We start from the raw sequence: 109,054 nt of genomic DNA on the forward strand, positions 1-109,054 counted from the left end.
AAGAAACACAGTTTTATACAGGATTACTATCTACCTATATAGCCCTCTAGGTGATTCACTTCCTCGACACACCTTTACTGGACTTCTACCTATCCTACGCTTTCCTAAGCGACCTGTAAATTCGGCCCTCTTCTCTGATTCACTTCCTCGACACAGAGAAAAGCAGTATTGCACAGGATTTTTGCCTACCTAAACAGTCCTCTAAATTATACACTTCCTCAACACATTTAGAGCGGTATTGCAGGACTTCTACCTACGCTTTCCTAAGCGACCTGTAAATGCAGCCCTTTTCCTGATTCACTTCCTCGACACAGGAAAAGTGGTATTATACAGGTTTTTTTGCCTACCTAAGCAGTCCTCTAAATGATACACTTCCTCGACACATTTAGAGCGGTATTGCAGGACTTCTACCTATTTATTTTCTGATCGTTCAAACAGATGGACAGCCGCCCGTGCCGAAATGACCCAGAAAAAATGATCAGCAAGACGAATCAAATGAATCGACCGAATTGAACAGACGTGTCAGATGAGCAGCCGAGTGACATTTGACGGGTACAAGACGCGTCAGACAAAACAGTCGAATTAGTTAAACGGATGCAATCACACTGACCAAGGGTGATCAACCCAAACGAGACAGATAACCCACCCCACTTAACCACAATGAATGAACCACACCGACCCGCATTTCTCTAAGTGGGGCTTCTGTCTCTTATTAGTGGCGTGACTAAAAAAATTATATATAGTGGGGAGAACAAGTATTTGATACACTGCCGATTTTGCAGGTTTTCCTACTTACAAAGCATGTAGAGGTCTGTCATTTTTATCATAGGTACACTTCAACTGTGAGAGACGGAATCTAAAACAAAAATCCAGAAAATCACATTGTATGATTTTTAAGTAATTAATTTGCATTTTATTGCATGACATAAGTATTTGATCACTTACCAACCAGTAAGAATTCCGGCTCTCACAGACCTGTTAGTTTTTCTTTAAGAAGCCCTCCTGTTCTCCACTCATTACCTGTATTAACTGCACCTGTTTGAACTCGTTACCTGTATAAAAGACACCTGTCCACACACTCAATCAAACAGACTCCAACCTCTCCACAATGGCCAAGACCAGAGAGCTGTGTAAGGACATCAGGGATAAAATTGTAGACCTGCACAAGGCTGGGATGGGCTACAGGACAATAGGCAAGCAGCTTGGTGAGAAGGCAACAACTGTTGGCGCAATTATTAGAAAATGGAAGAAGTTCAAGATGACGGTCAATCACCCTTGGTCTGGGGCATCAATGATCATGAGGAAGGTGAGGGATCAGCCCAGAACTACACAGCAGGACCTGGTCAATGACCTGAAGAGAGCTGGGACCACAGTCTCAAAGAAAACCATTAGTAACACACTACGCCGTCTTGGATTAAAATCCTGCAGCACACACAAGGTCCCCCTGCTCAAGCCAGCGCATGTCCAGGCCCGTCTGAAGTTTGCCAATGACCATCTGGATGATCCAGAGGAGGAATGGGAGATGGTCATGTGGTCTGATGAGACAAAAATATAGCTTTTTGGTCTAAACTCCACTCGCCGTGTTTGGGGGAAGAAGAAGGATGAGTACAACCCCAAGAACACCATTCCAACCGTGAAGCATGTCACGGTTTCGGCCGAGGCTGCTCCTCCTCCTGGTTCGGGCAGGCTTCGGCGGTCGTCGTCCCGGAGTACTAGCTGCCACCGATCTATGTTTCATGTTCGTTTGGTTTTGTCTTGATGTTGTACACCTGTGTCTTGTTAGTCCTCGTTAGTGTCCTATTTAGTTCTCGTTGTGTGTGTTTGTCTTTGTGTGTGATTGCTCTTCTGTTTCGTGTTGGAGCTACGTACTTCCCTCCAGTGTTTTGGAGAGGTTTTTCGCACATGTTAGTGCGCCGTTTGATTGACGCCTGTGTGCGCCGTTATTTCGCCTTCGGGCTTATTGTGCTTATTTTCTACGTGAATATTGCACTAAAGTCTTTTGGACTGAGCTTCTGCGTCCTGCGCTTGATTCATGCACCACACCCACCTTCAGCACCCCTTGACAGAATCACACACCAAAATGGAATCAGCAGGATCTGCAGTTACACCTGAGTCGCTCGAGGAGCATGTTCGCGGCCAAGATGACCAGATACGACAACTGGGGACCGCTCTACAGGACGTCATCAACACCCTGCACCGATGGGAGGCCAGCGGGGTACCCACACCTCCACCTACCCTGCCAACCCCATCGGCCGGTCCACCAGTCCCAGGTCCGGAACCCAGGGGGATTCGGCTCTCGCTCCCGAGGGCGTATGACGGAACAGCTGCCGGGTGTCAGGGGTTCCTCCTGCAGGTGGAGCTCTACCTGGCCACTGTACACCCGGTGCCCTCGGGACACGAGAGCGTTTCCGCCCTCATCTCCTGTCTCACGGGCAAGGTGTTGGAGTGGGCTAACGCCGAGTGGAGGAAGATGGACGCCAACACCATCTCCTACGCCGAGTTCTCCCGCCGCTTCAAGGCCGTGTTCGACCATCCACCTGAGGGCAAAGCGGCGGGGGAGCGTCTAGTCCACCTGAGACAGGGGAGGAGGAGCGCACAGGCGTTTGCTCTAGAGTTCCGGACTCTAGCGGCGGACGCAGGGTGGAATGAACGGGCCCTCATCGACCATTTTCGGTGTAGCCTACGGGAGGACGTTCAACGTGAGTTGGCCTGCAGGGATACCCATCTCACCTTCGACCAGTTGGTCGATATGTCCATCCGTCTGGACACCCTGCTGGCCACCCGTGGACGTCCCCGAGGGGGTCCGTCCATTCCGCCCTCCGGCACCTCCGAGCCGAGCCCTATGGAGCTCGGGGGTGCCGGCGCTAGAGAAAGGAGGAGGAGGAGCCCGAGGGGGCCTGTCTCCTGCACCAAGTGCGGTCGTGGAGGGCACACTGCGGCCAGGTGCTGGGGAGGGTTCTCCGGGGGAGAAGATAACAGGCCACGCACTGGGGGCCTCCCAGGTGAGTAGACGTCCCACTTACCCAGAGCTTTCTGTTGCGCACTTTTGTATACCTGTGTGTTTTCCACAGGTTGCACCTCATTCCCAGCATAAGGCGCTAGTAGATTCAGGCGCAGCTGGGAATTTTGTTGATCGGAAGTTTTGTTTAGATTTAGGGATCCCTCTCCTACCTGTTGACAAACCTTTTCCCGTTCATGCCTTAGATAGCCGCCCGTTGGGGTCGGGGGTTGATTAGGGAGATCACAGCACCACTTAGGATGTGTGCGCAGGGGGTCATGAAGAGACTATACAGCTGTATCTGATCGACTCTCCTGCGTACCCAGTGGTGCTGGGAATTCCCTGGTTAAGCACCCATAACCCTGCTATTTCGTGGCAACAGAGGGCTCTTGATGGGTGGTCTGCTCAGTGCGAGGGGCGATGTCTGGGTGTTTCCGTGGGGGCGACTTCGGTGGAAAGTCCAAACCAAGTGCCCGCACTGCACATTCCGCCTGAATATGGGGATTTAGCTCTCGTGTTTAGTAAAACTAGGGCGACGCAGTTGCCTCCTCATAGACAGGGGGATTGTGCGATTGATCTCCAGGCAGGAGCAGCGCTCCCACGGAGCCACGTGTATCCTTTGTCTCAAGAGGAGAGAAAAGCTATGGAGACTTACATAGCCGAATCTTTGAGACAGGGATACATTCGGCCCTCCACTTCTCCCGCCTCCTCGAGTTTCTTTTTTGTGAAGAAGAAAGATGGAGGGTTGCGCCCGTGCATTGATTACCGTGGTCTCAATCAGATTACTGTGAAATACAGTTATCCACTCCCTCTGATTGCGACCATGACAGAGTCATTGCATGGAGCGTGGTTTTTCACAAAATTGGATCTCAGGAGCGCGTATAACTTGGTGCGCATTAGGGAGGGCGACGAATGGAAGACAGCGTTTAGTACCAAGTCAGGTCATTTTGAATATCTCGTCATGCCATATGGGTTGATGAATGCTCCATCAGTCTTCCAATCCTCCGTAGATGACATTTTCCGGGATATGCAGGGACAAGGGGTGGTCGTGTACATTGATGACATTCTGGTGTACTCGTCTACCCGAGCCGAGCATATAACCCTGGTGCGTCGTGTATTGAGGAGGCTGTTGGAGCACGACCTATATGTCAAGGCAGAGAAATGTCTGTTTTTCCAGGAGTCGGTCTCCTTTTTGGGTTATCGGTTGTCCGCGTCAGGGGTGAGAATGGAGGTGGATCGTGTGTCCGCTGTGCATAATTGGCAAACTCTAACCACTGTAAAAGAGGTGCAGCAGTTCTTGGGCTTTGCGAATTACTACCGGAGGTTTATCCGGGGTTTTGGACAGGTAGCAACTCCCATCACGTCCCTTCTGAAAGGGGGTCCGGTGCGCCTTTAGTGGTCAGCTGATGCGGACAGGGCCTTTAGGAGACTGAAGGACCTGTTTACGTCGGCTCCGGTGCTGGCGCATCTGGATCCCGCATTACCCTTTCAGGTTGAGGTAGACGCGTCTGAGGCTGGTATAGGGGCCGTTCTCTCTCAACGGTCCGGCACGCCACCTAAACTCTGCCCCTGTGGTTTTTACTCAAAAAAGCTCAGCCCGGCGGAGCGTAACTATGACGTTGGGGATAGGGAGCTGTTAGCTGTAGTTCAAGCCCTTAAGGTGTGGAGGCATTGGCTTGAGGGGGCTCAACACCCTTTCCTCATTTTGACTGACCATCGGAACCTGGAGTACATCCGGGCAGCGAGGAGACTGAACCCTCGCCAGGCTCGATGGAGTATGTTTCTCACCAGGTTCGTATTTAAAATCACGTACATCCCTGGGTCCCAGAATGGTAAGGCAGATGCGCTGTCCCGGCGGTATGACACGGAGGAGAGGTCCGTTGAGCCTACTCCCATACTACCGGAGTCTTGCCTTGTGGCACCGGTGGTGTGGGAGGTCGATGCCGAAATCGAGCGAGCGTTGCGTACCGACCCCAGCCCTCCACAGTGTCCTGAGGGTCGGAGGTACGTTCCGTTCGAGATTCGGGATCGACTCATTTACTGGGCTCACACGTCACCCTCCTCTGGACATCCGGGTATTGGCCGGACAGTGCATTGCCTTAGCACTAAATACTGGTGGCCCACTTTGGCTAGGGATGTGAGGGTTTATGTCTCCTCCTGCTCGGTGTGCGCCCAGTGTAAGGCGCCCCTACATCTGCCCAGGGGTAAGTTACAACCCCTGCCCGTTCCACAACGACCATGGTCCCACCTCTCGGTGGATTTTGTGACAGACCTTCCCCTCTCTCAGTGGAATACCACCATCCTGGTTGTTGTGGACCGGTTCTCTAAGGCCTGTCGTCTTCTCCCTATGTCGGGTCTTCCTACTGCCCTACAGACCGCTGAGGCCCTATTTACCCACGTCTTCCGGCATTACGGGGTACCCGAGGATATAGTGTCTGATCGAGGCCCCCAGTTTACCTCCCGTGTTTGGAGAGCGTTCATGGATCGTTTGGGGGTCTCGGTTAGCCTTACCTCAGGGTACCACCCGGAGAGTAACGGGCAGGTAGAACGTGTCAACCAGGATGTGGGTAGGTTTCTGAGGTCGTATTGCCAGGGCCGGCCGGAGGAGTGGGCACGGTACATTCCCTGGGCCGAGATGGCCCAGAACTCTCTCCGCCACTCCTCTACCAACCTAACCCCCTTCCAATGTGTGTTAGGTTACCAGCCGGTTCTGGCACCTTGGCAGCAGAGCCAGATCGAGGCCCCTGCGGTGGACGATTGGATGAGGCGCTCGGAAGAGACGTGGAACGCTGCCCACGTCCACCTGCAGCGGGCCGTCCCTTCGTCACAAGGCGAGCGCGATCTCCACCGCAGTGAGGGGCCGGTGTACGCACCCGGAGATCGAGTCTGGCTCTCTACCAGAAACCTACCCTTCCGCCTGCCCTGCCGGAAGCTGGGTCGGCGGTTTGTGGGGGCCCTTTAAAGTCCTGAGAAGATTGAACGAGGTGTGTTATAGGTTACATCTACCTGTTGAGTATAAGAATATTAACCCCTCGTTCCATGTGTCTCTTCTCAGGCCGGTGGTAGCTGGTCCACTCCAGGACAATGAGATAGGGGAGACTCCTCCGCCCCCACTGGACATCGAGGGGGCTCCGGCGTACACCGTTCGGTCCATCTTGGACTCAAGACGCCGGATGGGGGTCTCCAGTATCTCGTGGAGTGGGAGGGGTACGGCCCGGAGGAGCGGTGCTGGGTGCCGCGGAGGGACATCCTAGACCCATCTCTCCTGTCGGAGTTCGACCGGGACCATCCCGCGCGCCCTGCTCCGCGTCCTTCTGGTCGTCCCCGAGGCTGGGGTCGGCGCACGGCTGGAGCCGCGCGTCAAGGGGGGGGGGGGGTACTGTCACGGTTTCGGCCGAGGCTGCTCCTCCTCCTGGTTCGGGCAGGCTTCGGCGGTCGTCGTCCCCGGAGTACCAGCTGCCACCGATCTATGTTTCATGTTCGTTTGGTTTTGTCTTGATGTTGTACACCTGTGTCTTGTTAGTCCTCGTTAGTGTCCTATTTAGTTCTCGTTGTGTGTGTTTGTCTTTGTGTGTGATTGCTCTTCTGTTTCGTGTTGGAGCTACGTACTTCCCTCCAGTGTTTTGGAGAGGTTTTTCGCACATGTTAGTGCGCCGTTTGATTGACGCCTGTGTGCGCCGTTATTTCGCCTTCGGGCTTATTGTGCTTATTTTCTACGTGAATATTGCACTAAAGTCTTTTGGACTGAGCTTCTGCATCCTGCGCTTGATTCATGCACCACACCCACCTTCAGCACCCCTTGACAAAGCATGGAGGTGGAAACATCATTCTTTGGGGATGCTTTCCTGCAAAGGGGACAGGAAGACTGCACCGTATTGAGGGGAGGATGGATGGGGCCATGTATCGCGAGATCTTGGCCAACAACCTCCTTCCCTCAGTAAGAGCATTGAAGATGGGTCGTGGCTGGGTCTTCCAGCATGACAACGACCCGAAACACACAGCCAGGGCAACTAAGGAGTGGCTCCGTAAGAAGCATCTCAAGGTCCTGGAGTGGCCTAGCCTGTCTCCAGACCTGAACCCAATATAAAATCTTTGGAGGGAGCTGAAAGTCCGTATTGGCCAGCGACAGCCCCGAAACCTGAAGGATCTGGAGAAGGTCTGTATGGAGGAGTGTGGCAAAATCCCTGCTGCAGTGTGTGCAAACCTTGTCAAGACCTACAGGAAACGTATGATCTCTGTAATTGCAAACAAAGGTTTCTGTACCAAATATTAAGTTCTGCTTTTCTGATGTATCAAATACTTATGTCATGCAATAAAATGCAAATTAATTACTTAAAAATCATACAATGTGATTTTCTGGATTTTTGTTTTAGATTCCGTCTCTCACAGTTGAAGTGTACCTATGATAAAAATGACAGACCTCTACATGCTTTGTAAGTAGGAAAACCTTCAAAATCGGCAGTGTATCAAATACTTGTTCTCCCCACTGTACATACGTACGTTAAAGAACAATCACACTCTGTATTGACTATATTCACTATCCAGACATACATCTGGAGTACAAAGTCTCAATCATGTTCATTCTGTTTTACCTTTATCATTTCATAACACATTATAAAACATATCAATTAATACTTAAACATGGTTTAAACATGTCATGGCCATAACCCATTCTCAACCACATACATTTAAGCCAATCCCAAAAAGCATCCTCCCAGGACCCTTGCACTGTCAATTGTGTGACCTTTTATATAGACAGGTGTGTGCCTTTCCAAATCCTGTCCAATCAATTGAATTTACCACAGGTGAATCCATTCAAGTTGTAGAAACATCTCAAGGATGATCAATGGAAACGGATGCACCTGAGCTCAATTTCGAGTCTCATAGCAAAGGGTATTAGTAAATAAGGTATTTCTGTTTTTTATTTTTAATACATTTGCTAAAAATTCTAAAAACCTGTTTTCACTTTGTCATTATGGGGTATTGTGTGTAGATTGATGAGATTTTAATTTATTTAATTAATTTTAGAATAAGGCTGTAACATAACAAAATGTGGAAAAAGTCCAGGGGTCTGAATACTTTCCAAATGCACTGTATATACAGTACCAGTCAAAAGTCTGGACACACATACTCATTCTGTGATGTGTGATTTGAAGGTGTCAGGTGCAGGAAGGTAAATCACAGAATACAGAATCTATTCCGGAATACAGAGTTACGCAGAAATGCGTCAAACAGTCCAGTGTGCAAAACAGGCACACTGGAACCAAACAGGCATACAGGGAAAAATTCCCCAGGCAATACAAAATACACGGCGCTCAACCGAGCTACACTCTCCTCACAATAAACAAACACACACAAGGACAAGGGGGCAGAGGGAACACTTATACAATTACTAATGAGGGGATATGAACCAGGTGTGTATAATAAACAAGACAAAACAAATGGAATGATGAGATGAGGAGCGGCAGTGGCTAGAAGGCCGGTGACGACGAACGCCGAAGCCTGCCCGAACCAGGAGAGGAGGCAGCTTTGGAGGAAGTCGTGACACATTCAAGGGCTTTTCTTTCTTTTTACTATTTTCTACATTGTAGAATAATAGTGAAGACATCGAAACTATGAAATAACACATATGGATCATGTAGTAACCAGAAAAGTGTTAAACAAATCAAAATATATGTTATATTTGAGATTCTTCAAAGTAGCCACCCTTTGCCTTGATGACAGCTTTGCACACTCTTGGCATTCTCTCAACCAGCTTCATGAGGAATGCTTTTCCAACAGTCATGAAGGAGTTCCCACATATGCTGAGCACTTGTTGGCTGCTTTTCCTTCACTCTGCGGTCCAATTCTACAATGTAGAAAATAGTAAAAGTAAAGAAAAACCGTTGAATGAGTAGGTGTGTCCAAACTTTTGACTGGTACTGTATATATATTGTTTAGCTAAACAGGTGGGGCTAAAAAATGAGCGAGCTAGGACGGACATATTATGTCATTAAGGCAGGTCTTAAGAAACATTAAAAAAACAAATACGTTGTGTTTCAAAAGTACAGAATAGCATATTTAAGTTGAATTATGTTACTAGTCTGTGCTTAGTAGCCTGTACCGTTGCTGCCGAAAGTGCTCACGTATGGAATAGCGGCTGTAATATTAAAAAAAATGTATATTTTGAAATAGAGCCCATGCCTTAATTGTTTGGCAAATGAATGTGTTTTAGAAACCTTAGAACCTGCTCTTTCTGATAGGTTATGAAACCAAAATGTCTTACCTGCATGAAGGATGATTTGAAAAACTAGCTTTTTGGTAAGCTCCATTCCCTTCTTTGTCAATTACCCATGCTGTGCTGCAGTCTCTTCATTCACAAGGCAATTTATAATATTGTCACCCATCAGACTATTGTCAATTTAGTCTTGTCTTTAGGCTACATCTATTATTATAGGCCTATGTGTGAAATTAGTTTTCATATAGTTTAGATGAATAAAGGGCAGGGGTAGGGATGTAGCTCAGTTGGTAGAGCATGGCGTTTGCAACGCCAGGGTTGTGGGTTCGATTCTCACGGAGGGCCAGTATGAAAAATAAAAAAGAATGTATGCACTCACTAACTGTAAGTCGCTCTGGATAAGAGCGCCTTGCTAAATTACTAAAATGTAAATGTAAAAAAATGACATGTCCTCCTAAAACTGCTTATAACACAAAGTCTGTTCATGATATCGAAATTCTAACAACGACAGTGGTGTTGAATAGACATATTTAGTTAGTCAAGGATGGGGGGACATGACTAACAATGAAAGTGTGTTGAATAGACGTATTTAGGAAAAGTCAAGAGTAGAGGGACATGACTTTGAAAATGGCAGAGTAGGCTAATTAAACAGTATTACTGGCAGTACACACAATGGGGTTGCTATTTCTTTCCAAACATAAAAAATATGTCACGAACAGCCACGTAGACATTATTTGTCTTTTTACCTAAACACGCAAACACCATCAGATAGTATTCATAGCAAGCAGTTCTGGAATGACCACATTGAGGCATATGTCACTGTGCTTCTATGGCTATATGCACCATGCCACTGCCTACTTAATTTGTTCATTTAGCAAAAAAAACATAATCCAGTGCCTTTATCGCAGTCAACACACCTATATAGCTTTAGAAATGCAAAATGTCTCTCACCCTCATGGCAAAATGTGTAGAATAGCATGAGATTAGCTATGAAACTGCAAATTTTTCTCTTTGCCCCATTGCAATTTTTTAAAATATATATTTTTGGGGCCCACACAAATTTCTGCAGGCCCACCCACCAACTAATTTCTGGCTACGCTACTGGTTTCTCTGTGTGCTCTTTGTAAACAAGCATACCATGTGACTGGCTCAATCAGCTGCTTTGGGGAACGGCTTCATAAAGAACAAATAATGCAACAGGCAAAAGTAAGAACGCATTGTGCGTTATCTGCACAAGGTGACTGCAGGATGTTTTTACATTTTTTAAATGTTTTATCATACAGTGGTTATTATATATGGTATACCGCGCAAGCTGGAAGTGGTCAGTAAGATCAGATCACAATCAGATCACAATGTGTCTTTTAATCGTCTACACCTGTCTAATAATTTGGGCACAATCAGAATGTGGGCAAGATCAGGACAAAGGACGCATGTTAGCAACAGGTATAAACAAGTATTTTTATTTGCACTTTCCTCTTCTCAGTGCGCCTACCCATCCCCTCCCAATAGAGGTCTTGTACTGTGTTAATGTGTTGACAGGAAGTCTACTCTGTAGTGGTCCATGGGATTATCTCTATGTGCGTACCAAATGGCACCCTATTCCCTCCATAGTGCACTTCTTTTGACCAGTGTACATAGGGTTCTGATGATCAAAAGTGGTGCACTATGTAGGGAATAGGTTGCCATTTGGGATGCAAGCCCTGCCTTGGCAGATGAAAGCTAGCTGTTGTTTATTGATCAGACCTGCCCTGTCTCTGTGTCCCAGAGCCCCTAAACGCATCACGCATGAATTATTGGACCAAACCATTACATCAGCTTTTAGGAAACAACATGACAATATGAGAAGGCAGGCATGTTTCATATCTCTGTGGTCATCATGGTGGACGTTAAGTTGATCAGGGAGGGACATACAGGGTGGACTTCTGTCAGGGAAGTGCAGGAGGTACAGTGTAAGGAACAGAGTAGGGAGGGGTGACATGAATCATTCTGTCTCATAAGTGATCCTGTGGTCCCTCTGTCCACTAATCTCACGAGAATGATCTTACATTAGCTACAGTATTTGATTCCTTGTGGAATATAGGCCATTAACGAACAGCTTCCAAACCAACAACACTTAAAGCATGAGGAGCTACAGTACATAGCTGGAGAAGAGAAGTGTTCCAAATTTCTTCATGTTACGGATTTAAAGCTGCAAAATGTAACTTTTTGGGAGACCTGACCAAATTCACATAGAAATGTGAGTTATAGATCTGTCATTCTCATTGAAAGCAAGTATAAGAAACGGTAGATCTGTTCTATGTGCATTATTTCTATGCTTCCGGTTCTGTAGCGGTGCCTGGGTAAAATCAATGAGGAAGCCAAGCCAAGCCAGTAAAAAAGCCATATTTCAACCTATGTTGTGATAATTGCTTTGTTTGCTCTATAACCCATTCGTTCATACGCCACCGTGATATACAATAAGGCCGTGACAACAAAAAGACAACAGTCACACAGTAGCGGAATAAATTCAACAACACATACATTTGTTTCATCACAAAACCGGAGATCTGTCCGGTGAAGTCCACAATGCAAATATTGCATGTAACAAACAGTTATATCACCTGCAGCATGGTCAAGCAAGTTAATGTTTGACAGTTTACTAAACAACTACTGATTTAGAACCACAAAGTTACCGCAAGTCAGCACAAAGACAACAGACACTGCCTTGACAATTCCAACACCATTTCAACTTAAACATGTAAACATCATCAAATCAACAAGGCTATATATGCTTAGCTAGTTTAATACACTGAAAACAATCTTAAAGATACCAAAAACTATTTAGTCCAATCAATGTTGCTAAATATCATGTGGATGTCAATTGTACAGATTTTTTTTGTGTGTGTGTGTGTGTGTGTGTGTGTGTGTGTGTGCGTGTGCGTGTGCAAGTAAAACAACCATTTTTGTCTCACCCTACCTGTAGACTAGTTGAACACCAATGCCATCCTCCTCTCTTTCATGTTGGCAAAATGTTCTATGGCTCTGTCATACAGTACACTTTTAGTTGTTGTCGTCATAGGCTACCTAGCTAAAATGCTTGCTAGCCTAACTTCCTCGCATGGGCAAGAATGAGCCAGGTAAGTTAGCTAGCTAGTTAACGTAAGCCTACTAGGCTACATATTGAACTTAAATCGTCTCAGGCCAGTGGCACAATATATGAATTTATGGTTAGATCAGAATCGCCATCATACTCATTGGCCTTTACAGAGAATTCTCCATCCATGGCGTAGGAAAGGGCCAATTTAGCAACATAGCTACTGCAGGACATCAACACAAGCAGACCAGAAAATGACATTTTGCTTAGGAAGTGATTTGATTGGTGTGAATCCAAATCCAAACTGGCCTCCCTTGGCGGGCATTTTGCTGCACCAGGACAACCCACAGTTGAGCTCAGCTCAACGCTGATTGGCTAATTATTTTATATTTTTTTTATCAAGGGAGGCCAAGTGCTTGCTGACATCAATCATTCAAATGCTACTGGGCAACATGTTATACTCTTTTGGTCCAGACAGCATCAGATACATGGGCATGACACATACTGAGACAGAGGGTCGCTGTTTCCCTCGCTCGGATGATTTCTCCAGTGAGATTCAGCCACTTGCGAATTGAAGGAAAATTATGAAAACACAGAGAAAGACTAAATAAATTATTTAATAATTAGTCTTTTTTTATTGGTCAAATATTTTGGGAAGCCTGGCTTTCCTTGGCAGCCATGAATACATGCCACTGCTGAAAAATACAATATTTATGTTTATGGAAAATATATTTCACAGCGATTTAGATGGTACAATGATTCTTGCTTGTTTTGTCATAAAAACTGAAATTAGACAAACTATTAGAATTTTTGCAACCAGGAAATGGCGGAGCGATTTCTGCATAGTGCATCTTTAAGTGGTGGAAAAGAGGAACTCCTTTTTGTTAAATGATTTACCGGTAGTTTGATAGGCAACATCAATTATCACCTGTGTAAAATCCTAATAGGTTTAGCATTGCTTCCCTCTCAAAATAGCAAATGATAGTCTCTCATCCTCTAATGCGTGGGCTACTGAAAACAGCAGTGACCCTCCTGGTTTGGATCTAGACACAGCTATTATCTGTCTGTCTATTTACAGAAGCCAGAATGATTGTGACACAATGCTCGCCTGAACCAAAGCTATTTATTTCATTAAGGTCCACAGGTGTTGGGTTAGTACACTGAACAAAAATATAAATGCAACATGCAACAATTTCAAAGATTTTTACTGAGTTACAGTTCATATAAGGGAATCAGTCAATTTAAATACATTCATTAGGCCCTAATCTATAGATTTCATATGAATGGGAATACAGAAATGCATCTGTTGGTCACAGATACTCAAAACAAAAGTAGGGGAGTGGATCAGAAAACCAGTCAGTATCTGGTGTGACCACCCTTTGCCTCATGCAACGCAACATCTCCTTCGCATAGAGTTGATCAGGCTGTTGATTGTGGCATGTGGAATGTTGTCCCACTCCTCTTCAATGGCAGTGCAAAGTTGCTGGATATTGGCGGGAACTGGAACACGCTGTCGTACAAGTCGATCAAGAGCATCCCAAACATGCTCAGTGGGTGGTGACATGTCTGGTGAGTATGCAGGCCATGGAAGAACTGGGACATTTTCAGCTTCCAGGAATTGTGAACAGATCCTTGCGACATGGGGCGGTGCATTATCATGCAGAAACATGAGGTGATGGCAGTAGATGAATGGCATGACAATGGGCCTCAGGATCTCGTCACGGTATCTGTGTGCATTCAAATTGCCATCGATAAAATGCAATTGTGTTCGTTGTCCGTAGCTTATGCCTGCCCATACCATAACCCCACCGCCACCATGGGGAACTCTGTTCACGACGTTCACATCAGCAAACCGCTCACCCACATGACGCCAAACAGGGTACAGTTGAAACCGGGATTCCTCCGTGAAAAGCACACTTCTCCAGCGTGCCAGTGGCCATTGAAGGTGAGCATTTGCCCACTGAAGTCGGTTACAAAGCTGAACTGCAGTCAGGTCAAGACCCTGGTGAGGACGACGAGCACACAGATGAGCTTCCCTGAGACGGTTTCTGACAGTTTGTGCAGAAATTCTTTGGTTGTGCAAACCCACAGTTTCATCAGCTGTCTGGGTAGCTGGTCTCAGACGATCCCGCAGGTGAAGAAGCCGGATGTGGAGGTCCTGGGCTGGCGTGGTTACACGTGGTCTGCGGTTGTGAGGCCGGTTGCAGGTACTGCCAAATTAACTAAAACGACGTTGGAGGCAGCTTATGGTAGAGAAATTAACATTACATTCTCTGGCAACTGCTCTGGTGGACATTCCTGCAGTCAGCATGCCAATTACACGCTCCCTCAAAACTTGAGACATCTGTGGCATTCTGTGGTGCACCTGTGTAATGATCGTGCTGTTGAATCAGCTTCTTGATATGCCACACCTGTCAGGTGGATGGATTATCTTGACAAAGGAGAAATGTTCACTAACAGGGATGTGAACAAATTTGTTTACAAAATGTGAGAGAAATAAGCATTTTTTTGCGTATGGGAAATGTCTGGGATCTTTTAATTCAGCTCATGAAACATGGGACCAACACTTTACATGTTGCGTTTATATTTTTGTTCAGTGTAGATTACACTCAGCGTATCCAATTATGGCTTGGTACCAGGGAGCCACCCTGCACCCCACTGGCCCCATGCCCACAGAGAGCGCACCATCTGGGGACCACAGAGCCCTCACCTCTACCCCCACCAGTCCCTCGTCCCCCTGCCCTCAGGCCTTCAAAGAAAACAGCCACCCCGTTCACGATAATGGATCGCTCCTACAGACAGTGAGTCACGTGGCCGTGGCTTGCTATATAAATCAGGCAGACAGGCATCAAGGCATTCAGTTAGTGTTCGATTGAGCGTTAGAATGGGCAAACGAGTGACCTAATCGACTTTGAGCGTGGTATGATTGTCGGTGCCAAGCACGCCGGATCCAGTATCAGAAATGGCCGCCGTCCTGGGCTTTTCACACACAACAGTGTCTAGGGTTTCCCGAGAATTGTGTGACAAACAAAAAACATCCAGTCAGCTGCAGTCCTGTAGGCGAAAACAGCTCGTTGATGAGAAAGGTCGAAGGAGAATGGCAAGAATCATGCAAGCTAACATGCGAGCCACAAACAGACAAATAACGGCGCAGTGGTGTGCATAACGGCATCTCGGAACGCACAACTCGTCGATCCTTGTCACGAACGGGCTATTGCAGCAGACGACCACACCAGGTTCCACTCCTATCAGCTAAAAGCAAGAAGAAGAGGATCCGGTGAGCACGCGATCACCAACACTGGACAATTGAGGAGTGCAAAAACCTTGCATGGTCCAACAAATCCCGGTTCCTGTTGCGTCATGCTGATGTCAGTCAGGATTTGGCGTAAGCAGCATGAGTCCATGAACCCATCCTGCCTGGTGTCAACGGTACAGGCTGGTGGCGGTGATGTACCGCCGTCCCATCTGCAGCAACTGCGTGATGCCATCGCGTCAGCATGGATCAACATCCCTTTGGAACGTTTCCAACTTGTAGAATACATTACCCCGAAAAATTCAGGCTGTTCTGGAGGCAAAGGGGGGTCCGACCCGGTACTAGACCAAAGTACCAAAGTGATGTTGCGGCAGGAGAAGTGTTAGCGTTTTGCATTATTTCCCTTCCCTCTACTTCCTCTGAATTGTCACAGTGCAGTTCCAGGGCTGATTGCACCCGGTGGGCATGAACACGACTGACAGGGAGTGAACACACACACACGTACACACACACAGGGAGTTAAAACTCTGTGACTTCGTCTGGGTGGGTTGTTGGCCTCCTCCGTGTAAGTTTTAATTCAGTGTGTCATCGCCCCCCTGCAGCACGTACAGTATGACACACTGCACACACACACACACATACACACAAATACACACAAACACATACCACAGTGAGGTAAACACTGCCTCTCTGACATGACTGATCATCCCCGTCTCCTCCCAGGCTCAGGAGTGGGAGGCAGGGCAGCAGAAAATACATTCCATTTGCCGAGGGGCGTTGGAGCTCGTACTGTAAACAGTTTTTCACTGTCACTTTATGCTCCCTGTCTGAATAGTAACAAATAGGTAACTATTTGTGAGGTTCCCATATATGTATGGATAAAGGGCTGTCTAGTTGTGGATAAACAGGAGAAGGCATCAAGAGAGAAGGGTGTGAGTTTGAAATAAAGACCTGCCACTCACCTTGCACCAAAAGTCTCAGCAACACAGTTCTGTGCCTGAAGAATGTTCAGTGTTTGTTCAGTTAGTCAGCCTGGGAACAGAAGGCTGGGTAACATTTAACACGTTGTCATCTTTCACACTGCTGACTGGACTCCCACTCTTTGAAAGTCAGTGGGGCTTTTTAACAGCAAGTTTTAACAACTTTTTTTTGCCAAACAACCACCTCTTTACTTTGTTTCAATAACAAACTTTATTTATTTTATTTTAGCTTTTTCACTAGTTTGCTCTTTCTGACTGATTTATGGAAATTGGATGGGTGTCTTGCCTTCGCCATTTCAACTAGCCTAACAAACTGTCACGACTTTCCCCAGTCTTGTATATACTGTAGCTTCAATAGCCCTACAGCAGTTGGTTTTGCAGTTATGAACTCTTAAACTCTATTAAATGTGTTCTTCCTCGGTGGAATAAGAAACACAGGAACAGAACAGGTAGCCTAGATATGTTTTTCTAAATCTGTCAGTCATCCCTGCTCAACACATGGCCAGCTTGCTGAGTCGCCAGCCCATCTGCATGCCATTACTGTAGGCTTCCTTCGACACTAATGGAGCTATTTCAGAAAGCAATAAACTGTGGGGAACATTAGCTGAGATGCAGAGGGGAACACACTGAAATGAAGAGTAGCTGACGTGTGGCGCATCGCTAAGATGTGTCCCCCAGGCCTCCAAGGGGAAATTATTATTCCAAATAATACTATTAGATTGAGAAGGGGGGAAAATGAAATAAATAAACCACATGTATTCTCCAAGAGATAGAGGAAAGAGACGGAAGGCAATGGCTCATGTTGAAGACGTGAAAAAAACACTGTTGTAATGACAGCCAAACCTGTCGTCCTTCATGGTGCTCTGTCTCTTTAATTCTCCCACATTCCACTCCATCTATGGTGTTTTTACACATGATTGCATGTGCTTGGCATGCTGACACTGACAATTAATTGAACTAGCAGAAATAGTAGCATGATTAAAAACAGAAATCCAATCTAATATGATTCTTTAATGCAAGTCCACAGATGAGGTTAACTATTCAATAATGACTTACAGCACACATTTAGAAATAAATCCCTCTCACTGTTCATCAAACAATCCCTTCAACAATGCTAATTAATCACACTATCTTTTCCCACACTGGATACATCAGCCTTGGCTCCCCTCTTCAATTAGATTTACCTTCATACTGTAATGTTAGTGTTTGGATTAAGTGGAATTACCCAGGAATACTAATGTTTTAAATCCTCTTTAGCCTTTGACTTATCGTGTATCAGCCACTTGACAGCTATCAGGGATTTAACATGCTGTGTTGTGGGGTTTTATACAGTATGTTGCGCAAAAATATACCGCAGATATTAGCAGGAGCTTCCCTGTTGGGTCGGAACCCTAGTCAGTCAGTTCTGTGTTCCAACTCAGTGCAGTGGAATGATTCCATCATTCTGGAGATTTTTTCAGAGTTCCGTCAGAGGATTTTTCTGTCCCTGTATGGTCTCCTTTAGAATATCTCTGGATGGTTATTAAAACCAAAGAGTAATGGGGCAGAAGTGAGGAGGCAAAGGAGAGAATGAAGATGTCTGGGAGAGGAGAAGAAGAGAGAAGAGAAGGAGGGTCAGAAGGGCTATTGTTCTCTACCTTCTCCATCCTCTCCTACATGATTGGGCTTGATTTTGAAAAGGCAGCTTTGTTAGAAAATGGGTCCAAAGAGAGGCATCATAGGGACCAAAGTTGAAACACACATTCAACATTTTCCTAGAGTTGGTTGATTCCTTGTGAGAGGAGAGTGACTGCGGAAATATGTAAATGTTCCCTGATACTCTCCCTGAGCGTCTTGCCTCACCCTCACCCCCCACCACACACACTCTCCCCCATTATAATGAGCCATTGACTAACTGTAGTGTGTAAAGTGGCTCTCCTGTAATCCACTACTGCTAACACCCTCCAAACCTCCCCACTCTGTCTCTCTTTCTGTCTGTTTCTCTCTCCAACTGTGTCAGTCTCTCTCGCCATCTCTCTGTCTGACTCGCCATCTCTCTGTGTGTCTGTCTATCTCTCTGTCTCGTATCTGGTAAGCCTTACTGAATTATTCATCCAATATGCTTTCTGATGAGTCCCATCACTGCAGTATTTCAACACTCACTATATGTATATTCCTTTTTGTTCTATCCGTTTTTCTTTCTCTCCCATATTCTATGCCTCCAAACACCATATTTCCTTCTCCTTATTGCCATTCACTGTCACACTGATTTGCTAAACTGGATGTGACAGGTGGAGAAGCTTGTTCATGCTTCTTATAAAAGCCATACATTTGGTTTAATGGACATTTCTCTTCCCTTTTTTTTTCTCTCTCCCCGGTTTTCATGCATTTGTCTTGACCATGAGGAAGCTTCTTTTCGTAAGATGTTTTATTTTATTTTGTCACAGGGATCTCTCTCTCTCTCTCTCTCTCTCTTATATATATATATATATATATATGCAAATGGTAGCCCTTGAAAAGTAGGTATCTTTGTTTTTTGGTAATCAGCTCCTGTTTACATAAACAAAGCAATTAACTTGGAGTGTGTCATTGCTTCCCAGCAGCTACTCTCAGGCTGCCTGACTTGTTGTAGCAGCCTAACTCTGCCAATATGATTTTCTCCTCATCTATATTTTAGTGTACATAGAAAGCAATAAGCTCAACAAATGAATTATAGGGACTTGTTTTTGGTTTGTAGGCTAACATTGTTGGACCAGAAAGGTAGAGTCACTGTGCTTGATACTGTAGGTCACTGTGCCCTGAAAAAGTGGGCTGCTTGAAAATTATAAATCTTCTGTCCTATTTTCTTTTTGAGTGCTCTCTCTCTCTCTCTCTCTCTCTCTCTCTCTCTCTCTCTCTCTCTCTCTCTCTCTCTCTCTCTCTCTCTCTCTCTCTCTCTCTCTCTCTCTCTCTCTCTCTCTCTCTCTCTCTCTCTCTCTCTCTCTCTCTCTCTCTCTCTCTCTATCTCTGTCTCTCTCTCTCATTCTCTCTACATGAAACATCTACTATAATTAGCCCAGTATATTTTGGTTCCTTTATCTAACAATGCTCTGCTATTCAAGACCTACATATCTCTCCTTCTCTGTTGCTCTCATAGAAACGACATCCGATGATCAATTTCTTCACAGGTACTATACATAAAGAAACCTAAAAATTCCCCAGGCATTAGTCATAATGCCCTATAATAACTAGCGAGATCTGGAGGCAATACAGTTATAATAGTCCTCTTCGGGTGCTTTCCAAATGGTACGATATTCCCTATATAGGGCACTGTTTGACCCGAGACCTATCGACCCTGGTCAAAAGTAGTGCACTATATAGGGAATAGGGTACTATTTGGGATGCACCCATTTTCATACACCCGTTTTAGACTTCTTCCAGTCATATGTGGAGGAAATAATGCATAATGCCCTATAAAAACTAGCCAGTTCTGAAGGCCATACAGTTACTGTATAATAGTTATCAGACTTGTAGAGCAGTAGACACCCGTTTTAGCCATCTTCCACACCTGCGTCCTTCCTAATGAGGGTTGGAGGGGAGTGCTGCTGCTGCTGTTTACTCCATCTCTCTGTCTGTCTGTCTGCCTCTCTCTCTCTCCCCCCTCTCTCTAGTCAGCATTAAATAGCCTCTTACTTCCCCCTCCAGCCTGCCTTACATTTCAAGCTGTTCCTGTCTCATTTACACTGGCACACAATCAGTAATGATGTCAGGAAACTGCAAGGTACGAGCTGACAAAAAGTATGTTTTTTGACTCATCCTTTAGGGAGAAAAAGATGAGTGGAAAATGCATCTATCACATCCATTAGTATCTATTACATCCCCTGGGACCTGGGGACCTATACGGTAGCATCTTTATGGATCATTTGATCCCACTTCATGTAACAGGAAGAGAAATGTAATCAAAATGTTATCAGCTGCCTAGTTTTCCCTAGTCTTTCCCTCTCTTTAATCCTAATCACATTTTGCTCTCATCAAACCCTCATCACGTTCTCCTCATGTTTGACATTACACACTTGAATACATCCTCAGAACAGGAAAAGGGTTTTTAGAGAAGTTCAGACTGGAAACATCAGATGAGTTCTACGGTACACAGTGGAACAAAGCAGTAGAATAGAGAACTATGGAGGTTGAGCAACAGTAAAACAGTGCTCTGGTGCTCTCTAAAGGCCATTCTGGAACATGGCATGACTTCTCTTACTTTACATACTGTATGCTTTCTATACACATTGCTTACATTGCCTGCTGCTGTATAGCCTGGAATCAACACTGAATAGTGGTGAAATTGAGCAATATTCAGTTTAGTGTCCAGGTTGACTGCTGAAATGAAATGAGTGTCTTTTTTTTTGCATTATTTAATTAATTAACTTAGGGAGTTGACTGAAGTTCAGTGATGTCGTGCTAGAGAAGCATCTCCTGGTAGAAGAGACCCACAATGACAGTGATGTAACATACTTTTAGGGCACAGCCAGGCAGCAGATAGTTTGTTTACCCTGGAGGATCATATGCTCGACTGGACCACGGAGATGAACCTATTGAAACATTGATGCCTGTGTTTCATTGAGGTATTCCACATGCACGGTTTAAACCTCACAACCTGCCTAAGTTTCTGCTCTGTGGCTAACCTACTGTGTGGAAGTGTGGGCTACTCTATGGCTGACCCTGTGCTGCTTCCAGCCTATAATGTGTGCATGTGCGATGGGAATTAAGAATAGCCTAGCATAAGACAGCAAAGATACATTTTCATTTCACAATGGACAATAAAGCGACGCTCCATGATAACTCCTTCTCAACATAATGAATTCATTGTCAGGTTTTTTGTCCTCTGTACTCCCATGGAGGGCGTCCCTCAAGTGCCACTTCAGTTTAAGAACAGCAAGAGAAAGGAACTATCTCTTTCTGTGTTGTTAAGTGGAAGTGCTTCACAGCTATTTACCCATATTTGATGGTGAAGGTGAAACAACTGACTATTCTGAGGATAAATCCTTCTCTGTAGGTCTCACAGTATGCATGGCTCTGGAACGGAAATGCACCAAAATGTGAATACTGGTACGAATGTAAATATTAAAGCATGTAAATGCAGGTCACAGTGTTAAATAGCTACTGAGGTGAGTCATGTCAACAACATCTCCATCTGACTAGGAGAGCCAGGGTTGGAGGAGCGGGAGCTGTGTGTGTGTGTGTGTGTGTGTGTTTGTGTGTATGTCTGTGCTGTCAGAAGCAGACAGAACCCCCCCTACTCCTTCTCCTCCTCCTCCAGTGCCATTTACAAGCCTGTCCTATTCTGAGCTACGATTACACACTGCCTCTTCATAGATTATGGAGAATGCCCAGGACATAGCCCAGGACATAGCCCAGGACATAGCCCAGAACATAGCCCAGGACATAGCCCAGGACATAGCCCAAGACATAGCCCAGGACATAGCCCAGGACATAGCCCAGAACATAGCCCAGGACATAGCCCAGGACATAGCCCAGGACATAGCCCAGGACATAGCCCAGGACATAGCTCAGGACATAGCCCAGGACATAGCCCAGAACATAGCCCAGGACATAGCCCAGGACATAGCCCAGGACATAGCTCAGGACATAGCCCAGGACATAGCCCAGAACATAGCCCAGGACATAGCCCAGAACATAGCCCAGGACATAGCCCAGGACATAGCCCAGAACATAGCCCAGGACATAGCCCAGGACATAGCCCAGGACATAGCCCAGGACATAGCCCAGCTGGGTACAATTTAGCAGCACAACATACACACACACACACTTATGCAACCACTCTACCATGTCATCGTATTGTCACTGCTGTGTTCACCTATGCCTCTCCAGAGGAATCATTAGTGTTTTGTTATTGGTAAATATTGGAGATTTTGTCACCTGATTGCATTTCCCTGCTGCCTCTCAAAATCCCCTGAAGGTGGACACTATGCATGATAATAAGGTGGGTTGATCATGTACAGTACAGTACATCACAGGCGGCTGGTGGTACCTTAATTATGGAGGACAGGCTCATTGTAATTGCTGGAATGGAATGAATGGGATGGTATCAAACACATCAAACACGTGGTTTCCATGAGTTTGATACCATTCCATTTACTCCATCCAAGCCATTTATGAGCCTTCCTCCTCTCACCAGCCTCTTGTGCAGTACATGTCCAGTATGTATGATGGATGATGTACACATTCCTACTGTATATAGTTACTATTCCACTACAGCAGATGGCGCTAATAATCATATAGCTTGTTCCTGCTTCACCGTTACGTGACCGGATATGCGATTTCCAAAACATTGGTGGGATGTGCAGGCTAATATAATGAGGCTCCGAATAACTCCTAATTTATGGATATATGGTTGTTATTTGCTTACAACTGATGATATGCAAGTATACCGAAAGCAGTTTTAGTTAGCAAACAAGTTAAATGTATTTTCTTACCGAATCGTTCTTGCAGAATATTTCCATGTTGTCTAACGTTAGCTAGCAAGCTAGCATTCAAGCTGTCATTGTCTGACTGACTGAGCAACATTATTACTGACAACAACTCACCTTGGCGACGGTGATAAGTACACGGAGGGAGATGGCTGGTCAACTACTTGAGTTTGAGACGGAGATGTTCCTGAGTTTGTTCGGCTCGGACGGGCTGCTGGTGACTGCGGAGGGCATGGGGATAGACCGCATCCTGCTGCAGTTCATGCGGGTGTACTCCGAGGAGGGGAGTCTGGTGCTGCTGCTGAACACTACCACGCCTGAGCAGGTGGGTGAATGATAGCGGGGCTAGGGGAAATGATAGTGGGGCTAGGGGAATGAATGATCAGGGGCCCAGTTCGGGAGGGGGGGCAACAACGTTACAGAACGATCATAGGCGGCTATTTGTCATCACCTGCTTGACTTTCAAGCTTGCATCAGGAGGGCTTCAGCTATGATGGACCCCCCTTGGTTGCAGACCTTGCATTAATCAAACTCTAGGTGAAGTTTGTATACATGTCTTTCTATGTAGAAAGTTTGTAACAGTAACCAATAACCCATGTTCCTATGTGTGCTCCTATTTCCTCTCCTAGGAGTTCTTCACAGAGCAGCTGCGAGCTGAGGGAGTGAGCCACCTGCCCCAGACGGTGACCAGTGATGTACAGAGTACAGAGCGCTACAAAGTTTACACACAGGGAGGGGTCCTGTTCGTCACCAGCCGTATCCTAGTGGTGGACTTCCTCACTGACAGGATACCTGCACACCTCATCTCGGGTCAGTATATAGCATAGGCTAAACTAGAGTTTTCACATACCAGTTATGTTATATTAGTGCGGATAATGGTACCAAACACTTCTGGATACAAATCAGACTGGGATGTCTGAAAACAATGCCCTAAGATGTAGCTGCTCAAAAGGACACTCATATTGCTCTCTCTGTCAAAGCATTATCCTTTCTCTCTGCTGCTTCACTTCATTTATTTACCTTGTTTACATCGACCCACAACTTTCTCTGTTTTTCCCCAGGTATACTGGTGTACCGGGCCCATAAGATAATTGAGTCTTGCCAGGAGGCCTTCATCTTGAGACTGTTCAGACAGAAGAATAAGACAGGCTTCATCAAGGCCTTCACAGACAAGGCCACCTCCTTCTCCTCTGGCTTCTGTCAGGTGGAGAGAGTCATGAGGAACCTCTTTGTCAAGAAACTCTTCCTCTGGCCCAGGTGGGTGGGGGAGCCCTTTTTTGTCTTTTTTTTTTTTTTTTACTCCTTTGTGTGGTAACTACTTGGAGCATTGCTGATGGATAGTTCTCTCTCTCTCTTCTCTCTCACTCTGCTCCCACATCTCTCTCTTTTTCTCTCTCTGCCCCCCCTCTCAGGTTCCAGGCGTCAGTGAACTCGGTTTTGGACAGACACAAGCCAGAGGTGGTGGAGCTGCATGTGTCTCTGACCCCGGCCATGAGGGCCATCCAGAGCTCTGTCCTGGACATCATGAACGCCTGTCTGAAGGAGCTGAAGCGCTACAACCCCACACTGGAGGCAGAGGACCTCTCCCTGGAGAATACCCTTGGGAATGCCTTCGAAAAGGTCAGACTTGTTAGTTACATAGGAATTAAGCATCAATACCCACTGGAATAAAATAACTACAATTTCATGCAGTTCAGCAATAACCATTTGCATACATAACACAACTCAGTGTGAATGTACATGTAGTGTTCTTCATATTAGCCTTAGTGATATAAAAATACGACTGCACACTGCTTGTCTCCAGACTTTACATCAAGGCATACACTGTACTCTGTTGACCACTTACAGACTTCCTCTCATATTCCTGTTTGTTGTGCCTGTTTGACCCCCAGACAATCCGTCACTACCTGGACCCTCTGTGGCACCAGCTGGGAGCCAAGACCAAGTCTCTGGTTCAGGACCTGAAGATCCTACGTACTCTGCTGCTCTACCTTACCCAGTACGACTGTGTCACCTTCCTCAACCTCCTTGAGTCACTCCGCTCCAGCCAGAAAAACTTTGGAAGCAACTCTGGTAAGAAGTTGGAAGAACTGTCCTTGGAGAGTGAGATAATATGAAAAGCTATCATATAAAGGTCTCTGTGTTTCCCCTACCATTATGTTGGTAGCCCTAGATGCTGATTCAGGGAGAAACATGTCACTTGACTGTGGTTCATTTCAACAGGGTGGTTGTTCCTGGACTCCAGCACCTCCATGTTTGTTAACGCCAGGAGTCGGGTGTACCGCATTCCTGAGTCCAAGAAGAAACTCAAGGTGGGAGCTGACACAGAAAAACAACAAAGCACTTCAGGTAACTAACTGCTCTCACAACATACATTCAAGCACAATCTCTATGACTATATTATATGTAATTCTGTTTTTTTCAGAGAAAGAGCTTCATAAGCATTTCGCTACACCCGCCATAAAATCTGCAAAAAATGTGTACTCAAACAATAACTTTTGATTTGATTCTTTCTGGAGCTGAAGAAAATGACCTTTTACCTGCTTTTGTATGTCTGCCCCAGAGGTGAAGAAGATGCTGGTGCTGGAGAAGAACCCAAAGTGGGAGGCTCTGACAGAGGTGCTGCAGGAGATAGAGAAGGAGAACAAGAGCTCTGAACTCGAACCAGGTCTGCCACTAGCAGATTACAATCTACACAATCTAGATAAAGTATTGTATATGGACACAGAAAGCGTAACATATTACTACCAAAGCCCAGACATGCATTGGTAAACTGTTCAGTCCTAGGTGGTGAGTCACTATTCTTTGTCTGATTCCCCAGGCCGCATTTTGATCTGTGCCAGTGATGACAGAACCTGTGCTCAGCTTCATGAGTACATCAGTCGCGGCTCAGACTCCCTACTCAACAGACTCTACGCTCGCACCATCGGCAAAAGAGATGCCCTGTTCGACCCAGACGCACACAAACAACAGGGCCAGGGTTGGTCCAGGAAACAACAGCCTGAGAAAGGGACCAAAGGGAAGGCGGCAGCCAAGCCAAACTCAAAGAGTAAAAAGAGGCCGTCTCTGACCCTGACTCAAATGGTTGGCAACGGAGAGGGGGATGAGGGAGGAGGGATGGGCAGCAGTGGGGATGAGGGAGGCCTGTTGGAAAAGGATCAGGAGGAGGACCTGAAGTTAGACTTGTCGTCTGATGCCTACTACGGTGTTCTGAAAGAGCCATTGACTGTTATCCACCCTTTGAGGGGTTGCACTGACCCCTACAGTCTGACGCGGGTACTGCATGAGGTGGAGCCCAGTTTCGTGGTGCTTTATGACGCCGAGCTCAGCTTTGTTCGTCAGCTGGAGGTTTACAAAGCCTCCAGACCGGGGAAACCACTGAGGTAATCAAACAAAACCTTTATCCCCTTATTCATTTTACACAGATCTTGTGAATTACATGTTGTTTTTTTCCCAGATGAAGTCACTCATGACGCATTTCCTCCTCTTAGGGTGTACTTCCTGATCTATGGCGGCTCCACAGAGGAGCAGAGGTATCTGACTGGTCTGGCTAAAGAGAAACAAGCCTTCGAACACCTCATCAGGTCAGACAGCTGCTACATTATATTATGATCATCCTACAGTTTCCATACCATGTGTTAGTTTGTGAGTTGTGCTGACTGACTGGGTGTCTGTGTGTGTGATTGCAGGGAGAAGGCAACTATGGTGGTTCCTGAGGAGAGAGAGGGAAGAGAAGACACCAACCTGGATCTGAGCAGGAGTCAGGAGCCTGCTTACTCTACCACCAACACACGCAAAGCAGGTAAATGATGTGATAACATTTTATCTGATTCTTACAATCCACATCATCTACCTCAGTCTGATTGGTTGATGTAATTTGCATTTACATTTACATTTACGTCATTTAGCAGACGCTCTTATCCAGAGCGACTTACAAATAGGTGCATTCACCTTACAGCCAGTAGTACAACCTCTTTACAATGTTTATTTTTTATTATATATATATATTTTTTTAGGGGGGGTAGAAGGATTACTTTAATGTCATGTCTCTCCAATCAGGGGGCCAGGAGCAGCCCAAGGAGCCGTCCCGTGTGATTGTGGACATGCGTGAGTTCCGCAGCGAGCTCCCATCCCTCCTCCACCGCCGCGGCCTGGACATCGAGCCTGTCACCCTGGAGGTGGGTGATTACATCCTCACTGCCGACACCTGCGTGGAGCGCAAGAGTGTCAGTGACCTGATTGGCTCGCTGCAGAGTGGCCGCCTCTACACCCAGTGTCTGTCCATGACGCGGTACTACCGGAAGCCCGTCCTGCTGATTGAGTTTGACTCGGCCAAGCCCTTTTCCCTGGTGGCCCGCACCGACTTCCGCCAGGAGATCTCAGCTAATGACGTCACCTCCAAGCTGACCCTCCTCACCCTGCACTTCCCCCGCCTCAGGATCCTTTGGTGCCCCTCCCCACACGCCACAGCAGAACTCTTCCAGGAGCTGAAGAAAGGTCGACCCGAGCCGGACGCCGCCGCTGCCCTGGCCGTTACGGCCGAGTCGGACACGGTGGCGGAGTCAGCTGACCTCTACAACCCTGGGCCATACGACTTCCTGCTTCGGATGCCAGGGGTTAATGCTAAGAACTACAGGGCTCTGGTTAAACACGCAGATAGCCTGGCACACCTAGCCAAACTGAGCCAGGAGAGGCTAGCACAGGTTCTGGGGCATGCTGGCAATGGGAAGTTGCTCTATGAGTTCATGCATAATACTGTGGACGTCCCTGCCCCTGCACAGAAGAGTAAATAGTCATACACTTAAAAGGAACAGAGGCGGATTATGTAATATCAGCTATGCTCAGGTTGAACTATTAGAAAGACTATGGAAGGATCTGTGCCTTATGTGTGGACTGAACTCAATTGTATTGTAATTGTACGTGTTTGTGAATTTTCTATTTTTGTCATCTAACTTTGACTTTGTAAGTCTTTGAATATGTAAATGTAGGTTTTGCTTACATGAGCTGAATTATTTTTGATACTTGCAGTACTGCAGTGGAAAACTGCTGATACAGAGAAGTCAGTAAGCAGAATTTTTTTTAAATCAGGAATGTCAAACACCTGGCATGCGGGTGGTTAGATTTTTTTTTAATGTGGAGGGAATGAAGTCAATATACTTTAAAATGACTAAAACCAAATTGAAACTGGAGCATCCAAAATTCCAAACACGGTGGATAGAGGACCATTTTTTGCACATTTTGACGGCGAGGAAATATAACACATTTTCAGTGCGGCCCTCCGGACCTCATTGAAGATCGAATGCGGTCCCCGGGGCAAAATTTGTTTGACACTCCTGTTTTAGATCAAATCAAAGTTTATTTGTTGTGTTTACAGGATACAACAGGTATAAAAACTGTCCAGGGAAATGCTTGGTTACAAGCTCTTCCTCAACAATGCAGTGTTCAAATACTAGGTTTTATTATGATGAATGAATTGTCTGATAATGTTGGTAATGAAACATGTTTATACTGTTTGTCAAAACTAGACTAGGAACATTGGCTCTAGATAAGGACTCATCGTTTGGTCTTATCTCTTGCAAAATAAACTTGCCAGAAAGTGCTTTATGATTTTGAATTCTTTGTTTGCTCAGAGCTATAGGCTATAATAGCTGCCAACGATAAAAGTATTTCTTTATACACTTGTATGTATGACTATGGCTTTGGAGTGTAGAATGATTTGCCTTCTAAATTGAAGACTCGAGCGCCCCCTGTGTCTTGAATGCAAGTGAGGTAACGCAAAGCTTCCATTTGACGTCAATAAATTCATCCGAACATAACAGCAGGAGCCATTTTATTCCGTGAATGAAAACTTCGATCTAAAAAACACAAGACATTCTTCTCGACATCAATTGCAGTGTGTCGTTGAACCGAATGATAAACCTTTTCATACGGCATGGCGAATGAGTTGGGTAAGATCTTTGAACTGGGTAGAGCTGTCTTGTTTTTAACGTGCGAGCAGAACTAGCAGCATGGCTAGTAGCAAAGTAATGAGTGCAGAGGTTGTTGATGTAGTCATGCCATGCAGAATACAGCGAGCTAACTAGCGCGAGTGGTGAAAGCCACAGTAGACAATGTTTAAACTGATTTAAATTACAAGATGACAACATTGTTCCGTGTCTTGTCTTTCAACCCCCCCGTTTAATCGGTTTGCATGCTATCTTGCCTGTCTGATAACCACGCTGTTTCTCTGTTATGCTAGCTAGATAACGTTAACTTCTCACAAATGAAAACCAATGTCTTGCAGTTAACTGTAGTGCCAACTCATTAATCAGTTAGCCTACAAGTAACAACTAGTGAACTGAACTCAATGTGTTTTGTGCATAACGTTCCTGTGTTGTGGCATTACTGGGGGTCGAGACGTGTTACAATGTAGCAGCTAGCAAGCCAACTCTTTGATCCCCAGCCCCATTTGCTTCATTATCAGTAAGGATATCTGTTACTTACAGGGCTGCCACATTTTTTGTCAACTGTAAGCACTGTGAATGCTTGACTCTGCACACATAGACAGAGGTAACTCGGTGAGGTCAACTAAGGTCTCAGTCATAAATGGGTGAGTGAGGATGAGCCAGCCCCTTGGGATAACTTACATTTACATTTTTACATTTTAGTCATTTAGCAGACGCTCTTATCCAGAGCGACTTACAGGAGCAATTAGGGTTAAGTGCCTTGCTCAAGGGCACATTTACGTCATTTAGCAGACGCTCTTATCCAGAGCGACTCACAAATTGGTGCATTCACCCTATAGCCAGTGGGATAACCACTTTACAATTTTGGGGGGGGGTAGAAGGATTACTTTATCCTATCCCAGGTATTCCTTAAAGAGGTGGGGTTTCAAATGTCTCCGGAAGGTGGTGAGTGACTCCGCTGTCCTGGCGTCGTGAGGGAGCTTGTTCCACCATTGGGGTGCCAGAGCAGCGAACAGTTTTGACTGGGCTGAGCGGGAACTATGCTTCCGCAGAGGAAGGGGAGCCAGCAGGCCAGAGGTGGATGAACGCAATGCCCTCGTTTGGGTGTAGGGACTGATCAGAGCCCGAAGGTACAGAGGTGCCGTTCCCCTCACTGCTCCATAGGCAAGCACCATGGTCTTGTAACGGATGCGAGTTTCAACTGGAAGCCAGTGGAGTGTGCGGAGGAGGGGGGTGACGTGAGAGAACTTGGGAAGGTTGAACACCAGACGGGCTGCGGCGTTCTGGATGAGTTGTAGGGGTTTAATGGCACAGGCAGGGAGGCCAGCCAACAGCGAGTTGCAGTAATCCAGACGGGAGATGACAAGTGCCTGGATTAGGACCTGTGCCGCTTCCTGTGTAAGGCAGGGTCGTACTCTCCGAATGTTGTAGAGCATGAACCTGCAGGAGCGGGTCACCGCCTTGATGTTAGCGGAGAACGACAGGGTGTTGTCCAGGGTCACGCCAAGGCTCTTCGCACTCTGGGAGGAGGACACAACGGAGTTGTCAACCGTGATGGCGAGATCATGGAACGGGCAGTCCTTCCCCGGGAGGAAGAGCAGCTCCGTCTTGCCAGGGTTCAGCTTGAGGTGGTGATCCGTCATCCATACTGATATGTCTGCCAGACATGCAGAGATGCGATTCGCCACCTGGTTATCAGAAGGGGGAAAGGAGAAGATTAGTTGTGTATCGTCAGCGTAGCAATGATAGGAGAGGCCATGTGAGGATATGACAGAGCCAAGTGACTTGGTGTATAGGGAGAAAAGGAGAGGGCCTAGAACTGAGCCCTGGGGGACACCAGTGGTGAGAGCACGTGGTGCGGAGACAGCTTCTCGCCACGCCACTTGGTAGGAGCGACCGGTCAGGTAGGACGCAATCCAGGAGTGAGCCGCGCCGGAGATGCCCAGCTCGGAGAGGGTGGAGAGGAGGATCTGATGGTTCACAGTATCAAAGGCAGCAGACAGGTCTAGAAGGACAAGAGCAGAGGAGAGAGAGTTAGCTTTAGCAGTGCGGAGAGCCTCCGTGACACAGAGAAGAGCAGTCTCAGTTAAATCTCCTCTCCTCATCCTAGCAATGTGTCTTGTCTGGTGGTTCAGTGGTTGCCAGATTTTGATTTCTTTGCGCAGGAAAAACATAACCTATCATCAGGTTCTAACCTTCACACCAGAGTAACCTGAACCATCCACCCCATTTAAACCTCCTCTTATTATGTCTCACTGAACTGTAACCTGTAACCTTCGGTCTATATATGAATAGATGCCTTCTCCTCTTGGGTTCTGCCTTCTATTTTCTCTGTTTTTGTGATATGGCCTCATGGGTCACAGATTAGGCTAGGTTTGTTGTGCCTGTCGCTCTCTAGAAGGCAGTAGAAGAGTCACAGTCAACTGCCACGTTCCAAGCAATAACTTGTTTGCTCTAAATTCCTTCAAGCAGTAGGCGGGACGGAAGTGTGCTTTGGTTTTGTATTTACATTCAACATTTTACTTATTTAGCAGATGCTCTTATCCAGAGCTCTTGTCCCCGGTGGGAGTCGAACCCACAACCCTGGAGTTGCAAGCGCCATGCTCAACCAACTAAGCTACACAGGACCTTTTATCTTCTCTATATTGATTTGGGGGGGATGGAAGCAGTTGCCCTGTCTGGACAGCTGGCTGAGGGGATAGAGCAGACTTCCACTGTAGTGAATTCTATGCAGTGGTGGAAAAAGTACCCAATTGTCATACTTGGGTACAAGTAACATTACCTTAATAGAAAATGACTCAAGTCACCCAGTAAAATACTACTTGAGTAAAAGTCTAAAAATATTTGGTTTTAAATATACTTAAGTATGCCAAGTAAATGTAATTATGTATGAAAAATGTATGCACTCACTAACTGTAAGTCGCTCTGGATAAGCGTGTCTGCTAAATGACAAAAATGTAATGTAAAATGTAATTGCTAAAGTATACTTATGTATCAAAAGTAAAAGTGTAAATTATTTTAAATTCCTTATATTAAGCAAACCAGATGCCACCATTCTAGTTTTTTTAATTTATGGATAGCCCGGGGCACACTCCAACTTAATTTACAAACAAAGCATTTGTGTTTAGTGAGTCCGCCAGATCAGAGGCAGTAGGGATGACCAGGGATGTTCTCTTGATAAGTGTGTGAATTGGACCATTTTCCTATCCTGCCAAGCATTCAAAATATAATGAGTACTTTTGGGTGTCATGGAAAATGTATGGTGTAAAAAGTACATAATTTCCTTTAGGAAAGTATCGAAGTAAAAGTTCTCAGAAAGACAAATAGTAAAGTACAGATACCCCCAAAAACTATTTTTACTTAAGTACTTTACACCACTGACTCTATGGCATGAGCCATAATAACATCAGCATTGGCCTTATCTCAAGAAAAAGCTGTCATTTTTGTTGGACCAGACTTTGGGGCTATTTCAGTCTGAGAAACCACTGCAAATCTCTAGGATTGAGAATGAGGGGCAATAATGTCCACAGCACAATATACTGTGACTTGCTGCAAAGGGACTGGTTTTATATCTGACACACACACCAGGAGATGGTGTGTTTAAGTCTGCTGAGAGAGACTAGACCACCCTGACTGAACAGAGAGTAGAGGAGAAGACTGGGTGGGTATTTACCTAAACACCCTGTGAGGAGTTCCTCCCTTTTTAGTGAATATGAAGCATGTTATCACTGCAGTAGCCTGGAGTAGTTAACCCCTTTACAGACTGGACATGGGCTTGTGTTGTGTATATTTAGATACTTAGATGACCTATGACCTCTTCTTTGTAATGATGAGGAAGGGGCAATCTCAGACCCTGTGGTGGAACGTGTTTAGTTCATTGGTGCTCTTGATATACAGGCCAAGCTGTAATATTGTTTCTTTGATATTCTGGAGAACTATGGTTTTGTTATTTTAGGCTGTAGAGACTGCTATTATGCAATATTACAATATATTAATTGCTAAGTTATGTTTACTTTTAGGTCTATGTCGCTATCCTGCGTCTGTATGCCCCTAGTTGGTGATATGGATCTTGTATCGTTCCTTTAAGACTGCTGGGTCACAACATTCTGTATCAGTAGGATACTACTAGGCAGGAGCAGAAGGTAATCTACAGTGAGGGAAAACAGTATTTGATCCTCTGCTGATTTTGTACGTTTGCCCACTGACAAAGAAATTATCAGTCTAACTTTAATGGTAGGTTTATTTGAACAGTGAGAGACAGAATAACAACCAAAAAAAAAAAAAAAACTCATGTCAAAAATGTTATAAATTGATTTGCATTTTAATGAGGGAAATAAGTATTTGACCCCCTCTCAATCAGAAAGATTTCTGGCTCCCAGGTGTCTTTTTTACAGGTAACGAGCTGAAGGGACTCTTAAAGGGAGTGCTCCTAATCTCAGCTTGTTACCTGTATAAAAGACACCTGTCCACAGAAGCAATCAATCAGATTCCAAACTCTCCACCATGGCCAAGACCAAAGAGCTCTCCAAGGATGTCTGGGACAAGATTGTAGACCTACACAAGGCTGGAATGGGCTACAAGACCATCGCCAAGCAGCTTGGTGGGAAGGTGACAACAGTTGGTGCGGTTATTCGCAAATGGAAGAAACACAAAAGAACTGTCAATCTCCCTCGGCCTGGGGCTCCATGCAAGATCTCACCTCGTGGCGTTGCAATGATCATGAGAACGGTGAGGAATCAGCCCAGAACTACACGGGAGGATCTTATCAATGATTCACTCACCACCTTCCGGAGACATTTGAAACCCCACCTCTTTAAGGAATACCTGGGATAGGATAAAGTAATCCTTCTACCCCTCCCCCCTTACCCCACCAAAAATAAAAAAAAATAAAACATTAAGGTGAATGCACCAATTTGTATGTCGCTCTGAATAAGAGCGTCTGCTAAATGACGTAAATGTAAGGCAGCTGGGACCAGTCACCAAGAAAACAATTGGTAACACACTACGCCGTGAAGGACTGAAATCCTGCAGCGCACGCAAGGTCCCCCTGAGCAGGGGGACCTTGCGTGCGCTGCAGGATTTTAATCCATGACGGCGTAGTGTGTTACTAATGGTTTTCATGGGTTTCACTTTGATGGACACATGGTATCTGTTGCTAATGCCTGTAACAGAGCAGAGCTGCCTGGGCTTTGATTCTGCAGGTGGGTAGGAGCATGGTTGATATTTACCACACATTGTCTAGTCATGCATGGCGTTTGTTTTCCCTCTGAAGGGACCAGGTACTTCCTTCTGTTTGAATGTAAACAAACCTGTTGACCTCGATCTTCAGTGATCGTTGTGGTCAGTCACCAACTGTGCTCCTGGAGAGCAATACATGCTCTGGTACTTTGGCGACTAGTAAGTATTTTTTGAACCCCTCGCTTTGGGTTGGATGTGTCAATGTGTAGCTTATGCATGCATAATCTACAGTGGGGAAAAAAAGTATTTAGTCAGCCACCAATTGTGCAAGTTCTCCCACATAAAAAGATGAGAGAGGCCTGTAATTTTCATCATAGGTACACGTCAACTATGACAGACAAATTGAGAATACTGATAACAAGTTCAAACAGGTGCCATTAATACAGGTAACGAGTGGAGGACAGAGGAGCCTCTTAAAGAAGAAGTTACAGGTCTGTGAAAATCCAGAAAATCACATTGTAGGATTTTTAATGAATTTATTTGCAAATTATGGTGGAAAATAAGTATTTGGTCACCTACAAACAAGCAAGATTTCTGGCTCTCAGACCTGTAACTTCTTCTTTAAGAGGCTCCTCTGTCCTCCACTCGTTACCTGTATTAATGGCACCTGTTTGAACTTGTTATCAGTATAAAAGACACCTGTCCACAACCTCAAACAGTCACACTCCAAACTCCACTATGGCCAAGACCAAAGAGCTGTCAAAGGACACCAGAAACAAAATTGTAGACCTGCACCAGGCTGGGAAGACTGAATCTGCAATAGGTAAGCAGCTTGGTTTGAAGAAATCAACTGTGGGAGCAATTATTAGGAAATGGAAGACATACAAGACCACTGATAATCTCCCTCGATCTGGGGCTCCACGCAAGATCTCACCCCGTGGGGTCAAAATGATCACAAGAACGGTGAGCAAAAATCCCAGAACCACACAGGGGGACCTAATGAATGACCTGCAGAGAGCTGGGACCAAAGTAACAAAGCCTACCATCAGTAACACACTACGCCGCCAGGGGACTCAAATCCTGCAGTGCCAGACGTGTCCCCCTGCTTAAGCCAGTACATGTCCAGGCCCGTCTGAAGTTTGCTAGAGTGCATTTGGATGATCCAGAAGAGAATTGGGAGAATGTCATATGGTCAGATGAAACCAAAATATAACTTTTTGGTAAAAACTCAACTCGTCGTGTTTGGAGGACAAAGAATGCTGAGTTGCATCCAAAGAACACCATACCTACTGTGAAGCATGGGGGTGGAAACATCATGCTTTGGGGCTGTTTTTCTGCAAAGGGACCAGGACGACTGATCCGTGTAAAGGAAAGAATGAATGGGGCCATGTATCGTGAGATTTTGAGTGAAAACCTCCTTCCATCAGCAAGGGCATTGAAGATGAAACATGGCTGGGTCTTTCAGCATGACAATGATCCCAAACACACCGCCCGGGCAACGAAGAAGTGGCTTCATAAGAAGCATTTCAAGGTCCTGGAGTGGCCTAGCCAGTCTCCAGATCTCAACCCCATAGAAAATCTTTGGAGGGAGTTGAAAGTCTGTGTTGCCCAGCGACAGCCCCAAAACATCACTGCTCTAGAGGAGATCTGCATGGAGGAATGGGCCAAAATACCAGCAACAGTGTGTGAAAACCTTGTGAAGACTTACAGAAAACGTTTGACCTGTGTAATTGCCAACAAAGGGTATGTAACAAAGTATTGAGAAACGTTTGTTATTGACCAAATACTTATTTTCCACCATAATTTGCAAATAAATTCATTAAAAATCATACAATGTGATTTTCTGGATTTCTTTTTCTCATTTTGTCTGTCATAGTTGACGTGTACCTATGATGAAAATTACAGGCCTCTCTCATCTTTTTAAGTGGGAGAACTTGCACAATTGGTGGCTGACTAAATACTTTTTTTCCCCACTGTATGAGCAGATTTACTGTGTTACCACAATTAGTCAGGAGATCCCTAGTTTGAAAGCGTCTGTTTTCTGTAAGCTGTGCTGTGCCATTTTTGTAAATTTCCCCCCACATGGGCCAGCACCCTAGCAATTGGAGTTCCAGCCAATCCGATTCAGCCCCTCGCCATTTGAGTGACAGCTAGCAAGAATCACATACAGTAGAACGAGAGAGAAATTACGTGGTGCACATAGCTGCAATTTTCAGGGACCACTTTTTGTTTGTGGGCGCTGCTTTCAGAACTACTGGCTAAAAAGTATACGAAAGTACCGGGGAATCCCTTTAACCTTTTTACTTGTGAGTTCCAAATATCTCTTAACGGTCCCCCCAGCGTGAGTTTTCTTATGCACGTGATGTCAGAATTTACTCACTGTTCCAAAATGTGATTGTTACGCAACAGGACAGTTAACCCGCTCTGCCCTCAAACCCAGGAGACACTGCCTGCTAATTATCAATAGGGTATGTTTCAACTTGTCAATTTTACATGGTTTTCTAACCACAGTTTGAAATGAGGTACGTTCCACCTCATTAATTCACATAGAAGAAACCCATTTCCCTGTGGCGGACAACTTATGTTTGAGGCATGCTATGCTAATGTGGGGCGAGGATTAGCTAGATGAGCCGGACAAACTTCTCTCTTCGATGAGTCCAAGCACTCCACCAGTTTTTCCTCAGGTCAAGTATGCAGATATTTGTGCATCTCCAGTCAGAACAGAACCCGCCCATAACTTTTCAGCTGGCGCCCGCATTGCCTTCATTGTTGTTTTCCTTACTAATAATTACTGTCAAAGTAAGTGCCTTATTACCTTATCATAACACGATGTACAGAAACTGTATTATTTCATTTCTACTGTAGCACACCGTATTTACGTATGAAGCTTAATGTATTCCTTTATAACCGCGGACACACAATGTACTGATTTCATAACCTTTATGGTGTTATACTCAATTGTGCTTATGTAGTTACATTTTTCTAATAGTTCTGTAAAACAATGCTAATGCTAATGGCATCAAATAAGTATTAGCTTTTGTTGTATCCTTTGAAGCTGTCCTGGTCGTATCATGACCATTACATTGGCCTGTGTATTCATTTGGCCTGCATAGCTCTGCCCTGCCCGCTTGTGGAGCCCTTGTGGAGCTCTTCAGTTATGTTACTGGTAATATTGTTTTATTGCTATATCCTGATTATTTTCTAATTACTAATAATTCCTCTTCATTCTGTACTTTCATAAACCACAGCGGTGTCGATCAGATGGAAAAAATGTGTTCTTATACCACTTGGTGGTTTTCCGAGTGCATGGCACAAAGCTGTTTATCATGTCCGCCTTATCCACTGCTCCATTTTGCGATTATAGTCAAGCACGCAGTCTGGTTTGCTCTTTCTCTCTCCCTCCCACCAGGTGGTCCACCTTCCCTATGGGGTTCTCTTTTCCTGTAGCTCCAAGGCATAGCGAATGGTCTCCTCTGCTGTGTCTCCCACCAGCTCCTCTGTCAGAAACAGTTTGAAGCACTCTGCCTCAGAGGGAGATGGCAAGAGGCTTTGCACTCCAGACTGGGACTCATCAAAGCCAACAGCAGGGGTGAAATGACTGGAGGCCTTCCAGCTACCACAGACCTCCTGTATTTCACCCACTGAGTGACTTACAGGAGCAATTAGGGTTGAGTGCCTTGCTGAAGGGCACATCAACAGATTTTTCACCTAGTCAGCTCGGGGATTAGAACCAGCGACCTTTCGGTTACTGGCACAATGCTCTTAACCACTAAGCTACCTGCCGGTGGTGATGTGCCTCAATCACCACCAGCATCTTCAGAGGGACCTGGGACTTCGTCGGTGGGCAAGGGATCCTCAGATTCAGGGTTCTCAATGCCCGTAAGATTAAGGGACAACTCGTCACTGTCATACTCAGATTCATTGTCAGAATTTACAAAAGTATCCAGAATTTCTGCATTTGTGAGTCATCTCCTTTTGAAAGACATTGCTAATGCTACAGCTTAGCCCACTAGCTACATACATAAACAACAACCACTGAATGGCTCCAAGTGAGTGTCAGGGATGATGTGATTGGTTACCGGTGTGGTGAGACTGATTATTTGTCTCTGCAGATGGTTTGTTTACATAGCAGGTTAGGATAATTAACGTGGCAGGTTAGGAGAACTAACGAAGCAGGTTAGGTGAATTAACCTCATTCTCTTAACCTCCTACGTTAGGGTTATGAAAAGGGTTAGGCTTAGCAACAATGCTACAGTGGCTACAAGACATGCCCACTAGAAAGAGCTGTTGTAGGACTAGCTGCTCCATCTAGCCACAACGGTAGAGATGTAAACAAACCGTCTGTGGTGACAAATCATCAGTATCACCGGCCACTTGTATCAATAAATCACTATCAGAAAAGGGTTTGTGTGGTAATCGTTTCTTTATTTACTGTTTTATTCACGTTTTCAAGTAGTGGTGAGAAATCATTCATTCCGATTCTTGCATAGATTGTAATGGACACGTGTGTAAAATACACTAAACTAAAAATATAAACGCAACATGCAACAACTTCAAAGATTTTAATGAGTTACAGTTAATATAACGAAATCAGTCAATTGAAAATTGGGCCATAATCTATGTATTTCACATGACTGGGAATACAGATATGCATCTGTTGGTCACAGATACCTTTAAAAAAAGTTATGGGCGTGGATCAGAAATCCAGTCCGTATCTGATGTGAACACCATGTGCCTCATGCAGCGCGACACATCTCCTTCGCATAGAGTTGATCAGGCTGTTCATTGTGGCCTGTGGAATGTTTTCCCATTAATCCGCCATGGAGCCGTGCATTATCATGCTGAAACATGAGGTGATGGCGGATTAATGGCATGACAATGGGCCTAACGGTATCTCAGTGCATTCAAATTGCCATCAATAAAATGCAATTGTGTTCGTTGTCCGTAACTTTTGCCTGCCCATACCGTAACCCCACCACTACCATGGGGCTCACTGTTCACAACGTTGACATCAGCGAACCATTCGCCCACACGACGCCAAACACGCTGTCTGCCATCTGCCTGGTACAGTTGAAACCGGGATTAATCTGTGACGAGCACACTTCTCCAGCGTGCCAGTGGCCATCGAAGGTGAGCATTTGACGACTGAAGTCAGTTACGATGCCGAACTGTAGTCAGGTCAAGACCCTGGTGAGGACGACGAGCACGCAGATGAGCTTCCCTGAGATGGTTTCTTCAGTTTTGCAAACCCACAGTTTCATCAGCTGTCCGGGTGGCTGGTCTCAGACGATCCTGCAGGTGAAGAAACCGGATGTGGAGGTCCTGGCTGGCGTGGTTACACGTGGTCTGTGAGGCCGGTTGGACGTACTGCCAAATTTTCTAAAATGACGGCGGCGGCTTATGGTAGAGAAATTAACATTCAATTATCTGGCAACAGCTCATTACATTTTAGTCATTTAACCAATTGCACGCTCCCTCAACTTGAGACATCTGTGGCGTTGTGTGACAAAACTGCACATTTTAGTGGCCTTTTGTCCCCAGCACAAGGTGCACCTGTGTAATGACGATGCTGTTTAACCAGCTTCTTGATATGCCACACCTGTCAGGTGGATGGATTATCTTGGCAAAGGAGAAATGTTCACTAACAGGGAAGTAAGCAAATTTGTGCACAACATTTAAGAGAAATAAGCTTTTGGTGCGTATGGAACATTTCTGTGAACTTTTATTTCAGTTCATGAAACATGGGACCAACACTTTACATGTTACGTCTATATTTTTGTTCATTGTACTTTTTTGAAGGTTGTATGATTATGATGAGCTAATGCTAAGCTATTTTCTGACTGTGTGGAGCCATGGTTGTTGACATCATTCAATGCATTCTGGCTGTCACGTAAATGTCTGTCAGACAAAATATATTCATAGCAAAACGAGGTGAAGGGAAGGTTCACTCGTCTTTCAAGTAAACTTCCGGAAGTGAATGATGGTAAGTGAATGATGGTAGACGACACACCCCATTCGCCTTCAACATGCATACTGCAAACCGACCCAACTCATCTTGTCACCTCATATGTTTAGTTGTCGCAGAAAAACAAACATGGCGGCGCGCACAAACTCTACCCACCGTGGGATTACTTAAGACTTTTAGAAAGTGTTTTACTCAATTATTTAAATCACTGGTGAGCTCATCCGTGATGTGATGAATTGTAAATAGTAATTGCTATTAGCTAATTCATATTATGGTTTCTATCAGCTGATAGTTGGCTAAATATGACCGCTTGTGTTAGCTCGCTCTTTACTCAGTTAGCACTAGGACTATTGTAGCCTACATTTTCAGATTTGGATGAGAATTGTGTTATGCTACTTCTGTGACTGTCTGAACATTGCATCCAAAAAAAACTGCTCACATTGACTGTTGCGTCTATTGTAACTACACGTTCTAATGAAGTGTTCTAATCACACCGGTTTGAGCCTACACTGCAGGGACCACTGTGTTTTCATATGCGTTATTAATGATTTTCTGATTTGCTACAAATCTTACAAAGGTTGGTGGTCAAGATCTTCGACATTCAGATTTTCACAAAAGGCTTTCTTAGTTCTGATAGAGCATTAATTGTAGTTTGTAGCAGAATGTAATTTTAAATGGTCACGGTCTTTTCTTCCCAGGTCTGTCTCCATGGTTAGTGTGCTGTAGCAGCTGGACCCAGACAGAAGTCTCTCTTCCTCTCCTCCTTCACCCCTTCTTCCAGCGGTGGTAAGGAATGGCATTATGAGATAACGTTGCCATAATGAATGGAACTAAATCCACATTGTGACTTAGCATTTTTTTTTATTAGACTCCTATTCGGCTATATAAACACCTTTAGCCGAACTGGGTCTGTATAACATTCAGTTGTCTAGTAACAGGTAGACCTTTTACTAATAAAATAAACAACCCATGGTAGAAAATTACCCTACTCCATTCCAACAGAAAGATTAGGCTACATCAACCTACATGAGTTAGTTCCAATAATATTAGGCCTAAGTCTGATATTAAGGGCCAACTACTTAAATCTGGAAGATACGTTCGTTTTCATCCCCATGTGTTTCATGGACTCTGGTGTCGTACTAAAAGAAACAGAAGGAGTTAAGGTCAAATTTAGGAGCTGAATCTGAGACTCAACAGTCTCTTTTGAAATGTCCTCCTTTAGAAACTCAGAACCAGCTGTGGCGGGCTGCACTCCCTTCACTAGGGCACAACACTGTGGAACGTTCAGTATTTGATCCCCTGCTGATTTTGTACGTTTGCCCACTGACAAAGACATGATCAGTCTATAATTTTAATGGTAAGTTTATTTGAACAGTGAGAGACAGAATAACAACGAATAAATCCAGAAAAACGCATTGTCAAAAATGTTGTAAATTGATTTGCATTTTAATGAGGGAAATAAGTATTTGACCCCTCTACAAAACATGACTAAGTACTTGGTGGCAAAACCCTTGTTGGCAATCACAGAGGTCAGACGTTTCTTGTAGTTGGCCACCATGTTTGCACACATCTCAGGAGGGATTTTGTCCCACTCCTCTTTGCAGTTCTTCTCCAAGTCATTAAGGTTGAGGCTGACGTTTGGCAACTCGAACCTTCAGCTCCCTCCACAGATTTTCTATGGGATTAATGTCTGGAGACTGGCTAGGCCACTCCAGGACCTTAATGTGCTTCTTCTTGAGCCACTCCTTTGTTGCTTTGGCCGTGTGTTTTTGGTCATTGTCATGCTGGAATACCCATCCACAACCCATTTTCAATGCCCTGGCTGAGGGAAGGAGGTTCTCACCCAAGATTTGACAGTACATGGCCCCGTCCATCGTCCCTTTGATGCGGTGAAGTTGTCCTGTCCCCTTAGCAGAAAAACACCCCCAAAGCATAATGTTTCCACCTCCATGTTTGACGGTGGGGATGGTGTTCTTGGGGTAATAGGCAGCATTCCTCCTCCAAACACGGCGAGTTGAGTTGATGCCAAAGAGCTCGATTTTGGTCTCATCTGACCACAACACTTTCACCCAGTTCTCCTCTGAATCATTCAGATGTTCATTGGCAAACTTCAGATGGGCCTGAATATGTGCTTTCTTGAGCAGGGGGACCTTGCAGGATTTCAGTCCTTCACGGCGTAGTGTGTGACCAATTGTTTTCTTGGTGGCTATGGTCCCAGCTGCCTTGAGATCCTTGACAAGATCCTCCCGTGTAGTTCTGGGCTGATTCCTCACCGTTCTCATGATCATTGCAACTCCACGAGGTGAGATCTTGCATGGAGCCCCAGGCCGAGGGAGATTGACAGTTATTTTGTGTTTCTTCCATTTGCGAATAATCACACCAACTGTTGTCACCTTCTCACCAGCTGCTTGGCGATGGTCTTGTAGCCCATTCCAGCCTTGTGTAGGTCTACAACCTTATCCCTGACATCCTTGGAGAGCTCTTTGGTCTTGGCCATGGTGGAGAGTTTGGAATCTGATTGATTGATTGCTTCTGTGGACAGGTGTCTTTTATACAGGTAACAAGCTGAGATTAGGAGCACTCCTTTTAAGAGTGTGCTCCTAATCTCAGCTCGTTACCTGTATAAAAGTCACCTGGGAGACAGAAATCTTTCTGATTGAGAGGGGATCAAATACTTTTTTCCCTCACTGTATATTGTGTAGAACAGACTAGGGCTGTTGCAGTGACTGTATTACCGCCACACCATCAGTCATGAAAGCAGTAAAATTCCATGTGACCGTTGAGTCACTGTAATCTCCTCTTATGCACTCTGGACATGCGTTGGTAGTAGCCAACTTGCTAACGACCATCAGGTTGCTAATGGCCTGGTACTCCGGGCTCTATTGTCCCTCTAACCACTCTGACATCAATGTAAATGCAATCGAAAATCACGTCAAACACTTATCAGCAAAACAATATCATGCTTTTAAAACTCACCTCACTGTGATTGATCAATTTGAAGAAGTTCAACAACAGGTTGAAACTGAGTGGAAAACATGGTCGTTGTGGATGTTGTTTCAAAGCCTAACACAATGAAATGGGCCGTGCTTTCTAAGGTGATGATTCATTCAAAACAGCCATATGCATTATCTCTAATACGCATAGGCCTATACAGTGCATTCGGAAAGTATTCAGACCCCTTGACTTTTTCCACATTTTGTTATGTAACAGCCTTATTCTAAAATGGATTAAATTGTATTCCTCATCAATCGACACACAATACACCATAATGACAAAACGAAAAAAGGGTTTTAGAAGTGTTTGCTCATTTATTACAAATAAAAAACAGATACCTTATTTACATACCTAAAGGGGTCCTAAAATTCTAAATTAAATAGCTAAATGATCCATGGTATGACCATCTTAAAAAATTGTCTTTTGCATTTATTTATTTTATTTTACCTTTATTTAACTAGGCAAGTCAGTTAAGAACAAATTCTTATTTACAATGACGGCCTACACCGGCCAAACCCGGACGACGCTGAGCCAATTGTGCGCTGCCATATGGGACTCCCAATCACGGCCGGTTGTGATACAGCCTGGAATCGAACCAGGTGGTCTGTAGTGACGCCTCAAACACTGAGATGCCTTAGACCGCTGCGCCACTCAGGAGCCCAGAGTGCATGACTGCCACAACCCTAGAACAGACACAACTTAGGAAAGGAGTAAGGGATCATGTCATGTGGAGTTAGGGATCATGTCAGCTCTATTCATGAAATCTCTAATTCAGAACCTTGCACCCTCTTCAGCACGACCCTAATATCACAGTCTGTCTCCAGCCCATCTTTCCTCCACTAGACAGACTGACTTTATTGTTCTAACCTGGGTCCAGTCTCCAGTGACATAACACCTTGAATACCCAGAGCCTCAGGATACATTTGAACTGTTGTATTTTAACTGGCTCATGTGGTGGGTTCAACTACCTCTCACAGTTTGGCTGAGGAGAGGTGGAAGGTGAGTGCTGACTGACCAGATTATATAAATTGCTGCTCTTGCCTCTTGAAATATGAGTATGTGTGTATTAGATGTACTTGTGGGGACTCTTTGGTCAGCGCATATGATCTGAAATAAAGATGGCTGTAGATTGATGGTCATGTAAACCAATGGATAAGGCATAGAGTGATTGATAGCTGCTTGGTTACTCATCGAAGTCTGTAGTATCTAGTGTCACCACTGTCACCAGTTTTTCTTCTGGGAAAATAAAACATAACAGCAGATACTGATAATGGTTATTTGTCTCTTGAGGCACACTAAAATCAGACTTGTCTTCTGTATCTGTACACACGAACTCTTGTGTGTGTGGGTGAGACTGCTTGGTCTCTTTGCAACAGTGGCCATTTTAAGGAGTGGCTGCGATCAAGTCACTGTATTCTGGACCATGTAAGATAATGTTTATTATGCAACAGATGTAAACAATTAAGTTATTCAATTATTGAAACGATTGGGCTATAGCAATGGAATGGCAACTGTAATGGAACGAAAAGAGATGTTTCTATGTAGAGAATCAACAAGCCTTAAGGGATTCACAGAAAATCCCTGATATGGTCTGAAGTATTGTATTTTGAAGTTGTTTACAAAAGTTATGAAGTGTGTGAGTCTATGTAGAGCCATGTACCCAACTGTACCTAGACACGTGTAAAATCTTTGTCCTTTAAGTTGGTACATTGGTTGGAATGTTGGTGCTGTTTCTGAGTCCAGAGGCGAGGCAAAGTAAGAACGTAGCTGCATGGTGCCATGCCAATACCCACATGTCAGGATTGTGCCACTTAGCCCTAGATGGATGTGGTTTGAATGGCTGAAGGGAGCTGATTGTGGGACCCGGAGCCATCCATCATAAACCGGTTATTAGGAACTATAGTTACCAAACTGCTTGTTTTGCTCCCTTAACACTAGAACCGCCTGGCCTTTCAGCCTATAAGTACCCACTAGAGAACGTTGCCGGGCGTCCCATTTAGCATATGCATCAGATCAGTGGTGTAAAGTACTTAAGGAAAAATACTTTAAAGTACTAATTAAGTAGTTTTTTGGGGTATCTGTACTTTACTGTTTATATTTTTGACTACTTTTACTTCATTACATTCCTAACTAAAATGATGTACTTTTTACTCAATACATTTTCCCTGACACCCAAAAGTACTCGTTACATTTTGAATGCTTAGCAGGACAGGAAAATGGTCAAATTCATGCACTTATCAAGAGAGCATCCCTGGTCATCCCTACTGCCTCTGATCTGGCGGACTCGCTAAACACACATGCTTCGTTTGTCAATCATTCTGAGTGTCGGAGTGTGCCCCTGGCTATCCTAAATTTAAAAAAACAAGGAAATGGTGCCGTCAGGTTTGCTTAATATAAGGACTTTGAAATTATTTATACTTTTACTTTAAGTATATTTGAGCAATAACATTGACATTTTAAACCAAATACTTTTAGACTTTTACTCAAGTAGTATTTTACTGGGTGACTTTCACATTTACTTGAGTCATTGCTCAAGTATGAAAAATTGGTACTTTTACCACCACTGCATCAGATGCATATCAACCCGCAAGGTGCGCAAACATAAGCACCAACGCTTATGAAAGGATTAATTGCATGAAGAAATATTTGTGCAAATATATCAATTTAAAATAGTCAAGGATATGTTTTGTATAATTTTACAAAGTCCTAGAAAAAATGTAGGCCTATACCCTATTTTCGTTTCCCTTACAGTAAAAACATTACAGTGTAATACATTTGATCAACTTTATTTGTAGATTTGATTAGTAATAGTTATAATAATAACTCTCCTGAGTGGTGCAGTGGTCTAAGGCACTGCATCGCAGTGCTAACTGTGCCACTAGATCCTGGTTCGAATCCAGGCTCTGTCGCAGCCGGCCGTGACCGGGAGACTCATGGGCGGCGCACAATTGGCCCAGCGTCGTCCAGGGTAGGGGAGGGAATGGCCGGCAGGGATGTAGCTCAGTTGATAGAGCATGGCGTTTGCAACGCCAGGGTTGTGGGTTCGATTCCCACGGGGGGCCAGTATAAAAAAAAATATGTATTCACTAACTGTAAGTCGCTCTGGATAAGAGCGTCTGCTAAATGACTAAAATGTAAATGTAAATGTAATAAAGTCCATTTACAGCTTATTTTGACAAATTATAAAGGGAAAAGATGATGATGATGATGATATAACCAGCCAGGTGCACAGATGAAATTATTTGCCATATTCCAAAACAAAAGCAACAGTGCATGAACAATTGTAAAGGATGAATTGTATAAATAAATATTAGTGGATATATATATATTAGGGCTGTCAAAAATAGCGCGTTAACGACGTTAATTAGTTGTTTGCTGTTAATTACGTCAATTTTTTTAACGCATTTCACGCATGCGCAGTGTGACAAATTATTCAGGTCAGGAAAGTGGTTGGGAGCTAGAGGCGAGATGGAGCAAGGTGAGCAAAGTGGGCCTATTGACGGATTCAAATATAAAAAGAATGATGATGGTACAGTTAACAAGTACAAGGTTATTTGCAAGATTTGTAAGGAGTTTCAATTTCACCGGAGCTGTTCAAGCTTGAAGTACCATGTCAACGCCAAACATGCGTTTGCTGGGCCGTCAGATTCAGCAAGTGGTTTGCGCCAGACCACGCTGAATGTTTGCAGGCAATTAACAAAATCAACCTCAGATAATTTGACCAACACAATAGCAAAATGGATTGCAAAGGATTGTAGACCCATTAGCATTGTAGAAGACTCAGGTTTCCTTGATGTTTTGCAAGTGGCGTCTCAAGACTCATTCTATAAGCCACCGTCAAGAGCCACAGTTATGAAGAAAATCCACGAGCTCTATGAAAACGAAAAAGAAAAAAGGAAAGAGGTCTTGGCTCAAGTAAATCATATCGCCCTGACAGGAGACCATTGGACATCAGTGAGTAACAACAATTACCTCGGAGTAACTGCACATTTAATCAGTGACACGTGGGAACTGAAGTCTTTTGCGCTGACTATATTAAAAACTGAGGAGCGTCATTTTGCGGAGGCTTGTAAAGAACAGTTCCTGTCTGTTGCACGTGAGTGGGACATCGTATGCATTTCAGAAAAAAAATGGTTAGGATTCAGGTGTAATTGCAAATAGTGATTAATCATGATTAATCCACTGAAAATTCTGATTAATTTGATTAAAAATTTTAATCATTTGACAGCCCTAATATATATATATACACAGTGGGGAAAAAAAGTATTTAGTCAGCCACCAATTGTGCAAGTTCTCCCACTTAAAAAGATGAGAGAGGCCTGTAATTTTCATCATAGGTACACGTCAACTATGACAGACAAAATGAGGAAAAAAAAATCCAGAAAATCACATTGTAGGATTTTTAATGAATTTATTTGCAAATTATGGTGGAAAATAAGTATTTGGTCAATAACAAAAGTTTCTCAATACTTTGTTATATACCCTTTGTTGGCAATGACACAGGTCAAACGTTTTCTGTAAGTCTTCACAAGGTTTTCACACACTGTTGCTGGTATTTTGGCCCATTCCTCCATGCAGATCTCCTCTAGAGCAGTGATGTTTTGGGGCTGTCGCTGGGCAACACAGACTTTCAACTCCCTCCAAAGATTTTCTATGGGGTTGAGGTCTGGAGACTGGCTAGGCCACTCCAGGACCTTGAAATGCTTCTTACGAAGCCACTCCTTCGTTGCCCGGGCGGTGTGTTTGGGATCATTGTCATGCTGAAAGACCCAGCCACGTTTCATCTTCAATGCCCTTGCTGATGGAAGGAGGTTTTCACTCAAAATCTCACGATACATGGCCCCATTCATTCTTTCCTTTACACGGACCAGTCGTCCTGGTCCCTTTGCAGAAAAACAGCCCCAAAGCATGAAGTTTCCACCCCCATGCTTCACAGTAGGTATGGTGTTCTTTGGATGCAACTCAGCATTCTTTGTCCTCCAAACACGACGAGTTGAGTTTTTACCAAAAGGTTCTATTTTGGTTTCATCTGACCATATGACATTCTCCCAATCCTCTTCTGGATCATCCAAATGCACTCTAGCAAACTTCAGACGGGCCTGGACATGTACTGGCTTAAGCAGGGGGACACGTCTTGCACTGCAGGATTTGAGTCCCTGGCGGCGTAGTGTGTTACTGATGGTAGGCTTTGTAACTTTGGTCCCAGCTCTCTGCAGGTCATTCACTAGGTCCCCCCGTGTGGTTCTGGGATATTTGCTCACCGTTCTTGTGATCATTTTGACCCACGGGGTGAGATCTTGCGTGGAGCCCCAGATCGAGGGAGATTATCAGTGGTCTTGTATGTCTTCCATTTCCTAATAATTGCTCCCACAGTTGATTTCTTCAAACCAAGCTGCTTACCTATTGCAGATTCAGTCTTCCCAGCCTGGTGCAGGTCTACAATTTTGTTTCTGGTGTCCTTTGACAGCTCTTTGGTCTTGGCCATAGTGGAGTTTGGAGTGTGACTGTTTGAGGTTGTGGACAGGTGTCTTTTATACTGATAACAAGTTCAAACAGGTGCCATTAATACAGGTAACAAGTGGAGGACAGAGGAGCCTCTTAAAGAAAAAGTTACAGGTATGTGAGAGCCAGAAATCTTGCTTGTTTGTAGGTGACCAAATACTTATTTTCCACCATAATTTGCAAATAAATTCATTAAAAATCCTACAATGTGATTTTCTGGAATTTTTTTCCTCAATTTGTCTGTCATAGTTGACGTGTACCTATGATGAAAATTACAGGCCTCTCTCATCTTTTTAAGTGGGAGAACTTGCACAATTAGTGGCTGACTAAATACTTTTTTCCCCCACTGTATATATTCATGAGAAGATATAAAAACAGTCATTTGTTGATTGTATCGGACACTGTATTGTGCCCTTATACGAATGCCTTTAGGCATGAATCAATCTCGTCTTCTTTTTATACTTCGGGTCCACAGTCAGCACACAGCTTTGGGGCTTTGTGTGAGCAAGCCCCACAAACAAATCATTTGCACTGCACACAGTTTTCATGGGCCTTGTTTCGTGTGCACCTGCTGCAGGTGTCTCATAATCTCTGAAGCGGTTGTGTGGCATGGTCTCTCAGAAAAAGTCCACCCCATACCTATCAGACAAAAATGACTCCACATCCATGCTCTTTCCACCGTATGCCCCGCGGACATACAAGAGTGCAAAAAATGCTTTGAGTTTATCCATAGACATGTCCCACGTACTGTTTCCTTTTCTGTGCCCATGAGCAACAGTACAATCGCTGGTGTGCTGCAACATCCGCATGTCACAAACTCATCACTCTTTTCAACCCAAACCGTGCCACCCAAACCGTGCCATTCCTCCCAGACTCCTGTTGGGATCACCGTCTCAGTTGGCTCTGTTCTGGTTTCTCTGTGGCGAGGCTCAGGCATTGGAGGCGGAGGCTCGAATTTGATGAAGACTCTTCATCAGCAACGTTGATTTCAAGCTCAATTGCCGATCCAACTCTTTTATTTTCTGCAGAATTTGCAATGCTGTCAGTGCGTCCATTAGTTTGGTTGGGCTTGCCGTTGTGAACTACACACATTGTATGTTGTACTCAGTGTCTGATTTGACTCTCCGAGAGGAAATTATATACAATTTCCAGCCTTTCATTATAAAATAATTAGACTGTCCACAATTCTTCATTACACTATTGTTCTAAATTCAATCATTCAGATCAATCAAATAATCACCTTCTTCACCCTCATCATTCAGTTCATTGAAGTCACATGCACCATTATCAGTTTCTATTTCCCATTCAGCCATTGACGACAGAATAGCTATTTAAATTGTAAGTGTGTTACTAGTTTTTGCTTAGTAGCCAGAGCAATGTTGCCGCGTGAGTGGTCATGTGCTGAATGCATGGACAGCACAGATTCTTGGAAAAAGTTAAAATTTGGAAATAGCTGCACTTCTTGAATTTTGCGCTCTTTCTGATACTATATAGAAATCAAAATATTTTACTTGCATGTGACTCAGAAGTAGGATTTTATAAAGTGATTCAACAGATTATTGTTAATCTCTCAATTACAAGATGCGGCCATCTATTCATGTACAATTTGATAACTGATAGGTCTATTATTGTGATTCAACAGATTATTGTTAATTTAATCTAGTCTATGAAAATGTGTAGTTTCGATGAGCCGGTTGTGCAGGCTGACTGACATCGTTTTTTTAAAGTAAATGAAACATTCCTGTAACAGCTTTTACAAAGTAAAATGTAAATGAGAATGGTATCAACCCGCAAGGCGCGCGGTCAAATTATTAACATGAGCGCCAACGCTGATAAATAGGCATAACACGAACTCATTACAATGTTGTTGTTGGCCTAATTTTAAATTGTATTCTCAATTATCGGCCATTCTATCAATTTGTCATTCATTCAGTGGGCTGGCATCGTTTGCTTCCCTGGATAGAGTCAAGGATATGTTTTGCATTATTTTAAAGTAAAGGCCTACTGCAACATGTAGCATGTTTTTTTCCCTTACAATACATTTCATTAGTAATAGTTATAGTAAATATAACAGTTCCATAACAGCTTCTTTTTACAAAGTAAAACATAAAAGAGAATGGTATCAACCTGCGTGGACAAATTATTTGCTGATAAATAGGCATAACACAAACTCCTTATTACACTATTGTCTTTCTAAATTAAATCAACCTCTTCACCCTCATCATTCAGTTAGGCCTAATTTAAATTCAATTGTGAAGTAAGGTGCAAAATTATCGCCCATTCATCCATTTGTCATTCAGTGAGGCGAGAGAGACGTGTTAGTGCCTGGCTGGGTACCAACGTCCTATAGCACATTGTCTTGGCGGGTTAAATTGGGAATAGGTGTGAAAAAAACCTGGTAAAAAGGCTCAAAATAATTTTCTGTTTGTGATTTCAAAATTCTGACAAATGAGCAGTGTAAAATACAAACATTTAGGAAAAGTCAGGGAAGGAGCAGGACATAGCTTATTTTTTGGGCAGATTTTTTATTTACAAAATCAAACGTCAGTGGCCTATGGCGGTTCTAGTGTTAAAGCCTTTCCATTCCCACTGTTTCAAACCACCATCAGTTAGGCAACTCTGGACACAATTAATTCATCCTAGTGACTGAGCTTCTTTCTTATTATAAATGTTGGTTAAAACGGTTATTACACAAACACACACACACGCATCAATACCTCCTAAATTAATAACATGGTTAGATGACACTTCCAGATGGTAGATTCTATATTAGACATTCCACACCACCACTCCCAGTAGGTTGAAGAGTGATGCCAACCTGGTAATCATGTTGAGTTACGAAGAACACTCTTATTCCAGGGCATGTTGTAACATTCTTCACTAATTTATACGTAGTAAAAGTTGATTCAGCCTTTTTGAACACGTCCCTGTTCTGTTCTTTGTTTGTGTCATGTGAAAAAACAAAACAAACATATTTTCTCTTCCCATGCAGAGATCGTGACATCACACCAGGACGGTAACCGCCCCTGCTGGTTACCAGGGAGCTCCCTGATTCCACCCCTGTGGAGATGGAGCCCCAGGGGCTGCTGGGAGCAGAGGGGGATTATGGGATGTTGGGTCTGCTGGTGCCCAGTCCTCAGAGTGAGGCGGTCACCCATGAGCTGGAGGAGCTGACCCTACAGCCCAGCAACAACCTGCCCCCACTCAACGAACGCAAGAACGGTGAGTGGGGAGGAGAAACACACACGCAAGCACACACTATTGTGATTGACAAATTGTCGCTTTTGGTTTTGAGTTGTGACCATCTGTACTCGCTGCATGTTCTCAGCTGAAAGACATTGAAACAGACTCTGTGGTAATAGTCAGTCAGTCATAAGGAATCAGCTTTCTATCATGCAGGCTAACCATTACTCACACTGCACAGTTGTTGTTCTGGCAGCTCTATGGGTCTGGCTATGGCACTGATGAATGAACACATGATTACTGGGTTGAACAGGGCTTAAGAAATGCCATTCTGTTTGCCAGCTCCTAATGACAGCTTAGATGGCTTAAGGATATCAGTCAGACTGATTTTATATTGGTCACCCTACATAGGAAGTCTGTTTCTCATACATAATGATCAATGATCATTTTGTTTTGCTCCACTGTGATAGATGTGGTTGATTGGTCAGTCACTTGAACAGTGCTATGTTTGAAAAGGCCTTCTCACAAGATGGAACTCAAGTGAACCTGCCATAGTCATGTTTACATTGTCTTTGTTTACAACTGTGATTTGGTCTTTTAACCCTTTACACTCGTACCTGTATATGGGTTGAAAATTGCAGATTTGGGCACTGATAAGCGTGTAAATTGGAACGCAGTGGCTGTACAGTAACATGCTATATATTACATCTGAGCTCAGTCTCTGCGCTTCACAGCGTTGTATGGATTTTGACTGACAGCCATTCTGAACTTGAGCACTGCACGCAACAAGATGTTGACCCCATCCCTCCCCCTAATTGGGCAACTTTTGCAAATGTTTTGTTATCTGAGTGGTAAATGGTTTTAAATTAAGAGGACTCTATGTATTTTGAAAGATGAGACGATGAGGATTATCTTCATTACTACTTTACGGCCGGTATGTACTTCCAAAAACGGGGGTAAAAAAAAAAAGTTTTATTTCAAGGCATTTTTTGGTTGCATGTAACTTTTCATTTAGACCTTGAATAAATATATATACCCACACATCCCATGCACTTCAGACATTGAGCAACTGGGAAACTACATACTGTTGAAAGTTGAATCACAGGGGAGTGGTGAAAGTGTCAAGCATGTCAGACTCCTTGGAATCCTGGCCAGAATCTCTCACCCTCTGAGTTGACCTGGACTGAGTTCAATGAGCCAACCCACAGCTTAGGAAACACTGCTTAGACTGTGTGTGTGTCTGTGTTAGGGCTGGGAATTGCCAGGGACCGCAGGAATATGATATTATCACAATACTTAGGTGTCGATACGATATGTATTGCGACTCACACGATTCGCGATTCTATATCTATTGCGATACAATACTGCGATTTGATCTTCCAAACGTAGTGCTCACTATATGTCTGTTGCAGAGAGATGAGAGAGCATGATAACTATTTTGGATCAGTCATGGAAATAAAAGTGATGAAAACACGTTGGCTCACTATTTAAAAGAAGATTGAGGCCAAGCTATAGGATGAAACGTTTTTGCGCAGGTACAGCCGACTAACGCTACCAACAGTTATTTTCACAAATCGATACTTGGAGTCAAATATCAGTATAATATTGTCCAAAAATAATATTGCGATATGTAACTAGATTTTTTACCCCCCCATCACTAGTCTGTATGTCTGTTTTTGCATGTAAACTTGCTGCCGGTGTGTGTGCGCGCGTATTGATGTGTGCATGCACGTATGTGTGTTCTGTTTCTGTGTGTGTAAACCTGCCTTTTGGGTGTGTGTTTTATCTCCTGTATGTTAACTCAGCCCTACATAAAACAGTGTTTACATATCACTATGACTGGCACAGTCTGGTCAGGGTGTTCCCCAGGGGTCAGTGTGGTTACCACATGGAAATGTGAATCAGCTAAACTAAACAGACCCCAGTGTCACTCAGCTAGTGTTTTTGTGACTTTATTTTCTCCTAAAAGACGCTGTAAGGTGTTAACTTGAACTGGTCCACCTCCTGTCCTGCCTCTTGTTTCTCACTGGTGGGTCGGTTGCTACTGATGAGGACAGGCACAATCCATCGACTGAAGCTTCGATACAAACAGAGTCTAAGAGAGTGTGCAAAGAGCGCAAGAGAGGGGGCAGTGGTTGATCTGCCTACAAGAGAAAAATTGTGAGCGACACAAAGATAAAGAGAGAGGAGGAGTAGTAGTAGTAGTAGAGTAGAGCTTTGAGAGAATATCGAGGCATGGACATCCAGGCAGACTTGGAGTCTGGAGGTTCATCTCTCCTGTAGCTCTCTGTGTCGACTGACAGACTGACTGACAGATAAACATATGGGACAGTAGTTATTCAGTCGCGTGCAGACCTTCCAGAGCCTCCTCAGCTGATATTGACTATGGCTTGCCTGGATGTGGAGACCCACTCACTCTGCAGGGACAGGTTCGGATCAGGTGATTTTCTCTTTCAGCATTCGCTGCACTGCCTGTCTGTCACCGTTGCTTGTTTATCAGTTGGTTGGCACATGGTGCTTGCAACACCATAGTTATGAGTTTAATTTCTGCGTGGGCCACAGAGATGTTATCATTGTATTGTATCATCAGTTACAGACAGTATTGTGTTAGACTGGCGATTCAATGAGGGGAGTGGATTGGAGGTATTTTGTCAGGGTCGGATGAGGTTTCTGTCTGCTCAGAATGACTCAGAGGTCACAGGCTACTGAGCATACTGTTAATGCAATGTGATGGATGTGTCACATAGAGAGGTTTTAGCCACTAAATGGTACAACTCAAAATGCATGTTCTGTTTTCATCTAGTAGACTGTTGTTTTTGTCTGAGTAATCAATTTGGTTTCCTGGTTGCAATAATGTTGTCGTTATTGTAACAGGAAGGAAACACAGAGCTATTATGGTAATCAATAAGCTTGGGTGGCATACCGTATATAACGTATGCCGGGGTATTTGGAAAATGACACAGGATGGTTTTTCAATACTGCCAGGGGTGTTGCCAGTGGTGTTGTCAGTTGTAATGTTGTACCCATTTGTTTGAACTCCACTCTTAGATCTGCTATTGTTAGCTCAAAAGAGGAGCCCACTGTGGTCTGCTCACGCAGTGCTTTTAGTTCAAATGTGAATTCCATAAACTTGAATACCCCCTTGGTTTTCAAATCATAGAGGGCTTGGGCTGTTGCATGATAGCAACTGAAGCCCATGTAAGTCCATTTCTAACATTCCATCATTGGTTACTCTGAGAGTTCCTCATATTGACATTGGCTGCGGCCTTAGGCCCTATGGTGCTAACCTTGGAAAAGTTATTCAAGTAATTTCTTCTCCTTCCTCTATTACTAAAAGGGATTGACCAAATGGTGCTGTTCTGTGCAATCTTATAGCCATACCAACTATATCAATATCAACCATCAGACAGGGCCCGCAACCACCTATTGAATGTAGCTTGTTTGAGTTGGAGTTTCCATGTGACTTTAAAAATCGTAAAGGATTGGGTTGATGCATCTGAACATTAGGAGCTTACTTCCTAAACTAGATTTCATTCAGATCTTGGCTATGCAGACAAATCTGGACATGCTGGTATTGACTGAAACCTGGATCTCTGGGGACATTCTGGACTCTGATATTAATATTGAAGGTTATCGCTTTGGTCAAATCAATTTGCCTTGCCAAAAAATGTGAGTTACTATCTTTTAAGCTGAGAAAATGTGTCCATAACTGTTATAGGAGTCAGCTGTCCTCCCTCGGCTAACCTTTGTGCACTCGCAGAGTTAACTAGTTTGTCTTATTTTACTAAATCAGAAGTTATTATTCTGGGTGTCCTGAATTATGATTGGGAAATGCAGGCTTTGGACAATCTAAAAAACGTGTAATGATCTAAACCTAACCCAGCTGGTGACCTAGCCTACACGGCATAACCCTAAAGATCCTTCAAAGTCAACTCTGATTGATCTTATTTTGACGAATACGCCAGAGAAATGTCTCTTAAGTGACCATTGCCCAGTTGTTTGTGTTATACATGTGAGAATAAAAAAATCGAAGCCTCGTGTCATCACAAAGAAGAACTAAAAAAAAATCTGTGAATTGCCTTTTTTACACTATCTTTATTTTAGTGACCTTGATTGTATTTCAGCTATCCCTGAACCTGATATAGCTTTGAGCCTCTTTGCAGATGTCTTCAATACTATTGGGGATAATCATGCTCCCTTCAAAAAATTAAGGGTTAAAGGTAGATTGAATGCCTGGTACACTCCGGAATTATCAGAAGTCATTCATAAAAGAGATGATGCTTGGGTCAAGGTCAGGAACATGGGCTTAGGCCCAGACTGGCAAGCTTTTAAGAAACTGAGGAATCAAATGATTGTGTAAAAGAAATCAGAAAGGCTAATGATTATTATGTAATGGGTCCTTCAAATTGTAATGGGAACCTGGCTAAATAAAGGAAAACTGTCAAATACCTGAAGGGTTCTACTTCCTCCTCTCTGCCAAATTAATTTAGACACTGGCCTCATTGCCATCATTGATGCATTTAATCACCATTTTATTTATTTGAAAGAACTTCAATGCCAGTTCACAATGATATTGGGCTGGATGCTGATAAGGGAAACTTGCTGAATGATCAGAGAAATGATAGTCTCAGCTTTTCTTTTAGGTTATTTGCAGAAATATAAGTCCTGGATGCTTTGCTAGCAATAGACAAGAAATCCACAGGGGCTGACCAATTGGATCCTGGTCTGCTTAAGTGCGCAGCGCCCATCATTGTTGGCTCAATAACCCACATTTGTTATTTACCATTGTTATCAGGAAATATTCAAAAAGTATGGAAATCAGCTCTTGTGCTGCCACTCCATAAGTGCGGGGATAGTAGTGATCTTAATAATTATTGCCCCATTTCAAGGCTTCCATGTCTAGCTAAGATTCTCGAATTGTTGGTAAATGTACAACTTTGCTCATTTTTATCAGAGAAATTTATTTTGAATGTAAACCAATCAGGGTTTAGTCCTTGGCATAGCACTATTACATCAACCACTTCAGTTGTTAATGATCTTGTCAATGCTTTAGACTCTAAAATGAAATGTGCTGCGTTGTTTGTTTGTTGACTTGTGAAAAGCTTTTGATAATGTTGATCATGCTATTTTATTGAATAAGTTGTCCTCTATAGGCCTGAGCTCTGACGCCTGTTCATGATTTCAAGATTATTTAGTGACCGAACTCAGGCCATCGTGATTGATGGGGTAAAGTCTGAATTTCTTTAAATGCATAAATGTGTACGGGTCGATTTTGGGACCTGTTCTCTTCACTATTTATATAAACACCATTGGTAAATCTGTTAAAAATTGATAAATTAATCTATATGCGGATGATGCTATTGCCCTGACTGTTGATCTGGCTGTGTCAAAACTACAGTCAGATTTCATAGCTATGCAGTAATCCTTTGCTGATTTAAAACTTGTACTTAATGTCGGAAAAATTAAATTAATGTTGTTTTTAAACTCTCGTAATAATGTTTAAAATTAATTACATGTTCACTCAGATGGTTCTCCAATGGAACGTGTTTGCGCATATAAGGACTGTCCCCGACAAAAAAAATCTTGGTTGACCAAAAGTTGTCTGTTTTTTCTACCAATTTATTTTCAAATGTGTTTTTTCCCATATATAGACACACCCTACCCTACAGAGCATTCGGAAAGTATTCAGACCCCTTCCCTTTTTCCACATTTTGTTACGTTACAGCCTTATTCTAAAATTGATTAAATAAAAAAATTCCTCATCAATCTACATACAATACCCCATAATGACAAAGCAAAGACAGGTTTTTTGAAATGTTTGCACATTTATTAAAAGTTAAAAACAGAAATACCTTATTTACATAAGTATTCAGACCCTTTGCTATGAGACTCGAAATTGAGCTCAGGTGCATCCTGTTTCCATCGATCATCCTTGAGATGTTTCTACAACTTGATTGGAATCCACCTGTGGTAAATTCAAATGATTGAACATGATTTGGAAAGGCACACACCTGTCTATATAAGGTTCCACAGTTGACAGTGCATGTTAGAGCAAAAACCAAGCCATGAGGTCGAAACAATTGTCCTTAGAGCTCCGAGACAGTATTGTGTCGAGGCACAGATCTGGGGAAGGGTACCAAAACATTTCTGCAGCATTGAAGGTCCCCAAGAACACAGTGGCCTCCATCATTCTTAAATGGAATAAGTTTGGAACCACCAAGACTCTTCGTAGAGCTGGCCGCCCAGCCAAACTGAGGGCCTTGGTCAGGGAGGTGACCAAGAACCCAATGGTCACTCTGACTGAGCTCCAGAGTTATTCTGTGGAGATGGGAGAACCTTCCAGAAGGACAACCATCTCTGCAGCACTCCACCAATCAGGCCTTTATGGTAGAGTGGCCAGATGGAAGCCACTCCTCAGTAAAAGGCACATGACAGCCCGCTTGGAGTTTGTCAAAGTTTTCTGGTCTGATGAAACCAAGATTGAACTCTTTGGCCTGAATGCCAAGCGTCACGTCTGGAGGAAACCTGGGACCATTCCTACGGTGAAGCATGGTGGTGGCAGCATCATGCTGTGGGAATGTTTTTCAGCGGCAGGGACTGGGAGACTACTCAGGATCAAGTACAAAGAGATCCTTGATGAAAACCTGCTCCAGAGTGCTCAGGACCTCACACTGGGGTGAAGGTTCACCTTCCATCAGGACAACGACCCTAAGCACACAGCCAAGACAACGCAGGAGTTGTTTCGAGACAAGTCTCTGAATGTCCTTGAGTGGCCCAGCCAGAGCCCGGACTTGAACTCGATCGAACATCTCTGGAGAGACCTGAAAATAGCTGTGCAGCGACGCTCCCCATCCAACCTGACAGAGCTTGAGAGGATCTGCAGAGAAGAATGGGAGAAACTACCCAAATACAGGTGTGCTAAGCTTGTAGCGTCATACCCAAGAAGACTCGAGGCTGTAATCGCTGCCAAAGGTGCTTCAACAAAGTACTGAGTAACGGGTCTGAATACTTATGTAAATGTATATATTTCCATTTATTTATTTTTTATAAATGTACAAGAATTTTAAAAAACCTGTTTTTGCTTTGTCATTATGGGGTGTGTAGATTGATGAGGAGAAAAAGCAATTGAATCCATTTTAGAATAAGGCTGTAGCGTAACAAAATGTGCAAAAAGTCAAGGGGTTTGAATACTTCACGAATGCACAGTATGTGCTTTAATGAAATTTAAATATACAGTGGCTTGGGAAAGTATTCAACCCCCTTGGCATTTTTCCTATTTTGTTGCCTTACAACCTGGAATTCAAATTGATTTTTGTGGGGGTTTGTATCATTTGATTTACACAACATGCCTACCACTTTGAAGATCCAAAATATTTTTTTGGGTGAAACAAACAAGAAATAAGACAAAAAAACTACTTTTCACCCCCCATTCTTCAAGGCAAAACTACTCCAGCTCCTTCAAGTTGGATGGGTTCCGCTGGTGTACAGCAATCTTTAAGTCATACCACATATTCTCAATTGGATTGAGGTCTGAGCTTTGACTAGGCCATTCCAAGACATTTTAAATGTTTCCCCTTAAACCACTCGAGTGTTGCTTTTGCAGTATGCTTAGGGTCATTGTCCTGCTGGAAGGTGAACCTCCGTCCCAGTCTCAAATCTCTGCAAGACTGAAATAGGTTTCCCTCAAGAATTTCCCTGTATTTAGCGCCATCCATCATTCCTTCAATTCTGACCTGTTGAAGTCGGAAGTTTACATACACCTTAGCCAAATACATTTAAACTCAGTTTTTCACAATTCCTGACATTTAATCCTAGTAAAAATTACCTGTCTTAGGTCAGTTAGGATCACCACTTTATTTTAAGAATGTGTAATGTCAGAATAATAGTAGAGATAATGATTTATTTCAGCTTTTATTTCTTTCATCACATTCCCAGTGGGTCAGAAGTTTACATGCACTCAATTTTTTATTTGGTAGCATTGCCTTTAAAAATTTTAACACCTGTGCACACTTAGATTGCGCATAGGTGGACTTTATTTAACTAAATATGTGACTTCTGAAGGTCATTTGTTGCACCAGATCTTATTTAGGGGCTTCATAGCAAAGGGGTGAATACATATTAACGCACCACTTTTCCGTTATTTATTTTTTAAGAAATCTTTGTAAACAAGGTATTTTTTTCACTTCCCCTATTTTGTGTATGTCCATTACATGAAATCCAAATAAAAATCCATTTAAATTACATGTTGTAATGCAACAAAATAGGAAAAATGCCAAGGGGGATGAATACTTTTGCAAGGCACTGTATGTAGTCTATTAAGCTTGTCTGAATCTTTGAACATACGGTGATTTAAATAATTAAGACACACAAATTACTCAAGAGTGAGCCAGAGATCAAGGTGACCTTATTCAGAATGAAAAAATCCCGTTCCAGACCCCCCCTCCTCCGACTTCTGCTGGCCTTCGCAGATTCTGCCATTATGCTCCTGAAGTTGCCAGTGATAGGCTAACCCAGGGGTCGGAAACCTTTTGTGTGCCAATTTATCTTACCATTTCTACCTATGTGCGTGCCAGTTATGATTTTCATATGCACATTTCATTTCAGTTATTGAAAAAAATTATTTATCTCAAAATCATTGAAATGTGGTCAAAATTCTATTTAAATCTAAATATAGATTCAAATCTAAAATTAACTTCCATTGCCAACTATGTAAAAATAGCATATATAAAGCCAACAAATAAAAACATTACAGCCTGCAGGTAGAAAATATCCTATAAAACACATTGGCTAAGCATGACCTGTTTGCAAGGAACTTGAAACATTGTATCAACTATCAACTTGGTCCAGCCCGAAGCTTGCGCTAGCAAACTTACAACGTTGTATAAAATATTCTGGGCCCTCAGTTTCCTGCTGCAGTGTGCTCTGGACAGACACAGCTGTAGGCTTTTTGCGCATTCCAAAATTATGGGCATTAGTTTGGCTATAACAGCCTCCACTCTTCTGGGAAGGCTTTCCACTAGATGTTGGAACATTGCTGCGGGGACTAGCTTCCATTCAGCCACAAGAGTATTAGTGAGGTCGGGCACTGATGTTGGGCGATTAGGCCTGGGTCGCAGTCAGTGTTCCAATTAATCCCAAAGGTGTTCGATGGGGTTAAGGTCAGGGCTCTGTGCAGGCCAGTCAAGTTCTTTCACACCAATCTCGACAAACCATTTCTGTATGGACCTTGCTTTGTGCACGGGGACATTGTCATGCTGAAACAGGAAAGGGCCTTCCCCCAACTGTTGGCACAAAGTTGGAAGCACAGAATCGTCTAGAATGTCATTGTATGCTGTAGCTTTAAGATTTCCCTTCACTGGAACTAAGAAAAACAGCCACAGACCCCTTGACTTTTTCCACATTTTGTTACGTTGCAACCTTATGCAAAAATATATTATATTGGGGGGTTTTCCTAATCAATCTACACAATACCCCGTAATGACAAAACAAAAACAGATTTTTATAAATGTTTGCAAATTTATAAAAAATATGAAACTGAAATATAACATTTACATAAGTATTCAGACCATTTGCTCAGTACTTTGTTGAAGCACCTTTGGCAGCGATTACAGCCTCGAGTCTTCTTGGGTATGACGCTACAAGCTTGGCACACCTGTATTTGGGTAGTTTCTCCCATTCTTCTCTGCAGATCCTCTCAAGCTCTGTCAGGTTGGATGGGGAGCGTCGCTGCACAGCTATTTTCAGGTCTCTCCAGAGATGTTCGATCGGGTTCAGGTCCGGGCTCTGGCTGGGCCACTCAAGGACATTCAGAGGCTGTGTGCATATGGTCGTTGTCCTGCTGGAAGGTGAACCTTCGCCCCAGTCTGAAGTCCTGAGCGCTCTGGAGCAGGTTTTCATTAAGGATCTCTCTGTACTTTGCTCCGTTCATCTTTCCGTCGATCCTGACTAGTCTCCCAGTCCCTGCCGCTGAAAAACATCTCCACAGCATGATGCTGCCATCACCATGCATCACCGTAGGGATGGTTCCTGGTTTCCTCCAGACGTGACGCTTGGCATTCAGGCCAAAGAGTTCAATCTTGGTTTCATCAGACCAGAGAATCTTGTTTCTCATGGTCTGAGAGGAAACTCCAAGCGGGCTGTCATGTGCCTTTTACTGAGGAGTGGCTTCCATCTGGCCACTCTACCATAAAGGCCTGATTGGTGGAGTGCTGCAGAGATGGTTGTCCTTCTGGAAGGTTCTCCCATCTCCACAGAATAACTCTGGAGCTCTGTCAGAGTGACCATTGGGTTCTTGGTCACCTCCCTGACCAAGGCCCTTCTCCCCGATTGCTCAGTTTGGTTGGTCTTGGTGTTTCCAAAATTATTCTGTTTAAGAGTGATGCAGGCCACTGTGTTCTTGGAGACCTTCAATAATGCAGAAGTTTTTTGGTACCCTTCCCCAGATCTGTGCCTCGACACAATCCTGTCTTGGAGCTCTACTGATAATTCCTTTGACCTCATGGCTTGGTTTTTGCTCTGACATGCACTGTCAACTGTGGGACCTTATCTAGACAGGTTTGTGCCTTTCCATATCATGTCCAATCAATTGAATTTAGCGCTGGTAGACTCCAATCAAGTTGTATAAACATCTCAAGGATGATCAATGGAAACAGGATGCACCTGAGCTCAATTTCGAGTCTCATAGCAAAGGGTCTGAATACTTACGTAAATAAGGTTTCTGTTTTTAATTTTTAATCAATTAGCTAAAATTTCTTAAACCTGTTTTCGCTTTGTCATTAAGGGGTATTGTGTTTAGATTGATGAGAAAACCCCCAATTTAATCCATTTTAGAATAAAGCTGTAACGTAACAAAACGTGGAAAAAGTCAAGGGGTCTGAATACTTTCCGAATTCTCTGTATATATTTTGTGTATTTTTATATTGTATTATACAGGGCACATTTGGAAAAGAGACCTAGGTCTCAATGTCTTCCCTGTCAAAATAAAGGTTAAATATAAAAATACTGTCAAAACGATTTCTTTGAAGTTTTTCAATAGATGTTCTTATTTGTAGCTACTTTTTAAGTTAATACCTGCAGTCAACTTGTGCAGTAAGTTAGGAGTTTAAGCAGATTGCATTCTTCATTTCACCGCATTATTTCACATTATGAAGCTTTTCCTCAGAACAGTTGAGGCAGTCATGTGTTTGTTTGTAAATAGCACAACAGGAGAAAGCGAGTTGGTGAGTCCATAGCGTTCTATATCTATCGGCGAATCTCTGTTGTGCGGTGCACATGATGATGTTAACACTTGTATGCAATTCACTACTAAATGTTGGCCATCAGATATCCTATAATGGCATTCTGCCAGAAGTCAAAGAGCTCTGGATGAATTATCTGTACAGCTGCCATTTCTTCCCTGTGCTTCCTATTAGTGCTTTTTTTCCCCATATGTGCGGTGTACACACATGCTTTTCTGAAGGAAGAGAAGCACATCACAACTTTGTTCATTTGCACAATTTATCTCATTCACTTTCGCATGTAAATGTCCACACTCACTGAAAATGACATTCGGTAGCTATTAGCTATGCTTCTATGACTTTATGAGCTGGATTTGCCTGTCTTTTCAATTAGTTTATGTTCGTTTTCACTTGTTCGCATTTAGCTAACAGCGTCTATGTGATTTCGCTGTTTGTTTGTGCTAATTTTGTTAGCATTCTGGTAATAGAGGCCCAATGGGCTTTTCTTGTGTTTTTACCGCCCCCTTGTGTGCTATGCCGGTAATACCGTAAATTCCAGGATGAGAGAAGGACGGTATGACAACATGAAAATCTAGATACCGCCCAAGCCTAGTAATCAATGTAGTCAAGTACATTTAGGCTATCTGATTTAGCTGTTTGAAATCATGTTTTTCTTGTTTAGCCATTTGAGATAAAATCACAATTCCCCCTGATTTCTGTTCCTGTACAATTTTCCAATGCTTTTGATTATTTAAATTAGTTTGTGCCGGATTTGATTAGCTTTGGCTGCAGCTGAAAGAACCAAAGAATGAAACAGTTTTAAGGAATTAAATTATTGTTCAGATAAGGGATTAAAGTGAAACCAACCAGGGCTTGTTAATGATTTGACGGACATTCCATTGGTCAGTGTTATGTTGTCACACTGCTGGTGGGAAAGGAAGTGAGTAGTGGTTGTGGTGGCCGTGGGAGGCCTTACTCCCGTGGTCTAACAGAGCCACATCCTCTTGTGAAACCTCAGATGCCTCAGTTACTCATGATGACTTCAGACCCTTAGATGCAGGCAGTTTCTGGTTGTGTTTACTGAAGTCTGCCTTTCTCGCTCCCTCGCTCTCTCTTTTTCTCTGTCTGTCTCAACAGTCCTTCAGCTGAGGCTACAGCAGAGACGTACCCGTGAGCAGCTGGTAGACCAGGGCATCATGCCTCGTGAGTATGGGCACTGCCACTTCATGTAGTCATAATTGAGTTATGTGTTAGAGTTAGAGGTGTCTGTTGAGAAGCTGAATAATGTGTTTGTCTCCATGCAGCTCTAAAGAGCCCAGCAGCATTCCATGAGCAGATACGCAGCCTGGAGAGAGCCAGGGTAAGAGCTCAGCCTTGCAAAAACATTCCCCAATATATTCTGTATTCTTGTATTGAAATTTCTTGAAAATGGCCTGTCCCCGCTTTCCCTTTCCCAGACTGAAAACTTCCTGAAACACAAGATCCGCAGCCGACCAGAGCGATCTGAGCTGGTCAGAATGCACATCCTCAAGGAGACTGGGGCAGAGCCCTCCCTGCAGGCCACCCAGATGAAGCTGAAGAGGGCCAGGCTGGCTGACGACCTGAATGAGAAGTTGGCCCAGCGCCCCGGCCCCATGGAACTGGTAGAAAAGAACATTCTGCCTGTAGAACCCAGCGTCAAGGAGGCCATCATTGGTAAGGCCTGGTAGAGCGAGATAGCGATCTGGCGCCGTATCAAGAGTCTGAGTGTAGGAGTGCTGAATTAGGATCAGTTTTGTTTTTTAGATCATAATAAATACGATTAGATGGACAGCCGGAACCTGATCCTAGATCAGCACTCCTACTCTGATACACTTGGTGAATATGGGCCTAAATCACCGAATTTTGAGGCCTGTTCGTTGACCTTTACCCCTTTCTAAACTTGATGTGATGTATTAAAGTTGACTGTGTTGGTCCCTCAGTAAACTACCCCAAAGCGCTGGACGCGTACAGATTTGAGGAGGACAGCGGGGAAGCCCTGTCTCCAGAGCAGCCGGCCAGCCACGAGTCCCAGGCCTCCGCACCCTCCCCTGGGGAACCTCGGGCCCTGGAGACCCCCTGCCCACCACCGCTGCCCACAATCACACAGGTAGGGATTAGGGAGATTCTTTATCCACTTTTTTTTTTTTTTTTTACATTTTAGTCATTTAGCAGACAATCTTATCCAGAGCGAGTTACAGTTAGTGAGTGCATACATTATTATTTTTTCATACTGGCCCCCCGTGGGAATCGAACCCACAACCCTGGCGTTGCAAACACCACGCTCTACCAACTGAGCTACATCCCTACCGGCCATTCCCTCCCCTACCCTGGACGACACTGGGCCAATTGTGCGCCACCCCATGGTCTCCCGGTCACGGCCGGCTACGACAGAGCCTGGATTTGAACCAGGATCTCTAGTGGCACAGCTAGCACTGCGATGCAGTGCCTTAGACCACTGCGCCACTCGGGAGACTGAATGTCCTTTTGAAGGACAGTAAATATGCTTCATCATACCTAGTGTTACAAAGGGAGGGTATATTACTGGAAACTTTCGGAGTTTACCAGTAAACTACCAGAATTTTGGTAGCTTTCAAGTTTTTGGGGAGAATTTTATAAGATTACATCTAGTGGCCTTTTTGGGTACTTCATATTATCACAGGTGTCTGTAATTATCTCTGGTCCTCTGTGGTATTATCACATGTAAAATAATCAAATAAGATTATTTTAAAAGAAACAATTTAATGACAAAGCTGTAAAACATTATCTTAAATATAAACCATCAACTTAGTGAATACAATTTATGTTTAATATGATGGTTTCAGCATTAAATATATTTTATATTTCTTTACAAATGTATTTATTTTACAATGTCAATATGTCTTTGTTTTAAACTGGTGGCAGTTGTGAAAAAAGTCAATAGTTGAAAGAGTTTCAGTTAATTTAAAATAATGCTATTGTTGATTTTAGATGCTTTTTTCATTACTCTTGAACCATATGGTCTATCCACTAGAGCAGTGTATCCCAACTCCAGTCCTCGGATACCCTCCAATAGTACACGTTTGTTGTAGCCGCGGACAAGCACACCTGATTCAACTTGTCAACGAATCATCAAGCTCTCAATGAGTTGAATCAGGTGGGGTTTGTCCGGGGATACAACAAAAATGTGTGCTGTTGAGGGTGCTTGAGGACTGGAGTTGGGAAACACTGGACTAGAAACTCATGGACAATATATAAAAAATGAATACTTATATGAATACATTTAAAAAAAAGTTATTCAAGTATAAATTAACATAGTAACTTTGGTAAATAACCGGTAGCTTTGCAACCCTAATCATACCTCTCATTCTTTGTCTACCCCTGAATGATTGTAACAATTAATAATTTAGGTAAATGTTCAGAGAAATTGAAATTATTAACATGAAACATAGGCTTACAGTTATTACTGAAATGTGTTCCTCTGTCTTTTCTTTCTGTCCCAGCCCTTCCCTGTTGTCACCCAGGCAACGGCAGACTTCCTAAAAGCTCTCTCCACCAATGAGCTGCCAGTCAGTCACCCAGCACCCACATCTCAGCCAATCATCACTGTCGTTCCTTCAAAGCCAGGGCCCACCCTAGTGAAAGTAAGCAGACACATTGTTCTGTCTACTGTTTAGGGAAGTAGACTTTCTAAACATCAAACTTCACATTTGAAACAAAAGTTCAGTCTTTGAACTAGCATTGAATCCAAATCGCTGAATAAATAAAGGTGTTTAGAAAAAACGATATGTCTTTCTGTACTCAAATCTGGATTCAGTCATCTTCCAGTCATTGAAAAAAACAGTTATTGAGTCACTTCTAAACACAGATTGTCAGACCTGTCCCTGTTCATTCAAACAAGTCTGTAAGGCAGACTGACTGTAGTTTTCAATCATGTGCGTTTCTCCTCCTCTGTCATCCCACAGCAGAGCCAGCCCAAGCAGCCGGGGGAGAGGAATCGCAGTAAGAAGGGCAAGGAGCCCAAGCCCCGGGTCAAGAAGTTAAAGTACCACCAGTACGTCCCCCCGGACCAGAAACAGGAGGCCAGCGAAGCCCCCATGGACTCATCCTACACCAAGATCCTTCACCAGCAGCAACTCTTCCTCCAGCTGCAGATCCTTAACCAACAACAGCAGCACTACAACTACCACACCATCCTCCCAGCACCTTTAAAGTAGGATATTACTGTCATATCAGGGCAAAGAAATATATAATAATCACTTCTAACACTCCTAGGGTCAAATCATAACTTCCACTTAAGTCCAATCTCCACTTTGTCAATGGGAGACTAAGTGAAAATGTGATTTAAATTGAAGTTAGGATTTGCCCCAGAGGCTCAACAGACTCTAAATTCTGAGATCCGACCCGGGACCCGAGCAGGTCCGGGTAGGCTTGGGCGATATACTGTTTAAACCGTTTCATTAGTCCATTGTTGACAGTCCCAAAATGTTTTGCATGTCAGCAATGAAGTTATCAAGATATACTGTATGTAACTTTCAAAATACAGAAATCATCCCCGTATGATGCATTTGCATCATATGATGCTGTGTTTTGCATCATATGGTGATGATGTCTGTATTTTGAAAGTTACATACAGTATCTTGAACTTGATTGCTGAGAAGCGAAAAATGTTGTGACTATGTCAACAATGGACTAATGAAACAAATACTAAAAGATAGTTTTTGGGTGGAATTTTCCTTTAAATTAAGTATAACTATAAGAAATCAGTGTCAAATAAATTATATCCAGCTCAGGGCTCCAGCTATGCATTTGGTTTGCTAAATTGCTAGCTAAGTGGCTAGATTTCAAGATTAAGCTTCTTGGTTACAGCGGAGACATTCAATCCCCTCCTGGATCAAGATCCCTGTTGCCTAAATTGTTTTGTGCATACATTTTTGGAAATAGTTCACCTTGTGTGCACATTCGGTACAGAAACAATATGACTGTATGAAAATCTGGATACCGCCTCGACCCTAGGTCCGGGTCTTAAATTCAGACTTTTGTATCGGATCAGGGTCGGGTCTGATATAATTGCCACGGGTCTCGGGTATGTGCAATTAATATTGATTTACCGACTGGAGCTGATTGGACCCGTCCTCTGTTTAATAATGTGTGTGAAGTGATGAGAACTGCGCAAGCTTGTTATTTGTGTCAGCCAATTGCAACTCAATAAAATGTATAGCTTATGTCCATTTGAAACTGTTTCCAGCTGCTCACTGAGGAGAGAGAGAAAGCGAGTGAAAGGAGCCTTGGCCTTGGCCAGTGGTTCCAAATTTTTTCAGTTACTCTACCACCAACTGAAGTACCCCTGAAGTACCCCCTCATGTGCATTTTACCAGTAAGCCTATGGTCTCATGAGTCCTGGTTGGGAACCACTGGCCTAGGCTACTGTTGATTGCGAAGATTGAGTTCTTTTTCATTTAAGTAAAATTTAAGTTAGATAAGAAGGAGTATAATGAAAAGAAGCCGACAACGGGGAATTTCCTCAGTGACAAGTTTTAATATTGTAGTGGACAAAGATGAGAAGAATGTTGCCGCGGCCAAATGGACTGTGTGCAACTCGCTATTCAGGTTTCATGTAATTTTCTAACTTTTATGTATTTATTTTTTGTATTCATCATTTGTTTGATCATTATTATTATTGTATATCATTATTATTGTCTGCCTATTTAAGATTCTAAACCAGTTGTTTATATATTAAATATTAATTTGATTTTTTAAAAGAATTTAGACCAGTTCTTTAAAAATGTTGGTGGCTAAATTAAATTGGAGCTGTCTTTTTTAATTTTGTGCTCCGTATTTAGTTTAAGATAAGTTTAAAGTAGGCCTGTTGTAAAATAAATAGCATTAGCCTATTGCTGTCATTTGTTGGGTAGGCCTACGGTAGGCACTCGCCTTTGTTGGTAATTGCTGCAATATAAGCCTGTTCAAAACTTTTGTGAAGCTTTAAACCAGTTCTTTAAATATGCAACAAGTGTTATGTTTCATTCTGTTGAGACATTTTCTTTGGCCAAATTAAGTTCCAACTGTAATGTTGTTTGCCTCAATATAATAGAATTACTGGTAGGCCTACTATAGGGCTACTCGTACTCACACCATGAAAATGAAAAACCAAAGAGGGCGAGATGCAAAACGTAATTTAATGCCGCAATATAAGAACCTGTTCGCATTTTCCCTATACATTTTCATGGCACCTGTCTGATTTGCGCCTGTCTCAGTGGACTAATCCATTGAGGAGGACGTGGGGGTGCCACGCTCCAAGAATAAGGGGAGTGTAGCTCACATGCACAAGGCACGTCTCTCTCCAAAATGCGCTCTCTCCCACCATTTTGTTTGAATTCATTGTTTCATAACTTCATTGTGTGCATTGTTTGCTGTGTCTATCAATTCCCCATTACATATATCGCCAGTAGTAGCCTACATTTACCGTTAATTCCCATAGTTTCTAATTTGCAATGTTTGGTTATGGTCATTTCTGTTAATACATTCAATATATTATTATTACAGTCGTTTACTGGTCTCATTGTTGGAGTGGACACGTTGTTTGCAGAGTTTTGTCAATTTATTAATCGTCTTTTGTTTGAAACGCTCCTGTCAATGTTGAGTAAGGACACGCACCTGATTACGCATAGAAGTAGGACTAGTCTACCTGGCCTGCAAGCAAATGTAGGCCTATAAATGTGGCAATTTGGGGATGTCTGATTTAGTATTTCTGATTGTCTTAACTCACCACCACTAATGAGCTGTGGAGCTTCTCAAAGAAATGTTTTCTTCACCTCAAACTGCAAGTAAACAAAGTCTGTTTTTAGAATCAATTGAGAATGACAATAGTTCCTCAAAGTATTAAAGAAATATTTCCAGCTCTCTCCCTTTTGATAACCACTCGGCATGAAAGGGGGAAAATGTAAAGCTCTGATCCATTGGAAACGTCATAAAATATAAAATACCTGATTTACTTCTTATCAAGTTTGTTGCAGACAGGCCATGCGTTGCCAATGTGATTTATAGGATATTTATTTTTATGAGGATATTTTCTACCTGCAGGCTGCAATGTTTTTATTTGTTGGCTTTATGTAGGCTATTTTTTACATATACTGAACAAAAATATAAACCCAACATGCAACAAATTTCAACGATTTTACTGAGTTACAGTTCCTATAAGGAAATCAGTCAATTTAAATAAATTCATTAGGCCCTAATCTATGGATTTCACATGACTGGGCAGGGGTGCAGCCTTGGGTGGGCCTGGGAGGGCATAGACCCACCCACTTGGAAGCCAGGCCCACCCACTGGGGAGCCAGGCCCAGCCAATCAGAATGAGTTTTTCCTCACAAAAGGGCTTTATTATAGACAGAAATACTCCTCAGTTTCATCAGCTGTCCGGGTGGCTGGTCTCAGACGATTCCGCAGGTGAAGAAGCCGGATGTGGAGGTCCTGGGTCTGCGGTTGTGAGGCCGGTTTGATGTGCTGCCAAATTCTCTAAAACGAAGTTAGAGGTGACTTATGGTAGATAAATGAACATTAAATTATCTGGCAACAGCTCTGGTGGACATTCCTGCAGTCAGCATGCCAATTGCGCGCTCCCTCAACTTGGGACATATGTGGTATTGTGTTGTGTGACAAAACTGCACATTTTTAGTGGCCTTTTATTGTCCCCAGCACAAGGTGCACCTATGTAATGATCATGCTGTTTAATCAGCTTCTTGATATGCCACCTGTCAGGTGGATGGATTATCTTGGCAAAGGAGAAATGCTCACTAACAGGGATGTAAACAAATGTGTGCACAACATTTGAGAGAAATATGCTTTTTGTGCGTATGGAACATTTCTGGGATCTTTTATTTCAGCTCATGAAACATGGGACCATCACCTTACATGTTACGTTTATATTTTTGTTGAGTATAGGCAGTGGCAATAAAAGTTACTTTTAGATTTGTATAATTTTCATTTAGATTTAGATAGAATGTAGATTACCACAGACAATGATTTTGAGATACAAGACTATTATAAATTAAATGAAACTGTTCCATGAAAATGTGCATATTAAAATCATAACTGGCACGCAGATCAGTAGAAATGGTAAGATAAATTGGTACTCCAAATGGAAAAGGTTGCCAACCGCTGGTGTAGCCTGTTCCCGGCAACTTCAGGAGTGTAAAGGTAGAATCTGCTAAGGCCAGCAGCAGTGGGAGGAAGAGGGTCAGGAACTGGTTTTCTTCTTCTGATTAGGCTATCTTGATCTCTGGATCCCTCTTGAGTCATTTGTGTGTCTTAATTATTTAATCGAACAGAGGACTTGAATCAGACAAGTTCAGTACATATATTTGAGTTTATTAAAACACAGGGTGTTTTTATACATTTACATTTTAGTCATTTAGCAGACGCTCTTATCCAGAGCGACTTACAGTTAGTGAGTGCATACATTTTCATACTGGCACCCCCGTGGGAAACGAACCCACAACCCTGGCGTTGCAAGCGCCATGCTCTACCAACTGAGCTACAGGGCTACTTTTTTTTAGGGGGACAGCCCTACTTTTGTGAAGGTTTGGTGTGGTATGCTATTATTAGGCTTAGCTACTGCAGGCCTATGAAGGCAGTGCGCACCAGCGCTCCAACTGACTCCGACAGTTGAACTTGAGGTGAGGAAGAATGTTTTAGGCCTACCGGAGTTACCCCTTTAATCTAACACTATAATGCTTATCTCTATAGAAAATATTCAGATAGAACATTTACAAATTAGCCTCCTTCTGTACGCCTATATCTGTATAGCAGTAGTAGCCATCTGACAGGTAGCCTATAAAGAAATGCATGTCGGTGTCGGAAACATGGCGCCGGCATATCTCTATCTTTCTCTCGGTCTCTCCAGGGCTAGGCCTAAGCTTCCCTTCCTTTACAGTGAGGGAAAAAAGTATTTGATCCCCTGCTGATTTTGTACGTTTGCCCACTGACAAAGACATGATCAGTCTAGAATTTTAATGGTAGGTTTATTTGAACAGTGAGAGACAGAATAATAACAAAAAAATCCAGAAAAACGCATGTAAAACATTTTATAAATTGATTTGCATTTTAATAAGGGAAAAAAAGTATTAGACCCCTCTGCAAAACATGACTTAGTACTTGGTGGCAAAACCCTTCTTGGCAATCACAGAGGTCAGACGTTTCTTGTAGTTGGCCACCAGGTTTGCACACATCTCAGGAGGGATTTTGTCCCACTCCTCTTTGCAGATCTTCTCCAAGTCATTAAGGTTTCGAGGCTGACGTTTGGCAACTCGAACCTTCAGCTCCCTCCACAGATTTTCTATGGGATTAAGGTCTGGAGACTGGCAAGGCCACTCCAGGACCTTAATGTGCTTCTTCTTGAGCCACTCCTTTGTTGCCTTGGCCATGTGTTTTGGGTCATTGTCATGCTGGAATACCCATCCACGACCCATTTTCAATGCCCTGGCTGAGGGAAGGAGGTTCTCACCCAAGATTTGACGGTACATGGCCCCGTCCATCGTCCCTTTTGATGCGGTGAAGTTGTCCTGTCCCCTTAGCAGAAAAACACCCCCAAAGCATAATGTTTCCACCTCCATGTTTGACGGTGGGGATGGTGTTCTTGGGGTCATAGGCAGCATTCCTCCTCCTCCAAACACGGCGAGTTGAGTTGATGCCAAAGACCTCGATTTTGGTCTCATCTGACCACAACACTTTCACCCAGTTCTCCTCTGAATCATTCAGATGTTCATTGGCAAACTTCAGACGGGCCTGTATATGTGCTTTCTTGAGCAGGGGGACCTTGCGGGTGCTGCAGGATTTCAGTCTTTCACAGCGTAGTGTGTTACCAATTGTTTTCTTGGTGACTATGGTCCCAGCTGCCTTGAGATCATTGACAAGATCCTCCCGTGTAGTTCTGGGCTGATTCCTCACCGTTCTCATGATCATTGCAACTCCACAAGGTGAGATCTTGCATGGAGCCCCAGGCCGAGGGAGATTTGACAGTTATTTTGTGTTTCTTCCATTTACGAATAATCGCACCAACTGTTGTCACCTTCTCACCAAGCTGCTTGGCGATGGTCTTGTAGCCCATTCCAGCCTTGTGTAGGTCTACAATCTTGTCCCTGACATCCTTGGAGAGCTCTTTGGTCTTGGCCATGGTGGAGAGTTTGGAATCTGATTGATTGATTGCTTCTGTGGACAGGTGTCTTTTTATACAGTAACAAGCTGAGATTAGGAGCACTCCCTTTAAGAGTGTGTTCCTAATCTCAGTTTATTACCTGTATAAAAGACACCTGGGAGCCAGAAATCTTTCTGATTGAGAGGGGGTAAAATACTTATTTCCCTCATTAAAATGTAAATCAATTTATAACATTTTTGACATGCGTTTTTCTGGATTATTTTGTTGTTATTCTGTCTCTCACTGTTCAAATAAACCTACCATTAAAATTAGGCTGATAATTTATTTGTCAGTGGGCAAACGTACAAAATCAGCAGGGGATCAAATACTTTTTTCCCTCACTGTATATATGTATTTTTTAAATGTTAATATCAAACAGTGGACGCCTAGGCCTGTATGCATGTTATGCCCTGATGTATTTAGCGCTGAACCCTGAGGTGGACAATTATTGTTTTAGGAAAGTAAAACCAATAAAACAAAAGGCTATAAAGTTTTGAATATACTTCACATCGAAACGCAACTAATAGTTTTTTTGTAATTTCTTATAGGCAGTTAAGGACACTTAACTGTGGATTATTTGGCCAATATCACTTGTTTATTGATTGCGCTGCAGCACCCAGTTGGAGGTTTCTTTCTCCCTCTCGGATCTGAACGGATCTCTCGGATCCAAACCAGCACGGGTCTGTTTTTCCACAGGTCTGTTTTTCCACGGGTCTGTTTTTCCACGGGTCTGTTTTTCCACAGGTCTGTTTTTCCACAGGTCTGTTTTTCCACAGGTCTGTTTTTCCACAGGTCTGTTTTCCATGGGCCTTTTCGGAACGTGTCTGACTGTCCTCGTTTAAAAAAAATATATGTATTTATGCATATCGGTCGGGTGGGAAAGCCATGGATCCATTTTGGAAGACCTCTAATTTGCCCATTACTAGGTTAATAACCTCTGACGTAATGACGACATCTGTCTACCTGTTGTTCAAACAATGGTTTACAAGAGAACATTATGTTAGCTGGAAAGTACCTAAAAAGCAACCCAACTGTTGTTTCCAATGGCCTAAATGGCAAACGGACAATTAGCTAGTTTCCAATAACAAATCCTCTGTAATGATATGAATAACCTGCAGGATGCTGTTTTGGCCTTTTCTATAATTTCTGTGTTAGTGGGAGTTGATCCAGGGCCCATTAGAACTGTGTATTTCAGTTATTGTTGGAACTCTGCATTGTTCTATTGACTGACTGTACTAAGGTGCAGGGCAGAGGAAGCTCCTTAGTTCCTTTCATATTGCTAACACATTTCCCTTCTCCCGCTCTCTCCACCTCTTTCCCCCACATTTCCCCTCTCACTCCACCCTCTTTACTCTCCCTCCTTCCCCTTGTTTCTCTCTCCATTCACCTCCCTCTCCTCTTCCAGGCCTGTAGCTGAGGGTCAGAACAGCGGTGTGAGCGGCCTGCCAACCTCTATAGTGGTATCCCTGCCTCCCGCCCCCTCTGTCACTGTCCCTCATCCCACCCCTGTTCGTCCCAACAACAGCCTGTCCAACCGCAAGCCTGGCCACCTGCCTCCCAACCTGGAGGACATGAAGGTGGCCGAGTTGAAACTGGAGCTGAAATTGCGAAGCCTCCCTGTCTCAGGGACCAAGACTGAACTCATCGAGAGGCTGAAGCCCTACCAGGAGAGCCCCAGCACCCCGGCCCCTACCACAGTCCCAACCCCCGGCCCTAACACCCTCCCCTCCTCAGTTCCTGTAGAGGTAGGCTCATCCCCCGCACTTCTCCTACCTGCCCACCAGGTGGCACCAGAGAGCATGAGCACCACACCCCCAGTGTCCCCAATCCCCACAGACCTCGCCACCTTCAGAGACGACAGCGTGATGCCAAGGGTATCCAAGCTCCTTTGCGACCCCCAGAGGGTGAGCCTCTGTCGGACAGGCGCGGGAATGTCCCCCCTTGGGCTGGATGTTGTCCCTGGTCGTGTCCCGGAGGAGAAGGACCGGCGGCTCCATGAAAAGGAACGTCAGATCGAGGAGCTGATGAGGAAGCTGGAGCAGGAGCAGAGGCTGGTGGAGGAACTCAAGATGCAGCTGGATGTGGAGAAGAAGACCCAGCCTCTCCAGGGACCCTCCTCAGACACCGTCCCCATGATCCAGACCTCAAACGCGGTCAAAATGGGAGGCAGGGTCCTTCCTAACTGCTCAGCCATGGTTAACTCAACCCTGGCCCCCCAGACTCTCCCCACTGTGGTGAAGGTAGAAGATGTAATTTGTAACACCAGCACCCACCCCCATTCGGCCCCCAGCCTGCCCCAGTTCTTCTTCAGCCACCAGGGTGCAGTGTCCCAGGTTCTAGGCCAGTCTGTTTCCCAGACCCTACTCACGGCCCAGGATGGCTCTACTCAGATCCTCCTTCCTGTCCTCCAGGCTACGTTGTCAAATCAAGCCCCAGGTCTGATGCAGGCCTCCATCTCCCAGCTGCAGACCACCAAGATGGAGACAGCCTCCACTCAGCAGATAACTAATCACAACCACATTTTGCAGGTGAGTCAAGTCACGGTGCTCATACACTGATCTCTCACATAGATCGTCTTAAATCAGGTTACAGACCAGTTAACTAGGCCTAAGACCTCTAGACTTAGCAAGTGCTGTAATATTAGCAGGCTAGTTAATTGGTTTCGTTAAACTATGCTCCAGTATTTTAACCCCCTTCTGTGTCTGTTCTACAGACTGTTACAGTTTGTAACGTCCCTGGCTCTGGGATGGTGGAGAACCACACTAGGACCAACATGCCTCCCCAGTGTTTCCTGAGCAGCTCCCCAGATAACAGGCTCTCACCCCGGGAGGCTTCACCAAGCCACAACCTCTCCAATGGGCCTGTCAACAAGGTACGCTTTCTCTATTTATTATTAGGAAAACATCATCCTCTAACCTAAATGTGTTGAAAAAATACATATTGTAAACCTATCTTTCCAGTTCCAGTTTTCTTTTTTTCTCTTTCAAATCCTTTCAAATCTTACATTGGGTATGCAGTGCCTTCGGAAAGTATTCAGACCCCTTGACCTTTTCCACATTTTGGTACGTTACAGCCTTATTCTAAAATCTTTTTTTTTTTAAACAAAGTCCTCAGCAGTCTACACACAATACCCAATAATGAAAAAGCAAAAACAGGTATTTAGAAATTTTTGCAAATGTATTAATAATTAAAAACAGAAATACCTATTTTTTTGGGGGGGGGGTAGATCAGCTTAATATTGCAGATAGATTGTAACTTCCATCAATGTAATTGTCTGCATCACTTCCAATCCCCCATGTTTGTTTATTTATTTATTTATTTATATATATATATATATATATATATATATATATATATATATATATATATATATATATATATATATATATATATATATACACATATATATACACACACATACATATATACACACACATACAGTGGGGGAAAAAAGTATTTAGTCAGCCACCAATTGTGCAAGTTCTCCCACTTAAAAAGATGAGAGGCCTGTAATTTTCATCATAGGTACACGTCAACTATGACAGACAAAATGAGGAAATAAAATCCAGAAAATCACATTGTAGGATTTTTTATGAATTTATTTGCAAATTATGGTGGAAAATAAGTATTTGGTCAATAACAAAAGTTTCTCAATACTTTGTTATATACCTTTTGTTGGCAATGACACAGGTCAAACGTTTTCTGTAAGTCTTCACAAGGTTTTCACACACTGTTGCTGGTATTTTGGCCCATTCCTCCATGCAGATCTCCTCTAGAGCAGTGATGTTTTGGGGCTGTCGCTGGGCAACACGGACATTCAACTCCCTCCAAAGATGTTCTATGGGGTTGAGATCTGGAGACTGGCTAGGCCACTCCAGGACCTTGAAATGCTTCTTACGAAGCCACTCCTTCGTTGCCCGGGCGGTGTGTTTGGGATCATTGTCATGCTGAAAGACCCAGCCACGTTTCATCTTCAATGCCCTTGCTGATGGAAGGAGGTTTTCACTCAAAATCTCACGATACATGGCCCCATTCATTCTTTCCTTTACACGGATCAGTCGTCCTGGTCCCTTTGCAGAAAAACAGCCCCAAAGCATGATGTTTCCACCCCCATGCTTCACAGTAGGTATGGTGTTCTTTGGATGCAACTCAGCATTCTTTGTCCTCCAAACACGACGAGTTGAGTTTTTACCAAAAAGTTCTATTTTGGTTTCATCTGACCATATGACATTCTCCCAATCCTCTTCTGGATCATCCAAATGCACTCTAGCAAACTTCAGACGGGCCTGGACATGTACTGGCTTAAGCAGGGGGACACGTCTGGCACTGCAGGATTTGAGTCCCTGGCGGCGTAGTGTGTTACTGATGGTAGGCTTTGTTACTTTGGTCCCAGCTCTCTGCAGGTCATTCACTAGGTCCCCCGTGTGGTTCTGGGATTTTTGCTCACCGTTCTTGTGATCATTTTGACCCCACGGGGTGAGATCTTGCGTGGAGCCCCAGATCACGGGAGATTATCAGTGGTCTTGTATGTCTTCCATTTCCTAATAATTGCTCCCACAGTTGATTTCTTCAAACCAAGCTGCTTACCTATTGCAGATTCAGTCTTCCCAGCCTGGTGCAGGTCTACAATTTTGTTTCTGGTGTCCTTTGACAGCTCTTTGGTCTTGGCCATAGTGGAGTTTGGAGTGTGACTGTTTGAGGTTGTGGACAGGTGTCTTTTATACTGATAACAAGTTCAAACAGGTGCCATTAATACAGGTAACGAGTGGAGGACAGAGGAGCCTCTTAAAGAAGAAGTTACAGGTCTGTGAGAGCCAGAAATCTTGCTTGTTTGTAGGTGACCAAATACTTATTTTCCACCATAATTTGCAAATAAATTCATTAAAAATCCTACAATGTGATTTTCTGGAAAAAAAAATCTCAATTTATCTGTCATAGTTGACGTGTACCTATGATGAAAATTACAGGCCTCTCTCATCTTTTTAAGTGGGAGAACTTGCACAATTGGTGGCTGACTAAATACTTTTTTTCCCCACTGTACATACACATATACACACACATACATACATACATATCCTTAAAAAAATGTATATATATATTCCCCTTTTACTTTCCAACCCCGCCACTCTTTCCCTACTTGGAGTAAACTAGTGAACAACAATGCCTAGGCCTCTACTTCCAGCTTATACTTACTATCTACATTTTATGGACACAGTCAATTTTACAATAATTACATTTTGTTTGTTCTTTCTCCTGAACTTCTTCTACTCTCAGCCTCTCTGATCATTTTCATGATGTCCATCCGGTTTGCTTCTATATGCCATATCTTTCTAACTGTGCTCCTTCACAATTAGAAAGATATGGCATAAGTACATAAGTATTCAGACCCTTTGCTATGAGAGTCGAAATTGAGCTCAGGTGCATCCTGTTTCCATTGATCATCCTTGACATGTTTCTACAACTTGATTGGAGGCCACCAATGGCAAATTCAAATGATTGAACATGATTTGGAAAGGCACACACCTGTCTATATAAGGTTCCACAGTTGACAGTGCATGTCAGAGCAATAACCAAGCCATGAGGTCGAAGGAATTGTCCGTAGAGCTCCGAGACAGGATTGTGTCGAGGCACAGATCTGGGGAAGGGTACAAAACATTTCTGCAGCATTGAAGGTCCTCAAGAACACAGTGGCCTCCATCATTCTTAAATGGAATAAGTTTGGAAACAACAAGACTCTTCCTAGAGCTGGCCTCCCGGCCAAACTGAGCAATCTGGGGAGAAGGGCCTTGGTCAGGGAGGTGACCAAAAACCCAATGGTCACTCTGACAGATCTTTAGAGTTCCTCTGTGGACATGGGAGAACCTTCCAGAAGGACAACCATCTCTGCAGCACTCCACCAATCAGGCCTTTATGGTAGAGTGGCCAGACGGAAGCCACACACCCTCTTGGAGTTTGCCGAAAAGGCACCTAAAGACTCTCAGACCATGAGAAACAAGATTTTCTGGTCTGATGAAACCAAGATTGAACTCTTTGGCCTGAATGCCAAGCGTCACATCTGGAGGAAACCTGCCACCATCCCTACGGTGAAGCATGGTGGTGGCAGCATGCTGTGGGGATGTTTTTCAGCGGCAGGGACTGGGAGACTGGTCTGGATGAAGGCAAAGATGAACGGAGCAAAGTACAGAGAGATCCTTGATGAAAACCTGATCCAGAGCGCTCCGGACCTCAGACTGGGGCCAAGGTTCACCTTCCAACAGGACAATGACCCTAAGCACATAACCAAGACAACGCAGGAGTGGCTTCAGGACAAGTCTCTGAATGTCCTTGAGTGGCCCAGCCAGAGCCCAGACTTGAACCCGATCGAACATCTCTGGAGAGACCTGAAAATAGCTGTGCAGCAACGCTCCCCATCCAACCTGACAGAACTTGTAGCGTCCCCAAGAAGACTTGATGCTGTAATCGCTGCCAAAGGTGTTTCAACAAAGTACTGAGTTAAAGGGTCAGAATACTTATGTAAATGTAATATATTTACGTTTTTTATTTTTAATAAATTAGCAAAAACTTGAAAAACCTGTTTTTGCTTAGTCATTATGGGGTATTGTGTGTAGATTGATGTGGGGGGGGAATAAAAAATAAATATCCATTTTAGAATAAGGCTGTAACATAACAAAATGTGGAAAACGTCAAGGGGTCTGAATACTTTCCAAATGCACTGTATAAGTCTTTGTTACAGACAAGGTAGGTTGTGTTTGTTAAATATTTTCCTCTTCTCTCAATTCCTCCAGTCCCCCTCTCCATCTCCATCCCAGCCTGCCTTCATCCTCCACCCCTCCTCCCTCGTTACCCAGCCCCCCAAGACCAGGGAGCCCCCCCGCTATGAGGATGCACTTAAACAGACCCGCAACCTGCAGCAAGCCAACAACCTCACACAGGTGAACACTAGGGTTGAATGGCAATATCCATGATTTACCGCCCAAAACCACTCCCTTTTCCAGGGATAAATAACTGTGAGAAACCGGTAAATTATAATAAATTATTTATATGAACAGCATGACGTGAAATGGAACTGTTAAATTATATGCGATGTCTACATCTGGATTCTCTACGGCCTTCTCTCTGGTCAATGCATGATGAATCATCAAAGCTTAGGGTGGGGACAGACCGCCCATCTCAGTATAGACCTATCATCTCATCATGGTAACTTTTTTAATTGTGACAGGTAGACCTTCATTTGCTGCAGCATATAGCCTATGCTACAGTTATATAAAGACCGAATGCCCATCTAATTGACACATCTCCATCTGGCTTTCGGGGGTCAACTTAATTTTTTATTGTAGCTGCAGAGTTTTAAAACACTCCTATATCGTTGCTTTTAGTCAGTGTACAAGCGAACACTCTCTCACAGTCTTTCTCTCTCTACATCAACTCCATTTAAATTGCATCCAAAATAGATAATCCTGTTCAAGATTGATATATAGGCCTATATACAGTGGGGAGAACAAGTATTTGATACACTGCTGATTTAGCAGGTTTTCCTACTTACAAAGCATGTAGAGGTCTGTAATTTTTATCATAGGTACACTTCAACTGTGAGAGACGGAATCTAAAACAAAAATCCAGAAAATCACATTGTATGATTTTTAAGTAATTAATTTGCATTTTATTGCATGACATAAGTATTTGATACATCAGAAAAGCAGAACTTAATATTTGGTACAGAAACCTTTGTTTGCAATTACAGAGATCATACGTTTCCTGTAAGTGTTGACCAGGTTTGCACACTCTGCAGCAGGGATTTTGGCCCACTCCTCCATACAGACCTTCTCCAGATCCTTCAGGTTTCGGGGCTGTCGCTGGGCAATATGGACTTTCAGCTCCCTCCAAAGATTTTCTATTGGGTTCAGATCTGGAGACTGGCTAGGCCACTCCAGGACCTTGAGATGCTTCTTACGGAGCCACTCCTTAGTTGCCCTGGCTGTGTGTTTCGGGTCGTTGTCATGCTGGAAGGCCCAGCCACGACCCATCTTCAATGCTCTTACTGAGGGAAGGAGGTTGTTGGCCAAGATCTCGCGATACATGGCCCCATCCATCCTCCCCTCAATGCGGTGCAGTCGTCCTGTCCCCTTTGCAGAAAAGCATCCCCAAAGAATTATGTTTTCACCTCCATGCTTCACGGTTGGGATGGTGTTCTTGGGGTTGTACTCATCCTTCTTCTTCCTCCAAACACGGCGAGTGGAGTTTAGACCAAAAAGCTATATTTTTGTCTCATCAGACCACATGACCTTCTCCCATTCCTCCTCTGGATCATCCAGATGGTCATTGGCAAACTTCAGACGGGCCTGGACATGCGCTGGCTTGAGCAGGGGGACCTTGCGTGTGCTGCAGGATTTTAATCCATGACGGGCGTAGTGTGTTACTAATGGTTTTCTTTGAGACTGTGGTCCCAGCTCTCTTCAGGTCATTGACCAGGTCCTGCCGTGTAGTTCTGGGCTGATCCTCACCTTCCTCATGATCATTGATGCCCCACGAGGTGAGATCTTGCATGGAGCCCCAGACCGAGGGTGATTGACCGCCATCTTGAACTTCTTCCATTTTCTAATAATTGCGCCAACAGTTGTTGCCTTCTCACCAAGCTGCTTGCCTATTGTCCTGTAGCCCATCCCAGCCTTGTGCAGGTCTACAATTTTATCCCTGATGTCCTTACACAGCTCTCTGGTCTTGGCCATTGTGGAGAGGTTGGAGTCTGTTTGATTGAGTGTGTGGACAGGTGTCTTTTATACAGGTAATGAGTTCAAACAGGTGCAGTTAATAAAGGTAATGAGTGGAGAACAGGAGGGCTTCTTAAAGAAAAACTAACAGGTCTGTGAGAGCCGGAATTCTTACTGGTTGGTAGGTGATCAAAGACTTACAGTGGGGGAAAAAAGTATTTAGTCAGCCACCAATTGTGCAAGTTCTCCCACTTAAAAAGATGAGAGAGGCCTGTAATTTTCATCATAGGTACACGTCAACTATGACAGACAAAATGAGAAAAAAAATCCAGAAAATCACATTGTAGGATTTTTAATGAATTTATTTGCAAATTATGGTGGAAAATAAGTATTTGGTCAATAACAAAAGTTTCTCAATACTTTGTTATATACCCTTTGTTGGCAATGACACAGGTCAAACGTTTTCTGTAAGTGTTCACAAGGTTTTCACACACTGTTGCTGGTATTTTGGCCCATTCCTCCATGCAGATCTCCTCTAGAGCAGTGATGTTTTGGGGCTGTCGCTGGGCAACACAGACTTTCAACTCCCTCCAAAGATTTTCTATGGGGTTGAGATCTGGAGACTGGCTAGGCCACTGGTGCAGGTCTACAATTTTGTTTCTGGTGTCCTTTGACAGCTCTTTGGTCTTGGCCGTAGTGGAGTTTGGAGTGTGACTGTTTGAGGTTGTGGACAGGTGTCTTTTATACTGATAACAAGTTCAAACAGGTGCCATTAATACAGGTAACGAGTGGAGGACAGAGGAGCCTCTTAAAGAAGAAGTTACAGGTCTGTGAGAGCCAGAAATCTTGCTTGTTTGTAGGTGACCAAATACTTATTTTCCACCATAATTTGCAAATAAATTCATTAAAAATCCTACAATGTGATTTTCTGGAGAAAAAAAATCTTAATTTGTCTTTCATAGTTGACGTGTACCTATGATGAAATTTACAGGCCTCTCTCATCTTTTTAAGTGGGAGAACTTGCACAATTGGTGGCTGACTAAATACTTTTTTTCCCCACTCTATGTCATGCAATAAAATACAAATTAAAATGCAAAAATCGGCAGTGTATCAAATACTTGTTCTCCTCACTGTGTGTATATATATATATATATATATATATATATATATATGTATATATATATATATATGTGTCCTAGCCTACCTCTTTCAGGTAATACATTCAATGCAGGATTAGCCGTATATTTAGGTAATTAATGATGGGTTATGCATAATAAGCTACTAATTTACATGGACCTGTGATCCACTGGCCTCTCTGTAAAAAAGGCTCCTTAGCTCTTGGAGTCCCATGCAGGAAAAGCTAGACAATAATTTTTTTTGAATTTCTTATACCAATAGACTATTCGAAGAGGGACGCAAGCTCTTGTTTGCTGAATGTTAAATACAACAGCTAATAGAACTCACTGGTAGTTTGAAAGAAGAGCGAACGTGTGATGGCGGTAGGCTATAGCAGTTATATATTCAGACCCATAACCATTCAGTCTTCGTGAAAAGAAGTGAAAGCCTTCTACATCTAATTCTAGTCCTATATTATTCAAGGATGTCATTAGAATGATTAAGATAAGGACAATTAAACTTTATTTAATTTAACTGTTGAAAGCGATGAAGGAATGAAGCAACACTAAAGAGACAAAGAGGAGGTAGGCTAATAATATTTGTGGAAATATTATGAAAATTGTAAATCAAATTTGCTAGCCTATACATGTGACTTCATATGCCGCATGTGCTGCACCAGAATTGCATGTTCTCTTCTGCTTCATAATGGTTTGAACAATGTGCGTAATTCCATTCCATATAATACAGGATAATACAATACAGTACAGTAATACAGTTCACACTCAAAAAGATTAGTCTTGTTTCATTTATTTACCCGAGAGAGCATATAGCTAGCTACATCTATGTGCTTTTATGTTTTTCTGTCGTGCGTAATGTGTAGTAGCTATGTATTGGATAACGGCACAATCATTTGTTTTTTTGGGGGCTTGGGCTCATTAAATGTATTTAATCAGGCTCAGGTTGCATCAGGTTTGAATTTTCAATCAAAGCTCTAATCAAATGCAGACATAGGCCTATTTATATGTTCTATATTGCTTTTGAATGACACTTCTGGTTTTGGCTGGAAATACCAGGTTACCTGGGAGAAAAGGTATTTATTCTCGGGATTAAACATTTTTTATATCCTGGAAAATATTCAACCCTAGTGACCCTAGACACACAGACACACACACACACACACACACACAGACAGACAGACAGACAGACAGACACACACACCGACACACACAGACACACACACACAGTAACACACACATTCACAAATGTATGATGTGCGCTCTCCCAAGTCCTGAAGGACTGTAATGCTATTGGTCACACCCGGGAGACTGTCATGTTATTGGTTATGCATCTCCACCCTCTTATTGGCTCTTTCTCAGGTTTCCATGGCAACCAGCCAGCAGATGGATGACCTGTTTGACATCCTGATTCAGAGTGGAGGTGAGAACTCATAGCATAAAGAAACGTTTACACCTTTAGCTCCTTGTCCTAACCCTGAAGGGACTGACTGAGTTACGACGATCTGGTCTTTTTCATATCTGCAAGCAATGATAAGGTTGGAGTTTATTTTCAGCCTGTGTTATAATACAGGTGAATAATCTTTGCTATCCTATTCCTGCCTCTTCTCTCCTCCAGAGATCACTCCGTTCATCCAGCAGGACCTGCCTTCTCTAAGTACTAAGACTGTCCCTGTCACAGCCAACATCTCTACCCTCCCTGTCAACACCGCCCTGTCCAGACCCCCTCCACAGATCCAGGTAGCTCCCCCTCACATCCCTCCCTTCGACCCCCTGCCCCTCCCCAGCCTGGCCTCCGACAACCAGCTGGAGGCTTTCCTGGAGGGGACTCTGAACTACCCGTCCCCAACCACGGACCCCCGCACTCTAGGTCTGATCGAGGAGCTGCAGTCCCAGCTCCTGGATCAACCCTACTCCCCCATGGACACCTCGGCGCTGTCCTTCTGCGACTCCACATCTCCCCTTTCCTCCCTCAACATGGGCCTGTCCGACACAGTCCTGGACAACATGGAGTGGCTGGACCTAAGCATGCCGCCCGACCCCGCGGGGGGGCTCACGCCCCTGGAGATTCCTTCAGACTTCCTGGATACACACGACCTGCAGCTGCACTGGGACTGAGGGAGAAGGACAAGGAGATGGATGGAGTGAGGAAGGAAGAGGAGGAGTGATGTAGGGATAGAGGGACTCAAGGTAACAAATGCAGACCTTGTAAGTAAGGTTAGTCCTCCTTGTGTAGTTGAAAGTTTTAACAAATAATTGTATTTTTTCTATGCCATATTATAAGATTAGCCAGCTGGTGATGGGGGCATTGGATGTTTCATAATAGAGTACTGGGACCAGAGCCAAATGAACAAGGAGGCAGACGGTATGTAAATATCCTGTAAATGACAGTTATTGGAACCAGAACAAGGTTAGGTGTTCCCTCAGCCCTGCTGGAGTTTTTATTGGGTTGGGCAAAGCTTTCCCTATACGACACATGGTAGTCAGTCTTATGGTGTTCCGCTTTCCTTGCGGTGAACACGAGGATGTGTTAACTTAGCATGCGTTTCACATCAGTCATACTACAGGGTCTGGATCTACAGCCATTGCTTTGTGGAAGCATGCTGCTGTGCCATACAGTCAGTATGAGAATGTGGTTTGTTTATTACAGATCTGTTGTGCATAAGCCACGACAAACAGCATAACTGACAGAAGTAAAACTGACAGAGTACAAGGCTGTTTTTGTTTTGTTGCGACATAGCTATATTTGGTATTGGGACATAGCTACATATTGTATTGGATGAGACTGTTTTTTCCTGAACAAAACAGACACTATGGACAGTTTGACTATTTAAGCAATTAACTGAACTGACGCTGAGAACAAAGACTCACTCCTATTGGATGAGGAGGGGTGGACTCCTCCCACTCTGAGCTATGCACTAAGGAGGCGGGCCTTACACCTGCACCTCACACAAGGAAATCTGAATCACGGATAAAGATTTTAATGAACCGTTTATTGAAATGATGTCGATCCACGTGTTGGTTATCTTTGTGTACTTTCAGTTCAAGTAAGTCCCAAGTTGATCCATCTGAATGAAAATGGAGACTTTACATTGTTGGCAGCTTTATCTTCTGAAAGACAACTGACGTATCTGTGGCAAGGGAACAAATATGGTATCACACAGGTACACTACATAGAGGTTAATGTGTGTATACTTACTGTATGCTAGCCTGGTCCCAAGTCTGTTTGTGCTCATTGTCAAGCCAAACATGTTTGACATGACATTGAGTGACAAGGAGTTGGCATGATAGCCTGAGTGCCAGTTGTTTTGTACTAACTGTATGCTATGGTGTTTGACATGTTTTAATGTGGCTGCATGACCTCTGGCGGAAAGAGGTGCTATACTGTCTGTCCTGAAATCTGTCTGTCAATTCTCTGCATTTGTCTCTGTGTGTCTGTCACTGTATATCTGTGGTTCTTTCTCTGTGAGAAAGTATGCATGTGTCTGTAAGTACGTGTGTCTGTGTGTGTCCTTTCTGTGTGTCTCTGTCTTGTTGAATGCAGGTTTTAATGTGTGATATCGGGCTATATTTGTCTGTTACTTTGAGTCATCTTTATTTTTATAAGACAAATGATCAACTTTTACAGGCTGAGTTTTCAAAAGGATTGTCTCACAGAAAAGCTTTGTATGACTGTTCCATCTGTCCTGTTTGTGTTATGTGGTCAAAACGCACAGTAAACACCCACAGTGGTGTGACCAACAGAGTTAAACTAAGAGGGACTAAATGTAGATGCTGGTATTGCCATTCCATTTGGTGGATGAATTTGATGGTGAAGATGATGATTATAGATACAGTTGAAGTCGGATGTTTGCATACACTTAGGTTGAAGTCATTAAAACAAGTTTTTGAACCACTCCACAAATGTCTTGTTAACAAACTATAGTTTTGGCAAGCCGGTTAGGACATCTACTTTGTGCATGACACAAGTAATTTTTCCAACTATTGTTTACAGACAGATTATTTCACTTATAATACACTGTATCACAATTCCAGTGGGTCAGAAGTTTACATAGATTAAGTTGACTGTGCCTTTAAACAACTTGGAAAATTCCAGAAAATGATGTCATGGCTTTAGAAGCTTCTGATAGGCTAATTGACATCATTTGAGTCAATCGGAGGTGTACCTGTGGATGTATTTCAAGGCCTATACAAGTCTGGTTCATCCTTGGGAGCAATTTCCAAACGCCCGAAGGTACCACGTTCATCTGTACAAACAATAGTACGCAAGTATAAACACCATGGGACCACGCAGCTGTCATACCGCTCAGGAAGGAGACGCGTTCTGTCTCCTAGAGATGAACGTACTTTGGTGCGAAATGTGCAAATCAATCCCAGAACAACAGCAAAGGGCCTTGTGAAGATGCTGGAGAAAACAGGTACAAAAGTAACTATATCCACAGTAAAACAAGTCCTATATCGACATAACCTGAATGGCCGCTCAGCAAGGAAGAAGCCACTGCTCCAAAACCGCCATAAAAAAGCCGGACTACGGTTTGCAACTTCACATGGGGACAAAGATCGTACTTTTTGGAGAAATGTCCTCTTGTCTGATGAAACACAAATATAACTGTTTGCCATAATGACCTTCGTTATGTTTGGAGGAAAAATGGGGGGCTTGCAAGCTGAAGAACACCATTCCAACCGTTAAGCACGGGGTGGCAGCATCATGCTGTGGGGGTGCTTTGCTGCAGGAGGGACTGGTGCACTTCACAAAATAGATGGCATCATGAGGAAGGAAAATTATGTGGATATATTGAAACAACATCTCAAGACATCAGTCAGGAAGTTAAAGCTTGGTCGCAAATGGGTCTTCCAAATGGACAATGACCCCAAGCATACTTCCAAAGTTGTTGCAAAATGGCTTAAGGACAACAAAGTCAAGGTGTTGGAGTGACCATCACGAAGCCCTGACCTCAATCCTATAGAACATTTGACTCAGTTACACCAGCTCTGTCAGGAGGAATGGGCCAAAATTCACCCAACTTATTGTGGGAAGCTTGTGGAAGGCTACCCGAAACGTTTGACCCAAGTTAAACAATTTAAAGGCAATGCTACCAAATACTAATTGAGTGTATGTAAACTTCTTGTCACGATCGTCAGGAACAGATGAGGACCAAGGCGCAGCGTTGCAGGCAAACACTCTTTTATAGAGCGAAACGCGATCAAAACAACAAAGACGGTAACGTGACAGTACACGGTCAAACACAACCAACTTGAAACAAGAACCCACAAAAACAAAGGAAAAACCGACAGTTTAAATATGGCTCCCAATCAGAGACAACCAGCAAACAGCTGACACTCGTTGCCTCTGATTGGGAGTCACTCAGGCCAACATAGAAATAGGGAACATAGATCTACACACCCTGGCTCAACATAAGTGTCCCCAGAGCCAGGGCGTGACAGTACCCCCCCCTAAAGGCGTGGACTCCGACCGAGCCAACTAAATACCACAGGGGAGGGACCGGGTGGGCACTCCGCCTTGGCGGCGGATCCGGCTCTGGGCCCGATCCCCACTCCCTCTCCAACCCCCCAAAGTACCCCTGGTCCGGTCTGGCCCCGCTGGCCGGAGCCGGACTGACGACACGCACCCCTGGCTGGTGCGTGGAACAGGAACGGACGGACCAGGCTGACGATGCGCACCCCTGGCTTGGGTGCGTGGAGTAGCAACTGGCCGGACCGGGCTGACGATACACACCCCTGGCTTGGTGCGTGGAGCAGGAATGGACCGGGCTGACGATGCGCACCCCTGGCTTGGTGCGTGGAGTAGCAACTGGCCGGACCGGGCTGACGATACGCACCCCTGGCTTGGTGCGTGGAGCAGGAATGGGCAGGACTGGGCTGGCGACGCGCACCACAGACTTGGTGCGGAGAGCAGGAACGGGCCGGACAGGGCTGACGAAACGCACCACAGACTTGGTGCGGGGAGCAGGAACAGGCCGGACCGGGCTGGCGACGCGCACCACAGGTTTGGTGCGGGGAGCAGGAACAGGCCGGACCGGGCTGGCGACGCGCACCACAGGTTTGGTGCGGGGAGCAGGAACAGGCCGGGCCGGGCTGGTGACGCGCACCATTGGCTTGGTGCGGGGAGCAGGAACAGGCCGGACCGGGCTGGCGACGCGCACCATAGGTTTGGTGCGGGGAGCAGGAACAGGCCGGACCGGGCTGGCGACGCGCACCACAGGTTTGGTGCGGGGAGCAGGAACAGGCCGGGCCGGGCTGGCGACGCGCACCATTGGCTTGGTGCGGGGAGCAGGAACAGGCCGGGCCGGGCTGGCGACGCGCACCATAGGTTTGGTGCGGGGAGCAGGAACAGGACGGGCCGGGCTGGCGACGCGCACCATAGGTTTGGTGCGGGGAGCAGGAACAGGCCGGGCTGGGCTGGCGATGCGCACCATTGGCCTGGTGCGGGGAGCAGGAACAGGCCGGACCGGGCTGGCGCCGCGCACCATAGGCTCAGTGCGGGGAGCAGGAACAGGCCGGGCCGGGCTGACGACACGCACCACAGGCTCGATGCGAGGAACAGGAACAGGCCGGACCGTACTGGGGACACACACCACTGGCCCTACGCAGGGATCAGGAACGGGCCGGACCGGACTGGTAACACACCCCAGTACCTCTCGCCGTGCCTCCACACTTTCCCTCTCCTCTGTGACCAGTGGCCCCCTTAACCTGGCGGCCTCCTCTGCACACCCGCTGGACCGCTCCATCGCGGCCTCCTGCTGCCCCGTCGTCCACGTCGTGAGCCCCCCCCTAAAAATTTTCTGGGGTTCTCTCCTCCCCGTGGACCAGGCCTCCCTAGTTCTCGCCAGACTCTCACCCCACTGCTTCAAAGTCCAACCTCTCTGCTCTTCACTTGGCTTGGCCCAGTCGAGACTCTTAATCCATTGCTCCATAGACCAGCCTCTCTTCTCTTCACTTAGCGGGGCCCAGTCGAGACTCCTACTCCACTGATCCCAGGTCCTTCCTCTCTCCTCTTCACGCTGCTTGGTCCAGTTTTGGTGGGTTCTTCTGTCACGATCGTCAGGAACAGATGAGGACCAAGGCGCAGCGTTGCAGGCAAACATACTCTTTTATAGAGCGAAACGCGATCAAAACAACAAAGACGGTAACGTGACAGTACACGGTCAAACACAACCAACTTGAAACAAGAACCCACAAAAACAAAGGAAAAACCGACAGTTTAAATATGGCTCCCAATCAGAGACAACCAGCAAACAGCTGACACTCGTTGCCTCTGATTGGGAGTCACTCAGGCCAACATAGAAATAGGGAACATAGATCTACACACCCTGGCTCAACATAACAGTGTCCCCAGAGTCAGGGCGTGACACTTCTGAACCACTGGGAATGTGATAAAAGAAAGAAAAGCTGAAATAAATCATTCTCTCTACTATTATTCTGACATTTCACATTCTTAAAATAAAGTGGTGATCCTAACTGACCTAAGACAGGGAATTTTTACTAGGATTAAATGTCAGGAATTGTGAAAAACTGAGTTTCAATGTATTTGGCTAAGGTGTATGTAAACTTCCGACTTCAACTGTATAATACCTTTTTAAATGTGCATTGTGTAGTTCTACCTGGCATATCATGTCAAACGAGTTTGTAATATTCAGCATCTCAATCCAAATATTATTCTGATCAATATTGTATAGAACTAATACGGTCATACTTTATAGAATATCATGGCTTTATTTTTATGTTTGAACAATCATTCTTATCCAACAAGTCAAACACTAAGGAAAACCTATAGGCAGGTAATATTGCCAAATACTGTATCATTAGGAACCAAATGCTTGTAACTGTGGTTTAGGGCTATCAAGGAATTATTTGTTTTTCAATTGTTACCAAAAAAGGCAGTGAAACATTGGTGAATATCTATTGTTGACACTAAAAATTGTATTTATCAAATTGTTGTTACAAAATCAATCGTCTTTTCTATATATACGCAAGAGGAAGATTACTGTATATGTTTTTTACCACTCATGCCAGAAATATATGGCCAAATGCATCAATATACATGGCTATGCTGTAAATGTGACAGTTGGATTCTAAAACATTTTGATTCTGAATCATGTCAAACCTGTGTACAGCTACTGTTAATAGGATGTTAGTGAAGCAATAAGACCATAGCCTTACACTTACAGGACTGGTGCATTTGTATTGTCAGTACCTTATAACAAGATGTCACAGTACAGCAGATTCAACTTCAGCACTTCATCATGTTGATCATTGCAAGCAAATAATATTGATTTGGGCCTACCTAATTCAGTGACTTCTGTACGGTACTGTCTCACGCTCAACCCTGGTTCTTTGTCTGAAATGTAACTACACTGAACTAAAGTATAAACGTAACATGCAACATTTTCAAAGATTTTACTGAGTAACAGTTCATATAAGGAAATCAGTCAATTGAAATAAATAAATTAGTCCCTAATCTATGGATTTCACATGACTGGGAATACAGATATGCATCTGTTGGTCACATATACTTAAAAAAAATTAAAGTATGGATCAGAAAACCAGTCAGTATCTGGTGTGACCACCATTTGCCTCAGGCAGCGCGACACATCTCCTTCACATAGAGTTGATCAGGCTGTTGATTGTGGCCTGTGGAATGTTGTCCCACTCTTCTTCAATGGCTGTGCAAAGTTGCTGGATATTGGCGGGAACTGGAACACGCTGTCATACACGTCGATCCAGAGCATCCCAAACATGCTCAAAGGGTGACATGTCTGAGGATGCAGGCCATGGAGGAACTGGGACATTTTCAGCTTCCAGGAATTGTGTACAGATCTTTCCGACATGGGGCCATGCATTATCATGCTGAAACATAAGGTGATGGCGGCGGATGAATGGCACGACAATGGGCCTCAGGATCTCTGTGCATTCAAATTGCAATCGATAAAATGCAATTGTGTTCATTGTCCGTAGCTTATGCCTGCCCATACCATAACCCCACCGCCACCGTGGGGCACTCTGTTCACAACGTTGACATCAGCAAACCTCTCGCCCACACGACGCCATACATGCTGTCTGCCATCTACCCGGTACAGTTGAAACCGTAATTCATCCGTGAAGAGCACACTTCTCCAGCGTGCCAGTGGCCATCGAGGGTGAGCATTTGCCCACTGAAGTCTTTTACGACGCCGAACTGCAGTCAGGTCAAGACTCTGGTGAGGACGACGAGCACGCAGATGAGCTTCCCTGAGACGATTTATGACAGTTTGTTCAGAAATTCTTTGGTTGTGCAGATCCACAATTTCATCAGCTGTCTGGTTGGCTGGATGTGAAGGTCCTGTGCTGGCGTGGTTACACGTGGTCTGCGCTTGTGAGGCCGGTTGGACATACTGCCAAATTCTCTAAAACAACATTTAGGTGGCTTATGGCAGAGAAATTAACATTCCATTCTCTGACAACAGCCCTGGTGGACATTCCTGCAGTCAGCATGCCAATTGCACACTCCCTCAAAACTTGACTGCAAATTTCAGAGTGGCCTTTTATTGTCCCCCAGCACAAGATGCACCTGTGTAAACATGCTTTTTAATCAGCTTCTTGATATGCCACACCTGACAGATGGATTCATTATCAAGCAAAGGAGAAATGCTCACTAACACAAAATGAAAGAGATAAGCTTTTTGTGCGTATGGAATATTTCTGGGATATTTTATTTCAGCTCATGAATCATGGGACCAACACTTTATATGTTGCGTTTATATTTTTGTTCAGTGTAGTAAGACATCTGCCACTCAACCTCCCCACACACACTGTCAAGTCTCTGTCATCGTCTGTACGCCATACATATGTTTTGCACATTGTGTACACATTTATATATATATATGTCATGCATATTTTTATAAATGTGTAGCACATCCATAATATCTATTTTGTAAATAATACAAAAAAATATGTATATATGTACTGTATGGCTTTGTGTCAATAAAATGTGGTGCATTGTGAAAGTCTCTCCTAACATCTGCAGCTGGAGACCAGCGCTCACGTGGGGTTTGGTCCTGGGTTGCTGAGATTATTGTGAAAGTAAAGTTTTACTGTGAATATCTTTGAAATTATGTTAATCTGTCAAAACAAACACAGCATCATACTCCATTGTATAATTGTACTATATAAAAGTAGTACACATTTGAGGCATTATTACATTTAGATTTGATGTTATGTAGTTCCACATGATCAATCAAAACACTTGAAAGGAAAATAGAAAATTGAGTCCACAGCATTTGCCAGGTTAATTCAGTTACGTTGACCTTTGCCACTGTAAAAAGAGGGAAGTAGAATATACAGGCCATTGTTGCTTTCTGGTAAATGTTTGCATGTGTTGTAGAGTCCTAGGTTGTTTTGTGGTAAATGGCTTACCATCAGTGCATCACCTGCTTTCCCTTTGACATTTGCATGACCAATGCATTGCTTAAGCTTCAATGATCTCGTTCTTATAAGGTATCTGGTGAGTATAAACATTTTCTCTCTTAAGAATACACAAAAATATGTTCTAAAGATAAGGAAGCAAGGAATGTAAAGGAATGTGGTATTTTCTTTCAGTATGAGTGCTATTCCAGTCCATCATTTTGGTCAGAAAGTCTTCTCAGGTTCTGTTGGTATCTGCACTGTTGATAGAACCAAAATGCTGTCACAGCTGGACACTGCTAGAGATTCCCAGTGATTTTAAGCATCTTCCTCCAATTTTTTCACAGAGAGAAACTATCATCCCAACAACAGTCAATCTCCAATCACCCTCAAACTGTGATCATAACGCAGTACTGTACGGCATCGGCCACCAGGTGTCATTAGTGCGTTGTCCAGTCTTTCGCTTTCTCATGTCCCACAGTCCAGTCTAGGGATGTAGCTCAGTTGGTAGAGCATGGCGTTTGCAACGCCAGGGTTGTGAGTTCGATTCCCACGGGGGGCCAGTATGAAAAAAATATATATATACAAAAATAATGTATACACTCACTAACTGTAAGTCGCTCTGGATAAGAGCGTCTGCTAAATGACTAAAATGTAAAATAACGCCCATCCAACCACTCCATTCACTGTCCCTCTCTATCCAACACCAGAGAAACTGTAGCCAGTGATACAGTATCTGTAGAAGTACCATTCTGTCCTCACATCCGTTCTGCTGTGTAGATGTTGCTGTGACACTCAGGGCATCGATGTCTGACGTCCTTTAGGTTGTCCAAGCAGAAGGGGATGAGACAGCACCCAGCCACACACCTGGCAGAGAGGGTTTATACAGTATTGTAAACTGGGTGGTTCGAGCTATACCACGGATATGACAAAACATTTATTTTTACTGTTCTAATTATGTTGGTAACCAGTTTATAATAGCAATAAGGCACCTCGGGCCTTATTACTTAATTAAGACAGACAAAAGTAAGAACACATCTGGTTTCTACTTATCTGGGTGTAGGATAAAGTTGCCCCTAGACTTTGATCCAAGGTCAGATGTTTTAGAGTAGGAGTGCTGACTTAGGATCAGTTTTGCCTTTTTAGATCACAATGAATAAGACTACATGAATAGGGGGCAGCCGTTCCTAAATCAGCACTCCTACTCTGACGTTTGATACTAGAACTTGTCTGACAGGACTCACCCTAACATGCTGGACACAAAGCATAGCATCCAGGCTGCCCCGCCTATTTTGCGATACGTTTCCGTGGTGATGACCTGCTCGCAGAAAGGGCATTGGACGATCGCTGGGTCACTATTGAGTTTCTCCACCTCCACTATGGCTTCTGGAGGAGAGGAGAAAACAGGCATTGTCGTCTCCATCTATGCTCATCTGGACATACTGTAGATGGAGAAATGACAAGTACTGTAGAGCATATGTCAGAGCTTGACACATTATCGGAGTATCTCATGTATCTACTCTACCTAAATGTTTATCCTACCAATGCTCACACACACATACCTGGCGCAACAGGAGGTGTAGCCTGTAGTGTATATTGTGTCATGTCCTTTGGTGTGTTACAAGGTAGGACATACACTCCATTATAGGGGGCCATGAGTTCCTCTGTATAGTCTGTAAAGATGAAAGGCATGTAAAAACAAATGTGTGCTCAGTGATGAGGAAATAAAGGTATGAAGCATCCTATTGACTTCTATCCAAACATGAATGGAAAGCAAAAATCAATAGTTGTTAGATTAGTTTTTACGGACAGGACAAATATCTCTGCTGCACTGTAGGCTCAAACAAACAATCAATCAAGCTTAAAATATCTAGGATAAGGCAGCTTGTTTCAAAATGTATTTGCTGTGTACAGGACAGGTATAGTGAGCAGGTGTCTACCTGACAGTGGCTTGTGTTCAGGCCCAGTGTTGTCTGTCTGTATCTGTAGTAGCTCCTGTTCTCTTTCCACCAAATCATGTAGCTCCTGTTCTATGGCCTCCAGCTCTTTAGGCTCGGACTCCTCTGGGAAAGAGACTGTAGGGGACAGAGCTGGGAGACAGAGGAAGATATGGTTGAAAAGCTTTGGGATTTCTTCAGAACACAAGAAACCAACACTGCTTTTCAATGCCTCAATAAGTAGGGGAGACTGGGATTGGTTGTCTCCAGGGGATGGTTGTCACAGTGCTAGTTACTCACAATCGAAATGGCACTGTCTAGTATTTCAACCTGGACTCAAGGGTACACGTAACATAGTAAATGTAAATCCGTGACACTCCAATTAGTATGATATGTTATGTTTTGTATGGTATGTATTAATTAAGTGGATGTCCATCATCAATTTTGTATATGTTACGAATTTCAATTCGTACAATATGTTACAAATTTGCTAAACTTATGTTACGAATTCCAATATGTTGTCGCAAACGTTTACAAGGTGGCTAACGTTAGTTAGGCTAGGGGTTAGGGTTAAGGTTAGGGTCAGGGGTTAGTTAAAGGGTTAAGGTAAGCTAAAATGCAAAGTTGCAAATGAGCTAAAGCTGTCCGTGATGAGAATCGAACACGCAACCTTTGGGTTGCTAGACGTTCTAACCAACCAACCAACCGCCCTACTTTCATATTTGCCTAAAGTACCTTCTGTCTTATGTAACCATACCAAATGTAACATATCATACTAATTTGAGTGCCCGGATTTATCTTTACTATGTTACGTCTGGTCTATGAGACCAGGCCGAATATTTTTAAGGTTAAAATGTGTGAATTCTTTGAAAGAATGCGTCATGTCTGCAATGGGCGTGAGGTGAAATGTGTATATTTTGGGATGTGAGCACTGTTTGTTTGTTTGACCTGACGAAGATCCATTTTGGTTCGAAACATTGTCAATAAAGCGGTGAATTCGAAGCTTTAACAGTGTGTGGGCCTTCTTGTTCTATACTATTATTCTTCACCTATGACCACAAACTTTTCTTTGAAAGAACTCATCCACTTGGTCAATTCATGTCAGCATGACAAAACACTGAGGTGAGAAGAATGTATGTGTTTCGCATAGGTTAAAGCAATATATATATATATATACAAAATATGTGGACACCCCTTCAAAAAGTGGATTCGGCTATTTCAGCCACACCCGTCGCTGACAGGTGTATAAAATCGAGCACACAGCCATGCAATCTCCATAGACAAACATTGGCAGTAGAATGGCCTTACTGAAGAGCTCAGTGACTTTCAACGTGGCACCGTCATAGGACGCCACCTTCCCAACAAGTCAGTTCATCAAATTTCTGCCCTGCTAGAGCTGCCCCGGTCAACTGTAAGTGAAGTGGAAACGTCTAGGAGCAACAACGGCTCAGCAGCGATGTGAATGGGACCTCCGAGTGCTGAAGCGCTTAGCACGTAAAAATCGTCTGTCCTCGGTTGCAAAACACACTACCGAGTTCCAAACTGCCTCTGGAAGCAACATCAGCACAAGTACTGTACGTCAGAAGCTTCATCAAATGGGTTTCCATGGCTGAGCAGCCACACAAGCGTAAGATCACCATGCACAATGCCAAGTGTCGGCTGGAGTGGTGTAAAGCTCGCCGCCATTGGACTCTGGAGCAGTGGAAACGCGATCTCTTGAGTGAAGAATCACGCTTCACCATCTGGCAGTCCGACGGACAAATCTGGGTTTGGCGGATGCCAGGAGAACGCTACCTGCCCCAATACATTGTGCCAACTGTAAAGTTTGGTGGAGGAGGAATAATGGTCTGGGGCTGTTTTTCATGGTTTGGGCTAGGCCCCTTAGTTCCAGTGAAGGGAAATCTTAATGCTACAGCATACAATGACATTCTAGACAATTCTGTGCTTCCAACTTTGTGCCAACAGTTTGGGGAAGGCCCTTTCCTGTTTCAGCATGACAATGCCCCCGTGCGCAAAGCGATGTCCATACAGAAATGGTTTGATGAGGTCTGTGTGGAAGAACTAGACTGGCCTGCACAGAGCCCTGACCTCAAACCTATCGAACACCTTTGGGATGAATTGGAACGCCGACTGCGAGCCAGGGCTAATCGCCCAACACCAGTGCTCGACCTCACTAATGCTCTTGTGGCTGAATGGAAGCAAGTCCCCGCAGCAATGTTCCAACATCTAGTGGAAAGCCTTCCCAGAAGAGTGGAGGCTGTTATATCAGCAAAGGGGGGACCAACTTCATATTAATGTCCATGATTTTGGAATGACATGTTTGACAGAGCAGGTGTCCACATACTTTTGGTCATGTAGTGTGTGTGTGTGTGTGTGTGTGTGTGTGTGTGTGTGTATATATTGAACAAAAATATAAACACAACATGCAACAATTAACGATTTTACTGAGTTACAGTTCAGATAAGGAAATCAGTCAATTTAAATAAATAAATTAGGCCCTAATCTATGGATTTCACATGAATGGGCAGGGGCGCTGCCATTGTTGGGCCTGGGAAGGCATAGGCCCACCCACTGGGGAGCCAGGCCCAGCCAATCAGAATGAGTTTTTCTCCACGAAAGGGCATTATTACAGACAAAAATACTTTCATCAGCTGTTCGGGTGGCTGGTCTCTGACGATCCCGCAGGTGAAGAAGCCGGATGTGGAGGTCCTGGGCTTGCGTGGTCTGCGGTTGTGAGGCCGGTTGGACATACTGCCTATTTCTCTAAAACAACATTGGAGGTGGCTTATGGTAGAGGAATGAACATTCAATTCTCTTGCAACGGCTCTGGTGGACATTCCTGCAGTCATTATGCCAATTGCATGCTCCCTCAACTTGAGACATCTGTGGCATTGTATTGTGTGACACAACTGCACATTTTAGTGGCCTATTATTGTCCCCAGCACAAGGTGCACCTGTGTAATGATCATGCTGTTTAATCAGCTTCTTGATATGCCACACCTGTCAGGTGGATGGATTATCTTGGCAAAGGAGAAATGCTCAAGAACATGGATGTAAACATATTTGTGCACAACATTTGAGAGAAAGAATGGTTTTGTGCGTTTGGAAAATTTCTGGGATCTTTTATTTCAGCTCATGAAACATCGGACGAACTCTTTACAAGTTGCGTTTATATTTTTGTTAAGTATATATTGCTTAATTTCCTGTTACAAATGAATAAGCTACTAGTGACAACCAACAACATACTGTGTGAAATCCAACCCCACAACAGGGCTGGTTGTCACAAGTGGACAGAGTGTGTTTGATGGCTTTTAACTCCATGTTGGAATAAGATATGAGGATGAAATATGTCCCCATTTAAACCCAATACCTTGGTCTTTCTCCTAATATTGAAAATTGTCTTGTAAGATATACTGGTCCTGAGAAATACACAAGTAAAAAGTCTGACAACCAACCCCGGTTTCCTTGTATGGTTATTATTTTTGTGTATGCACACATGCATGTGTGTGCTGTCTGTCTGTCTGTGTTTGATTCCCCCATAGCCCCACTATTATGATTGCCTTGACCAGACCACTCACCTTCTCTTTCTTTTCTCTTGTTTCTGAACTGCTGCATCTTCAGCAGCATGATCCGCCGGTTGTGGAGCAGCTGCCTCCGGAAGGTGATGAAGGCCAGCTCAGAGGACACCCTACCCAGGTCTGCGGAGACCTGGTTGGGCTCGGAGGAGATGCTCTCAGCTTCTATGGAGAGCTTCTCTGGGTCTTCAGAGATTGTCTCTACCTGCTCTGTGTCAGGCTGCCAGTCTACCCCTGATCCAGCTGATGAAAGTAACTCTGGGTCCTGAGTAGAAAAACTCTCCTCCATTTCCATTCTTTAAAGAAGTTTCACTGTTGCTCCATTGATTTAAGAAGAGAATGCTTGGCTGCTCCAAGATGGAAAAAGACCTGAGGTTCTTCTAACTAACAGATTGAACTGACCTCTGTTAGCTGGTTCTTTTACTTCTCTGGGGCGTCACCTATCAGCTTATGAAGGGCTAAACATAGGCTTTCATGCATTTGCATGTTTTAGTACCCCTGATGACAACAAACCGTTCCAGTGCAGATGGTGCATGGGCACCTGTTTTGAATAGCTGCATGCACACAACCAAATGAGACAAGCGTCGTCACAGAAACCACTTTATGTCACCCCCCCAAAATTTTACGCTTTCCCTGGATGCCACTAGTCTTGCTGAATTTACAATTTAATCTCTCATTTACATTTTTTAAGTCACTCCAACAAAACGATTGAGCTACGATGTAATATTTTGTCATTTAGAAAAGGTTATATATACAGTGTGTGTGTGTGGATATGGATATATATATATATATATATATATATATATATATATATGTGTGTGTGTGTGTGTGTGTGTGTGTGTGTATACAGTGAGGGGAAAAAAGTATTTGATCCCCTGCTGATTTTGTACGTTTGCCCACTGACAAAGAAATGATCAGTCTATAATTTTAATAGTAGGTTTATTTGAACAGTGAGAGACAGAATAACAACAAAAACATCCAGAAAAACACATTATAAATTGATTTGCATTTTAATGAGGGAAATAAGTATTTTACCCCCTCTCAATCAGAAAGATTTCTGGCTCACAGGTGTCTTTTATACAGGTAATGAGCTGAGATTAGGAGCACACTCTTAAAGGGAGTGCTCCTAATCTCAGTTTGTTACCTGTATAAAAGACACCTGTCCACGGAAGCAATCAATCAATCAAATTCCAAACTCTCCACCATGGCCAAGACCAAAGAGCTTATTGTCATGGACAAGATTTTAGACCTACACAAGGCTGGAATGGGCTACAAGACCATCGCCAAGCAGTTTGGTGAGAAGGTGACAACAGTTGGTGCGATTATTCGCAAATGGAAGAAACACAAAAGAACTGTCAATCTCCCTCAGCCTGGGGCTCCATGCAAGATCTCACCTCGTGGAGTTGCAATGATCATGAGAACAGTGAGGAATCAGCCCAGAACTACACGGGAGGATCTTGTCAATGATCTCAAGGCAGCTGGGACCATAGTCACCAAGAAAACAATTGGTAACACACTACGCCATGAAGGACTGAAATCCTACAGCGCCCGCAAGGTCCCCCTGCTCAAGAAAGTACATATACAGGCCTGTCTGAAGTTTGCCAATGAACATCTAAATGATTCTGAGGAGAACTGGGTGAAAGTGTTGTGGTCAGATGAGTCCAAAATCAAGGTCTTTGGCATCAACTCAACTCGCCGTGTTTGGAGGAGGAGGAATGCTGCCTATGACCCCAAGAACACCATCCCCACCGTCAAACATGGAGGTGGAAACATTATGCTTTGGGGGTGTTTTTCTGCTAAGGGGTCAGGACAACTTCACCACATCAAAGGGACGATGGATGGGGCCATGTACCGTCAAATCTTGGGTGAAAACCTCCTTCCCTCAGCCAGGGCATTGAAAATGGGTAGTGGATGGGTATTCCAGCATGACAATGACCCGAAACACACGGCCAAGGCAACAAAGGAGTGGCTCAAGAAGAAGCACATTAAGGTCCTGGAGTGGCCTAGCCAGTCTCCAGACCTTAATCCCATAGAAAATCAACTGGATTCACCTGGTCAGTCTGTCATGAAAAGAGCAGGTGTTCCTAATGTTTTGTACACTCAGTGTACACTCCCATACCTTTAACCCAGGTATTTGAAAATGTTATTTTAAAGTGTTTGAAAATACTTTGGTTTTTACAAATAGCCATTCAAATACTCAAATTAAAGTGCTTGTTTTGGGCTGTGTATTTGAAAATACTCAAATACACAGAATAAGTATTTTAAATAACAAATACTCAAATAGATATGTATTTGAACCTAGGTCTCAAATACCCCTAATGTAGAGTAAACAATAAACATCATACTGTACCCAGTGAGACTGGCTCTGTTTGACCCCAGCCAGCCACCATAATCATAATCAAGTCAATAAAACATGCAGCCACTTTATCAGAATAGAACAGGAAGTGAGCTAATTCCATCTTGACCTATATTCACAATAATAACTACTGTACGCAACCTCCCATTCACATCACATTGCAACACAATCACCAGCTGCTTTAATCATATAAATCATTGTAACTGTAATCAGTTTATGCAGATAAGAATAGCAGTTGCTGTAACCTTATCGTGTTGGCCAAATTTATTTTTATTGAAGCCTCTTTCATAGTGGTATACAGTCGTGGTCAAAAGTTTTGAGAATGACACAAATATTGGTCTTCACAAAGTTCGCTGCTTCAGTGTTATGAGATATTTTTGTCAGATGTTACTATGGTATACTGAAGTATAATTACAAGCATTCCATAAGTGTCAAAGGCTTTTATTGACAATTACATTAAGTTTATGCAAAGAGTCAATATTTGCAGTGTTGACCCTTCTTTTTCAAGACCTCTGCAATCCGCCCTGGCATGCTGTCAATTAACTTCTGGGCCACATCCTGAATGATGGCAGCCCATTCTTGCATAATCAATGCTTGGAGTTTGTCAGAATTTGTGGGTTTTTGTTTGTCCACCCGCCTCTTGAGGATCGACCACAAGTTCTCAATGGGATTAAGGTCTGGGGAGTTTCCTGGCCATGGAACCAACATTTCGATGTTTTGTTCCCCGAGCCACTAAATTATCCATCATGCTGGAAAAGGCATTAGTCGTCACCAAACTGTTCTTGGATGGTTGGGAGAAGTTGCTCTCGGAGGATGTGTTGGTACCATTCTTTATTCATGGCTGTGTTCTTAAGCAGAATTTTGAGTGAGCCCACTCCCTTGGCTGAGAAGCAACCCCACACATGAATGGTCTCAGGATGCTTTACTGTTGGCATGACACAGGACTGATGGTAGCGCTCATCTTGTCTTCTCTGGACAAGGTGTTTTCCGGATGCTCCAAACAATCGGAAAGGGGATTCATCAGAGGAAATGACTTTACCCCAGTCCTCAGCAGTCCAATCCCTGTACCTTTTGCAGAATATCAGTCTGTCCCTGATGTTTTTCCTGGAGAGACGTGTCTTCTTTGCTGCCCTTCTTGACACCAGGCCATCCTCCAAAAGTCTTTGCCTCACTGTGCGTGCAGATGCACTCACACCTGCCTGCTGCCATTCCTGAGCAAGCTCTGCACTGGTGGTGCCCCGATCCCGCAGCTGAATCAACTTTAGGAGACGGTCCTGACGCTTGCTGGACTTTCTTGTGCGCCCTGACGCCTTCTTCACAACAATTGAACCTCTCTCCTTGAAGTTCTTGATGATTCAATAAATGGTTGATTTAGGTAAAATCTTACTAGCAGCAATATCCTTGCCTGTGAAGCCCTTTTTGTGCAAAGCAATGATGATGGCACGTGTTCCCTTGCAGGTAACCATGGTTAACAGAGGAAGAACAATGATTTCAAGCACCACCCTCCTTTTAAAGCTTCCAGTCTGTTATTCTAACTCAATCAGCATGACAGAGTGATCTCCAGCCTTGTCCTTGTCAACACTCTCACCTGTGTTAACGAAAGAATCACTGACATGATGGCAGCTGGTCCTTTTGTGGCAGGGCTGAAATGCAGTGGAAATGTTTTTTGGGGATTAAGTTCATTTTCATGGCAAAGAGGGACTTTGCAATTAATTGCAATTCATCTGATCACTCTTCATGACATTCTGAAGTATATGCAAATTGCCATCATCAAAACTGAGGCAGCAGACTTTGTGAAAATTAGTATTTGTGTCATTCTCAAAACTTTTGACCAAGACTGTAGAGTTGGTGCCTTATGATACTGTATATGCTGTGGTTATTATTGCCACCACTAGAGGGCAGCCTCTCATAGATGCCCATGTAGCCTGCGGCCTGTCATATTGAAGAGTTCTCTGGTATGACGTCTTCAGTAGAACAGATATCTGCGTTACCATGCCTCCTTCCCTCTGCCTTGCTGCATCATACAGAGATGGAATATTAACTATCAGACAAAGAGGTCTGTTCCACTTCTCTACTTCCTCCTTTTCTCTCCTCCCCCACACCTACTCTCAACTAATCCTCCTCATTCCTCCCTCTCTCTCTTGCTCACTCTCCCTCTCTTTCCAATTCTTCCTCCATTCTCTCTCCTCCTCTGACTTCATTCTCTCTCCATTCTCTTTCTCTCTCCCAGGTGTCATGAGGGATCCTAGTTCAGGTATCCTCCCACAGGGTGTCTACTAATCGCCATTCATTACCAACAATTACACACGCATGCATACACGCGCACACACACACAAAACATCTCTTCATGGGTGATATGTACTGCTGCTTGCTATACTCTCCTGTGAGATGTGACACAGATCGAGTGACAGACAGAGAGCATCCATGTCAGTGGTGCCAGCTGTCTCAGTGTTACCACCCATGGACAGTGGCATGTATTCATGGATGCCAAGGGAATCCAGGCTTCCCCAAAAATGTGACCAATAACAAATACAATTAGAAAATAATTTGTATTTAGTCTCTGTGTGTTTTCATAATTTTCCTCAATTCGCAAGTGGCTGAATCTCACCGGAGAAATCATCAGAGCGAAAGAAACAGCGCCCCTCTGTCTCAGTATGTGTAGCCCATGTATCTGATGCTGTCTTGAACAAAAGAGTATGACATGTTGCTTCTGTATCATTTGATTGATGCCAGAAAGTATTTGGCCTCCCTTAATAATTGTTTAAATGAAATAATTAGCCAATCAGCATTGGACTGAGCTCAACTGTGGGTTGTCCTGGCGCGGCAAAACGCCCCCCAAGGGAGGCCAGTTTGGATTCGGCTTCACACCAATCAAATCACATCCTGAGAAAAACATAATCATTGTCAGAAGAACATGTCTGTTTCATTGTTGCCCATGCGAGGAAGTTAGGCTAGCAAGCATTTTAGCTAGGTAGCCAACGAAAACGAAAACTAAAAGCGTACAGAGCCATAGACTGTTTTGCCGACATGGAAGAGAGGAGAACGGCATTGGAGTCCCCCAAATTGTTTTTACTTGCACGCACACACACACAGACAGAAAACAGTCCCATGGACAGCCACATGATATTTAGCAACATTGATTGGACAACATTATTTTAGGTGTCTTTACGTATGTTTTCAGTGTATTAAACTAAGAATATACACAGCGCATTTGGAAAATATTCAGACCCCTTGAATTGTTCCACATTTTGTTACGTGACAGCCTTATTCTAAAATGGATTCAATTGTTTTTTTCCCCTCATCAATCAACACACAATATCCCATAATGACAAAGCAAAAACTTGTTTTTATACATTTTTGCACAACTGAAATCACATTTACATAAGTATTCAGACCCTTTACTCAGTACTTTGAAGCACCTTTGGCAGCGATTACAGCCTCTGGTCTTCTTGGGTATGACGCTACAATCTTGGCACACCTGTATTTGGGGAGTTTCTCCCATTCTTCTCTGCAGATCCTCTCAAGCTCTGTCAGATTGGATGGGGAGCGTCGCTGCACAGCTATTTTCAGGTCTCTCCAGAGATCGAGTGCAAGTCCGGGCTCTGGCTGGGCCACTCAAGGACATTCAGATACTTGTCCCGAAGCCACTCCTGCGTTGTCTTGGCTGTGTGCTTAGGGTCGTTGTCCTGTTGAAAGGTGAACCTTGGCCCCAGTCTGAGGTCCTGAGTGCTCTGGAGCAGGATTTCATCAAGGATCTCTCTGTACTTTGCTCCGTTCATCTTTGCCTCGATCATGACTAGTCTCCCAGTCCCTGCTGCTGAAAAACATCCCCACAGCATGATGCTGCCACCACCATGCTTCACCGTAGGGATGGTGCCAGGTTTCCTCCAGATGTGACACTTGGCATTCAGGCCAAAGAGTTCAAACTTGGTTTCATCAGACCAGAGAATCTTGTTTCTCATGGTCTGTGAGTCTTTTGGTGCCTTTTGCAAAACTCCAAGCAGGCTGTCATGTGCCTTTTACTGAGGAGAGGCTTCCATTTGGCCACTCTACCATAAAGGCCTGATTGGTGGAGTGCTGCAGAGATGGTGGTCCTTCTGGAAGGTTCTCCCATCTCCACAGAGGAACTCTAGAGCTCTGTCAGAGTCACCATTGGGTTCTTGGTCACCTCCCTGACCAAGGCCCTCTCCCCAGATTTCTCAGTTTGGCTGGGCGGCCAGCTCTAGGAAGAGTCTTGGTGGTTCCAAACTTCTTCCATTGAAGAATGATGGAGGCCACTGTGTTCTTGGAGACCATCAATGCTGCAAATGTTTTGGTACGCTTACCCAGATCTGTGCCTCGTCACAATCTTGTCTCTGAGCTCTACGGACAATTCCTTTGACCTTGTGGCTTGGTTTTTGCTCTGACATGCACTGTCAACTGTGTGACCTTTTATAAAGACAGGCGTGTGCCTTTCCAAATCATGTCCAATCAATTGAATTTACCACAGGTGGACTCCAATCAAGTTGTAGAAACATCTCAAGGATGATCAATGGAAACAGGATGCACCTGAGCTCAGTTTCGAGTCTCATAGCAAAGGGTCTGAATACTAATGTAAAAAAGGCATTTCAGTTTAATTTTATTTATTTATTTGCAAACATTTCTAAAAACCTGTTTTTGCTTTGTCATTATGGGGTTTTGTGTGTAGATTGCTGAGGATTATTATTTTTATATCCATTTTAGAATAAGGCTGTAATGTAACAAAATCTGGAAAAAGTCAAGGGGTCTGAATACTTTCCAAAGGCACTATAGCTTTGTTGATTTGATGATATGTAAATGTTTACATTGAAATGGTGCTGGAATAGTGGAGGCAGTGCTCCTGTTGTCTTTGTGCTGACTTGCGGTAACTCCGTGGTTCTAAATCAGTAGTTGTTTAGTAAACTGTCAAAAATTAACTTGCTTGACCATGCTGCAGGTGATATAACTGTTTGTTACATGCAATATTTGCTTTCTGGACTTCACTGGACAGATGTTGCTTTCCGGTTTTGTGATGAAACAAACGTGTAGATTAATGTATTCCGCCACTATGTGTCTGTTGTCTTTTTGTTTTCTTTGGCTTATTGTAGGCTATATCACGGTGGCATATGAACTAATGGGTTATAGAGCAAACAACGCAATTATCACAACAGGTTATAATATGGCTTTTTTACTGGCTTGGCTTGGCTTCCCCAGTGATTTTACTCACGCACCAGGGAGGGACACACTAAACACATGGAGAAATAGTACACAAGCAGTATATAAATAGAATGTATACCAGTATGATAGGGTTAGTGTTGAGGTTAGGGTTGAGCTGGGATGTGGACATGAAGCTAGGGTTAGGGTTGAGGGTAGAGTTAGTGTTGAGTCAGGTTTTGGACATGAAGCTAGGGTTAGGGTTGAGGCTAGGATGTGGACATGAAGTTAGGGTTAGTGTTGAGTCAGGATTTGGACATGAAGTTAGGGTTAGGGTTGAGGCTAGGATGTGGACATGAAGCTAGGGTTAGGACGACTAATAACCCCAACTCTAACCCATTAGACTGCAGATGTTGCATTGGGTCATTCCCTCTCAAAGGAGATGGTAATGATGTAATACAGTCATCGGGAAGATTGCATCATGGCTGGATTACGCCACAGAATTCTGTTCCTCTTCAGCCTTTGAGTTCTCATCAATAAACTCCTCTGTACGCAGTGTGTGTGTGTGTTCTCAATATTTGTCTGAATTAAAACATTGAGGCTACTTCCCATGTAGCACTGAGCAGCTGGCCTCTGGATGTGAGTAATGCCATGAGAATGAAAGAACTGACACAACATAAGAGACTCTCACAGCCACTAGTCACTCTTCTGCTTTTCTTTCTTTCTTTCTTTCTTTCTTTCTTTCTTTCTTTCTTTCTTTCTTTCTTTCTTTCTTTCTTTCTTTCTTTCTTTCTTTCTTTCTTTCTTTCTTTCTTTCTTTCTTTCTTTCTTTCTTTCTTTCTTTCTTTCTTTCTTTCTTTCTTTCTTTCTTTCTTTCTTTCTTTCTTTCTTTCTTTCTTTCTTTCTTTCTTTCTTTTCTTTCTTTCTTTCTTTCTTTCTTTCTTTCTTTCTTTCTTTCTTTCTTTCTTTCTTTCTTTCTTTCTTTCTTTCTTTCTTTCTTTCTTTCTTTCTTTCTTTCTTTCTTTCTTTCTTTCTTTCTTTCTTTCTTTCTTTCTTTCTTTCTTTCTTTCTTTCTTTCTTTCTTTCTTTCTTTCTTTCTTTCTTTCTTTCTTTCTTTCTTTCTTTCTTTCTTTCTTTCTTTCTTTCTTTCTTTCTTTCTTTCTTTCTTTCTTTCTTTCTTTCTTTCTTTCTTTCTTTCTTTCTTTCTTTCTTTCTTTCTTTCTTTCTTTCTTTCTTTCTTTCTTTCTTTCTTTCTTTCTTTCTTTCTTTCTTTCTTTCTTTCTTTCTTTCTTTCTTTCTTTCTTTCTTTCTTTCTTTCTTTCTTTCTTTCTTTCTTTCTTTCTCTTTCTTTCTTTCTTTCTTTCTTTCTTTCTTTCTTTCTTTCTTTCTTTCTTTCTTTCTTTCTTTCTTTCTTTCTTTCTTTCTTTCTTTCTTTCTTTCTTTCTTTCTTTCTTTCTTTCTTTCTTTCTTCTTTCTTTCTTTCTTTCTTTCTTTCTTTCTTTCTTTCTTTCTTTCTTTCTTTCTTTCTTCTTTCTTTCTTTCTTTCTTTCTTTCTTTCTTTCTTTCTTTCTTTCTTTCTTTCTTTCTTTCTTTCTTTCTTTCTTTCTTTCTTTCTTTCTTTCTTTCTTTCTTTCTTTCTTTCTTTCTTTCTTTCTTTCTTTCTTTCTTTCTTTCTTTCTTTCTTTCTTTCTTTCTTTCTTTCTTTCTTTCTTTCTTTCTTTTCTTTTCTTTCTTTCTTTCTTTCTTTCTTTCTTTCTTTCTTTCTTTCTTTCTTTCTTTCTTTCTTTCTTTCTTTCTTTCTTTCTTTCTTTCTTTCTTTCTTTCTTTCTTTCTTTCTTTCTTTCTTTCTTTCTTCCTCCCCTCCCACCACCTCCCTCCTGCTGCAGCATATTCAGGACACAGAAGAGCAGCTGTCTCCCCTACGACACATATCATCACAGTAGGACATACTTGGTGTCGGATTAGTCCACTGCACCACAGACACACACACAAAAATCAAGAAATTTAATATCAGAACGAGCAATATCAGAATGAGCAATGTCAGGGTCCGGAATATAAATATATACAGTTGAAGTCGGAAGTTTACATACACCTTAGCCAAATACATTTAAACTCAGTTTTTCACAATTCCTGACATTTAATCCTAGTAAAAATTCCCTGTCTTAGGTCAGTTAGGATCACCACTTTATTTTAAGAATGTGAAATGTCAGAATAACAGTAGAGTGTGATTTATTTCAGCTTTTATTTCTTTCATCACATTCCCAGTGGGTCAGAAGTTTACATACACTCAATTAGTATTTGGTAGCATTGCCTTTAAATTGTTTAACTTGGGTCAAACGTTTCGGGTAGCCTTAATACAATAAGTTGGGTGAATATTTGCCCATTCCTCCTGACAGAGCTGGTGTAACTGAGTCAGGTTTGTAGGCCTCCTTGCTCGCACACGCTTTTTCAGTTCTGCCCACAAATGTTCTATAGGATTAAGGTCAGGGCTTCGTGATGGCCACTCCAATACCTTGACTTTGTTGTCCTTAAGCCATTTTGCCACAACTTTGGAAGTATGCTTGGGGTCATGTCCATTTGGTAGACCCATTTGCGACCAAGCTTTAACTTCCTGACTGATGTCTTGAGATGTTGCTTCAATATATCCACATAAT

General features: G+C 43.6%; 2 protein-coding genes across 2 annotated transcripts; both read left to right on the top strand.

Moving 5' to 3' along the window:
* The first annotated feature begins 22,826 nt into the window (after nt 1-22,826).
* On the top strand, nt 22,827-28,566 carry ercc4 (excision repair cross-complementation group 4). The gene is made up of 11 exons (XM_041858807.2): nt 22,827-23,292; nt 23,597-23,777; nt 24,029-24,224; nt 24,380-24,587; nt 24,860-25,040; nt 25,191-25,316; nt 25,531-25,635; nt 25,789-26,350; nt 26,459-26,551; nt 26,657-26,769; nt 27,027-28,566. Exons 1-11 carry the CDS (start codon nt 23,116-23,118, stop codon nt 27,758-27,760), a joined length of 2,676 nt encoding a protein of 891 aa, XP_041714741.1. The 5' UTR covers nt 22,827-23,115; the 3' UTR covers nt 27,761-28,566.
* A 91-nt stretch (nt 28,567-28,657) lies between these two features.
* Nucleotides 28,658-86,867, top strand: LOC121547488 (myocardin-related transcription factor B). Its single transcript, XM_041858806.2, has 14 exons — nt 28,658-28,915; nt 40,754-40,841; nt 51,544-51,773; nt 64,088-64,153; nt 64,255-64,310; nt 64,408-64,645; nt 64,912-65,078; nt 66,451-66,591; nt 66,913-67,160; nt 74,548-75,670; nt 75,856-76,014; nt 79,928-80,074; nt 84,343-84,403; nt 84,599-86,867. Exons 3-14 carry the CDS (start codon nt 51,620-51,622, stop codon nt 85,096-85,098), a joined length of 3,060 nt encoding a protein of 1,019 aa, XP_041714740.1. The 5' UTR covers nt 28,658-28,915; nt 40,754-40,841; nt 51,544-51,619; the 3' UTR covers nt 85,099-86,867.
* Nucleotides 86,868-109,054: the final 22,187 nt, after the last annotated feature.

The sequence above is a fragment of the Coregonus clupeaformis genome, chromosome 31, assembly GCF_020615455.1.
Source record: "Coregonus clupeaformis isolate EN_2021a chromosome 31, ASM2061545v1, whole genome shotgun sequence".
Classification (NCBI taxonomy): domain Eukaryota; kingdom Metazoa; phylum Chordata; class Actinopteri; order Salmoniformes; family Salmonidae; genus Coregonus; species Coregonus clupeaformis.

What these genes read in the sequence shown, in the direction of transcription:
- ercc4 (XM_041858807.2), top strand. Translation starts at nt 23,116, where the DNA reads ATGGCTGGTCAACTACTTGAGTTTGAGACGGAGATGTTCCTGAGTTTG. An exon ending in AAACTCTTCCTCTGGCCCAG is followed by an intron (nt 24,225 to 24,379) that starts GTGGGTGGGGGA and finishes CCCCCCTCTCAG; the next exon opens with GTTCCAGGCGTCAGTGAACT. An exon ending in CACCAACACACGCAAAGCAG is followed by an intron (nt 26,770 to 27,026) that starts GTAAATGATGTG and finishes CTCTCCAATCAG; the next exon opens with GGGGCCAGGAGCAGCCCAAG.
- LOC121547488 (XM_041858806.2), top strand. Translation starts at nt 51,620, where the DNA reads ATGGAGCCCCAGGGGCTGCTGGGAGCAGAGGGGGATTATGGGATGTTG. An exon ending in CGTCAAGGAGGCCATCATTG is followed by an intron (nt 64,646 to 64,911) that starts GTAAGGCCTGGT and finishes TTGGTCCCTCAG; the next exon opens with TAAACTACCCCAAAGCGCTG. An exon ending in CAGGGCCCACCCTAGTGAAA is followed by an intron (nt 66,592 to 66,912) that starts GTAAGCAGACAC and finishes GTCATCCCACAG; the next exon opens with CAGAGCCAGCCCAAGCAGCC.